This window comes from Clytia hemisphaerica, unplaced genomic scaffold (genome assembly GCF_902728285.1).
Source record: "Clytia hemisphaerica strain Z4C2 unplaced genomic scaffold, Clytia hemisphaerica genome assembly, whole genome shotgun sequence".
Classification (NCBI taxonomy): Eukaryota; Metazoa; Cnidaria; class Hydrozoa; order Leptothecata; family Clytiidae; genus Clytia; species Clytia hemisphaerica.
The window spans coordinates 1,237,384-1,381,562 of NW_027103595.1; the positions used below are offsets into that span (position 1 = coordinate 1,237,384).

The 144,179-nt window shown below is 35.7% G+C and overlaps 7 protein-coding genes across 10 annotated transcripts in view; 2 read left to right on the forward strand and 5 right to left on the reverse strand.

Moving 5' to 3' along the window:
* Positions 1–19,199: 19,199 nt before the first annotated feature.
* Positions 19,200–41,816, reverse strand: LOC136801644 (N-acetylated-alpha-linked acidic dipeptidase 2-like). Its single transcript, XM_067058286.1, has 16 exons — positions 41,736–41,816; positions 36,973–37,258; positions 35,780–35,949; positions 35,007–35,128; positions 33,073–33,198; positions 30,912–31,104; positions 30,484–30,580; positions 28,917–29,006; positions 26,702–26,787; positions 25,659–25,778; positions 24,863–25,009; positions 24,351–24,595; positions 23,229–23,493; positions 21,159–21,261; positions 20,579–20,671; positions 19,200–19,747 (listed from the first exon to the last, which is right to left on the reverse strand). Exons 1-16 carry the CDS (start codon positions 41,800–41,802, stop codon positions 19,570–19,572), a joined length of 2,388 nt encoding a protein of 795 aa, XP_066914387.1. The 5' UTR covers positions 41,803–41,816; the 3' UTR covers positions 19,200–19,569.
* Positions 41,817–46,322: 4,506 nt separating this feature from the next.
* On the reverse strand, positions 46,323–61,579 carry LOC136801645 (protein FAM32A-like). The gene is made up of 5 exons (XM_067058287.1): positions 61,556–61,579; positions 54,230–54,345; positions 48,900–49,104; positions 47,941–47,994; positions 46,323–47,244 (listed from the first exon to the last, which is right to left on the reverse strand). The coding sequence occupies exons 2-5, from the start codon at positions 54,301–54,303 to the stop codon at positions 47,176–47,178; spliced, it is 402 nt and encodes a 133-aa protein (XP_066914388.1). The 5' UTR covers positions 54,304–54,345; positions 61,556–61,579; the 3' UTR covers positions 46,323–47,175.
* An 82-nt stretch (positions 61,580–61,661) lies between these two features.
* Positions 61,662–63,125, forward strand: LOC136801647 (ribosome biogenesis protein WDR12 homolog). The gene has a single exon (XM_067058288.1). The coding sequence runs from the start codon at positions 61,701–61,703 to the stop codon at positions 62,997–62,999; it is 1,299 nt and encodes a 432-aa protein (XP_066914389.1). The 5' UTR covers positions 61,662–61,700; the 3' UTR covers positions 63,000–63,125.
* A 1,299-nt stretch (positions 63,126–64,424) lies between these two features.
* LOC136801648 (glutamyl aminopeptidase-like) lies at positions 64,425–111,716 on the reverse strand. Of its 4 annotated transcripts, none has more exons than XM_067058290.1 (22): positions 111,478–111,716; positions 99,912–100,037; positions 99,403–99,742; positions 98,510–98,786; positions 96,980–97,100; positions 95,866–96,020; positions 92,934–93,047; positions 91,817–91,951; positions 91,042–91,107; positions 90,360–90,425; positions 89,351–89,535; positions 88,162–88,271; positions 87,789–87,916; positions 86,838–86,893; positions 85,930–86,083; positions 85,083–85,156; positions 84,365–84,469; positions 71,200–71,367; positions 67,682–67,825; positions 67,107–67,188; positions 65,909–66,449; positions 64,425–65,016 (listed from the first exon to the last, which is right to left on the reverse strand). In XM_067058290.1, exons 1-21 carry the CDS (start codon positions 111,686–111,688, stop codon positions 66,294–66,296), a joined length of 2,973 nt encoding a protein of 990 aa, XP_066914391.1. In that variant the 5' UTR covers positions 111,689–111,716; the 3' UTR covers positions 64,425–65,016; positions 65,909–66,293. The 4 variants fall into 4 exon arrangements, with proteins under 4 accessions (XP_066914391.1, XP_066914390.1, XP_066914394.1 ...); XM_067058289.1 differs by lacking the exon at positions 95,866–96,020 and adding an exon at positions 94,668–94,822 and having other exon boundaries at positions 64,426–65,016; XM_067058293.1 differs by lacking the exons at positions 64,425–65,016; positions 95,866–96,020; positions 111,478–111,716 and adding exons at positions 94,668–94,822; positions 110,506–110,648 and having other exon boundaries at positions 66,075–66,449.
* Positions 72,326–80,456, forward strand: LOC136801771 (uncharacterized). Its single transcript, XM_067058438.1, has 16 exons — positions 72,326–72,859; positions 73,226–73,294; positions 74,450–74,518; positions 74,633–74,698; positions 74,848–74,913; positions 75,123–75,191; positions 75,606–75,705; positions 76,011–76,357; positions 76,620–76,733; positions 76,903–77,052; positions 77,849–78,076; positions 78,218–78,294; positions 78,477–78,654; positions 78,886–79,069; positions 79,287–79,477; positions 79,653–80,456. The coding sequence occupies exons 1-16, from the start codon at positions 72,326–72,328 to the stop codon at positions 80,454–80,456; spliced, it is 3,246 nt and encodes a 1,081-aa protein (XP_066914539.1).
* Positions 80,962–84,354, reverse strand: LOC136801649 (ATP-dependent DNA helicase RecQ-like). Its single transcript, XM_067058294.1, has 2 exons — positions 83,345–84,354; positions 80,962–82,234 (listed from the first exon to the last, which is right to left on the reverse strand). The coding sequence occupies exons 1-2, from the start codon at positions 83,812–83,814 to the stop codon at positions 81,022–81,024; spliced, it is 1,683 nt and encodes a 560-aa protein (XP_066914395.1). The 5' UTR covers positions 83,815–84,354; the 3' UTR covers positions 80,962–81,021.
* Positions 111,717–120,703: 8,987 nt separating the features above from the next.
* LOC136801650 (trimethylamine transporter-like) overlaps positions 120,704–144,179 on the reverse strand; it is a 23,578-nt gene continuing 102 nt past the window's right edge. The window contains exons 2-14 of the mRNA XM_067058295.1: positions 143,267–143,411; positions 142,762–142,938; positions 141,397–141,473; positions 140,942–141,098; positions 139,830–139,951; positions 138,575–138,773; positions 136,115–136,215; positions 135,322–135,522; positions 134,520–134,721; positions 133,701–133,906; positions 132,041–132,218; positions 122,816–123,242; positions 120,704–121,558 (exon numbers count right to left, since the gene is read on the reverse strand). Of these exons, the coding sequence (XP_066914396.1) occupies positions 121,430–121,558; positions 122,816–123,242; positions 132,041–132,218; positions 133,701–133,906; positions 134,520–134,721; positions 135,322–135,522; positions 136,115–136,215; positions 138,575–138,773; positions 139,830–139,951; positions 140,942–141,098; positions 141,397–141,473; positions 142,762–142,938; positions 143,267–143,397 (2,307 nt within the window). The 5' untranslated portion in view covers positions 143,398–143,411 and the 3' untranslated portion in view covers positions 120,704–121,429. The remainder of the gene's footprint in view (positions 121,559–122,815; positions 123,243–132,040; positions 132,219–133,700; positions 133,907–134,519; positions 134,722–135,321; positions 135,523–136,114; positions 136,216–138,574; positions 138,774–139,829; positions 139,952–140,941; positions 141,099–141,396; positions 141,474–142,761; positions 142,939–143,266; positions 143,412–144,179) is intronic.

Here is a 144,179-nt window from a genome sequence, read left to right on the forward strand (position 1 = left end):
GCATCGGCAAAATAAATGCCCGTTAAAGTTGATTGTGTTTGATTTTGTTTTATTGAGATAGTATATATTATGTATCTGTCATTAAAGTCTGTCATCTCAAAAGTATGTAGATAACTTTAGTTACCTTTCAAACAAATTCTCAGCACCAAGTTATGCTAAAGTAGGAAGTTATATACCGTTAGAATTGGAATGATATATTAGAGGTGAACAATCTATATGACTAAAATTTTGAAATATTGAGAAACTACATATTTTTTCTTTTATAAGCATACGCAGGCTCAGTTTTTGGCACCTAAACAATGGCTCTTTTGTTTGAGAACAATAGAATGCTAAGCATAATGCGAGCCTGGTATAGGGGCAGACACATGCTTATAAAAAAAAACATGTATATTTTTTGATTTATCTACAAGGTGTAAAAATTTTAATATTTTTGTAAATAGTCAAAGATATTGGTATGATATTGATATGTAACTTGGCCACACTGGGATAGTTCACATTTGGGTGACAATAAAGCTCTAGCCCCGTTCCATTTATTGCATTCTATTAATGGTGACAGGGGGGTACTTAGGCATAAATAGGTGCCAGGTATGTGCTGATGCTAAGGTTTGGTTTTTGACCTTCCCAAGTCTCTGAATTATTTAAGGTACGAAAAACTTGAAAAGTCATAAAAATCTCTAGAAGGTTAGAAATTTTTTTGAAAGAGCACATTTTCGCCTTGTCTCTGTAAGGGTAACTTTATTCTCTGTTAGAGCCAGTTTTTCTCAGGTCCGATTGACATTCTCCAACTCTAGTACTCCCCGGTCGTTTTTAATATGATTATTTCATCTATGAATAATCAAATACTTTGCGAAATTTTCGACTCTGAGTCGTCTTGTTTTGATTTTTTATCCGCTGCATACAGTTTGTTTACAAAGTTCGCAAGTACTGTTATGTCCCTTTAAGCCGTTAGTGGAAAAACACCCCCTTTTACTACCATGGAGGTACAAAGAAAAACAGGAGTTTAATCTGTCGGTAATTTGGTCGTTAGTCTTTTGATTTCTTTTATTAAATGTATCAAAAGAAATTCAAAGCTCGCCCGATGAAATAAGACTCTTTACAAGAACTCAAGTTTGCTCTGAACATTCTAACTATCAGTATATTAGCCTTCTAATATACGATAATTAAATAAAACTTAGCCCCACAAAAAACAATTTTATGTTCCATTTGGTTATCCGTTAAATTTTTTTTCGAAAATATATTTTCTTAAGCTAGAAAATGGAAACTTATTTATAAGCAAACGCGATTTCAAAATCAATTTTTAGTCGCTGGATAATTTTGGAGGAGAATATCAAGCAATTGAGTTCACATTGAAGAAAACATTAATTGAAAAATTTTGTTATTTGATGAAGGATTGCCAAGTTTACAGGCTTTTTTTAGTCCAAATATTTTCTTACACCGATGTCAGAAACAATGGGATCTCGTCTCATCTAATTAGATTTCACCAATTGACAAAAGAGCTCATTAAAAATGCACGATACATGAAAATATGATCATGCAAACCTCGTAACTTTTTTAGTTGTAGGGCGAACTTCGTTATAATAACATACTTCTCCTGTTTTCCTTTATACCTCCAAGCTTTTACTAAGAACCATGTTCGAACTCAATACTTTTTTTCCGGACACCCTGTATCTGATTTAAGGTATGTGCACGCCTTCATTTTTAATTTTTGTCAGGTTTCTCTCTTTTTCTTTGTCTAATTTGGTATGAAATAATAAGAGCCAGCCAGTCATCTAACCATTGTTGCAACGTCTAATTATTCCTACGATAAAAAGTATTTGTATACCTTATCGCTGGCCCTTTTTACATCGGCCCTTATTGGCGTTATTTTTGGGCTCGTGGCGTAATAAGAGCCGGCGTAAAAAGGGCCGGTGTAAAAAGGGCCAAGATTTTGCAATTTTAACCTAAAAGCGGCGTTAATTATTTATCATTATTTCTCAATTTAAAGGATTTTAGGTATGATTCGAAGACGAAAATTATCCATTGTTTTACTCCATATTTAAAACTTCAGTGAAATATTTGATATATTCAAAAATCAGTGATTTTCGATGGAATTATTTCAACAGTTTACTACTGAAAAATGACATTTTAATGTAAATTTTAGTCATTATTTACTAATTTGAAGCATAAGTAGCCATTTTTTCAAATTTGGCGTTATAAACGGCCCTAATTGGCGTAAGCCCAAAATTAGGCAGTGGCGTAATAAGGGCCGGCGTAAAAAGGGCCGGCGTAAAAAGGGCCGATAAGGTAGACCTTTTCATAAATTACGTCACGAACATCACTTGCCTCGTATTCAAACAACTACCATGGTGATTATGTCTCTTGAGACATTAAATGATTTTTTTATAAATGGGAAGAAGTTTTAATAAAATCCGTTTGGAGTTAATCACCATGGCAATAATCTCAAAACGAGGCAAGTGATGTTCGTAACGTAATTTATGAAAAGGTCTATCTTCTCCTTGTTTCTCTTAAAAGAAACTTCTTTCTTCTTGTTGTTCAGAACTATTTAGACTACACAATATATATATTGACGAACAATATTCGACAATATGTTTTGCGGACCGTAATGTACAAAGCAAAAACAAGTGCTCTATTCTTGATATGCGTAAGTCATTTTTCTAGCGGAAACACCCTAAAAAAGCCGGGATTTGACCTCTCTCTGTTACTAAAAATAGAAACACAGAGGTCAAAAACCGGCTTTTTTGGGTACTTCCGTTAAAAAATATGACGTCATCTTGACTTACGCATATCAAGAATTAGGAAAAAGAATTTCTTTCTGTAATTTCTGTATATTGTTGGAGTATTGCAACTGGCAAATTATAGTGAACATCTTCGCAATATATCACAGGTATACACAATATATTGTGTGGTGTATGTAGCCCTTTTGATGAATAGTTTAGTTTTCAAAAAAGCACCAAATTTAAGAGGATAAGAATTAAAAAGACAACAAAGCCACGCCAAAGATTTTATCTATAATTTAGGTAGATGTTTAATTTAACTTCATGCCCCATATGTACCTTATTTAGGGGAAACAAGTAAAAATACGTTTTGTGTAATTTTTGAATCGCAATCGCCCAGCTGGCACACAATGTTGTTCCAACGTTTATCTAATGTTTATAACGTCCGTATAACGTTAGACGAACGTTGAAACAACGTTGTGTGTCAGCTGGGCGGTTCCTTTTTTGACAAATTTTGACAAGATTTGCCCCATATTTAAAATGACGGATTGAATTGTTTTCCTTTCTTGTTTTTAAGCGGCATATTTTTCAAATCTGGCGATTTGGTTTACTTTAAATCTGGCGTTATTGTAAATTATTGTAAAATTTTTGGCTGGGAAATAAGTGGCTTTGATAAGTCAATGGTTAAATGCCCCTAGTAAAGGGACAAAAATAAATCTTTTTGGAGGGAAATAAAGCTCTCGTAAAACACATTTTAAAAAAGAGACCCATTTTTTTTATTTATCTCGAAACGAGTGCATAACTATCGCTAATTTGATACTCTTGTCTCCCAAATAGACGTCCTCCCCCGCTAATTTTTAAGAAAAAAAATCTATCCCCTCGCTCTTATTAAGACCCCCCTCCCGCTAATTAAATTCGAATAATGCAATATTTTATTACAGTGTATATAGACCTTAAACTTGTTAAAATTTCCCTTTTTGTTAGTATTGGTTCTTATTTTACGTGTTCATCTGTTAATGACACCATCGGGGAAAGGGGAAAGGGGTTAGGAGTTTTTACAAGATACTTCACTAATTGGTCATTTAAAGTGATAGAGATGACGCGTTCTTTAGAAAAAGTAATAAGATTCTTTTATTACATCTTAACGACCAACCAAATCATATAAGAGCTTGTAAAAACTCCAGCTTGTCCCTTAGAAGTGTCCGCCTTTTAGAAACTTTTGATCTCGAAGCTCCAGTTTTGAAACTAGGCCATCCCAGGGTGTCGAAAATACAAATATAGGGTCTAAAGTACTTATCTGCAGACACTAGGTCATAGAAGAACAAGAGAAAGGTTATTAAAACTCAACAATTTAGTTTTTAACAAATAAAAGAAAATCAGTGATTTATGATTTCTTTGGCCCACCTAAATTCGTTGAATGGGTCATCAAGGGAAAACTGGAAATAATTTGAATAATAAGACTAATAAGTGCTTGAAATAAAAATATCTAAAAACCTTTTTTCGATTTTGGACGTCTTGGACCCGTTTGATATTCAATGTCCGCTAATTGGAGAGCTAAAATAGGGGTTTTGGCCATTTCATGCGAAAAAATTTGTCCGCTAATCAGAGGGTCCGCTAATTGAGTGTCCGCCTTTTAGAAACTTTTTCATGAGGATTTGACTAGGAAACGGCCGGGGACAATGAAATTGTCCGCTAATCAGAGGTGTCCGCCTTTAAGAGTGTCCGTTAATTAGAGGTTTTACTGTATTTATGGCCCTGGTAGACAATTATTAATAAAATGAAGTAATCTTTGAAATACATTTCCTTAATCCGATCATGGGATAAGAACATTCGATGAAAATTAATAAAGTTCAAAGGTTGAAATATACAATAAACACGCTGGACTGGAAATAAAATATGGTTTAAAGATCTCGAAAAATATGACATATCAGAAAGAAAAGTGTTAGATTCAATCCGACAAAGGTTTAAACTCAATGCTTCAAGCATGTTTCAATGAAAAAGTGTACCTCATAGAAATCCCTTTGGGAATGAGCTACAAGTCAAATAGTTTACTTCAATGAATAACTACCGCAATTTACTAGTGACGTAACTTAGAGATAATGACTTTTGGCGTATTCTCTCTAGGGAAATGAATGCGCTTAAAGAAAATCAGCTTCCTCGCGTACACTTGAACAAAATTCAGTTGTATTTTGGAGCTCACATCGATCAGACGTCTGTTACAAACTTCGAAGATGAGAAAACTCTCAGCAAACTTTTAAAAATCTAAAAATCAAATACTTCTGTTGTCTTTCAGGTGAGGAGATTGGTAAGATTGGACTCTTTTTTTACTTCAAAAATATTTGATATATTTCAGGATTCGGCTATTGAATGATGTACATTAGTGTAATTTTTGACTTTTGAAGGACCTTTGGACCAGTTTGGACAATTTTAACTTAAACTTATTTAAGGTGCTAGCCATTTGAGGCCTTAAAACTTACACAATACGTATCTGATCCATCTTAAACCGTTCTTCTTCGACCCTTAGCCCCAAAGAATTTTGTCACAACACGTTAATTATTCAGATTTTTTATAGCAACAACAAAAGAAACCTATTAACTCGACATAAACTGCCTAAAGGGCAAGAGACCCGATATACGGCGAGCCATTTTTCCATTGTTTTCAAGAAATTGTTTTTCATCTTTCTACATTCCTCTGGATTAACTATGTTTTCCTATGGTCGGAGTTAAAATTCGGTAGTTTTCTAGCCAAAAAAAAAAAAAATCAGCAAGGGATGGAAAAAAAAGCACAATATTTTGCAGTGAGGATTTGCTTAGCTGATTATTCTCAGCGGGGACAAAAATTAAGAATATAATTTTACGACATTTCGGTCCATTCTTTCAGCGGGAAGAGGTCCACGTGGGTCTGTGTAAACTAATTTCAAGAACTTTACTTTTCAGCTTAGACTCGTACCCACATTCATTGCATGACAAACCTATGGGGCGTTTTCAAACAAAAGCCGTTCTACGTGTTAGAGAAATTTTCCAAAATGTTGACGGTTCGAGATACCTATCCTATCTACCCAGCTGGCACACAACGTCGTTTCAACGTTCATCTAATGTTCACAACGTCCATATAACATTAGATGGACGTTGTAACAACGTTGTGTGCCAGCTGGGTATCTAGATACCTAGCTTACCTTTCCAACTGGTTTTTATGGCAGACAAAACCAATTTCCACACTGACATAAATTCTCTAACAATAAGTAAGTTTCTTATGCTTTTTTTTGTTGAGTTTAAGAAAATTCGTAACTTCGATTGTGTGGAATTCTGAGGGTATAGACCTTATCGGAGTTTTTGATTTTTCTAAAAAAGCGATGCATTGTGGGATTGTTTTGATGCATTGTGGGATTGTTTCGAGTCTATTACAATAGAAATATCTTAGGAATTCCTCGAGGGAATTCTATTGTAATACACTCAAAACAATCCCACAATACATCGCTTATTTAGAAAAATCTAAAACTCCGATAAGGTCTATTGTAACAGACAAGCAAACTTTTCTCGGTGGGTTATGGTCAATTAGGAAACGCTTTGACATCTTTATTTACCTTTTTCGGACAAAATATTTCGAGAGAACATTAATTGGGATGTTTTACGGTAGTCAGAAATCTTTATGGAAAAAATTTAAAATTGATGCCCTCAGTAATTACTCATTCGCTTTGACAGCACTTCTTTTCAGCACTGTTTTCAAACTTCTTGATTTCAAATTTGTGGTTTTTAATTTGTCACTACTTTGTGAGAACAAAAGTTTTTTGAGGTACACAGCATTTAAGAGTTTAGCGTCGCTATGAAGGCTTACACAGCCTTCAAATTAAAAGTTCCTTCTTTTTTTTCATTTAATTACTCAATGCTAAATCTTCATTAAAGGGTTTTATCATTTGGGGTAAGAAATCTTATCCACTCAGGGTTTGAGGAAGCCAAAAATCATGCTAAGCGTCTTTAGAGTAGGTTATAAAAAAATTCTGAGTAACTTCTCAGTCCTGACACTAGCACCAGCACTTTGGTCAGACGATAGTTTTACTAAAGTTTGGCTTTAGGGTTGAGGCGAAGACAGGTGAAGGCTAAAATTGCCCACGCGAGGAGGTTTTCCTCCTCCGTGGTTCATTTGGCAATTCCCTTGGGAGTTCAGAGAACAATAGTGTAATTATCTGAAACAAAAGAAAAAGTGGTTATCTTTATTATGAATCATATGTGTTAACGCATTTGTTATTTTTTATAAGAAAAAAATCAAAGATAGTGTAGATTTTCGGATTTTTCTTTTTTACTTCAATCATGCTTCAATTTAATAAAATATATCGTTTGTAAAAAAGGGTTACATTATTCCCAACCTTAAAACTCAAGTCCTTAAAATTTTCCCACAAATATTTCAAAATTTTTACTTCAGAAATTATTCAATAATTAGTTAAAATATATTTCAGATGTTTTGTTAGAATGAATTGGAAAACGGGCTTAACACTTTTGCGTCAACTTGCAATCTTTTGAAGATAGTAGGGGCATACCTACTGTTATTCCACTCCGGATTATCCTTTCGACGAACACAAAACCACTATCTAATTCGTAGGGCTGGAAACGAGTTTGATTTAAATGTCCCTCGGGGAAGTGAGTTTCTTTTAATTGATGTTCGCGATAGTTACGTCACAAACATCACTTTCTTCGTATTCAAACAACTATCATGGTGATTATGTCCCTTGAGACATTTAATGATTTTCTTATGAATAGAATATAGTTTTTGATAAAGTTAATCACCTTGGCAATAATTTCAGATCGAGGCAAGTGATGTTCGTGACGTAACTTATGAAAATGTCTATTATCGTTTGCTCACTTACTTATCAATTTTAATTTACGGGAACTGTTATAGGGGCAATCCGCCACCACATTGAACGGTTTGTTTTTGTTTTTATTTGTCTTGATAGCCCAACATGAAATTTTGGCACTCGTTTAGGAAGGCGCGGGATATCGAGTCAAAAATCTCAGAATGAAAACATTGCAAATGGCGGACAAAATTCAGCTAGAGTTGTTTTAAAAAGACTGCATTTCTTTTGGAAATAACATATCATTACCTTTCGGTATGGGATTGGATATTTATGTGAATCGAATCAGCAATATATATTGGACTTTTTTGCCAAGTTTGAGAGTATATTTCGATTGGATTGTCAAGATATTGCTGGATATACATTACAGGTTCAAATTTGATGTAATGAGCTAGAATGATGCAAAGCTGGAAATCTCAATTTTTGTGGTTCTTATCTTTATTTCCTTTTATGATTCGATCTACCACTTATTATTTACAGTTAGCAATATTGAGAAAAAGCAAATAAAATGAAAGATAGAAATATTTGGATGACTGAAACAACGTTTCGACAGTGGTCGCAGCTAAAAATCCAACATGGGTACGAGGGGAGATCAAACAATCACTTTGCCCTCTACCTGTTGAGCAAAGTTGATGAGCTTGTCTCAAGTGAAACAGAAGAAGAAATAACGATGGAATCACAGGATAGTCAGGATGAGGAAGTAGATATCACAGGACTGAGTGGCACACAAACAACCAGTCAGTAAGTACTGATTCAATGTTCAGGTCTTACAAAGGAAAAGATGCCAATGCAATCTTTTCTTCAATTTAAATTGTGTAGAATTTTTTCAACACAGGATTTTTTTACTATCTATGTTATGATGTACAATACTGTACATCCCTTCAAATTTCTTTTCAAAAGAAACCAAAAGATAAAAGACAAGACTCGCATTCCCTAAAGTTTTGTCTACCTCGTAAAACTTTTTGATACAGACAGCAATGAAGTTCACTCTTTTCTACTAGGCAGTTTTCTCGGAAATTTGAATTATGTGAAAGGTGTATCAGTTAATCGGTTGGAGAAAAATGGAGTACTGATATGAAATTGAGTCATCCAAAAAAATCCAGGCATTCAGATTTGTTGCATGCGACTATATACATTAACCCTTTAGACAATCCTCTTTTAAACTTAAAGTTGTTGACAAGGGAGGGTTTATTGAAATTTGGTTTGTGTTTTTTTTTCTAGGAATAACAATGGAAGTCAACTTACAGACAATCTTAATTTGACACCACCTGACCATGAAACTCTAATTGATGTGGAAAGACTTAATTTTACACCACAAAATATTCATGGTAAAGACCAATATTGTCACTTGTTTTTTATCTTTTCTGGGCTTACTGCAAACTGAATTTTTCTATTTCTTTTCAATAATTTACAGAAGGCTCACAAAACATATTCTCACAAATATATATCATAAAGTTTGAATTTCTTTTATTGTGTAAAAATGCTACCGTGAGATTGGGTAACTTACATCAGTGGAGGCTAACATGCATAGCTATCAAATGTTAGCCTCCACTGATGCAATTTACCCGATCTCACGGTAATAGTGTAATATCAATCTGTAACAAAATAATATCTTGTCAAGCATTTACTGGCATATTTAAATATTTGTTTAGTTTCAGGTGATGAGGAAATCCTAATGGAATCAACCCCTGGTCCTGGTGAAAACAGACCAAGCATGTAAGTTTTGAACTCTTTTAGATTTAAAATTTTCTCGTTAAGATAATTGCATTCATTACCCTCTACTTAGATGTCTCAAGGCCACAACTTTTTAAACTATATCAGTACTAGTGTTAGTCCCATTTAAAGTTTAACCTTTGGAAACTTTTCAGACAGTTACATCAATATGCCTTCTTACCTGTCTTTAAAAATATAAATAAAAGTAATCACGGAAAAGGACGCGAAAAAAAAAGACATAAGTGTGAGAACAGAGTAATCAAACTCGTTAGAAAAAGTACCATTAGAAGTCATAAAAAATCAACCTGAATAAATGCAGTCGAAATTCCAGAGAACTTCATAATTCCCCAAACAACATTACATTACTATGTCAAACTCCCATCACATAAATTTTACAATTACGTCAGAGTAGACTACGCTCGCCACCGAAGAGGTTTATTTGGAAAGGGTAATTATATTTTATTGTTCGCTTCTTTTTTAAAGATTTGCCAAGTTGGAAAAGTATGAATTTCTTTGTACATATTTTACCTACCCCAAATATTTGGGACGCTGAGTTTTAAACGAATGGTCAAGTTGAAACGAACGATAAATGTATCAAGGTCTGTTTTATTTACCCCCTGGTGACTTAACAAAAGAGACTTAACTCGATGTTACAATCCAATTATTGAAAGTTTGTCTCGGCCTTTTTAAAATGAGCGAGACATACGTTCTCTGATTACGCAATTTTCATATCAACATTTTCGAGGCATTTTGATGTAACTGTCAGACTCAACCTGAATAAACATTGAAAGTTTTTTTGAAACATCTTTTTAATTTTTCAGTGCATGTCATTTGAATTTTACCGAAGAAACAATGACTGCCTCTGATTACTCGGATTATGAAGAGGACACATTGACAGCTTCTGACTTTTCAGACAGATCCTCAGACGAAGAGACTGACTCTGCAAGTGAAGATGATGTAATGGACTCTGATATTGACGACGTTGAAAATTACTTGTAAGTAATCATTTGACAAAATAATGTTGAATTTGGTTACTCTTAGGTTCCAAATAAACGGGGGGGGGGGGGTTCGAATAAACAGGGGGGTTGGGAAATTTTCTACATTTTAATAAACGGGGGGGGACCTAATTGCCGGGGGGGGTTTGAAATTGTACTTCTGAAACCCAAAAATAAGGTAAAAATAGGCTAAAATCAGGCTATTGAGAGCAAAATAAGGGGCCTTCTCTTTGACAGCTGAAAATATTCTTAGAGATTAATAAACGGGGGGGTCCTAATAAGGTCCGGGGGGGTTGGAAAATTTTCGAAAAATTAACAAGCGGGGGGGGCCGTTTATTTGGAACCTAAGAGTGGTGGTCTGAGAAATTTTTGCCTAACAGGTGGTATTCAGGGGTTCCCACAAATATCAGCAGAGTTCAACTGGGACAGCCAATTTACAGTCCAAATTGTTATGTTATGTTAAAAAAATGTCTGTCGCTCTTGTTTTCACAGTTAAATCTGAAAATATTGTATTTTGGGTTCTCCAATGTTGTGTTTGAAGTAACAATACGATTTTAGCTTGGTGGTAAACTAAAATTGCACAACGCTAGCAACATTGATAAGGTGGTCCTAAATTTTTTTATAAGGGTTTGATTAAGGGGAGGCTCTAAATTGAGCTTAAGCAAGTCTTTTTTATGATAAGTGATATTGACCTATAATTTTTCCAGTGGAACTAACAGTGAAAGAAATGATGAAGCTGATGATACAACTGGAGATGAAATATACGATAGCCAAATTATTGACTTTCAAATCATGCCTAAGACTTCCACCATGCCTGATCAGGAATTTGAAGAAGTTAACGAACGCCAAAACAAAACTTTATCCAACTCGGTAAACATGTCAGTATCAATGATGAACCGCTCTAATTTCTCAACAGACACAGCCCTTATAGGTATGCGTAGATTTTTACTGTAGCCCTGATCTAAGGCATTTTTATAATTTAGGGCTCTTTTTTCATGTTTATGCCCCCAGCCTTGTGAATTCAGATCAAAATAGGTTGGCAAACATGAAGAGTTTAGGTGGGCTTTGACCATTTCAGATCAGCTTTAAGGTTGGTACTGTGACTGGACTGTGACAGGACTGTGACCCACATACATGGTTAGTCTTGACTAAGGCCTAGTTTGGACAGTTGATTATCTAAAGGAGACATTTAACATTTTTGGTTTTATTGAAACAAGTCATTGCATTGATATCAAATCCAATCTTGCAATGCATTGACTTTTACTTTATACAGTAGACTTGTCAAAAAACCAAGGTAAGGAAAAGTGACAGTCTACACTAATGCTGACAGCTTGCATGATGCTTAATTTTGATGTTTCATTTTTTAGAGTGTCCGTTTGAATCCAATGTTGATGCAATCAAACTGAAACTGCAATCACTATTTGACGACATATGCAGTACAAATGACGAGGACGCGACTAGGATCGAGAAAGAGAGAGTTATAGTGTCATTAGATCATTTGGAAATGCTGAGGGGTGATACGTGTAATGTCAAAGTCAATAACAAAATTTGTGAAGGGAAGCTTCAATTTGAATGGACTGGAATAGGAACTTCAAAAACACTGAAATGGGTTTGCCCAAACAAGCATTGTGGAAAGTGGGAGACATCAGAAATCATTGAATACCGTGATAAGAGACCAATATATTTAAATGACATTGTTGTGGCCAGTGCTATTATTCTGTCAGGGAACAATTGGGGCAAATGTGATCTGCTTTTTAAATCGATGAACTTAAACTTTATTGGCAGGACAGCGTTTCATCGAATTCAAAATTTGTTTATTTCTCCAGAAATTCGTGACTTTTGGGGAACCATGCGGAACGGTATCATTGATATCCTAAATGATTACGAGGAAATTATTTTGAGTGGTGATGGTAGAAGTGATTCTCCAGGCTATTGTGCACGGTACTGCACATATGTGATCATGGATCAAATTTTGAAATTAGTGGTTGATTTAGATGTTTTAGACCGTAGAGAAACAGAAGGTGTTTCTACGAGAATGGAAAAGGAAGGTCTTGTGAGACTCCTTTTAAAACTTTCACACGAAATAAGTATTTCTGAAATCACCACAGATGCATCCAAGTCTGTTATCAAAGCCCTCAGGGAAATGAAGAAAGATCACCCGCAACTTTCCTCCCTGGTCCATTCCCTTGACACTTGGCACAAAGCAAAATCATTAAGGAAAGCCCTATCTGCTGCTGCCAAATCCAAAGAGGGGGAAGCACTTGCTGAATGGGTGGAACCTATTATTAACCATTTTTGGCACTGTTCCCAAAGTTGTGGCGCTGACCCCGAAAAACTGAAGGTAAGATTATTTTTGTGTAATATAGCTACTAAAGGTGTGTAATAGATAGCTGTGATAGATGGAAAGATTTCTTAGTAGTCGTCGTTGAAATAAGAATGCTTATGTGGAAATCTATAGCCTGGATATCCAGTCTGAACTTTTTTATTGATTTTGATGCCTATGTGTTCACCCGTCAGCTCGGATATCCAGGCTAGATAATATCTTGAAAAAGAAGATACAAAAAGGCTATGACAATAGGAGCTAGAGAGCGGGATGAAGGTTGGAAAATTACTTCAAGTAGTATTATGTTCATATGGAAAATCTCAACAGAAAATCTTTTTGAAAGTGTTTTCGTTCAGTTGGAGAAAACTGATTTTAAAAATTGCTTTTTTTAAGGACATGTGGCTCGGAGTTCTACACCATGTATGCGGAGAGCATGTTTGGGCAATGGGTCAATGCTCCCATGGTGAGCTTGTTAGAGAAGAAAAGAGCAAAACCCCTCTGTCTAAAAATTCTAAAGCCATGGAGCTTCTTCGCAAAATTGTCTTGGACCCAACCTTCATGGACCATTTAAAATTTTATACCCGCTTCAGGTGAGTGAAGGATTTTTATTGACTAAGCGTTCACTGATAATCTTGAATCTTTTCAATACCTCTTGAGGTAGAATTTTATTTGGATGATCGTGGATGATTTTTTTCAAAAGTGTTGAACACTGAAATCTAATGAAATACAACACTTGATAAGAGTTAATAAATCTTTTTTCTACTCTAATCAAAACAAAAGTGGGGTAGCCTGGAAGCAGCCTGTTTTTGGGCAAAAAGTCCACTTCATTCAAATTGCTCTTTTCTCTTACTTTGCAGGCATACAGGCCATATCGAAAATTTTAACAGTATGATGTTGAAATATGCACCCAAACGTAATGCATTTGAATACCAGTATTACACAGATCGCATGTATCTTGCAGCTGTCGATCATAACGTGCACATTTTCCGCGAAAAAAATGAAATCGAAACGCACTGGGAATCAGATTGTAGCAAAAAAAACTGCACAAAAAAGATCAAAGAATTGGCACGTGCAACCTTTGAAGTCTCCGAAAGAATACCCTCACATTCCAAAAATAATGTCGAAGATAGTACAGCGACGAAAAGCTTTCAAAGACCCATTGCCTCCACTTGCAACAAAGTTGGAAAATGATCCAAGGTTAATTTCTCCTACACTTGGTGGAATTCCTCCGTCAACAGAATCTCTTGTCAAAGAACACGTCTCTCGAATAAACAAAACAAGTAAATGAGACACTGGTCTTTTTTTGAATATGTATTGCTGTCATATTTTTCCAAAACATTACTTTCAAATTATCAAACTATCTTTTGTGCTACGTTGTACGTTGTGCTACACAACACAAGTTTTTAAATAGATTTTATATAATTTTTATACATTTAATACAATTTTTATACATTTAATACATTTGAATAGTTTTCTTAACCCGTGAACCTGGATTCTTTTGTCCTTTCTAGAAAATTCTGGTCATACAATATAGCTTACGAACTGCCCTTTCTTTATTTTTTAAATACAATGTGCCCGCAAGAAAGGTACCCAATGAGTTTATTTATTTTTCAAAAAAAACCTTTTTTAATAAGTTTGGAGGATCTTAATTTCACTTAAAATTTTCTCCGTCGGAGTTAAGTGCGAAGACGTGTCTTATTTAAATTTATATATTTTTAGAATAAAGAAATAACTGTAAAACATTGATTGTATTTTTATTAACCTTTTATACAAACCTTGGTATTATTGAATATATTTGCATGCAGAGTAAAACAACAGTATAAGTTGATAAGTTGATACAGTGGACACTCGTTGATTCGAACTTCTATTATTTGAATCTTTCTATAATTTGAACTAAAACTCAGTCCCCTTCAAGGTGAAACCTTTATAAAATAATTTTTATAATTCGACTGTACGAAAAAAAATAGACCCCCCCTCAACTTCGAATGTGCGAGATTTTCGGCATAAGTGACATCACACGATACTATTTTTGGTGGAAAGGTAAGCACTCTTTCAGAAAAAAATCTCTAATAAGTAGGGGCATAGTTGAATATTATGTGCTAAGTAACAATGCAAAATAATTAAAATTTATGAGTGTACTCGTCGTAGGTGCCCAATTCATGTTATTCAAGACTTCACGACCCACAAATTTTACACCCGGTTTTTTTTTGGGTGCTTCCGTATAAATCATTACGCTATGAATAAACGGGAGAAATTTTTTTCGCCGGAGGTGCTTGAAATTGATTTTCCCAAAATCTGGGAGAAAAATGGAACATCTTTGACATCTGAAAGTATCTTCAAAGATTAATAAGCGGGAGGAATTTTCGTTTATTAGTGGCCGTCCATATAGTACGTACGCAAAGATTTTCCAAAAATTTGACACCCCCTCCCCCCTTGTACGCAGAGAACAATAGAAATGATGTCATTTAAACAATAGGTGTACGCTTTTGCTAAACCCCCTTCACTGCGTACGTACTATATGGATAGCCCCTTATGTGGCAAAATAGTTTTCCCAACATGGGTAAAGTAAATAAATATCACACGAGCTAAAATTTTGATGACGAAATTACTCTTATTTACCCCCTCCTCCTAATTCATCCTGGTCGGGCAAGATAATTTTCTGGTCAAGCCTTTTGCGTTGGTTGTACACGCTTTTTTATAAGAATATTGATGATGAAATTGGCCGAAAAATCAATCATCCAAAGAATATTGCCATCATGAAATTTGTTTTGCCAACCATAAGTTTCTATATTTATCTTTTTATGTGAGTCTAACTCTCTTAATTTACACTAAAATTTCAAGAATGGAATTCAAAAAAGTGAAACACATTTAACAGCTTTTAGTTAAAGTTTGGAATGCTCTATTCACATTCTACAATTCTATGTTTTCTAGTAGTATGTGCAGTAATAATTCAAAGACTTCGTTCTTCTAAATAATACTATAAACATGTACAAATCTTTACACACTCATTAAAAATAAAGATATAAATAAAATATAAAAATGGATATAACAACAATATCAATAAGGCCTAAGGTATCACTTTGATAACTTTGATATAACTTTTTTTTTTAAACCATGCAAGTCTTTGGAAAATACCTCTACTGTCAGTTTCAAATTAAAAAAAATACTAAAGTCCTTGAAAAATTTTAACGCAATTTTGTATTGGGCCTGTACTTCAAAACTCCAAGCCTAACCCCGAAATTGGAGTTGCTTATGAAAATTGTGTAAAAAAAACCTATAAGACATATGCACATATTTACATTCATACTTATAAAACAATAACATAAAAAAGAGGATTTGTCTCCCAAAACTTATCCTTATCCACCCCCCCCCCAAAGGAAAAAGGAAAAATTGAAGGTTATTTTGACGTAAGATTTTTCAAAATTTCAACAGTTTCCACATAATTTTCCACGTTCTCATTTCAAAATCTGAAAATTCTTATCATTCCAACCCCTCTTGAAAAAGTTTCTGAAAAAAAAAATCACAAGAAAGAGGGGCCATGAAGACCAAATAAAACTGTTATGTAAACATAAGACAAAATATGAAGTTCAAAAATATATAACTGAGATTTTTAAGAAAGTTCTCTGGTTTTGAGCCTAGTGAGGTTTGTATCCCATGTACGTACCATCAATACTGGGAAATTTTGCCCGGATCCTCAAAACGCAGCATGATGGTACAACGCGTCGATTGCCTTGGCCTAAACGTCCGTATTTCCAAAGAATGAAATGTCTGTATCCTGCCTTCCTCTTTTCTCGAGTTTCAAAATTCCATTCTTCAGCTCTAACGTCTGCTCTTGCTTTAATATTCAGAATCAAATAATCTTCATCTAGACAGTACTTTCGAAATTTCGGCAACCTTGTTGCGCAATTCTTTCTTCCACAGCATTTGTTTTCAATGAGAGTTGGCATCTCCTTGCAATTTTTGCATTTGCACCAGGATGGAACAGGATCAGCCGGTGGAGGTGGACCAGAGGGTGGAGGTGGAGGTGGACCAGATGGCGAGGGTGGACCAGATGGCAAAGATGGACCAGGAGGTGGGGGTGGACCAGATGGCGAAGATGGACCAGGAGATGGGGGTGGACCAGATGGTGAAGATGGACCAGGTGGTTTGGGTGGACCAGGTGGGGGAGGTGGAGGAGGTTCGTCTCTTGCTTCTGCCAAGGTGTCAATCAATGACCGCAAGGATCCATTCCCATGGTTGTTAGACACAACAATGAGATCAACTAGGTCCTCCCTTGATAGAGTATCTAAGAATTCCTGAAATTAAAATAAAACATGCAACTTTTATTGATGACTTAATTAGCCTAACATTAGCGATAATAAAAAAGCAAGCTAATAACTCGAGAAGGTCCTTCCTACGTTGAGCAGAGTGATTTACTTTAAGGTCGTCCATATAGTACGTACGTAACAATTTTCCTAATATTTGATACCCCTCCCCTTTTTATGCAGGGAACAATAGAATTCACATCATTTAATCAATAGATATACGCTTTTAATAAACCCCTCCCCCCCCCTTCACTGTGTACGTACTATATGGATGGCCCCTTAAAAAACCTCATAGCTCTTTAGAAACATGTCAAGGAGATATTATTTAATGACAGTTTGATAAAAAGCCATTCAGCCATTCTTACAAGACCAAAGAGAAAAAATTAGTTGAATGAAAACAACCAGGAGCATAAGAACCATACCCTAATTTCTCTCTCTGCCTTTTCCAATTCTTCCTCCCTCACAATATAGCCGTCTGAATATTGAGTTGTATTTATTAAATCGGCTTGATCTCCATTTGGATTCACTTGATTTTGAGTCTAAATAAGCAAAAGAAACAAGAAAAAAAATTAACATTTTGGCAGTAGTTTTACATAGTTTCCTGGGGGTCTGGAACCCCCTCTTAAATAATCAACCCCCCTAAAGGACAGACCCCTGTATATATAAATTTTCAGATTCAAGATTTCATTCAAGCTCAAAGAATATTTTTCCAGCAAATTAAATCAAAACAAAAATGGTATACAGTAGAGCTGCAAGGCTACATAGTTCATTTGTTTTGAAATTTTGCTGCTTTGGTTGGTCAGTTATGCAAGTTTCCCTCCACTGATGCAAGTTACCCAACTTTATACGGTAATAATCCTATTCAAATTGAAATTTGCGAAACACAGATGTAAAATAATAAATCTTGTTCATTCTCCGTGTCAAAAGTGACAAAATTACTCACACTTACAGTGACAAAAACATTAGGATCTGCTGCTATAATTGGTTGGTTTCCACTTTGACCACTTGGTCCACCATTTTTGCAACCAGCAATGATTTTTCCTTTGCGCTTCTTCCCACACTGACAGGCTGCTGTGCATTTCACTCCTTCTGTCTTGCACTTACAACAAAATCTACCCTGTGATTTCTTTCCATCGCCTTTTGAACAGGTGGTGTTGCAATAACAAACCATTGGTTGTTTCTTCTTTAATTTCTTTCGATATTTATAATTTTTTCTTCTTTAATTTCTTATTGCCTAAAACTGCAATAGAAATGACACAATATAATAATAACATGATGGATATATAGACCTTTTAAACTTTGATGTCATACGCAATTAATGAACTTGAACAAGTTTCACATCTCAATAGACTGTTAATATCATTTTGCTAATCATTTAATGTCCAAAGTTATGTTTTCTTCATGTCAAGCAAATGCCTCTAAAATCTTTCAGTTGGTTTGTTTGGTATGCAGGCAAGGTAATCCATGGATATCTTTGTAATCAATGATAAAAAACTCTCGAAATTACTAATGATTATAGTTGAAGTGTTAGCCTCGCACTTCATGTAATTATTGGTCGCCAATCAGATGAAAATTGTATATGTTTTGTTCGTCAGAAAAGAGTAATAATTTTTAAAAAGCCAAGAGTCAATTTTCGTCCATCTTGTATTTTGATCTGAATTGTCCTTGTCTTGATTACTCAAAAACACGCGCGTAACATCAAGGTAAATCAGTGCGATTTTGTCTGAATAACTAAGTCAAATGAAAACAAAAACAAACCGTTCAATGTGGTGGCGGATTGCCCCTTTATGTTAAAATAAAACCTATTTAAAATAAAACCTTTAAGACGACTGATGATACTAGAACTTACAAATATATTTTCTTAGTAGAAAAAAAGGAAACATTTACAAAACTGTATATACTTTTTATAAAACTTCGCCAAATGTAATAAAATAATCTCCAAAAAAGAATGATTTAAAGTTAAATGTATATTGGGCCATTCCATTTTGTATCCATATACATGGGGTTGGACCAACCTTCATTTTTCCAAGGGGGTAAACAATTATTCTAAAATTTCCAGGTGGGTAAAAGGACTGATATTAGTTCGTCCACCCACACTTTTTAGGTATGAAAAAATTTTTCCAAGGGGTATTTTTGGAACTTTTACCCTTTTCCACAATTTTCAAGATGTTTTTTTCTTTGCCTTGAAAAGGTTCGTCCACCCTACTGTATAGTTTTTTCATGGAACAGCCCATTTCGCTCTCACAGCAGATAAAATTAGCCTGTCACTGGGGTTGGAGGACTTAACGGTTGGCCAATAGATCTATATGATAAATCCATCTTGTCATGTAAAATAATAACTCATCACCCTTTGGCTTTATTAATCAATACCAATCTTGAATCTCGTGGTTTAAATATTTACATTCAGACCTAGAAATCTTAATGACAATATTTCGAAAAGTTGAAAAACATAGAAAAATTTCTTTCAAACCTTCTATTTTCGGTTGTTTTCAGCCTAAATCAAATTCGTCCTCAATCAATCTTTAAGTTACTAGGAGTTCGTTACACGACCAAATTTTTTTGTTTCTGGTATAGCATAGTTACTGGTACACAAAGTTGTTTCAACGTTCATCTAATGTTCACAACGTCAATGTAACGTCAGATAAACATTTTGGTGCCAACTGGGCAGTTCTTCTCATGGTAAATCAACCATTAAGCTATCAGCTACAGCTCTCACCAAAGACGTTGTAATCGACATCTGAATCTTGAATTCTTTAAATTCGCCATTCTTCAATGCGGGAATGAGGTCGGAGAGGGCAGGTAACGGACAGTCTCTATATTTACTGTTTGATGATGACGTCATGATATAATGTCTGTTTTGTAAAGAAGAGAAGAAAATTTTAAAACGATTTTGGTTTCACTTCACTGAGTTGTTTAGTTTAAACAACGTTCATTGCTTAAATGTTAGTCCCCCCCCTCGTCTACCATTTTTGCGAAAATATTTTCAGTCTTATTTTGCTCTTAATAGTTCGGAGAAAGTGCCTACTTCTCAACATTGCAGTCTGTTCCTCTAAAGAATCCTGCATTGTAACACGCATGCGTAATTTGTCGTTCTTTTCAACCACATGTAGTTAATTCCCGTGATAAACAAAGGGGAATGAATCGCTAAACGGTGAAATATGTCGTATTTTATGAAATTTGTCGTTTTTTGTCTATTTTAGTAATGCAGGATTCTTTAGATAAACCCCCTCTTAAAAAAGAACGACAAATTTCACCATCACAATCCCGACCGAAAGTGACTGACTACCCCCTTCATTCCTCTTTGTGTTTGGGATGGGCTGGAGTTTTTACAAGAGACTTCATTAATTGGTTATTTGAAGTAATAGAGATGACGCGTTCTTTAGAAAAAGTAACAAAATTGTTTTATTACCAGGCACGACGGAAGCTTTTTATATCTGGTACGGCGAATGAGGAAATTTAAGCGATTTTATAGCGATTTGACCGACGAAGAGGAAAACTTCGGGTATTTTTGTGAAAATCTGGTACGGCGGCCGCCGTACCTGCCGTACCCGTTGCGTCGTGCCTGATTACAGGTTAACGACCAACCAAATCAAACGAGAGCTTGTAAAAACTCCAGCTTGTCCCTTGTGTTTTGCGTATAACAACGACTAATAGAATGTTTTGTATAAGATATCCATGCTTACTTCAGTTGTGGTCTTCCAGGGACACCTCCAGGGTAAGCGAAACCTTTCTCAAGCTGCATCAACTTATCGTTCAACATTCGCACAAACATTGGGCTGAAAATAAACAGAAAAAAGTTATTTAAGTGGAAGAGTTAAAAAAGTTATTTAAGTGGAAGAGTTAACACCAGAAAGTCGGGTTTTACTTATTCCGTCAATAGACAATATCGGCTTTCCGAATTCTCCCCGATTGATTACCCATGATGCATCGCGCAAAAAAATTCACGGACGATATTGACTTTCCTCGCAATGCATCATTGGTAATCATTCGAGGAGAATTCGGAAAGCCGATATCGTCTATTACTTACTAAGTTCTGTTCAGATCATATCTAGATGAACATCGTAGAAATTTTATTTTTCAGGGTCTTAGATTTATTTTCCGTACACCGTTGGTTGTTTTTCTTCATTTCGAGTTTGTAACAGTGCTGTTCTTATATTATATTTCATGCCCTTTTCTTGGTCAAGAAATCAAGACTGCAAGGATAAAATACATCTAGCACGTACGTGGAAGATCCTTAACATGAAATTATGCAGCTGGTCTTACTTGTTCAACTTTTCTTTGTCTTTTTTCACACTTGCTATATATTTGGTCATCGAGGCAACAGCTTTTGAGAAACTTTTGACTCCATCATCCAATGGTTTGACCACTAAAACAATAAAAATAATGATGTCAGCTCATGCGAAATCGGGTATGGGGACGTGTCATCGGAGCATTTTAAACTCCAAAAATATCTGACAGTGCCGCGATTTACTGAATTTCGAAAATTGTATCAGGGGTTGATGTAAGGTTATTTTCACCATTTTTCGGGGTGGGTTTTGGACAATATTATCAAATTTTGTGTTTGACAGGGCTTAAATTTCGACCGGAAGTAGGTTAAATACTTTAATCTCTAATCAGATTAATTTTAGCGAGATTTGATTTCGCAAGCCAAAAAAGACGCGAAAACTTTCAAGTTTTATTTTCACGAACCAGACATTTCAAATTTTTCGCGGATCGCAGCAATCTCTTACAATTTCACCAGTTTTATTTTCGCGTAGGCAAAAAGAATTAAATCTTGTGGAAGATAGACCGATTAAAATAGACCTTTTCATAAATTACGTCATGAACATACTTGTCTCGTATTCAAACGCATTACCATGGTGATTATATCTCCTTAGAGTTTAAATGATTATTTTAATAGAAAGTACTAGCCGGTACCCGGCGTCGCACGCCGGTTTAGCTGTTTGCTGAACGCATTTAAAGTCCTTTGAGATGTTGGGAAGGTGGCTTAAACACGATGCAATCAAAATTAAAGGGAAGAATTCTCTTCAAAGTTTGACTCTATCCCTCCCGGGTGACGTATCTTTTAACCATATTTTGAAAAAGATTTTTGTGATTACACTTATACCGTCAACCAGCGACAATTACACCATACCGGCGACCAGCGACGTCCGAGACGGCTCTGCAATTAGATTTTTTTTCTCGCTTCGCTCGCGTTATATTTGCCGTAGTTCTTGTTGTTTAGGAAAACTTTGATGTTAAGATAAGTGGAGTGAAATAATAGACATGACACGCGATTCGTCGAAGAAAGGCAGCCCGGGGGGTACTTAGGCAAGAGAAGGGTATGGGTATGGGTATGTGCCGGCCTCAAGGGTGCCTTTTTTGAAACATGGCAGTTTTTGAAAAATCGGAAAATCAAACTTCAATCCCACTAAGAAATGGAAAAATAGGAAAATTTCAATTTTTTGCCCCCAGAAAGATAGAAATTTGGTCAAATTAGTTCAAAAAAGTGAATTAAAATTCACACAATTTCCCTTGTTTCTTCTCCTCTTTATTTGGCTAAGGGTCCGAGGGGCAGGGCCGAAAGTCAGCTCGCAACCATAGTCCCCCCCGGAAGGCAGCTAGGACACGCAGACAAAAAAGCGTGATGGCGCGCTTTTTACAAAATAACTTCGTCATAACTTCAATAACTTTTCAAATTCAACAATGACTGATAGGCTTGGTGCCCATGGGCCCTGTAATGTCAACCTGATCCACTATTTACAGCAAAATAATTATCGACATACATGTTTAAAGGTCCCTTTTTACGAAGAAAGAATTCTAGTTTTTACCGCCTTTTGAATGTATTTTTAATGTTGCTGTTGTTCTAACAAACTTGTCTTGTGATTCTTGTGTTTTATTTTATATTTGTTCTTTTCTTTAACAAATTCTGTTTAAAAGATTTCTTTTGTTTTGAAAAGAATTCGAATGTCTCAAATCAAATAAGGTCGTTAATTACATTCGAAAATATAAGACAAAAGAAAAGAAAGAAAAAAAGAGAAAAAGTCTAATCTATCAATCAAAACAAAGTCTTTATAAAACGGCGCGAATCTGATTTAACACATTTGTGGAGCAAGAAGCAAAAGTCATCTTTTAAAAGAACAAAACATTACTTGCGAAAACGAAAGTGACACACAAAAAACAAACCAACAAAAAACAAACCAACAAAAAACAAACTGACATACAGACTACGGCTATTAATATATAGATAGTTTTAATAAAATCCGCTGTGAGTTAATCACCATATGGCAATAATTTTAAAACGAGGCAAGTAATGTTCGTAACGTAATTTTTGAAACGGTCTATTAGACTTACATTCTGAAATCTTTGCTTCTCCTAATCCGCCATCTTTCTTCATTGTCGATTTCAATGATGTTACACCTCGGTTGAGGGCGTCAACATAACGTTGCATGGTGAATGGTATAAGAGGATTGTCAGCCAGTTTCAACAGATATAGCAATCCAACTCTGGCGACAGTCAAATGGACTTTGTAATCTTTGTCAACGAAATGTTCCATCCAGAAAATGGTATCATGGAAAGTGTGGTATTGTGGGTAATAAGAAGTGTTATAGATTTGGTCCTGAAAGTAAAATGGAGTTTCGAAAAGTTTAAGCTTTCTAATTTTATTTTAGTGATTAAAATGTTACGGCTGGACCAGCGATTTTGAAAGTTCGCGTGATGTTCTTTCATGGACAAGTATCTTTTATGGTTGAAAAGTGTGATTCTGGGTGATAAAAAGTGTTGTAGATTTGGTCCAGATAATAAGATAAAATTTTTACAGAAATTAAGTTTGCAAAGTCTTTAGAATATATAAGTGTTTGCGGATACACATTTGCATGTAGTCTTTTAGAAATTTCAGGATTTTCAGGCTGTCATTAAAAGAGTTCGAATAATCTCCCATGCATTAAATTTCTATGATTTTCCATCTTAACTAGAGTTTTTAAGTCCGTTTTACTTTATCCCTACTGACTGAAAGGTTCTCACCGGGTCAACGAGACAGGGGTGTGGCGTAGGATATGACTAAACTTTCTCACTCTCGGAGATGCCTTCATATTATCACTTTAACAACAGGAAACGACCAACACTCTGGGTGGGTACAAAAGAAGCTAAGGCTGTTGTGTGTTATCTATGCATTGGGCTATTCCAGAAAAAAATTGTAACCCCTATTTTGGGAAGCTCTTTTTTGGGAAAAGTGACTCTTTGGATTTTTTAAGAACCCCCTTGGATTTTTTTTCTCATTTTCCAGACCACCCTAGACGCCACATCTCCTCAACTTAGGGGTGTGAACTATTTCTGGAATATTCCATTTCAACACATCTTCCATGGCGGTATGCCGTGAAAAAAAACAACGGAATGATCCCGGAAATGCGCCAAAGTGTTTCCCGGGAATGAGAAAATTCAACCCTTCTACGGTAAAGATAAAAAACAACATCTTACCAAATCACTCTGTCGGTAGCTCATATCAATCGATGGAATGCCCGTAAATTTATAGAAAGCGAAATAATCACTGCCAGCACCCAGCGAATAAATCTTGTGTGTTTTATTATAGTCCGTGTCTTTATAGTGAATCATGCAACGATCGAACACAGTCTCATCACGGTATGGGTCGCTAACTTTCTTGTGAACGTCGAACATAAGATCGTGGAGTAGCGGGCTGGCGGCAGTTAGAAGAGAATTGTTCCCTAAAAAGACGGAGAGATTTCTACTCGTTTTTTATAAGAACAAACTCTATAAGGACATAAGGCTACGAGGGCAAAAATGAACAAGTTAATAATAATTTAAGGCTTCCCGGAAATACCCAATTTCTTAGGAAAAGGGACAAAAATATTTAAAAAATGGCGAAAATAAGAACATGTCCAGAAGATTTATAGGCTTAAAACTCAAAAAGTTAAGAACATTTGAAGGTTTAAAATTTTTTGATGTTCTTATAAAAAAACGTGTAAGCGTACCTGCTACAGCGGAGTCGATGTTAATGTAAGCGATCGCTTTGTCTTTCAATTGGCTGTAATATTCTTCCACGTGTTCTACTGAACCAATCAAACCTGATTCCTCACCATCCCAACCGCAAAGCATTATGGATCGACGTGGTCGCCAACCTGAAGTAGAGGGTTATGGGATTGAATGAAACTGAAAAACGGGATTCGCAAGAAGGAAAATAATTGAGTCAATAAAACACGTAAGTAAGCTATTCCTGGTGGGAAAATACCCTGTCATTTCAGCCCCACTGGGAAATTGAGTTTGATTTATTCCCCATTCGAAGTTCCATGTTTAAAAATTGCACTCAAAAACCATCCCCACTGGATCTTTATAACTTTAGAACAATAGAATTTCTATTCCCATTGGGATTTCAATAGGAATTTTCATCCCCACTGAGGAAAAAAGTTCCACCGGGGCTGTGAGACAGAGGTGTCTTTTTTTCAAAATATGAAAGTATTTTTGTGTCTTTGAGAATGTCTCATCGTATAATTATTGAAAACGAAAGTAAATCTTTTCAGGATGACGGATTCCTCTAGTCTACTTCACTGGACTAGTTGAAAACATCAGAATGTTAAGTTCAATCAGAGCAGTAGCAAAGCGTAATGGGTAATCAGGACCACTGCGCACTAATGACGACTTACTATTGGTCCAAAGTTTTGAAAAGTTTTGAAGATTTTTGCGTCTAGTCAACAGAAAACCGTTATGGAGGCGCAATCAGTCCTAATTACCCATGATCCATTTCGACTTTGAAATGGTCTATGATTATACCTGTCTTATGTTTTTCACCAAGAGCACGTGCTATCTCCATCATAACTGTTGTTCCGCTTGTTGCGTCCACTGCACCGTTCACCCACGCATCAACATGGTTACCTAGCATGACGTAACGGTCTAAAGTACAAAACGAAAAAAAATTACATTAAAAGGGATATTTATTGATATTTGTGAGAACAAATTTCTGAGATGCACTGCTTTGAAATCCTTTTACTTTTACTTTAATTTTTGCAGATTTCTGATACTTTTTAAAAAGACTTTGTTAATTTCGCCTAGCGAAATCGTATTACGATAAGCATTCTTGGCGATATCGGAAAAAATTAGAAAACAAAAGTACACTATACGGTGGACTATACAAGTTACACGCTCGTATAACCACGGACGATTGATTTTTTTTTTATTTTTTTTTATAAGCATATTGATAGACGGTGATATACCTTTCGGTAATTAGTTCTTACAAAGTAAACAAGGGATGGCGCACAATATGAGCATATTTATTTTTTACAAGCATATACTTTAAAAGAGTTTTTAAAAATTAAACAAGAATTGTTCTTAAATTGGTCTTATTTTATTCAGTGAAAATTGTTTTTTTCAAGAAAGTCTTCCAAAGGAATTTTCCGGGACTTATATCATATTAGTGAGTTTATGCATTTTACCTTTTTGGAGGCGGCGGCATGATTGAAACGATTTAGAATGACCCGCAGTTTTGACCCGCAAAATCAAACACGGTCTTCCTAAGTCAGTCAGGACTAAGACAAATCAATTAACTAAACGTCTCCATCGTAGCACTTACATAAAGTCGCTACTTCGATTAAGGTGGACTTTCAAAGGATAAAGGGTGGGGTGGGGGTCTGTAACAGGATCAATAGCGTAGACAAAATTTGTGTAGGAGAGCAGATTTTTATGACACATTAATTATCTTTTTATATTTATGAATAGATAATTACAGTGTCACAAAAATCTGCTCTCCTACACAAATTTTGCACCCCTCCTGTCTACGCCACTGCAGGAGGGTGTAAAAAAATAATCAACTTGTCTACCTGGTTCGTATTTTCCTTTCATGAACCCGCAGACATTTCGTATATCAGTGATTTTGTTCTCGTTGTTGACCACTAGATCCACTGTCCTGGAAAGATAAACAAAAATTGGATTGGGAAGCTTTTAAAGTCTGTTCACGATAAGTGTGCACTCTTTTTTCTTTTACCTATAACTTTTGAAGGAATTCTTCAATCTTTATAAATGTTGTATCGTTGGAGAGATATTTGTTAGTGGAACAATTTGAAATAAAAAAGTCTTTAAAAAAATTCTAACAACGAAGATGAAAATAAAGAAGAAAAAAATGAAGATCTTTTAGAAAAGTGCTATAACTTTCATTTTCACTGGAGAGATTCTTTGATCTTAGGAGGTCATCACTGTGAAGAAATTTCACTGAAATATTTATTCAATATAAAGTTATGATACAAAGTTAATAAGTGATTGACCCCAAAAAACAGCAGAAAACAGGGTTTTTAGACGTCAATCAGCTTATAACTTTGTTTGATATCTTTTGACTGAATGATTATTTTTTTAAATTTTTTTCACAGTGATGACGTTCGATGATCAAGGATTCACTTAAGGAAAAATGATAGTTATAGCACTTTTCTACAAGATCTTCATTTTTTTTCTTCTTCATTTTCATCTTCATTTTTAGAATTTTTTTAAAGACTTTTTGATTTTAAATTGTTCCACTCAGAAATATCTCTCCAACGATACCAAATTTATAAAGGTTGAAGAATTCCTTCAAAAGTTACAGGTAAAAGAAAAAAGAGTGCACACTTATCGTGAATAGACTTTAATCTTTTGTTCCTTGGGCTTAAATCAGACCATATCATCCCCTTTACTAGCTTTAAGAGCTTTGCCGTGCGTAAGCAACACTTAGACTATAGGAAGTCGATAATCACGTGTTCTTTCAGATTTATTTATGCAAATTTTTGTGAAGAAGCGAACAAACTTCTTTTCTATAATGCTGGGAGTCAATCAAATCAAGGGCTACATACATTGTGTTAGCCAGTATATTGGTGAGTGCTGGCAATTATTGGAAAGTGCTCAGAATATATTGAAAAAGTGTTTATAATATATTGCCAGCTCTATTTGCAATACTCCAACATCATAGGGAGAATCTTAGACGATGCTATCGTCCGGTAGAAGAGGGTCAATAAACGCTTCAGGGCGGTTTACGGGGCAAAAAGTGGCGGTAGATTACTCCACCCCGGCCGGGCTAAACATATTTTTCAAATTTGTTCCACCTCCTAAACTATTTCCTTTTTTAGGGATCTTGTGTAGACGATAGGATCGTCCGGGGGATAGTTTACAGAAAGAAAATCGTATCATTGGTCCGGGAACAATGTTGTTTGCCAATATAATGTGTAGTATAAACTTACTTAAACCTGCATACTTCTATATATACATAGTTTTCCTGTTCTTAATATTTTTGCCATCGAAGCCTTAAGGCCGGTTTCCACTTGCGCGCACTGCGATCGCACTTTTTCGAGCAAAGCATCCACGATATTGGTCAAAAGAAAAATGAAACAATCCTATTGCTGCGATCTGATGTAACGGTTGAATTCTTCTTTTTTTTGAGCGTGCGCTAATGACGTAATTTTTTTCCAAGCAAAAAGGCTTGAAGCCAAAAGGTGCGATCGCAGCACGCGCAAGTGGAGACCGGCCTTTATATTCATATATAGTTTGTTCTTACATTTCTAGGTTTTCTCAGTGCAAAAAGTTCTCGATGATATTTCAGAGCTGCTTAAGATGATACAGTTTGATCTTATAAAAAATAGAGTATTGCCTGATGTGATGTGGCTTTAACAGGCATACATGTCTTTTAATAAGCAAGTGTCTGCCCCTACATCAGGCTCGCATTATACTTAGCACTCAATTGTTCTTAAACAATAGAACCATTGTTTAGGTACCAAAAACTGAGCCTGCATATGCTTGTTATGCATATAAATATTATGCTTATAGAGAAAAAAACATGTATATCTCGAAAAATTCAATATCAAAAACCTGGAATCTAAAATACCGCAAAATTTATATTTATCGGGCCCGGCTGAGGCTTCAGCAAAATAGACTTTTTTTCTCCAATTCATTGGCGAATTCATGGCGAATTCTATCTCATTTAGGTCCTTTAGCCTCTCCACTTATAATTTATATGGTTGTTCCGCCGGGCCTGATTTTACACACCCGGGGCCTTACGGCCGTCGAGTACTCACTTACAATGAGGAATTTTCCAAAGGACCATAACGATAAGTTGTATTGAGATAACCAACCCAATGATCGTCTGTTACTTCAGCACCACCAAGATATCTAAAAATTGAAAATGGTCCAGTAAATGTCAAATCAAATACCGTAAGTTGGTCTAATGTCGACATCCCTCTTTTAATTTCGACACCCTTCTTTAGAGATGGGAATAATATGAAGGTCGGAATCGCTGATGAGAAACTTTCTTTTTTGCTTAGCGATCAGTGATCCCGACCTTCCTATTATTCCTATCTCTAAAGAAGGGTGTTAAAATTAGAAGAGGGATGTCGACATTAGACCAACTTACGGTAATTCACATTCACAATCACAGATCTATAAAGACACCCCTTTCTCACAGACCCACTGGGAACCCTTCCCACTGGAAAAATTGGCCAAAATATCGTCCCCAGTGGAAAATTATATTCTAATTTTTGTCCCCGCTAAAAATAATCAGATAAACCAATCTTCACTGCAAATTATCGTGCACTTTTTTCCATCCCCACTGAATTTTTCTGGCTCGAAAACAATGGAATTCAAATCTCCGGTCATAAGCAAGCATGGAAATATCAATCCCCATCGAGTTTTGTACCGCTATTTTACCCCCATTTAGGTGAAAAAATCCCACCGGGTCTGTGAGAAGGGGGTGTATAAATCCCGAAGGGCTAAATGGCGTGCTTTGGCTATGAAGTGTGATGTGGTTAGGTAGGAAATCCTACCGAGGTCACGTGACATCATAATAGAATTTCAGCGCTTGACCAATCAGAAGCTTCGCAAAATAATTTTTGAAATATTCACTTTTTTTTGCTCGGAAAACGAATCACTCCATCTAGCCCTTCAGGCTTTACAGAATTGTGTGGTCACAATATCTTTTACCGTCGCTTTGGGTAAGATTCTATGCCGGACTAAGATTTCACTCACTTTTTCGGAATCTTTCCGTTGTTTGCTTGGTAGAACCGGCAGAAAAACTGTAAAAGGGTTTCTTCAGATGTACGGGATATCGCTTGTGTCGAACAAAAAAGCGGCTAATTTCCCGAAGTTCATTTTTCAAACAGCCAGGATTTCAGTCTTTTACCGCTGAAAAGTGGAAGTGAAATCTTAAGCCGGGAGATGGATACTCTTGTCTCCCGAATAGACGGGAGGGAGAGGTCCGAATAAGCAGGGGGTAGGAAAATTTTCTATATTCTAATAAGCGGAGGGGGGGGGTTGGAATAAGAGGGTGGGGTAATTTGAAGACAGAATTTTTTTAAGCTGATATCAATTTCAACAACAAAAAAGAAATTTTAACAAATAAACACGTAAAATAATAATTTTAACAAGTTTAAGGTCTATCTACACTGTAATAAAATATTGAATTATTCGAATTTAAATAGCGGGGGGGGGGGGGTCTTAATAAGAGCGGGGGGATGGATTGTTTTCTCTTAATCAGCGGGGGAGGACACGTCTATTCGGGAGACAAGAGTATGGATTCTTACCAAACGAGGTGTGTATAAACCTTTAATATAGATTGATTTTATAGAGGCAACGAGGTTGAACGAACACTTACTCCAGCAATTTTTCAGCGTCTGATGCAGCGATTGGTTGAGCAGGGATTTTCGAAATTCCTTTGACTTCTAATACGTCATCAGGACGGTAAGCCCAACCTAAGGTAATGATGGACAAAATTTGTGGTAAAAAGCTCTCCGTACACCACAAGCGATTATGTGAAGCTCAAACCTTAAGTGTTTTGAGCACTCTGGTGACAACAGCAGTCTATGTTCGCTTACCCGAGCTGCACTGATGAGTCCTAACAAGAACAAAAAACGTGTCTGCGGATAGATGTGGTAAAGAGCTCAAAAACTTTGGAAAGTTGATACGATTCGGAACAACGCAAAATCGAGGGCGGTAAAAGTACTGATTTTCCGTAGTCCTCCAGGCAATCAGGAGCCCACCGACTCCGTTGCAGAAAAACATAAAGATAGGTAATTCAATTACTTTTGGCTGGATATCCACCCGACATCGGATCGCCCTCAGGGACGCCCTCCCCACCAATGATCGAACCACGTTGGACGCCATCGTCTGATAGCCAACGCCCGTCAGGGAATTTCTCACTCAACACGGGAGCATATTGTCGGGGATCACCGTAAATTAAAATCCCAGCAGCTTTGTATTTTTCCGCCATCCGGACCTAAAAAATTTGAATTTCAATAATTGTATTATATTTCTTAGTATTTTAAACACTGACCTTTATATAATATCCCTGGACCAAGCTATATCCACCATCTTTGATCGAAATTTTTTTTGAATTGGTACCCGTAAAGAAGTCACTGAAATGTTAAAAATTAACGTCTAACGGCGCTACATCACCAAAAGTCTTCGAGGGAGGGAAAGTAGATCTAGCGCTCTCGATGCATTTACACCGTTATTGAGTAATGCCACCGCAGGGTACCACTTTTCAAAAAACTCCGATCAAAGATTTTGCTTGGCCGGTATTGAGAAACTTGGTCCAGGGTATATAAAAGTTAGTGATTATAAATCACTTACAAGATAGAGTAAAGGTTTGAAACATCTGTCATTGGAGAAACGAAAAGACTATATTTATTTTATACTTGGCATTTTAATTCATTTTAATTTAGTATGAACTAGACGGTTCCCGTCGTCGCAAACGCCGGTTAACGGTTTTGCTTCCACATCAAAAGCCTTTAAAATACTACAATGTGGGTTAATTCCTGACATCGTTTTGGCTTAAAATGCCGGATACAATAATAAAAATTATACTTCTAAACTTTCTACATTAGTCAAAATTCTGTGTAAGCCTCGATGATATGTCTTTTTAAGATAACGGAAGTTTGTGTTCAATGAAATGCCATAGTGACCCTGTCAAAATTATCGAGGGTACCCGTCGTTGCAGACGCCCAAAGGTGTCTGAGGTGTTGAGAGGGTTGCTTCTAGGAAAGAAAAAGCCTTAGTTGTGAAGGAGAGGCTCGCGCTTTGCGATTGAGCACTGAAGGTTTTCCCGTTTGTTGGCTTCACATGCGGACAGCTTAAGACCGGTTCATATGCAATGCAACCAACATTGAAACCTTTTTAAATAATGTTAGACGAAGTTTAATCATCAAACAACAATGTTGGATTTTGTTGCGTGTGTTGATATAAAATAATTCGAAATCGTGCAACAAAAATGCCACACCTTTTTATTTGAAACTTTGTGACGTCGCAGTACTTTTTCATGAAATTGACGTCAGAACTTTTTTCGTTTACAAATAGCAGTGTAGAGTCTTCTCTAATCCGAGTTTTCTACGCTTGTCAAACTTAGCGCGAGACTTTTTGTATCAAAGGTGGATAGGTTTTCCAGCCGCGGCGTTCAAATTTTAGAAACCTTAACATATGTTACTGGGCTAGCGTTACAGACATTTTTCATAAACTCGTTTAGTATAGTAAGATTATTACGAAACACTTCCTACCCACGGAGATATAGAAAAAAAGTTAAGGGGAATTTATAAAGTGGAACGTAAAAAACCTTTGCAATATCTTCTGACATTACATCAAGGACCCAACAGCTGATTGGTTGTAAGTGACGTAAAATCAATTAATTCATGATATGCACCACTGCAATGACTTTACGAAATTATGCAATTTTTCTGTGACATTGCAATGTTGCATATCATGCTTTAAGTATCAGTTAAGGGATGTGTCTAGGGACATAAATTTCTAGTTTTTTCGATCACCGTAAATTTCGTATCAACTTCCGAACTCCAAACTAGCAGCTTCCCTGACTCAAAAACGAAGAAAATATTTCCATACATACGTCAAACAATATGACTACCATAACATAGCCAACTGACACATCAGTCCAATAAAGAATAAAATAAAGGTCCGAGAAAAATCATCAAGCCAAGATATTAAACTAAAGATCAAATTTTGGATTAAAAACAGCTATATTTTTCGTACCAGTATACTTTAGTATCATAAACATCATCCAGGCAATCATTGCCTGTTATAAATGTTTTTAAGTCAAAAATGTTCATATTTTGCTATTTTGGTAATCTTTCTTGATGAATTTTCTCGGACTTACTTTTATTGATCATAATATAGTGTTAAATGAACGTAAAATGAACGTTTAACCAACGTTGCTTTTTCAACAAAATTTGCTTACCTTCCCTCCACGACCTCCCATACCATATTTAGTCAAAACAATACAATCAGTGACGTTGATTTTCAGTTCAATCAACTTTTGGTAATCTTGATCGCGGCCAAAATTTGCGTACACTAAATTCTTGCCCTGAAAGATGAAAAAAAGATTTTTTGACCAACACAATGACGAATACAGTTACTTGACAATATGCCAAATAGGCTATTCCAGAAAAAATTTATATCCGCTATGTTGAAGAGGTTTTTTTGGGGAAAGGTTTTTAGTTTTCTCTCACATACGACTGGGCTGCCACAGTCCACCTTAGATTTTTTGTCCGAAATTCAATCCCAATCTGACTCCGACTGGATTTTCTACCTCATTTTACTGACCACCCTAGGTTTGGGTATTATATTACCCTGGTAGGTTCCTTCATTGAGTAAGCGAGGTAAGGAGGGAGTGTCGTTGGATCATTGAAACTCGATGGTGATAATCTTACCCTTGCAGCTCCTTTCATTGAATAAGCGAGGAAAGATGGGGGAGTGCCGTTGGATCATTGAAACTCAATGGTTATAATCTTACCCTTGCAACTCCATTCATAGAGTAAGCGAGGAAAGGAGAGAGTGCCGTTGGATCATTGAAACTCAATGACTATAAACTTACCCTTGCAACTCATTTCATGGAGCAAGCGAGCAAAGGAGAGAGTGCCGTTGGATCATTGAAACTCAATGGTTATAATCTTACCCTTGCAGCTCCATTCATAGAGTAAGCGAGAAAAGGAGGGAGTGCCGTTGGATCATTGAAACTCAATGGTTATAATCTTACCCTTGCAGCTCCTTTCATTGAATAAGCGAGCAAACGAGAGAGTGCCGTTGGATCATTGAAACTCAATGGTTATAATCTTACCCTTGCAGCTCCTTTCATAGAGTAAGCGAGGAAAGGAGAGAGTGCCGTTGGATCATTGAGACTCAATGGTTATAATCTTACCCTTGCAGTTCCTTTCATGGAGCAAGCGAGGAAAGGAGGGAGTGCCGTTGGATGATTGAAACTCAATGGTTATAATCTTACCCTTGCAACTCCTTTCATGGAGTAAGCGAGCAAAGGAGAGAGTGCCGTTGGATCATTGAAACTCAATGGTTATAATCTTACCCTTGCAGCTCCATTCATAGAGTAAGCGAGCAAAGGAGAGAGTGCCGTTGGATCATTGAAACTCAATGGTTATAATCTTACCCTTGCAGCTCCATTCATAGAGTAAGCGAGAAAAGGAGGGAGTGCCGTTGGATCATTGAAACTCAATGGTTATAATCTTACCCTTGCAGCTCCATTCATAGAGTAAGCGAGCAAAGGAGAGAGTGCCGTTGGATCATTGAAACTCAATGGTTATAATCTTACCCTTGCAGCTCCATTCATAGAGTAAGCGAGAAAAGGAGGGAGTGCCGTTGGATCATTGAAACTCAATGGTTATAATCTTACCCTTGCAGCTCCATTCATAGAGTAAGCGAGAAAAGGAGGGAGTGTTGTTGGATCATTGAAACTCAATGGTTATAATTTTACCCTTGCAGCTCCATTCATGGGGCAAGCGAGCAAAGGAGAGAGTGTCGTTGGATCATTGAAACTCAATGGTTATAATGTTACCCTTGCAGCTCCTTTCATTGAATAAGCGAGGAAAGATGGGGGAGTTCCGTTGGATCATTGAAACTCAATGGCTATAAACTTACCCTTGCAACTCCTTTCATTGAATAAGCGAGGAAAGGAGAGAGTGTCGTTGGATCATTGAAACTCAATGGTTATAATTTTACCCTTGCAGCTCCATTCATGGAGTAAGCGAGAAAAGGAGGGAGTGCCGTTGGATCATTGAAACTCAATGGTTATGATCTTACCCTTGCAGCTCCATTCATAGAGTAAGCGAGGAAAGGAGGGAGTGCCGTTGGATCATTGAAACTCAATGGTTATGATCTTACCCTTGCAGCTCCATTCATAGAGTAAGCGAGGAAAGGAGGGAGTGCCGTTGGATCATCTTCTTCCTCTGCATCTGTATAAATCTTCTCCGAATCACGTGACTTGAAAACGTCGTCATTGTTCTCTATGACATATGAGAAATATCAATATCATAAGTAAGTTGTTTGTTAACAACAAAAAGTGCTCTACAGAAGGAGCATTATTAGTAAAAATTCAAAACTTTATTTTTGTAGAACTCTGAGTTTCATATGAGAAATAGTGTGTTTAATAAATTCAGTAATCAAACATTTTTCAAAATTACTGATTTTTTTATGGTTTCCTTTTTTTAATTCAAAATTTTAAAGTGGCATGATAAATAACTCGTAGCTAGAGTATTTGCACCATTAGAAAGCTAATTTTTATTCTGCCTCAAACCCCTAAGTGGTAAAAAGCTCAAGCCATTCTTTTAAGACTTTATATTTTGACCAGTTCTATAGCATGTACCTTATGTAAATTTTCACAGGAATAAATTTTCGCGGAACAAATTTTTCGCGGTTTTTGGCAAATCCGCGAAACTAAATTCCGCGAAACACGAATATTCTCAGGATGAAAAAAAAACACCTCTAAAATTGGTCTCTCTAGGGCAAAGTAGGCCATATTGCGAATAAAAAATCCTCTCAACCGCGAATTAAATTTCGCGAAAACTTTAAAGTTAACAAATGTAGTTGGAAAGACAAAATTAGCTGACATAGATTTTTTCGACGTTCGTAACTAAACAAACAAGACTGAAACTTACCATCCTTGATATAAACACGATTAGGATCATCCTTTTTGGAATAAGCTAAAATTGTTGTATAGTTATGAAAGGATGGTTCAAAACCATAACTCTTGAATCGATCATACATCTCTTGGGTGTTGGCGAACGTGCGTGGTGTGGAAGCAACATGCGGCTTGGCTGCGAAATAACTGGAAAGAGAAAAATAGGCGTAGTATAACTATTTACCGTATTTTAAGAGGGGCGTTTATTCGAGGGTCAAAATTAGTTTGAATACTGAAAGAATACAATAGGTTTATAGTACAATTTTAAACACATACTTAAGTTTTCCTCGGTATGATTCTCCTTCACAGCTACTTGTTTCAAATAAACGCCCCTCCTACATTTTAAAAGAAGGGGGCGTTTATTTGAAGTAATACGATATTTATATATACCAGGTAAAAGTGACGTCCCAATTAGATTGCGTTTTTTGGTGGTAAGAAGGTACAAAAAGCGAAAGAGTTTCTTTATCGCCCAACCCCCCATCACCCCCAAAACTTTTGATCCCTCTCACTTCAAATGGCTCACGGGCCCTTGAAGAATAAAACATCGTGCTAAATATTTCATTTCAGATTTAGTGTTTAAGTAGATGATACTATCGTCCGTTAAATAAAAGTTAATACCTTAAAGTGTAAGCGAGTTTACTCTTGTCTCCAGAATAGACGGGGGGGGGGGTACCGAATAAGCAGGGGGGTAGGAAAATTTTCTAAATTCTAATAAGCGGGGTGGATTGAATAAGAGGGGGGGGGGGTGGGTAATTTGAAGACATAATTTTTTTTAACTGATATCAATTTCAACAACAAAAGTGAAACTTTAACAAATGAACCAATACTATAAAAAAAGGGAAATTTTAACAAGTTTAAGGTCTATCTACACTGTAATAAAAAATTTAATTAATCAAATTTAATTAGCGGGGGGGGGGGGTCTTAATAAGAGCGGGGGGATGGATTTTTTTGCTCTTAAAAATTAGCGGGGGGGGGGACGTCTATTCGGGAGACAAGAGTATAGAACTTAAAGGGCAGTACACGGAAAAAGTAACAGTGGAATTTGACCGAACACTGCTACGACATCTCCAATACTGCTGTCTAAATACATCGCCCCAGACTTTTTTTGTGAAAATTTTAAGATAAAGATTTAAGGTTTAACAACAAAAAGGTCGAAATAAAACTGCATACCGCATGTTAGCCTTTAACTCGTCCGTCTTCATAATATCCACAATGCTTTGGTGCAATTCATCCAATTCTTTATCCGTCATGCCTTGCGCGCCACTTTTCCCGCCATTTTTATTATCACTACTATCACATCCAGTGGACCGTGAAAAGTAACCAATCACAAACGAGAGAATTGCTATGACAACGCAACCGACAACGGCATAAATAAGTTTTCGTCGCTCCATGTTTTTACGTTCAGCGTTAACTTCTGGGTCTTCGGCAACCAGTCCGGTTTGCGATTTTGAATCTTCTATAAATCAAGAAAAGTTAGAGTAAATCACTTAAAATTGACTCTCTTTAATTGACCAACTAATAATTCGATACGTTCCATTATTCATAATTGAAAGTCACTGTCAAAAAGAAACTCTCATAAACGTAGGTCTACTATTTGATCCACTCCCTTATTCGATAAAAATAAAATTCCTTTTCACAATCCAAATGAAGCCACTTATTTCCTATCTAGAACACCAACGTGTGGTTTTTACACGAACGCCGGATTGAAAGTACGCTAGATTTCAAAAGATGCAGTCCTCAAAAACAAAGGATCGGCTAGATACAATCCTTCGTGATGATTGCGGCGCGTTTTAGGTGCGTTCTTGCCTGAGAAAGGTTAGAGATTCTACTCTAACCCTTCGGACTTTAAACTCAATGGAGAAGACATTGCATTACCTACAAGTCCTATATTTTACCTAAGTTTCCTTGAAGAATTTAAAAGATCAGCTGTAGAAATTGGCGCCTTTAGCAAGACTCTATCCATGATATGCACCATTGCAATGTCTTCCACGGAACCCAACAGTTGATTGAAAGTGACGTATTAACTGATTTTACGTCACTTACAACCAATCAGCTGTTGGGTCACAGATCTGTAAAGCCCGAAGGGCTAGATATGCAACTTTAAGCTTTTTCCAGCAAAAAAAAGTGAAGCAAAATATTGAATTTTTAAATTTCGTGCCCGCGGATAGGATCTAGCATTTTAATTGTTTTTGGAGCGCGAGATTAAAAAAAGTAGGCGGCAAACGATATTTCACATCTCTCAAACCGGTGAAATTGCATATTTTAGTCACGTGATTTTGGTAGGAAATCCTTCCAAACCTAGGCTTCCCTTCGGGCTTTACAGATCTGTGTGTTGGGTCCGTGATATAATGTCAGAAGACATTGCAATGGTGCATATCATGAATTGATCGTGCGAAAACATAAGAGTTCCACAATTAAATGACTATACGTTAATCACGCGATCACGCAATCACGCGATCACGCAACCACGCGATTACGCTGACAGCCTTAATAGAAAGAAATTACGACCACGCTCAATCTTCCTTCTACCACTCTTCTAACGTAAATTTTACACATAATTCAAAAAATCAAATTTCCTTTAAAACGATAGTATGTCATTAACAACACAACCGAACCAACACTATACAAAGCGACGGAGACGGTAAGCGTCTGATTTGACTTGATCCTGGATGACTGAGGAAGACGTAAAACAAACATTTTTATCGTCCTCAAATTTGGCGGATTAAAAAATACGGGTTTTTTCAAATTCCTTCCTTCAGTTACTTCGCCGCCCTCGAAATGCAAATACATAAACTCGCTATCAGCCAGAGACTACAGAGTGTTTAGAGAGAGAGTTTAGTATCCTGAGATTGTCTTAAAGCCGTAAAAACCCAAAATATTTAATTCTTTCCTTCCGTTTACAAACAAAAAAATGTTGTCTTTCTAAACAAATTCATCAGTGTATAGAATTTCAGAGCATGATTATTGATCATAAAATCATAGTTTCCCCCTTTGTAAAATTTTGGAATTTGATGGGGAGAAAAAAGAGGGGGAAAACCATAAATTTTGGAAATTTTGATTGGGGAACTTCACTGATCTCAAGGTAATCTCGTAGAAGACCTGTTTAAGCAATAAAGTCAGCAAACCTTACCTGAACCAAACTAATTTTTCAATAAAAATTAATTTTCAAGCAGTTTCAAGGCTATATTTTCAGGCTTTCCAAAACTTAAAACTTGATTTAAGGCATTTTTATGCTCCATATAGGGGAACCGCGAAATTGTCAAATATCTGGGGGAAAGCAAAAAAGAGGAGGGAACCGAAAATTTCTAATTTGGATTTTTAGTAGGGGGAACCAACCCAGGAGGCCACTTTGCATAAACCTCTACAAAAAGTTTCATAAACCCCATTCTACTGAAACAAAGCAAATGCAGCTCCGAAACAAACTGGAACCCAGTCCCTTAGTTAACTTTTTTCTGATTCTGAGAGCGCTCACGAAAGAATTGTATCATTTCAATTGGTAAAATCAAAAAGTGGTCCAAGTAGCCTGGGTACGAGATTGGCTCCAACATTGATAGGGTTTTCCTAAAATCTGTTAATGGCATTGTATTCCTTTTCCTTTTTTCGCGAGGTTTAGTTTCGCAAATCAGCCAAAATTCCGTTTAAAATGGCCCTGAAAATGCAAATTTTAGTCACAGAAAGCAAATTCACATGGAAGTTTAGTTAAAAATTTGATCTTAAAAATTTCGCGTGGATTTAATTTCACGACTCACGCATTTCACACAATCTCACGTGGTTTCACGAGTTCTATTTTCGCAAAAAGGCAAAAGTTAAAGTTGCTTATCTTTGACTCTTCTAGAAATAATGTGAATAAATATCAGCCCAAAAAACACTAGCTAGATCACTTATGGATTTTAAATAAAAAAAATAATGCCCTTCGATGTACTTTTACCCAGTGGAGTGAAAAGCACAGCAGGATCCGAATCCGTGTCCGAATCGAAAGTCAAAAGCCCCAGGAAAAATAACCCTCGCAACCCCAAACCTTTTTTAATTACCTTGTAAAATGTTCCGAGAGAAGAGGAAGAGATAAGAGAGAAGCGGACCCTCCAATATCATCGGACCGGGCCCTATCCCAGGATAGTTTCCTACCCCTAGATAGGGAAATCACAGCGCATACCAGACAATTGTACTCTGTGCTCGCGACACATCAGAGCCGTGCTGTATCGATGATGATACTTGCGTTGTACGGGAGAACTTTGCGTTCCCGCAGGTACTGGACATATGAGTACCATCACCACACCACATTCAATGTCCGGCATATCTCCCCATACTCTTGCATCAGAGCGATGGTACCCTATTCCCCTCACATGGTATAGGTTGACCCGGGCCAAGGTACATTCACTTGCCAAGTGAATCGCAGCACCGAGTGGGAATCCAACTCCAGCACGGAAGTCAAGAACGATGACCACTACACTACTGCGCCCTGTTTCGAAATGTTTCGAACCTGAATCTAAATAAACTAAAAACAGTATAACTGAAATCAGAGTTCAAGAATATCTAACTGCTATCACACAACTAAGAATGGCTTTTTCAATTTCACTGTTCGTTTTTTTTTTGCAAATCACAAGACTTTTGCGACACTTACATTCAAATCCAAATTGTTGCTGAAAGTTTACAACTATCAGTTATTATCAGTACTTTATATATGCGCTAACACCTCATTCAAGTCAGAAAAATAATGCTGACAAAAGATTACCTTTACTAGTTATCTTTTTATAATAAGAACAAACGTTATAAGAACAAAAGGATTCCATGGCCAAAAAATTAAGAACAAGTTAAGAACATTTTAAGGCTTTGCAGACTCTTAAAGACCCGATTTCTAAAGGAAAATGGACAAAAATACTCTGAAAATGATGAAAATAAGAACATGCTAAGAATATTTTTAGGTTTAAAATCAAAAAATTAAGAATATCCCAAGGCTTCAAAAAATCTGGATGTTCTTATAAAAAAACGTGTATTATCAAACAAAATGAGACAAAAGACCTTGAAAAGTGAAAGAATAACAAAAAGTTCGGAAATTAAGGAAACCAGAGACCCTTTGAAAGTTGAGAAGGCCAAGCATTTTAAGTTTTACTATGACTATGCAAATATGTTAAATATTTATTTTGTTTCAATGAAAAGGATCGGAAAACCAAGGTCCCTCAATAAGATATAGCTTCGAGTCGAATCTTCGATGTAGGATACACCCCTTCTCAGAAACCCTGTCGGACCCCTTCCCACTTGAAGAATTGGCTAAAATATCGTCCCCGGTAGAAAATTATCATTTTTTGTTCCCACTGAAATTAATCAAATAAACCAATCCTCACACTGAAAAATCCTATGATATTTTTCCCATCCCAACTTAATCTTCCTTCCGACTTTAAAACAAAAGAGTTGAAATCACAGCCATAAAAAATATGGGAATGACAATCCCCATCAAATTTTAGTCAGCTATTTTTATCCCCACTGGCTGAAAAAATCCTACCGGGTCTGTAAGAAAGGGGTGTTAAGAAAAACGTCACCTTTACCCTATCCGCAGCAACAAATCCTGGATTGGAAGTATTTAAATATAATTTATGAAAGTAAAAATAAAATAAAACGCTTGAAATTAAGGTCCCGGATATCTAGGCTACGGTGTATTTAACTGCAGTGAAGTGTTTTTAACTCGGACCTCTATAACTCGAATATCTCCTTAATTTTTATGGTCCCTTCAGTTAACAATGCCTTATGAACCTTACTCCATATCTCGAAATTTCCTTAACTTAAACAAATTTGCGTTCCCCTTGCTTGTTCGAGTTTTATAGAGACTCGATTGTATAATTTATGAAAGGAAAAAAAGAAAATAATTCACATGAAATTAAGGCTCCATCTCTACTGACATCTCCTCCCAAGAAAATATGATAAAGAAAAAGAATAACCTTTAGCTGTGTGAACACTCTCTGAGTCTCCTTGTTGCAGTTCAAGGTAGTCTTTATTCGACGCCATTTCGCAATCCAGGCCAGGCTAAATCGTGGAAAACCCAGCCTGGTTGAGATTTGATAAATTACAGTTGAATCTCGCTAATTTGAACTCGAACGGGGATATTATTTTTCTCCTCTAACTCTAAACCATAGTAACTTCCCACACCCTAAACTCCCGACTCCCATACCCACAGAAGAAAAGACACAGTGTTTTCTTTATAATTTGGTGGACGGGTCTTTGCAAGCACTGAGGATACTCTGGACAGCGGATAAAATACAAGAAGTTTATTCGTTGAGTACTGTATAATAAATTCTTGGCTCGAGTGTCATTGTTGTAAATTTGAACGTGGTAATATTTCGTAGAAAGTAGTGATTGCGAACCGGCCGGATGCGCCACAAACCCCTTCGTGAGAGGAAAATACATATTCCTCGTCCCAATGCACGGTCGCGTCCTCGAGGGTTAAGGCACTACTCTTGAGTCTCTCGCAAATACGATCTCTCATTAAATCGTTCATAATTACCGTCTCTCGTTAATTCGTTTGTAATCACGTATATTTCATCAGTTCTTTCGATGGGAATATATGATAACATCGACCAATGTTAGGATATCGTATCATATCGTTTCGTCTTTCGAGTTCGGAATGCTCGGATTCTTCTCTTGCATGTGTTGTCAGTGGTTGTTCGTTATCGAGTTTTTATCGTGTATCTGATTTGTCCGGGTGCTCTTTTAGTCGGCTATAGAATCGGAAGTGTTTTTCTGGATACATATCCCGTTTCGTTGCCTCCGGTCATCGTCGATGCATCACATGAAAATAAAATATAAGATTTATGTAAGTAAGGTTAACGTCCAGAGCCCTCGACCCGAGATGTTGTTTTGAAAAAGGGCTACCATTTTTAAACCCATACATGTCTCATCTGAGCATGCGTACTCGAACCCATGTCTCTCGGACGCCCGTCCGCCCATTCACGATCACGCCCTGACGCCCTACTATTTGAGTGTGAGATCGCGGAGAAACTAATTTTCGCTCTATCTTCGACTGCGCGAAAATACGCGTTCGGATAACAGAGAGATTCGAATTATAGAGATTATTCTAAGAGGGTTTCTCCTTGACGGGGAGTTCGAATTATAGAAAGATTCAAATAATGGAAGTTCGAATAAGCGAGAGTCTGCTGCAACATGCTTCCAAAGGGATGATCGGTTTGAGATATCCCAGGTAGCACACAGCATTCGTTTTTTTTATGTTCACAACGTCCATATAGCGTTAAATGAAAGTTGAAGCAACGTATGTCCGTGAGTCCGTCTACCTGTCTTTTACCGTAATTTCAGCGGTTTAATTTCAACGTAGGAACCGTGTCAGAACCCATTTTTTAGAGATTTAAAATTTGTCATATCTCAACTTTAAAAAACACATAGTTGGACAATATTCAAGACCATTGAAGGTTTCTGCAGGCAAAATATCTCAAATCATCTGATCATCCCTTTAAAAACGCTCTAAAGTATAAATCAAAGTAACTTTTTGAAATGTTGGCTTTAACTTTAATTTTCTTCCTGCTTTTTGAGATTTTGATAAAAAAATCGATAGTCGCGTGTCTTTCAAAAGAAAATTTATACACACTCTTATGTTACTATAAGATGTGATTTGAGCCGGTTAGTTTCATTGACAAAAAACCTTGTGCAAAATTGTCAACTACCAACGTCTTAACACCGTCCATCTGACACCCCTAACGTTCATTTAACGTTAAAACGACGTTGTGTGCCAAGCGAAGTTGTAATCTTTGGTTGACATTAAGTATTATATCTATTATGTGGGGGTAAAACTATCATAAAACACACGCGATTAAATGAAATATCAAATTAACATCCAAATACTGTAAAACTTAATGCAATTTTTAGTTACAGGATTCATTTATGAAACGATTATGGCTTAACTTTGTCTGTACATAGACCCAATATCTATGGCTAATTTCAAAATTCATTGCCGGAGAGGGTCTGTTGTCATTGTCTTTTCTCATTTGAGACTTTTCAAACCGACAGCTGTAGTGGAGTGTTGATGAGAGAGGGGATACGATGTGAGATGTGTTACTGTTCATAAATTGTACTTCATCGCAAACGTCTCCGTAGGGGAATTTTTTTATCAAACAGACAATGCGCACTGATTGTACTACGAAGCGATAAACGTGAGATTCACTCTGGTGCAGAGAAGGTTTAACTTAGCTATTAAGAAATCACTACACTGCCTTAGGAAAAACCTCTAAGCCGAGAAAAATTTCGCAAATGAATTTTATCTACTTATCCAGTACAGATCCAGTAGGATGGTGGCAAGGGGAAAATGCCCCCCTCCCAGCGGCCGATTTTCTTGGGGGGGGGGGGCGAAATCAAAAGGGCGCTAAAAGACACCTCTGTTTACTAATTTTAGCGCTCCTTTTACACCTTAGATATGGCAGTTTTCGGCCAAAAAGAGAGAAAATACCACAAAATTTTCCTTCTCCCTTCGCTTGCGTTATTTTCAAAAATCGACTTTACTTATTTACTTTTCATAGGGGGGGGGTGCGCCAAAATCGAAATCTCCTTAAAATTGCCTCCCCAATCTGAGCGAATTTTAGTCGACCCATCTAGCTACTGTTTAGTACGACATAAAAGGAGCTAACAATGCAATCAATGAATTGAAAATAGGACAAATCTACCATAATACTAGAAAACTCCTACGTTTGCAGATTAAAAGGAATATCTCTTAATCCCTTCCACAGATTGTTAGCAGCTCGTCTGCTCGTCTTTTCACGAAAATAGCACAAAAATCACAAGTTATAAAACTAATAAAAAGGTTCGACATTCCAAAAAGGTCTTAAAATTTCCCCAGAAGAGGAATACACGTTTTTTTTTATTAGAACACCTAAAATTTGGCTGAGCCTGGATGTGCTTATTTTTTTAGCAATTTTCAGCCTAAAATGTTCTTAAATGCGTTCTTAATTTTTCAGACTACTCTAAATCGACAATATGATACAAAATAAAGAGCACTTAAATTTGGCAAAATTTGGACAATATTTGACTCTCGACTTTTGAAGATCCACCCCTAAATTCGGTTAAAACTGCTTAAAAAGAGGAAAAAATTGTAGTTTCTTGTCATTTTTTTCCAAACTGAGGCTGGGCATGTTCTTAAGATGTTCTTAATTTTTCGACGAATTTCAGCCTATATGTTCTTATAAACTAGGTTCTAATAAAAAAAAAAACGTGTATGTGCTAAGTACTCTAGAAAAAATCTCACTAAGGGTAAAAAATAGCTGAAACCTCTCAAATATAGGAATTTTTAATAATTGAAGAAAATTGAAAAAAAAAACAAAGAAACTTTTTGTAAAAATTCTCTCCTTTCGGAGAGTCTGGCACGTAAAAGAGCAACCCCAGACCCTAGGACCGCACGCAGTAAACTTTTTATGGTTATCACATGTCACAAGCCTTATGGTTGACGCGACTTGTCCTGCTTTCACGCCAACCATAAAACCTATACCCTTCGTTGTAACAATAACATTCGACAAATAGAAAAAAAACAGGAGCTATGTCGAGTTTACTTGTTAAGTTTCACCAAAGCCAAATAAAAGATTTGTGCAAAATATGTTTTAAAAAAGGGGTAAAATGGGAATGGATTATAGCCCAAAATATTTAATTGCAGATAATAGAGAGTTTATGAATTTGCACTTTTGAGGACAGTAAAGTAATTAAAAGCGGTTTGGTAAAATCGAGGACGGTAAAAGTGCTAGTTTACCGTAATCCGATCTAGACAAATCAGAAGCTAACCGTTTCCGTTGCAGAAAAAAAATACACACATAAACTCACTAATAAGGGAGAAGCACTGGAAGAACCTAACAAGCTATTTAGAGGGGATAAGGGGTTTTTAAAGTGACATAAAAAGTCAATTGCTCAAGGATCGGGGTAGGTTGCAGAATTAACAGACTTTAACAGGGAATAAACGTAGAAAGAAGTGCAAAAACCCTCAATCCAACACAAAATATTTGAGACAAAGGGTATTTCCCTGTCACAAATGATTTTTAAGCGCGTTAAACTAGAGTTGGAAAGTAGAGTTTTAACATGAGACTTAACACTTAGGACCTTAGCATCCCAAGATTTAAAAGCTCAAAATTGTTTCGATCAGGCTGGGAATATAGCTTAGAAGCCACCGAACCCCTCAAAAATCAAAATATTCAATGGAAGAAAGTGGAAGTGCTAAAATAGCCTGAACTTTAAATTCTGAAAAACGTTAAAATACAATATATTTTAATATATTTCGAGCAAGATTTCTGGTTTAGACGGCCCACATTTTTGCCCTGCTTATTTTAATTTCAAATTTCAGTGGGAAGAAAGTTCTTCTTTTGATTTCTTTTTTAAACGTTTTTCACAGCAAAGATTTTAACTGCCAACTTTTTGCTTTCTCTAGCAATTAGAATATGCAAAAAGTCGGCCGTCTAAACTAGAGCTGGGTGGGGTGATGGCGGAAAATATAGGCCACCGGAGGAGGATAGCTTGCTTAAGAAATGAAACAAAAGAAATTATCATGTGTTTTAATCGATTTTCTTTCATAAATAACGTGTAAAAAGATAACAATAAACCGATAAAATCTACCGACAAAATTTTATTGCGCAATCTAATGATGCTTCAACGAAGACAATAAAGACGTTACATTTTTAGTTCTAAGAGGTGAACATTTTTGCTTTAAAATTTTAATTTACAATCTTGAAATAGATGAGATGGTAAATTGCTAGAAAACACCAAAAATATCCAATACACAAGTCCACGAGAAGCCCAGCTGGCACACAACGTCGTTTCAACGTTTTTCTAGTATTCACAACGTCCATTTAACGCTAGATGAACGTTGAAACAACGTTGTGTGCCAGCTGGGAGAGTTTTTTAAAGTGTAGTTAAGAGTATAGCAATCAACTACCATTGTTTCAGTTCTCGATGCGCTAGTCTCCTCCAGCCGGCCGTGAAAGCGTCGTCACATAAGAAGCTAGCTTACGATTTCGGGTAACTCGAAAAAAACTATTGACTCCCGTTTTCATTATTGTTTAACACTTTTTGAAAAGTCAATTTTAGCTTGAAAAGTTAATAACTTGAAAAGAAAACTCACTAGATCAAGTTTAATATGATAATACCTCAAAAGTTAGTTATCTTTTAAGTTAGCCCTGGTCAAAAAACTTGGAAAGTTTTTGTAAGATCCTGGAAGAGATTGTATCCCATCTTCAACTTAAAGGCATTTTTGGAAGAAACAGACTTTGTTTTTTTCTCAAGAGGAGTTCATGGAGTCACTTTTTATGCCAAAGAAATAATTTTGTACCATGCGAAATGTTGAGCAGCAAAGTCATCCTTGAAATATATCAATATATCAATAGTGAGATGAATGGAAGAGTGTTATTTCGTCCAACTGACTTTCTGGATATCATAATGCTCAGATAATCCTCCCAAATAATCATTCAGTTCCTACAACAAAAAAGAAAATGCCATATAATGTAATGATATAATGACGGTAAATACTCTATAAAGTTTTGCATCATGTTAAAACAGTCCTTTTTTCCTCCTGAAGTCTCTAAAATTTTGGTAAAACAGCCTTTTTAGTGGAAAAACACTAGAAGAAGTTCCTTTTTTGGCCACCCACGGGCGCTGCCCTTTCCAAAAGATGGTCAGTATGTAAACTGTTTCCAAATTTTTGAATGATAAAGAGAAAATCAAATATATGATCTATAGGTCTCGTGGTTATAATATTATTATTTACTTTTAATCTGTTACACGTTTTTTTTTTTTATAAGAACGTCAAAAATTTTCGAAGCCTTCGGATGTTCTTAGTTTTTTGGATTTGAAGCCTAAAAATGTTCTTAAAATGTTCTTATTTTCAGCATTTTTTGAGCATTTTGATGTAATTTCTTAAGAAAATGCATGTTTTTAAGTCTCCAAAGCCTTAGAATGTTCTTAGAATGTTCTTAAATTTTTGGGCCTCGAAGCCTTATGTTCTTATATAGTTTGTTCTTATTAAAAAAAAACGTGTAGTCTGATTTAACACTGTAACTTTGGTCACAAGTCAATTTAGCTTTTTCTCATTAAAATTTATCACAAAACTGACCGAAGGGACGGACCGAAGCTAATCAAACTGGTCAAGAAATATGGAGAATGATTTCATACCTCTACTCTTTGCTTGTGGGTCTTTGATGCTTTCTCCAAAATTCTTTGAGCAGCCTAAATATTAAAATTAAAATGAAGCATGATGTAATTTTAAAGCATTCAAAAATCAAATCCTCCGAAAAAAAATATTCGAAACCCCACCTAAAACGTTTACAATCAAAGTGCAGAGCTAAAATCTATAAAACAAACGAGAAAAAAGCATTTTTATAGCTTTCCTCTGAACAACTCTCAATAAAAGAAAAAGTAAAATACACCATTACGAGACCTAAATTCGACGCAATTTAAGCAAAAGAAAATTAAAGAAAGAACTACACCCCTACACTACACTCCCTTCTCCCAGCCTCATTAGGATTACTTCAGTCAGTGGGGATTTTGTTTTCAAGTCAGAAAATTCAGTGGGGATGGAAAAAATAGCACGATATTTTGCAGTGAGGATTTGCTCATCAGATTTTTTTCAGCGGGGACAAAAATTTAGGATAATTTTCCACCGGGGACGATATGTTGGCCAATTTTTCCAGTGGACCTGCGAGAAGGGGGTGTAGAACTGAATTTTGAGGAAACAATACAAAACTCGACGAAACAAATGGGCTACTCCAGAAATAGTCTGTACCCCTTATGTTGAGGAGGTGTGACGTCCAGGGTGGTATGGAAAATAAAAAATCCAGGGTTATCAGTAAAATTGGGTTGAAAATCCAGGGTGGTCAGTATAACAAGGTCGAAAATCCAGGGTGGTCCAAAGAAATGGAAGAAAAAATCCAAGGGGGTCCTGAAAAATTGGAAAAAATCCAGGAGGTCACCTTTTAAAAAAAGATCTCCTCAACATAGGGGGTCCAAAATACCCTTATGGTTCAAATCAGCCATTCAGAAAGTAAAAGTTTAAGAAACAACAAAGTTTATTTTTTATTTGAGCAAAAGGTTTTCGGTTAAAACCATCTTCGGTGCTAGTTGTTAAAAACATACCTTCTCTCTTGAGCTTTTTCAAATGCTAACTCGGCAGCTGTCTTTTTGATAACAACTTCTTCTTCTTCTTGTTTTTGTGAAGAACTTCCAGCTTCTTCATAATCACTCTCACCATCTTCACCTTGTTTCGATTCTTTGGAAGAAGATTTGGAAGCTTCTTCTAGAATATCCTTGGCTTTGTTCTTCTTTTTCTTCTTCTTGCTCCTAAAGTGAAAGATCAGAAACCGTTTTAATCTCTATATACACGTTTTTTAAATTAGAATCCAGTCTATAAAACCATTTAGACTGAAATTCGTCGAAAATTTAAGAACATCGTAAGAACATGCCCTGCCTCAGAAACTACAATTTTTCCTCTTTTCAAGCAGTTTTAACCCAACTTCGTGGATTTTCTAAAATCGAGAGTCAAAAATATTGTCCAAATTTAACCAATTTTAAGTGCTCTTTATTTTGCATGATATTGTCGATTTAGAGTAGTTTCTGAAAAATTAAGAACGCATTTTAGGAACAATTTAGGCTGAAAATTGCTAAACGTGTATTTGGTCTGTGCAGCAACCATTGTACCCAGCACCTCGAATAAGGGTAATGTATGCTACCCTGTTTCTTCTAATTCTCTACATTTTTTATTTGATTCGAAAAACAAGGACTGGACAAGTAGGCATTTTTACATTCTTTGGCGGTAGGAGATACTCAAGAATTTTTCTGAAACTGTCCAAATATTTCTCAATCTGTAGAAAATCTCCCAACCTTTTATGATGACTGCCGAAGGATAATAATAAAACCGAAGAGTGTTAAGAGGATTCTTAATGGTAAACTACAGGATGACGGTAAAGCAAAATGTTAACTTACTAATTTGTTTTACAAATTTTCTTACTGGATGACATAAGGTTGTTACCGTAAGTTGGTCTAATGTCGACATTCCTCTTCTAAATTCGCCACCCTTCTTTAGAGATAGGAATAATAGGAAGGTCAGAATCGCTGATTGAAACTATTTTTTTATTGCAGAGCAATCAGTTGAGGAGTCCATCAGTGATTCCGACCTTTCTATTATTTCTATCTCTAAAGAAGGATGCCGAAATTAGAAGGGGGATGTCGACATTATGCCAACTTACGGTACATGAGCTCTAGTTTAGACGGCCGACTTTCTGCCCTGCCTATTCTAATTGTTAGAGTAGGCAGAAAGAGGGCACAAAGTTGGTTGTTAAAATCTTTGCTTGGAAAGGTTTGAAAGAAGACATTGCATTGACGTCAAAAGAGGGCTATGCATCACTTTAGACAGCCCACTTTATGCCCTCTTTAATTCGCAATTAGAATAGGCAGGGCAAAAAGTGGGCCGTCTAAACTAGAGCTGACTAAAGGTTCAATCTCATGAGAAGAGCCTTTGGTAAGTTGAAAATCTTGCCCTTCTATTCTGTTTTGAAATTCTTAGTCTCTATCTTCTCGCAAAATTCATTTTTTGAAAACTTTCTTGCTAAATTTCTGAAAATATTTTTTTCTTTTTTACGTTGCTTATATTACACGCTTTTCACTTCTTTCACAAAAATGCCATTTTATGCATGAGACGTATGTACTAAATGCTAAATCTAGTCTGAATTAGGATCCTAACCTAAGAATGCTGTAAGAATATTTTAGTATGATTTTAGTTAAGAATATCCATGATTTACACCATTCTTATAAAAGAAACAAGCAACATGCTGAATGGACCTACCTAATGATTAACATCAGATGAAAATAAGAAAAAAGTGACAATAATTGTACAAAAATTCAGAATGGAAAAATAAAGCTTGTGTGTTGAAATGATAAAATGTAAAATGATAAAAAGGAATGTCCCCAAATACGAAGATCACTTAAACCATTCAAACCCAAAAAACCTTTTAAGCTGTTTTTGGCCCAAATTTGCCCAAAACAATTTTCCTTAAAAATCTGGCTCCGGCACATTTTTGGCATTGTCATTTTGCATCATTGTGCAAAAAATCAGAAAAAAATCATGAGTCAACATTGAGAAAAGCTATAGTTTCTTATTTGGTTAAAGGGAATTTCCCCAAAATACGAAAATCCGTCTTTTAAGGCGAATAAGAATTTTCCAGGAAAAAACACTTCAGCCATTCTTTAAAGAATCTTGCCCTCCATCTTTGTACAACAAATGAGAAAAAAGTAATGACAGGATTTTGCACAAAGTCCAAAAAACCCTATTTTTAGGTAGTTTTTAGCCCAAATTTGCCCAAATATATTTTTTTTCGAAAATCGGGCTCCGTCACATTTTAGGCATTGCCATTTTGCATCAATGTGCAAAAAATCAGAAAAAAATAATGAGTCAACTTTGAGAAAAGCTATATTTTCTTATTTGGTTAAAGGGAATTTCCCCAAAATACGAAAATCCGTTTTTTAAGGCGAATAAAAATTTTCCGGGAAAATCCACTTCAGCCATTCTTTAGAGAATCTTGCCCTGCATCTTTGTACAAAAAATCAGAAAAAAGTAATGACAGAATTTTGCACAAAGTCCAAAAAACCCTATTTTTAGGCAGTTTTTGGCCCAAATTTGCCCAAATATATTATTTTCGAAAATCGGGCTCCGACACATTTTAGGCATTGCCATTTTGCATCATTGTGCAAAAAATCAGAAAAAAGTAACGAGTCAACATTGAGAAAAGCTATATTTTCTTATTTGGTTAAAGGGAATTTCCCCAAAATACGAAAATCCGTTTTTTAAGGCGAATAAAAATTTTCCGGGAAAATCCACTTCAGCCATTCTTTAGAGAATCTTGCCCTGCATCTTTGTACAAAAAATCAGAAAAAAGTAATGACAGAATTTTGCACAAAGTCCAAAAAACCCTATTTTTAGGTAGTTTTTGGCCCAAATTTGCCAAAATAAATTTTTTCTCAAAAATCGGGCTCCGTCACGTTCTGGGCATTGCCATTTTGCATCATTGTGCAAAAAAATCAGAAAAAACTAATGAGCCAATCCTGAGAAAAGCTGGTAACAGACGGACGGACGGACGGACATGGGTTAATTTATAGAACCTCCACCGGGGCACCCGGCGGTAGGTCCAAAAAGCTTGTAGTATATCCGGGAAATGTAGATAAATGTACAGTATATGGCCCCCAAAGCGGAGACGGCCCCCAAAACGGAGGTTTTCATTAAAATGAAGATTCTGACTTGTAGATTTATCAGAATTAAACAATTTTTGTTTATTTTGAAAGAATGATGGTTATACTTAAAAATGAGCATGTTTTTGCTGGTTTGAGACACATTCAAAATAACATATTTGCGTCTAAAGGAAATATTTTAACCCCAAAATTAGATAAAAATTGAATATAACTCACTCTAGCACCTTGGATATTGAAAATAAGTTATGAAAATGGGGTATAGGAAACTTTCTACACCTAATGCCGTTCAGAAAATGCAAATACATCTGTGACTTTAGAGGCTGGGTAAAAGATATAGCATCTAGAAGGTCAACCAGTATTTTGGAGCCCTAGAATCAGCATTGACAAAACCGAAAATTCTAAATATGAGAAAAAGCAAAAGATTTTGGGATTCTATTCCTATCACCTTGAGTTAAAAGTTTATAACAAAAAATTAACATTATATAAAAATTTTCGCTGAATCAGCAAAAACGGCAAATTCTGTCATTTTTTTTGCAAAATATAGAAGAAAAATATCTTTAAAGCTTAATATTTTCAGTTTCAGTTAAGCTTTTTTTCTAAAATTTTCACAGCTTATTCCATACATGAATGGAACTATTTTCAAAAGAGATTTTTTTTCAAAAACTTGATTAAGACGTTGTTAAATCAAAATTGTCATTTGAAAATATATACTGTAAAAATTTTATCAAATAGATTTATGCCCAAAACCCTCTAAATCATATTTCAAAACTATGGTCAAAATTTGGTATTCAAATCTTAAAGATATCTCGAGAAATCGCTAAAATTTCAAACCTCCGTTTTGGGGGCCATTAGAAAAAAGCTACCTATCTTTAAGCGATTGAAAAATATTGTTGAAATTGAAAATTTTGAAAAAGAACTTCCAGGAAATAAAGTAGAAATGTTAAAGGTTTTCATGCAGCAATAATTTTTGTAAAATCTCTTTTCCTCTAGATTTGAGAGAAATTTCAAATTTGATCGCCGTTTTGGGGGCCACATACTGTACCCTTTGGATTAATTCATAGACTGACTAAAGGTTCAATCTCATGAGAAGAGCCTTTGGTAAGTTGAAAATCTTGCCCTTCTATTCTGTTTTGAAATTCTTAGTCTCTATCTTCTCGCAAAATTCATTTTTTGAAAACTTTCTTGCTAAATTTCTGAAAATATTTTTTTCTTTTTTACGTTGCTTATATTACATGCTTTTCACTTCTTTCACAAAAATGCCATTTTATGCATGAGACGTATGTACTAAATGTTAAATCTAGTCTGAATTAGGATCCTAACCTAAGAATGCTGTAAGAATATTTTAGGATGATTTTAGTTAAGAATATCCATGATTTACACCATTCTTATAAAAGAAAAAAGCGTGTAGTATATCCGGGAAAATGTACATAATCAGACATAATATGTACCTTCTGGATTAATTCATAGAAATAGAAATAGAAATGTTTGTGAGATTGACCTTTTTATCATATGAAAACATTGATTATCCCTCTGTACAAAAAGAGACAAATTTCAATATCAAAAATACAGTATAACTGTAGATTTTGTAAGGCACTGATTTTTAGATTAAACTAATTATTACATATTTTTTTATATGCTGCATACAAAATCCACAAAAACTGGCTCAGGAGATGCTTAGATCGAAAGATTAATGCAAGAAGTTCTGTAAATCCGTTAAATCCCAACCAAAAAATCGGAAAATGTAGGCTTAGCAGGTAATAATGCTTAGCATAGGCTTTAATATTTGCCATATCTGTGCCTTAGTATGCTTTATAAGTGCAAAACTTATGTACCATAACTTTGTGTAATGCCGACATACCTTGTCTAATTCTGTCATATCAACTTTCTGGTCTTTAAAATGTTTATAGATAAAACCACCTGAATAAGGTGTTTAAAAAAATTACTCAAATTGGTTGATCCTCCTGAATGATTTCAATAAAAATTTCAAACACAGAAGCGACTTCATTTTATTTTCATAAAATCAAAAATTTATTAAAGACGTTTCGGTGTCATCCGACCACCATCATCGGTTAAAAAAAAACAAACTAACTACTCGTATCTATTTTTCAGACCAGATAGTTGCTGTGGGGGAATTAGACAAGGTATGTCGGCATTACACAAAGTGTACATTACCATTACACGAAGCTACGGTAATCATGTGAACAATAAATAAAAATTTTCTTACTTTTTAACTTTACCACCTTTCAATCGGAGACCACCTGATGCAACACATTCATAAGGATCATCCTCATCTGCCATTGTTTAGGTTAATATGATTGTGTTTCAATTATAGTTTGTTCACTGAAAGTAGAAAAAAAGGTAAATAAGACTCCTTCTAGAATTATATGTCCTCATTGTCAGAAGCAATCAACAAAAAAAGCAAAAAGATCAAAGAGAAAAGCCTTAAAGTGGGAAAACAATTTTTTATTAATTTTATGGATTCGTAAAACTCAAAAATAATTTAAAGTATATATAAGTGGGTTTCAAAAACTTTTCTATGATATATTAAATGAAGACTCCTTGAATTAGCGAACATTTAGCCCAGAAATCTGGTGACGAAAACCCATTTTATACTGAATCTGATCCTTCTCATTTCTAAGGTGACGACGATGGCTTCATCAAAATACCTTTTTGCCTTTCCATCAGCTTAGTTGGAAAATATGCAATTAAGATATGTAAGTTTACACAATGATTAAAAATACAACAAAGTATCTTATAAAGAAATATTATATATACTCATTAGAACAATAAAAGATGAAATCTCTTAATTCAAAAAGAAATATTTGCAAAACAACAAAAGCCTAAAAGAAATTTTTTCTTAAAGATATATATAGCATATTCTGTTTTGATGCCATTAAAAAGTTCCACGAAGACAGATAGTAGGGGGCAATTTGTAAAATCGCTCGATTGTTTTGTTAGAAGCACTTGTTATACATTTTTGGAAACTTCAACCTAAGAGAAAATGAAATTACGATGTTTCCAATTCTTTTTCTGACACTTTGGTGTGATTTTCGGACCTCGGGTAAATTAATGCGTGTCCAAATTTTCGTCAATTTCTCGGAGGCAATTCCACTCCTCTAGCATAATAAATTATACCTTTAAAGAAGCGCATTACGATGTAGAACATGAAAATCGGTGTTACTTAAATTTAGGTTTTGCCAATTTTGCGAAAAACCGCAAAAACCAAAAAATGCTGACGTCAGCAAAATTTGTTGTTTAAATAACTCCAGTTTGGCTAATGGTATAAACATGAAATTTGGACCAAAGTTGCATATCATTAACAAAAACACTTTTGCATAATCCTTTTTTTCAAATTTTGCTGACGTCAGCAGAAATCAGCAAAATACGAAAATTTGCAATAAAGTGAATAAAATTTCAAAAAAAATTTTTATACCATTAGCCAAACTGGAGTTATTTAAAAAACAAGTTTTGCTGACGTCAGCATTTTTTGGTTTTTGCGATTTTTCGCAAAATTGGCAAAACCTAAATTTAAGTGACACCGATTCTCATGTTCTACATCGTAATGCGCTTCTTTAAAGGCATAATTTATTATGCTAGGAGGGGTGGAATTGCCTCCGAAAAATTAACGAAAATTTGGACACGCATTAATTTCCCCGAGACAAATATGACGGTCTCAGGCAAAAATCATAGGGACAAAAATTAATGAAAATTTTAGTTTGAGAAAACGGAGACCTGTTTTATATTTTTGGAAAGCTCTCAAAAAATTAAGATTAGAGATATATTGCAAGTATAGGTGATTTCTGTACCTAAAACTCGAGATATTAACCCTTAAAAACAGTGTTTTTCAGCAAGAAACAGCTGTTTTGTCCAGTTTTTGCGCTATTTGAAGCTCAATATCTCGAGTTAGGTACTGAAATCACCTATACTCGCAATATATCTCTAATATTAATTTTTTTAGAGCTTTTCAAAAATATACAACAGGTCTCCGTTTTCTCAAGCTAAAATTTTCATTAATTTTTGACCCTATAATTTTTGACTGAGACCGTAATTATTGTCCGAAAATCACACCAAAGTGTCCGAAAAAAAAATTAGAACCGAAGTAATTTTGATTACCCTACCCCTTAGCTTTCCAAAAATGTATAACAAGTGCTTCTAACAAAACAATCGAGCGATTTCAAAAAATCGAACAAAATTAACCCCCTACTAAGAGTACACACAACAAACTTTCAAAACACGCAAATTGAAAGCAGTGATTATGACGTTCGACATTCTTTCCTCCTGAGAAAGAAAATATTAAAACCATCGTTTTGATATACAAGGTCAAGCACCACACGTTAGTAAAATCCACTGTAAATCAGGGGGTTCAGATCAATGTTTTAATTTGATCATTTTGCAGTGCTATTCCCAGGAGAATATTTTACAGTCAGGCAAATAAGGATTATTCTTGCACCTTCGTTGGTGATTTTTCAGCTTGAGTTTATGTCTAATGTTATGGTTTTTGGAAGTGCTTGTTCTAAGAGATGAGTGAATATAATTATTTTTGGTTTTCAAGAGAGGCAAATTTAAATCTTTCTTCTACAAGATTACACTTTATATAATGCCTATAATGCAGGTAAATTTTATATATATTAATACTTTTTCTTTTTGCATAGGTTTTGCATTTTTTCAATAAAATCTCACCACGGCACTTTGGCCAATACAATGATGGAGTACAAGGCTGAAAGCCACAAGAATATGGTTCATCCTATAAAAAGAAGTTCATTCTATGGTGGCCTATCTTGAAGTGAAGGTGGTTGAACAAAATGTTTTTGGCATATTGATGGGTTGGCAAACGATATCATACTCCAGGATGCACCGTCTCTTATCTCCCCCTTATTTTCTTGGTGTACTAACCCAATGCCTAACCGCTTGCGCCATCGAGACACGACAGAAAGCGCTGTCATTCACAAATACTTATAGCGTGTAATTTACAGACCTTAATTAAGAAAGCTCCCAACCTCAAAATATTTCTTTGCTTATGCGAGAAAGAAAGCAAAGATAAAAACGAAAATTGGCCCTCTGCTGAACTCAAATGGTGAATTAACGCAACGAAGCAAAGAAATGGCTGAAATTCTGTCAAGACAATACGTTTCCGTCTTCAGTGCACCAAAACCATTCGATATAATGCAGAGTGAAAATGATGAAGTCAACGTAGATATCATTTCAGATCTACAAGTTACAGAAGATGATTTAATAAAAGCAATCAACGATCTGTCCCAAACTGCAGCACCAGGTCCCGATGGTTTCCTTGCAATCTTTCTCAAACAATGCAAAGAAGAACTTTCTATTCCTCTTTGTATCCTCTGGAGACAAAGTTTGGACAAAGGGATTGTCCCAGACGAACTTAAAAGATGCACAATCACACCAATCTACAAAGGAGGTAGCAGATCACTGGCATCAAATTATAGACCAGTAGCCCTAACATCCCATGTCATCAAGATATTTGAAAAAGTACTCAGAGCACATATTGTAAAGCAAATGGATGAAAATAATCTGTTCAATCCCAATCAACATGGATTCAGAAGCGGGCGTTCATGTTTGAGTCAGCTTTTGGAACAATATGACCTGATACTAAATATATTGGACGAAGATGCTAATGCGGATGTTGTGTACCTAGATTTTTCAAAGGCTTTTGACAAAGTAGACCATTCAATTGTCCTACGAAAAATAAAGAAACTAGGAATAGATGGAAAATTATTACAGTGGCTAAAGTCCTTCCTAACAGAGAGAAACCAATCAGTGCTAGTGAATGGTGTCACTTCTGAATCACAACAGGTCATTTCAGGAGTCCCTCAAGGTAGTGTTTTGGGGCCTTTGATTTTCATCATATTGATTGGGGATATTGACAAGGAAGTGGTGCACAGCTTTCTCAAATCCTTCGCTGATGACACTCGCGCCACAAAGGAAGTCAAAACTCTAGAAGATGCTGTCCTACTTCAAAACGATCTTGATAGAATATATAAATGGACCGATGACAACAATATGAAGCTAAATGATATAAAATTTGAACTCTTGCGCTATGGAAAGAACCACGAGATCAAGACTCAAACAAGATATACATCACCCTCTGGTGTTGAGATTGAAACAAAAGATGTTGTGAAAGACCTTGGAATCCTGATGGACAGTAATTGCACATTTCAGAAGCAAATTACTGCAGTAATCGAAAAGGCTAAAAACTTAACATCTTGGATCCTGAGAACATTTTCTTCACGATCTTTGAATTGTATGATCGTACTATATAAATCATTGGTAATACCAATATTAGAATATTGCTCCGTTCTGTGGAGCCCAAATGCAGTTGGTCTCATTCAGAGACTTGAAGATATTCAAAAGTCCTTCTTACGAAAGATAAATGGCACCCCAAACAATTATTGGGAGTGTCTAAAACAGACAAAAATTTACTCACTTCAAAGGCGAAGAGAGCGCTACAGAATAATGTATGTCTGGAAGGTGATGGAAAATATTGTACCTGCTGTAAATGGTATCAAAACCACTGAAAACCCCCGGCTGGGCCGGATGTGTACACTGTCAATTCCAAAGAACCAAACATCAAAATTTAGAGACAGCACACTTGCAGTGCAAGGTGCAAAACTTTTTAATGCTATGCCAAAGAGCATCAGAAACCTCAAAAACATTTCTATCAATAAATTCAAAAGAGCCCTGGACACACACCTTAAGTCTATCCCAGATGAACCCCAAATCCATGGATATACTGGGTGCAGGAGAGCTAATTCCAATTCAATAATTGACATGAAAAATATCTGCTGAGATTCTTTTTCTCTCGACAGATTGATCACACAGAGGCGTGGTTCACCAAGAACCTTACCTGAAGCAGGATGCTCAAACAACCACACAAGTAACACAAGTAAGTAACCCTACTGGTGCCCCTACAAGGATCCCTACGGGATCCAAAGTTAAGTCACAGGGTACGAATGCCCCTAAGAAGGCCTTCGGCCTTATATATTGTGACTCTCGAGCTCCAAACCTAAACCTAACTGATGATAAGGCTGATGAAAATTACATATGAGTTTACCGTCGGCCGCCCGCATCTCTAAAAAGCACCCGCATGAAAATTTCATTATCTTCAAAATTCCTAAAATTTTCATTATTTCTATATTTCTTTACAACTACAACCTCCATCGTTGTTAAAATCGTCTCTACGCAGGATTCCCTCTACGCATGACCTTTTTCCCAGAGTAAACACGGGAAAACAAAGAAGATTTTTTACAGAAAATGTGACCGCCCTCAATCCTACAACTACAGCAGGCCCATCTATCTGCCTAACCGCCCTGGCGGCCATTTTAGTTTTTTGCCAAATTTAGCGCCACTATGGCAATCGATCTTTATTTTTCGTTCGCAAAACATGCGTAGGGTTGAAGCGAAGCAAATTTTTTTATTTTGATAGAGAATGGTTAGCAGAAATGGTGGATAAGGTGCTGTTGAGAAAATAATGAATAATGAATAATGAAATCATGCCGCATCTATTTTTGGGTAAGTTCACAACGGTAAACTCATATGTTAATTTCATCGGCCTAACCGAACCCCCGTCTACGTCCGCGGATTGAAAAATTTCACTTGCATCCTGAAGTATGATATCGTTTGCCAACCATATTGATGGAACTGTTTGGTTGCTACAGACAGTAGGAAAGAGTTGGAAAATCTGAATAAAGCAATAAATTTATAACTTTATGATGAACTGACAAACATTTTTCAAACAAAAAATTTATAGCTAATTGTGTCATTTCAAAAAATTCGCTTTTGGCAGTTAGTCACACTAGCGTCCCGCCAAAATGCGTATCAAAGATTAATGCTGCGAAAGCGCTATATCGTTTACTTGACTCTCAAGCAAAAAAATGCGGCGCAAAACTTCTAAAGGGATTCATGAAAAAATAACCCGGCGCTTTTTAATGAAATTAACATTTTCAAAAAGTTTGAGAAAATTGCCTAAAGTTTGAGCCATAGATGAAAAAATTTGAGCCAAGCCAACCTTGAAAACTAATTTGAAGATCAACTTCCCAAGAAAAAGATCTACGGGGGGAGGCGGAACCCACCTAGATCTGCGCACCACCGGATAGGCTGTTTCCCGGAAATTTTGCCGGACCTCAAATAATGACCCATTTACATATGCGGAATTATTTTTACTTTAGCGTATAAACCAGGTTTTAAAAATCGAAGCGCTGTCTCGGGGAATTGAATGACAATTTTTGGTTGGTTGATTTTGGCTGCTGCACGTTTTATTTTGTTTCAAACTTTCAAGTTTTAATTAATTGTCTTGCGAACTTGATTCAGGTAACTCTCATCCTTGTTGTGCAAATACATCCTGTAGATGACTGATGTTGTTTTTTGCGAAGCGAATTTATGAGCGAAGCAGTTTTGCTATATTGTGTGCACGTACATTTAACTTCTATCCCAAGTGAAAATTGGCCCAAAATTTGCTATATAAATCACATCTACAAACCGATGATTTTGTCAAAATGACCTTGAATGGTTTGGCTTGAAGCCACAAAAATTTTCTCGGTTTGGTAGCTAGGACTGCAAAAAATGCCGTTTTAAAATGGTGTACCCTAGCAGTGAACAGCAAAAAATTACCGGAAGCCGAAACACGGACTTAGAATCTGAAGTTGATCAAATTGCCGCGCGGGCGGCACGCGTATAAGCAATCTAAGCAGTGGTTCTTCGGTTTTAAATGTTTAGATTGCTGTGAAATGGAAAAAAAATTAGTTTGAAAGGTGACAGAAAGGATCTTCATCATTCCTTGACTTTTAAAAGTAACTATTAAGTATCAAATAAGGTCAATAAAAATGAGAAGTTTTTGCAGGTCGCGCGGGCGGGAGGGGTGCTCTTTTAAGTGAACTAAACTTACCTTGCAAAACCAAGTGGATATTCAATGATAAAGAGGAATGGAGGTAATCAAATTTGTCGAATTTGTTGAGAAAACAAATCAAAACTGGCCAAGAACCAACAACAAGCCATCTTTTGTAGATTTTTTTTGCTTTTGTTTACTTTTGATGATTTCAACAGACGATTAGAATAAAAAAATGTTCGAACGTTTGACGAATATCGTTCGATTTTTTAAGGCACCATTAACATTAGAAGAACTAAGAGAAGGAAAGAAAGAGCGTTTCGCAGGCGGGGCGGCGGGTGTTGTGCTGCTGTGGTTTTTTATGGTGTGTTTGGGGTATTATAAGGCTTAAGACCCTGTCTCTTTTAGGGTTTTATCAGAGTGGCTCTTATTTTTGCTAGCAACTTGCGAATTGAGGTAGAGTCTGGATCGCTTTGCAACCCTTATACAATACGGCTAGTTCTGAAAGCTAGATTTCCTAGTGTGACTAACTGTTTGGCTAGCGAACATTTAGAAATAGAAGAAAAAAAGTTTACAAAATAATCCGGCTTGCTCCAATCAAAAAATTTTGGTCACTAATCTTCTGACAAAAACAACCAACGAAACTGTATGGTCTACGAAGCAGTTTAGAAGGATTAGAAGGATTTTCTCAGACTGTAAAATACCAACCTTCACAGTCTTTCCGCCATTTTGAATAGAATGTTTTGAGATTTCAGCGTATATCTTATAGTGGTTATTATTCAAGATAGATATTTGTTTGAAGTGCTGTTGTTGAGCGTGCAAAACATACATCTACTTTGTTTTCTAATTCAAGATGGCGGAGGCAGGCGAAGAAAACGAAGCACATGTGCAAGCGAAATTGGTGACGAAATTGAAGAAATTCCAAACGCAAGATGCCCCATTTTCGTTGCCGATCCATACAGGAAGTAACGAATTGAATTCTTTGTTAACATCTCTGCTTCAGGGAGAAGAAAGCAAAGAGGAAACACTCAATTTCGACTTTCTTATCAATGGGGAATTTTTGAGATCAAATTTGAAAGATTTTATTGAAGCCAACAATCTCTTAACTGAATCAGAAATAGAAATCGAATACATTCTCAAGGAAGATGAGCCTGAGCTGTCACAAACTTTACAACATGATGATTGGATTAGTGGGATTGATATAAACAATAATAATTTGATTTTGACCGCTTCTTACGACAACACCCTTTCAATATGGAATTTGAGTGGAGAATGCGTTTTCAACATCGAGGGACATGGAATGGCAGTCAAAGATGCTTGCTGGATAAATGATAAGACATTTATTTCAGCCTCTCAGGATCAAACTATTCTTATGTGGGAGTTGAATAATGTTAAAAAGACAGCACCTGATTGCGTGAATGTTTGTAGGGGACATGCAGCCAGTGTTGATTGCTTGGCTATCAGTCAAAATAAATTGAAATTTGCTAGTGGTTCATGGGATAAAATGATTAAAATTTGGGATAGTAAAGTTGATAGATCGTTAGTTGAGAATGGTGTAAATGAAGAAGATCCAAAAAAGCAGAAATTATCTGATAAATTGAAAGCTGCGCCAACAAGTCGAACCCCACTTGTCACTCTTTCTGGTCATAAGGAGCCAGTTTCGGATTTATTCTGGAAAACAAATGATGAGCTTGTGAGTGTTGGCTGGGATCATTGTATAAGAATGTGGGATGTAAACACAGGGATTAATTCACAAACAATCCAAGCAAATAAAGTCATTCTATCCACTGATTTTTCAAATGTAAACAATTTAATTGTCACTGGAAGTGTTGATAAATTCATGAGGTTTTATGACCCCAGAATGGAGGAAGGCACTGTAATGAAATCTACTTTATCATCCCCTAATGGTTGGGTATCGTCCCTCCAATGGTCTCCTTCAAATGAAAATCACTTAATGAGTGGTTCTTACGATACCATGGTATTGTTATGGGACATCAGAAATCCAAAAGGAGCTTTGGCGGATCTTCAACGACACACAGATCGCGTCATGTGTGTCTGTACCTCAAAACCAGGATATTATTTAAGTGGTGGGGCTGACTGTATGGTGCATATAAACACTGTAAAGAAATCTCATAATTTGTCGGAGGAATAATTTTTTATGATATTTTAGTATTTTGTAATCATAATCATCTTTTTTATTAGATCTAAATTTTCATAAAGTATATATCGTTTTATGCTTGAAACAACGCTGACAAAAAAAAAAAGAATTCAACTCTAATTCGGTTTTAAATAATGTACTTTACTCCCAGGAACCTTAGTCTAGCATGCTAGACGACTTAACTCAGTAAAAAATAGGAAGTAGAAAACTTGACAGGAGCATCAATATAGTCGTCTAGAATATTTTGTGCACAACAAACTTTTCATAAAAATTCTCTTTTTTCATGTTTTTGGATAACATTTTCAGGGGGTCTTGTTGGTTTGTTTTGGTTTGGTTTTTTTTTCTTTCACTTAGAAATTCTCATTGGCTGAAAATTTTATTTGTTTATATATTTTGTTGTATATGATTGTTTTCTCACCCCGCAGAAATCTGCGGGCCCTGCTGGAACTCCCGTAAGTTACGGAAACCACCTTAGCCCAGTCGTTTATTTTAACCATATCCCGACATAAAAATTTCCCGCTTTCAACAAAAACGTTATAAACGACTGGATTCCCAGTCTACAGGAACCTCAAAAACGCTGATAGACAGGGGATTTTGGAATAAGCTGGATGGGTGGAAAATTCTCAAAACTTAATAAGCGGGGAGGGGGCTGGGATAAAAATGTCCTTGGTGGAGAATTTTTGAAAAGGAGGATAATATATAAAAATTAGGACAAAAGAGGGAACTTTTGAAAACATAATCCCAAAAATTAATACATGTTTTTTCTTTTATAAGCATATGCAGGCTCAGTTTTTGGTACCTAAACAATGGCTCTACTGTTTGAGAACAATAGAATGCTAAGCATAATGCGAGCCTGATGTAGGGGCAGACACTTGCTTATAAAAAAAAACATGTAAGCGGGGGGGGGGGGGTCGAAATAAGAATGTTCTAGGCGGAAAACTTTCGAAAAATTAATTAGCGGGGGAGACACTTATTAGGTACCAAAGAGATAATTTTAAAATTATCGTTTAAATGCCCATCTTCTGGTGTGTCTAAAGTAATAAGTAACCAAGAGAAGAAGTTAAAATAAAACGGAATGGACCTCGCTAAAGTTTATGCCATTTTCCATTCGCAAAAATAGAAAATTCTTCTTCATTGATTTCATCAGAAATGATCTCGACTGTATGAGAGGATGCCTCGACTTGAGCGTCAAACTACTTCCAAGTAAATGGGGGGGGGGGTATTAAAAGATTCAACATTCTATTTGTAACCACATAACAGTTTCGGTTCTCTTACTAAAGAAAAATTAAAAATACAAAATTGAAACAAATTTAACCAAAAGTGGCCTGAATTTACATAATTTCGTCTCATCCAATCAAATATGAAGTTAAAAAAATTTTATTCATTGAACAAAGAAAAAAGAAAAGACGGGGGTAAGTTGGGATAGAAATATTTCTTGGTCATTGAAAGATGTTGAAAAATTGAAAGTATTACTTTTAATTATAGAATAGGTTGAAATAAAAATTTGACAATATAAACAAAAAAACGCAAAATAAATCAAAATCTGTCATTGAACAAACTATTAAACTAAACAATATATTATAATTTGTAGAATAAAAATTGTTTGGATTTGAAAATTCTAAAAAAAATTTTGATGATTTAAAAAAATCTTAAAAAAGAACACTAAAAAGTTTGTAAAAATATAGCCTCTGATAATAATAAAATGTGAACACGATATAAACAGTCTAAAATGATAAAACAAAATAAAAGATTTTAAAGCTTAGTCTCGGGTACCTAATAGTGTTTAAGAATAAAAGTTGGGTTGAAATTTGTTTTCGAAATTTAATTAGGGGGAGCGGTTATTAAGAGTAGCAGTCTCCAATGACGGTAGAAGATTGATATTTAAATGTAGAATTTTTTTATAAGCAACTCCAATTTTCGGGTCAGCACTGAGGTGGCTTAGTATTCTAGCTTCTTCTCTGCTTTTACTTTACGAGGTAGCGAAAAAATTGTAGGATTTGAGCCCTTGAGCCTTAAGGCCGAGGTAAACGATTCCAACATTTCATCCAACATAGAAATTGAAATGTTGGACGAATGTTGGATGAATTTTGGAAAGGTGTTGGATCTCCTTAAAATCGTTTCGTCGCAATGTCCAACATCATTTTCATCCAACATTGGTGTTCATTCATTCTTTTTTTAATTCATTCTTTTCAAATTATAAATGGCGAGGATTTTTATACCCAGTGTAATCAGTGCCACTACTGCTGTTCATGGGGACAAAAATTATAGTCTAACAGTTGGACCCTTACAATGCAGAGAAAGTTCTGGCGAATTATCGACTCTTACGGTGCAATTTCCTGAAATTTATTTATCTATTTCAAGGCAAAAAATGGTCAAATTTTCTAAAATTTTGCAACAAAAACTATGTCCTCATTTTTTACACACTTACAGTGCATTTTGGGAATCCTGAAAAACGTACCTTTAAATGGTCACACCTCTACGATAGATCGCTTAATTTTAGTGCCCCTCCCCCTTGGTTTATTTTCCGAAAAAAAAAAACATTCGAGCTAGTAGCTTCTCTACCATCTTTCACTATTTGTTATGAAAATTTTCGAATTTTTTATTAAAAAACATTCGATTTTATTTCCAATGACGTCATTATCGTTCAAATGTTGGATAGAAGCTGAGTAAACGAATCCAACATGATCCAACACAAGAATCGAGAGAAAAAAAGGGACATATGTTGGAGAAAATGTTTGATGGCGATCAAACTTTCATCCAACAGTTTTTTCCTTCTTCCAACATATTTTTTTCTTCCAACCGGATTTTTGCATTTGTGTAAACGATTCCAACATTCCATCCAACAGCGAGAAAATGGCATGTTGGATGATGTTGGATGAAATGTTGGAATCGTTTACCTCGGCCTTTAGCAACCTGGTTGTTTATAATAAAAATGTGTCTAACTGTGTATAACATGATAGTTTAACCAAGGAATCTCCAAAACGTTAACTAGTACAAAATTACCTAGCAGAATAAAAAAAGTCCAAACAACGTCGATAACGAACGTTCATATAACGTTAAATGAAGTTATTTCTCGCATTCCCCCAATCTCGCACCCAGAACCACTTGCACCACCTTTTTGATTTTACTCAAAATTTGAACTTGGAACATAGGGCATTTGGGCATTGGTACAATTCTCTTTTCATGATTGTTAATAGAATCATAAAGGGACTGGGTTTGAGTTTGTTATGCCCCATGTTTTCTAATGATCTACAAAAACTTTCAAATACCATGAAATTTCATAGCATTTCAAGCAGCAACAGCAAAAAGTCTAATGGACAGCCATTGGTCAATAGGTTCTTCATATTTGTCCAACCATTCGATTGTGGATTTGATTGTTTCTTCAGATTGTTGGATAATACGTTGCCCATTTTCCGGCTTCTTTTCGGCGATGAACGCTCGCATCTAGATTGAAAAGAAAGAAAAGTTACTGAAGATACACAGTCGCAATTACCTTATGTCCAAAATAAAGGTACGTACGAGAAGTGAGTAAGGTATCTTTTTCACACCTCTTAATTAACCTTTAAATGTTTTGTTTTTAAATAAGAGTGATATCGTTTGCTTACTCATCAATTTTAATTTACAAGCTTTTTGATATTGGATGACACGGATGTGGAGCAAGACTGTTCAGAAAAGGGAAAAGAAAAAAATTTTTTTGCTTATACCAGCACAATATAACAATATGCAGACACTGTCCTGATATGAAATAATGTGTCTGATACAGCATTTAAAATCTACCTAATGGTTATGAAAACCATGGTCGAAAGATAGTGAGAATTTTAAGTACTTTAAGAAAACCATTTTAAAATCATGGTAGAAAGATAGTGAGATTTTTGGGTATTTTAATGTTTGTTGGAAATTAGAATTTGACCGAAATGTAGACGATGGAAGTGGGGGATACCAGTACTTGGACTTCATGTCAAATTAGTATATCTACTGCTAAGCTACTCAATCTCAGGATTGGCGCTGGCCTGGGATCGAACCCACAACCCTTAGATTGTAAGGCGAATACTCTACCGACTGAGCTAACCGACCACAGAAATAAAAGAGTGATTGGCATACTTGGTCAAGTTCATATTGTGTCGTGAATCCTGACGTCACACCACTGACAATTCTTCGGAAGGTGAAGAAAGAATCTTTGAACCTGAAATTGATTAAAAAAGGAAATTCATGATTCGAGAAAACTGTAAACTCTCGCTTAGTCGAACCTCTATTATTCGAATCTTTCTATTATAGTTCGAACATGTTTCCAGTCCCCGTCAAGGAGAAACCCTCTTGAAATAATTCGATTATTCGAATCTCTCTGTAATTCGAACAAATAAGATTTCTCGTTCGATTTCGAATTAACGAGAGTCAACTGAGCTTGTTCGAGTATAATGTTGTCGATATTCCATGGCTCTGAACAAGGTCAATTTTATTGACATGTAACAATGAAGTGACGTGAAGATGATGAAAATCTTAACACAAGCGGGCGGTCACATTATTTTCTGTTTTTTCATTTTCTAATCACTTGCCTCATTTCAAAATTATTGCCATGGTGACTATAACTCATCACCATGGTAATTGTTTGAATACGAGGCAAGTGATGTTTGTGACATAATTTATGAAAAGGTCTGTTTTATACTTAGTTTTCTTACTTTTCGTAGATTGTATCCCAGTTCAATTTCAAGAAATTCCATGCGACAGTTCGCCCAATCGGATTGCTATTGGCAACGTAACTGAAGACGTACGACGTGTCTTGCGATCGGATTTTCGACTCATCCAATGCGTATTGCATGTATCTAAAGATTTGGAGAAAAAAAAGAAAAAAAAGATATATTAAAATCTTTTAGATCAATATTTCCTTGAAATATAGGGATCATAAAGCAGGGTTAGACCATCAAAATCTTTCCCAATTCCAAAAGTTATGCAATCTGATATTTTCGAATACCTAATTACGCACGGAGCGAGCGTAAGCGAGCGGAGTGCGACTCTTTTGGCAAACGCATGCGCGTAAGCAAAATTTACAAAATTTCAATGATATGCGGGTACTAAAAATGGAAATTCAGTTTTTTTTTTTCACCTTTTTTTTCGTCTAGCCGCTATTCCATACCCTGAGTATCAGAGGTTAAGTTTTCGAAGGATATTAACCTCTGAAGACCGATAATAGAAATTTTATCGCGCATGTGTCAATCTAATCATTGTAGAAAGAATCAAAGATGAAGAGCAAATAATACCTTATTAATGTCTAGCAAACTGTATCAGTATGCAGTTTACTATTTACGAATTCCCCAGAAACCTCCAAGTGTAATCGAAGTGAGTTTCTTTCGAAAGAAATCTTTTACATGATCCCCAAATGTATAACAGTAATTACTAAACTATTAATTATGGAAATGTCACTTTCAATTGAATCGAAATAATAGACATACTTTATGTTATGATTCTCTATCACTGACTCTTTTTAAAAAGCATTGATGATATTTTTTTGTTGTCTTTTCAACGACGGGAATAAAAATGTCAACTTTGAACCTCATCCAAGATCTTGGATGGTCGTCATGGTTACTTTTGTCTTCGTTGATTGCGCGCTGAATAGAATCTCGATTCGTCGGCACAGCGTAAATATATGATTTTGAGCTGTGCTTTTCACGGTAGCTATTCCAACATGTTTAGCCTCTGGAATGTTTCAACTTTAAAAATTTCGTGAAAATTAGCGTTTTTTAAGAAGAAGTCGTTGCAGTGTCAATCTTTCGCAAATTTAAAAACCCACTTTCCCTTGGAAAAAATTGACGTTTTTTAGTTTTTTGGGACCCTTGGGGCATAAGGTACCTGTTGACCGCAAAAATTTCAAAATTTGCGAATTGACCGTTGACAACATTAGGGGTAAAGGGACCCACTGACGTCACGGGTTTGGGAAAAACTTAAAAATGCGATATCTCGAGTTTGAAGAAGAGTGGAGAGCTCGCTGACCCCTCATTCTATCGGGAATTTTATGGGGAATGAGATGAGAGGGTTTATAAGGCTTGAGTAGGACTTTTAAATTTGGCTGAAGTTTTAGTCATTTTCAGCTGATGACGTCATCAAAATAGAAAACATGCGATATCTCGAGTTTGAAGAAGAGTTGAGAGGTCGTTGACCCCTCATTAGATCGAGAACTTTATGGGGAATGAAATCGAAAGGTTTATAAGGCTTGAGTAGGACTCTAAAATTTGGCTGAATTTTTAGCCATTTTCAGCTGATGACGTCATCAAAACAAAAAAATGCGATAACTCAAGATTGGAAAGGAATTGGGAGGTCGTTGACCCCTCATTCTATCGGGGATTTTATGGTGAATAAGAAGGGAGGGTTTATAAGGCTTGAGTACGATTTTTAAATTTGGCTGAATCTTTAGCCATTTTCAGTTGATGACGTCATCAAAACAAAAAAATGCGATAACTCGAGATTGGAAAGGAGTTTGGAAATGACTAACCCCTCTTTGTATCGGAAAATTTATCAAGAATGCAATGAGAGAGGGGTGTTATGAGGCCTTAGGACGACTTTAAATAAAAATTGGTTAACATTTGGGTAAGCAGCGTGAAAAAATCAAAACAAAACAGCCGAAAAGAACTGAACTCTCGGAATAAATAATGGAAAAACATAAAAAAACTATTTTTTGATGAGCTCTTACTCCATTTTTTCCAAAAAGTCACAGTCAGTGAAATTAAAACTGATGAAATACATAGAAATTATTACAAAACTACTCGACACACACGTGACACGATCCAAAGCAATTAATTCAGCTTTCGGCACTTTCGTTCGTTTCGTGAAAACCAAACAGTTCTTTTTATCAATGCATGCCATAAAGACTTGAAATTCTTTAATACTTATCAAGAATATTTTCCTTAACAAAACAAGGGAATTTCAATGTCTTTGATTAAACCAGGTAACCAACGGGGGATTTTTGTAAAAAATCCCTTGTGTCTCTCTCAATCCTCCACAAAACTCTTTGACTGTTCAGCATCAATTCTTCAAGGAAAATTCGACACGTTTACAGCTTGACGATAGTTGAAAGTCGAAAAGTTCGCCCCAATTAGTTTCTGTTGCAAAAATGTTGTTTCAGACTATTAATGGCTTAAACCAGTATGCATTTTCTCATCTATGCATCGAAACAAAAACATCGAAAAGTGTTATATCTGATAGAGAAACGCAACGATGAAGAATTTCTTCTCAATCGAAAAAATACAATACATCTTCTTTTTCTGTGTATAGTAATGTATAATCATTTCACATCTCTGAAAAAGCTGCTGCATTTATTTTGAAGTTCTGGATGACAAACTTTTTCTTTATTTTGATGTGCATAATTTCGGCGGGAACTTCAGTCGAATGTTTTTGTTCGAATCTTAAATTCGAATCTAACATGATTTTCGAACAAAAACATTCGAAATTATCTACAGACCCGGAAGTTATTTTTCATTTCTTAACGTTGGAATTTTTGCTTTCTTTAGCTTTCCGAGTTATATTTGATTTTCTAACTCGGGAAGTTGTGCTTCCTTCAACTATCCGAGTTATTTTTCTTTTTTTAACTTTCTGTAAATAGACTAAATCTATTAAATTTTACGTTGAATAAAAAGGCTCGCCTCGCTCGTAAATTATTTCTCGTATTGCACTCAAAGTCATGCGATAACTATTACTTATTGAGTCTTCATTGGATTAGTAATCATCGATAGAATCTATCGGATCAATTAGAAATCGATTTTATTTCAGTAAAGTTAAAAATTTATTACCCTTTCGCGGTGACGACATTTAGGGCCAAAATGACGTCCTCATCACAAGATTCACAGTATTTTGAGTTTTGATTTGATCCGTTTTAAGTTGTAATTTTTAGATTTATGGAATTTTGGATTTTCGGAATTTGTTGGGGTTTGGGATTTTCGGAAAAAGAGTACGTACGATATTCTTTTGAGCAGCGGATTTGATAGCCTTCACCTCTTCTTACATAACTAGTGTGGGCTTGAGGCGTCTATAGAATCATTTCGCTTTGCGAACACGAGACTCGTTGTCCGTGCGTAACCCCTTTTACGATTGATTCTACGTTGTTCATGGAAACAAAATCAAAAACACCTTTCCAAAGCCCAAGGTTGAATGTTCTTATATAAGACCGTATTTCATCTTACATAACATTTAAAGATTTATTCCCCACCTTTCCAAAGCCCAAGGTTCTTGAATTGCAGCCAATCCGTAAAGAAGTTTCGTTTTCTCTGATGCAATCTTGTTGTTCTGGAATTTCTTGAACATTGTGTCCCAAGCTTCAATTCCGGAATTCTTGATACCGTAATAATAAACTAGACTACGGAAATCACCCGGAACTCTGAAAAAGAAAAAGTAGAAAATTCAGAAAGTTTTTTCACTCTCACTTTTCAAAATTTGGGTCTTTTCGAAATAACAACTTATTAAATGATCAAAATAAAGTAAAGTTTTTAATTTAATTCAATTTAAATATCATAATAAATTGATCTTCGATATATTAAAGAATCTACAAACTTAGAACTATGGGCCAAGGGCAGAATCTAAGTTTACCCCCTCTCCCTCTGGCGATGTTAAAGAGGTGAGTGGAAGATCTATCTATCCGGCTATGGGATGGCCGTTTGCACTCAACAGCGACAGACAGTGTACAGTTTATCTGGCACCCGATGTAGAAATTTTCTTCCGACACGCTAAAGCTCTGAAGGTCGGGAAAATTATCAACATCTGGAAGGTTTACATTACGGAATGTTGCGAGACCGCGTCAGAAAGTTTTTCGAAGGTACTGGGCCCGATATTGTTTTGAACTTTCTCCGTAAAAAACCTTTCTCTAAAGTAATATATATAAATGAAATTTTCTAAGGAATTTTCGTACCTGCGAATGTAAACAAAGTTGCTGTGATTTCACCATACAACCTGATACAGATTTTGGAGAGTGAGGACTGTTGGCATTTTCAGAAGAAAAAAGGAAGACCTAAATATTGTTTTCTATTATTTTGAAATGAGAAGTTTTCATGGCTTCCAAGGTATTATAGGATTATAGTTATCCAAGATGACTAAATTTAACATTAACCGTCAGCTTATTTAGAAGGCAAGAGTCAAGGAAACTGTGTCAAGCCACTCAAGGTATGGGTTTTGATTTAAACTTTTACTAAGATCTTTCCCCACTGCTGGTCCATATTTTATTACCCTTCTTCAATGTCAACTCCACAACTGGTCTTCTTTTTGATATTTCTTTAAATTACCATGTGGTTGGTGTCATTTGTAAAATAGATTTTAAAAATTTTTCTAAATATGGTTGTATCATGTCGACAAAAAGTTTCAAGTTCACTCATCCTGGGATTGACACTCCCAAGAAAATTTTTAAAAAAGACGCTTACAGAAATTGCATCATTTGTGGAAGTGACATTGTTTTGAAGAGCCTTCGCTTTACTACATTGAAGAAAACATCCCTTAAAGAAACTTTGAGTGAGGTTGTAGACTTGAGCAAGTTTGATAATGAATCAAGGGCATGTAAGTCATGCACAACATCAGTAGAAAATCTTCCAAAACTTATCAACAGATATAGAGAGGGAAAGAAAAAGATTATTGAGAAATTCAATGAGACTTGTGATAAATATCCACCAGGTCAAGTTTCAGTTAAACGTTTAGCCAAATCTCAATCACCTGGAAGAAGTCCATCATCAAAATCTTCCATATGTTCCAGTAGGAAACGACTTTGCTTAGTTCAGGGAAATGCAATTGGAACATTGAAGAGCCGCAGAAAGTTGCCATTACCAGAGAAGAGAACATCAGAATCTGAAAAAGAAAACATTGTTTTTGCTATCAATACAATCACGGTAAAATTTTAAAACATGATTTTTTTTTTTTTTTCTTGGAAAATTTACGGTGAAGTAACTTTCATCACTAGTGGAAATAAAACTTGCATTACCCACCAGTTAACTCTATGTAAAAGTTGGTCATTAAAATAATGAGAGGTAGATTTTTTTATATTGTTTATAATCTGAATTTTGTCCTTGCTGATATAAGTACAATATAGTTAAAAAAGTTTAAAATGGGAAATTATAATTTTTCAGAGTTCTTTTGTATTTTTTTTAACTTCTTTAATCTGCTATGACCTGTATGAAATAATATTTATAATACCTTTTCATCTTTTGTCATGTGTGCAAAGTTATTCTATATAACAATATTCATTTAATTTGTAGGGAAACCCAATAGTAGAATCAATAACGTCAACCAAAAATGAACACTTGGTTGGTAGTAAACGCTCAAAGGTATGTTAAACTTGAAAAGAGTCTCTATTACAAGGCATCATACTAAAATCTCAGACATCATGTTGTCTAGTGATGTGATGGTATATATCAAAAAAAACTTAAAAATACTTTTAGTACCACAAGGTACTAAAATACTAGAAAAATATGTAAGTTTTATCAATTTTCTAATTTTTAGAATTTTTCGTCAATTTTTCAAAAACTAATTTAAAATTTCCCATGTTCAATAATATTTTGCATTCAGTCATGTTAGTTTACTCAATTCATATAGTAGCAATGTTTCAAAGTATCAATTTTGTGCAATAATGAATTTTGAATTGCAAAAATCAGCATTTTTGAGAAAAATTTCCTGGAAAGACAAAATAGGTGTCCTGAGAAGACCAATAAATAGGGTGTTCTCTGTGTCAAATGTCTCTAAAAATTTTAGTACATGGGTACTCTTAGATGCCAAATAAACAGGGGGGGTTTGAAAAAAATTTTCAAATTACCGGGGTCCAAATCGGTTGTGGCTATAAGATTGTGTGGGAATTTCCCTTTTTTCTCAAATATTACACCCATGATTGTAGTATTCATATATATCTGAGATTTTAGTATCGACTCCCTCCTGTCTAATGTAATCTTAATTTGGCTGAAGAAATAAACAAACCTAAAGATTTTATTAAAGTGACCATTTAAGTGTTAGAAATATTAATGCTAGAAAAAAATTTATATTTGCTATGAATATTAATATTTAAATGTAACAGATTAAAAAAAAATAGACACAAAAGCAGGATATAAGTATGAAACAAATGTCCAGCATTCATGATCTATTTTTTTCACTTGTGCTCTAAATAAAAACATTTCTTACAAAAAATTATAATAGAAATAAAAATCTAAAAAGTCTACTCTAGCAAAAAGACTACCCACAAATCGATCTCCATCAGATGTCACATCATTTTGAAAGCAACTCTAAATATTTCGATTTAATAAGAATTAAGCAATGAATGATAATGTGTTTTTAAGGTTGGACCTTAAATGTTTTCATTCAAAATATTTTTTTTATCTGTCAAAACATCGCATTGTTTACTCAACTTCAATTGCCAAACCATTAGCATATTAGATTCTTAGAAAAAATCTGTAAAGTGAGAAGATGATATATATATGTGATACTTCTTATAGGAAGAAGCAATGGTCAAATCAACATTAAAAGAAGAATCTGGAAAGCTGACCGGTACGAAACGAGCTAAGGTAGGAGTCACAAATAAATGCATATTATTACATGATAAGGCTTTTAACATAAGATGTTTATTAGATGATGTACAATATTCATGAGCTTTGAATGCATCTTGTTTACTTTTATAGATGCCCTTGGCAACTGAGCCCACAGTAAAGAAAACTTCAGGACAGACAACTAAATCAAAAGTGAAGGTATTATTGTAATTTTATATAAGTACCTGGTTTTACCTTTATAATATAGTTTTGGTTGTCTTCAAGTTCTGGCAAGTCAATATTTTAATCCACGATCTTCATCCAATCATTTTTTCATTCCATTCTAAGAACATTTTTTATTTTTTCAGAAACCTTTGGTAGCTGCATCCGACAACAAGGGAAGTTCTGGACAGACAGATAATTCTAAGTTGCAGGTATATTGGTTGTCTTTTATAATCTCTAAATGTGCTGTGGAGGGTAACAAAAAGAAAAATATATGGTAAAGGGATAGGCATGCTAATATTTTTTAAGAAAAATTTTAGAATCTTAGAACCCTCCTAGAAGCCATTTTCAAAAATTAAAACAGCTAAAAAGTTTTTTTTTAATTTGTTTAAATGAAGTTACATTTGTGTTACATTTTTAGGAAATCAAAAAGCCTGAGTCAAAAGCAAAACAAACTACTCGAAAGAGCTTTGGTTATAAGCAAGTCAGGGTATGTTCGTCATTTCAATAAAGATAATATCAACAATTTCATGGGTGTTACAGCAAATTTCGAATGAAAAAACCTTAGCATGATATGGTGTGTATAAGAGGGATTTTTAAAGTAAAAAGGTTTCTTTTGAAAAATGCCAAAGCCAAATTCTATTACACTTTATTCTGCGTCACCTGGTTTAAGAGTAATCTGAAAAGAATGACATATTTACTTACTTGTGTTTATGTTATGCTTGAACCACTTAAGATGATGCATTAATTTCAATGTTTCAATCAAACAGTGAAGTAATCTGTACCATGTTAATTTTAATTATAACTAAAATGAAAGCAAAAAATCTTCGTTCTAAATCACCATTTTTTATAGAATGCAATATTCTTTCTGAAAAGAACTGGAATTATCTTTCATAATCATTAGGTGTCTATTGAAACTATCGAGAGTGGCGCAACAAGGACAAGGACACTCAGTGGAACAGAAGCAATCATTGTTAAATTGATCTCTAATGGGATGCATAGAGGTATTTAATGTACATTTCAAAACATTTATTTTTTATGGCACAAAACGACCAAGATTTATATACTTCCATGGCTATGAACAATAAATAACTTCAACTACAAAAAGTTATTCAAAAATAAGTATGGAAATAGATACCAACTTTAAAATATCCTAATTTTAAGCAGGAACTCGTAAACTAATTCATACAAATATTTGCCCCAACCAGGAATCGAACCTGGGTCAATCATAAACGAGTATGATTATCATACCACTAGACCATTGGGGCATGAGTAGTATGGTAACAGGTCTTATTTTTTTTTATTTTAGAAGCAATGATGATGCTTATCAAACTTCCAGAGTACAAAGATTATCTTATTCAATGTTTTATCAAAGATTGCAAAGATGAGCTAACAAATCTTTCATCACTTCCAACGAGTTCAATCCTAAGGAAAACAGATTCTGAATCAATCAAAAATTTGGGAACAAATGCTGTATTGGAAGAGTTTTTAAGGATAATTCCCACCCTAACTCAAACGATTAAAAAGATCACAAAGGACGATGATTACATTACAACCCAAATTTGCAATACAATAGTTTCCTCTCACAATCAACATCTAAGTGCATTGAGACATAAAAATGGCTTATTTTTTCGTCAATGTGGGTTACTAAGAAAGGTATATAGTATATTTATTTACAAAGGTTGCTATGGTTGCATATCTTAAAAAAATTAATAGTATAAACTGAAGATTTGTACGTCTGGGGAGGTCTGATCCGAAAAAGACTTGGCAGACTTTACATTATGATATTGTACTTGAAAGAAAAAAATTCCCCTGTTGGAAAGATGATTTTAAGTGAAAGAATTCCAGCTCAAAATTAAAAAAAAAAATGAAGAAATGGACTTTGCTTCATATATTCTTTTATACATTTTATCAACAGGGACAAGAAATGTTGTGCAAAATGAAAGTGTCAACCCATCCTACAGAGATAAGGACAAAACTGATCGAAATGGGGAATAATCATGACTCTACAGTTCTCAAATGGAAAACAGAGGTACATACAGTAAAAACGACACAAATTATCAAATCATTAATTGTTTTATTCAGAACAGGATTTTAGCGGCAATGATTATGGATCTATAGATTTCTATGACATACTGAGTATATTGAGAAATTATACATTATGTGACCAGTTACAATTATATTGAATATTTATTATACAGAAAGAAGAAGCAATCAAAAAAGGTGAATGTGGAGAAAATCCTATCGTAGTTGGGGATAATTTGGATGGAGAAGTCAACACAAAACATCAGACTGAAACTAACACGAACAAATCATTCCACTATTTCAACATGTATGCAATTAAGGAGAAAGTATGTCACTTATCTTCTTTTATTTAGGTGGCCTGAAATCTTTCAGATGTGGTCTTGTTCCTAAATAACATGGATAACAACTGATTACATCAGGCTGGACTTAAAAAATTGTTGGTTTGCCGTCACCCGACCGACCCTACCATATAAAACCTGCCGACCCGAAAACTTTCATTTTAAAAAAGAATTTCAGCCAGCCTCATTCAAGGAACCTTATTTGATTAGGAGTAAATAATTTTGAAAAATTAAATCAAACTAGTTTTTAATTTCCCACATTTTGGTTCTCACAAAAATCACATTTTGTTGGAGTAATATCTCTAAAACCATCAAAATAAAAAAAAACACCCTTCCCCAAGTTCTATCCGAAAATGAATTTTTTTTGAAAACAACTAGAACTTCTCAAAATAGTTTCTTTAACTTTCGACCAAGACAATAGACCTTTTCATAAATTATGTTACAAACCTCGTTTTTTGCAATTATTGCCATGGTGATTAACCCCCACTAGATTTTATTAAAACTGCTTTCTATTCTTAAAAAAATCATTTAATGTCTTAAGTGACATAATCACCATGGTAATTGTTTGAATACGAGGCAAGTGATGTTTGTGACGTAATTTATGAAAAGGTCTATTCTGAGTTTTTGCAAACATCCAATATAAAGCTAATAATAGGTATCTTAGCACCTTATGCTATGGTTCTTAATCAATGATGTCTGAAATTTTTAGTACTAAAACCCCTGTTTTGTTACTGTTTACAAAATTACAATTGAAATGTAAATTACTTAAAAATTTTTATTAAAGGTAAATGGAAGTGAGTTAAGTGATACTCGAAAAAGAGAAATCAAAGACGTTTCTCCCGAGGAATTTATGCCAACAGAGCGAAGTCTCCAAAAAGTTGAGAAAGAGTTCGTTATCCTGGCTGCCAGAGTTATAGTGAAATATATCCCTTCAATGAAGATCTTCAAAGATGTGGTTGTACATCATATTAAACATGACTATTCTGAAATCATGACAGAAAAGTCTGAGCAGGTATTGCCAACTTTGTCATTTTAAAACAATCTATTATTTTCAATTTAAAAATTGAGTAGAAATAACATTCTTTGCCCTAGGTTTTAGACATGGATGAACAAACGAAGCTTGGTTTACAATAATCAAAAATCTTTTTTATAGGTTCCATTAGGAGCATACGCCCTCAATGAAAACCGACATGAGGATATGATAGAGATTATTGAAAGAATACAAGACAGGTAAACAAAAACATCTTTCATCAGAGAAAGAGAGAAAAATTAGATCCCATTCTTGACATCCCTTTAGCTTAAAAAATATCTCCATAAATTCCTGCTCAAATTTTGTCAACCTTCTGTTACCAGGTAAACAAACATTTATTTAAGAGCTCAAAAACTAAAAAAACTTCAATAATGATTTTCAGGTATGTGGTAAAAGATGAATCAGGCAAAAATACAACCTTCTTTGGTGGTGATCAACTAACAGAAGAAAGGGCAAGAACAGTGCAAAATGCTCGCGCAGATGGAAAGACAGTGGAAGAACGTTTGCAAGGCATTACACCAAAATTTGAAGATTGGCATGCCATAAGGACAGCATACGATGTAAATATATTTATTTAAATGAACTTGATTTGCCTGCTAAGAGATGAATATAATACATCATGTTTATCACTGATTGTATTAAAAGTCAATACAAAACAACAAAATAATTTGATATTATATGTTTATCATAAGTAAAGACCTATATGCAGTGTTTTGTTGGCTGGTGCATTCTTCAGGCAATACAGGACTTAGTATTAACCCCACAATATTTTCCTATTTCTTCCATTTTAGTCTGCTCTCAAAATCTTCAGAAATACACAAGCTACTGGTGACAGTGGGACGTATCTTCCAAACGCCATAAAATCAGGCAACAAAAATGCCTTGAGAAAAGTGGAAAACAAGTTCCAGGAAGTCAAGGAGTTCTTTGATGTCGAAACAAAAGCTCTGTTGGTGTCAGGATTTTTGGAGCAAGAAGGTAAAGAGAATTGATGGTCAGAAATGTCAAAAAAGTAGAAGGCTTGAGGTCATTACTAAGATGATAAGATTTGGTTGTGATTGATGCTGCACAGTGCTCAATGGAGACCAGAGCCATATACAAAATTAAAACATCTTTTATCACAACGATGGATTGATGGATACAATTCTAGAAACTTCAAGTTTTGTATAATTTAACTTTATTTGTTATAATTCAGGTGCAGAGAGGATTGAAAATTATCATCCACCGTCTGAACTGGTAACAAAAGACCCTGACACAAGGAGAAGATGGCTTCATGGAAGGATACATTTGTTCCTCAAAAACAATGTCATGGGTTGTTTGAACTCGCTGTCAAAGATGTTACCAGAGCAGCAAACACACAAATGCCGTGACAAAAGCTGTACTAAAGTAAGATTCTTTCAAGACAAAATCCACCCAAATTCTAATTAGTACTAAGAGATAAAAGAAATAACAGCAATTTTTCTTGTTTTTTGAAATTATTCTAGGCCAACAAAAAAATTAAAAATATTTATCAGAAGAGATCAACAGCCTATGAACACATTCGTTCTCTTCTTTTTACTAGACCTTCTTCTTTCTGCCTGCAAAGAATTTGCACGAGGAGATACAGCATGGTCTTCCACCACTGGCAACACTGGTACAACCAGAAGCACCCAAAGTCAAAGATGATCTGTACAAATACAGCTGTACTAGACTCTGCACAGGTCTTTTGCTACTGAATGCTAATGATGCAGTCAAGGAAGGAGATGGTGATAGACTTGTCCGATTTTACAATATCTTCACTTTTATTTTTCGCATGAATGGGAATGATAAATATGCCTACATTTGTCTGAGGCTGAAAGCAAGGGAGCTTGCTTTGCTATCCCCAAGAGACTTTCACCGGCTTAAATGGAACAGGTTTGTCAATAATCAGGGTGGTTATGGCCAAAACATCTCATGTGACTTAAGACTTGAGCACATTAACAAAGTAACAAAAGCATTAATAAAGTCTCAAGGGATGCAAAACCTGACAGACGAAAGTGTGGAGAGTATTACAAAATCAATTGGTGGGATGGAGGAGCTAGTCCAGTCCTCTCTTGCTGATGCTGGTGTCACAAAAAGGTCTGGGCATCACTCGAACAAGCATCAGCACCAACTGTTTCATTCCCTTTTCAAAGAGGTCCATTGCATCAGCAAAAACTTTCGAAAAACAGAAGGAAGACGACTTGATCATTTCAAAGATTTTGACAGTGACATTTTCAGTAAATTGAACAAAGTAATGTTATTAAAATGGATCAAACGTTTGACAAAAAAGTGGCAAATCAAGATTTTACATTCAATAGTGAGGAAGACAGTTGATTTTTTTATATGCGATGCGTTTTTTAGCTAAAGAAGGACAACCAGATAGAAAATAAAATTTAGCCTGAAGATTACTTTCATTGTCATAATGCTTAGAAAAGCCTCTAAATTTTATGGGTTAAAGCTGTTTTTCAAAGCTGACATTGAATGATAAAAAAACATATCAAAAACATGCAAAAACAATCGAATGTCTTCATTTTTTCTCTCTCCAAATCAAGGAAAGAGAAAGTACATGAAACTTTCAATTATCTTTTTACTTGATACATTAAGTTTACAAAGCATAATTTGGTGCTCAAAATCATGCTTAGCTTTAGGCATACTGAGCTTCAGCCAAAACTTATATGCTTATAAAAAGAGTCTAGCCATTTTGCTTCAGAATGAAGTTTAGGACAAATATATATCCTTGATCTAAAGATAATGGAAGAAACCTTTGGTCTAAATTTGACCTTTTTATCTGGTTATCCCTTTAAATCTATTACTTTTATTATTAAAGGGAGTGTAGTGGTGAACAAATTATTACTGTCACTCCAAATAAATGCCATAAAACATTTTCTATAAATAAAACCAGTATAGTAAAATAAATAATCATAAAAAAATTAAGAGAAAAATTCTTGCCAAAACACTTCATCTTCAGAATCCAAATCTTCTGTTTGGTATGGATGGTCCAATGATAACATATCAATTTGGCTTTCATTTTGATTTGTTGTTGTTGATTCAGAAACACTTTCAGCTGATTTGGTAGTCATGGTTGAAGATTCAAGTGCACCGTAATTAAAAACTTCCATAAAAATTCTGATGATGTACATACTTTTGTGTTCATCAAAACCAAGAGTCAAGATATCTGCATCTGTTTCAATGCAATCAACATTGTCAATCAGTAATTGTTTATCTACCTCACTGAAAGCAAGCTGCTCCAGACATTCCAAAACAGCTTGTTTCTCCCTCTCACCTGTAGATCTTACTTTTTGCAGGGGTTCGGGAGGCTCTGGAACATTTGGCACAGCTCCAATACAAACATCACACATACAGGATTTTTCACACACATCACAACAATCATGTTCCAATAACTTGTTATCTGGGACAACATTAAAGCATTTCAATAAGGCTAACCTTCTACATAAATCCTCTTTATTTTTAACCACTCTCACTAGATCATCATCTTCGCAGTGAGAAAAATCGCAGGCTGGTCGATAAAACAGCATTGCTGTGCTTAAATGGCCATCACGACCTGCTCTTCCTATCTCCTGGATGTATGCCTCCACATCTTTTGGTAGGCCAACATGAATGACATGCCTAATATTTCTGATGTTAACACCCATTCCAAGGGCTGAAGTTGCAATAACAATGAAACATTCACCCCCTTCAGCTTTTGTGAACTCTTCCATTACTTCTGCCCTGCGATGTGAGGGAGTCTTTCCATGAAAAACACGAACAGTTTTACCACGGTATTTTGAAGGAAAAAGCATAAATATCTCACCACATCGACCAATGTTATGGCAGTAGATGATTGTTTTCTCGCACTTCCCATTCAAATCAAACTCATCCAGTATTGGCTTCATGCGTGATTGAACCTCACTGAAGTCGGATGTGATTTTCAGTTTTTGAGCTGAAATCTTTACATTGGGCTTCTCAGGAGAAAACCTTTCAGTCTTATAATTTCTCAACTGAACCAACTTAACAATTTTTCTTGTTGTTTTACGATTTGCCGTAGCAGTTAAACATAAGAAGGGCTTATTGAACATTGCCCTCAAGTTTCCAACTTTAGCATACATTTGACGAAATGCAGTTTTTTGGGTAGAAGGAAGGCCCCTGAAAATGACGAAATGGACAAAAATAATTTTAAGTCAATGCATCAAATTTAAATTCAAAGGTCTGTTTAAAGCTTTTATATTGAAATCAAACTTTATATAATGTAGATGCTTTAAAGGTTTTCTTGTTCATACTAGGCTAGTTGTGAATCTAACAAGGCTAAGATTACATGATATTATGAAATAATTATTGTTTTTATTATTGTTTTTGATTAATCTTATTCTGAAAAAAGATATTTTTATTATTTATATTTATATATACTTTTGTTTTTAAAATGTGTGTATTGTGTATATATTGTATGTTTATTAGAAATTATGAATATTTTACTACTGTAATACCGTGAAGTTGGGTAACTAGCATCAGTGGAGGGTAACTTGCACAGCCATCAAATGACTGACCAATCAAAGCAGCAAAATTTCAAAATAAATCAACTACGCAGCTCCGCTCGCAGCTCTACTCTTCCAGTTTTGTTTTGATTTAACTTTGTATTTTAATGAACAGCCAGGCTATTCATTTGATGGCAATGCATGTTAGCCTCCACTGATGCAAGTACCTGTATGATGATCTAACGGTTATATATATATTTAAAATGCATTCATTCTGTTTTCTTCAAACTCTATGTAATTATACATTTATAAACAAATTGTTTTTTTGTTTTTTTTCTTGTGAAATTTTATCATGCTTTTTTATGTTGTTTGGTATTTCTAGTAATGCATGTAGTCATGTAATACCATCAAACTTAGCTTGTTAGATACTGTAAGTATATTATTTAAAAAGATCTTTTGAAATTTGATATTTATTTAGAGCTTTTGTTATCTTTTTAGCTAGAAATATTGTTAAGTACATCCTTACAAAAATAAGTACGTTCCTTTCTTTATTCACTTTTTGCAAATTTAGATTTCTCCTGATTATGTTTGTAGGACACGATGTCATGTTGAATATTTCTAAGACCACTTGAACATCAAACAATGAGATGAAAATGTTTAGTATTTAGTACTTGTTTACTAGTTATTTTTTGGAAGCTGGACCCTTCAACATGACATTGTGTCATAATAAAAGAACTTTATTACACTTTATTGTATTTTTAATTAAGTTCCATTATTTCCTCACCATTTAACAACAACATGCACTTCATCAATGACAACACCAATTACTCTCGGAGAGAGTTTGAGAAGTAGTTCTCGAAATGTTTCCTCTAGTAGGCACTCAGGGCTTGAAAATAATAAATCAAAATTGCCATCCTTAACATCCTTTAAACTGTCTTTGGTTAAATGAACAGCTTTGATGCCAATTTCTGCACAGCGTTTTATCTGGTCATCAATTAATGCAGTGATTGGAAATATCACAATAAGAATAGGATCTTCTTCTGGGTGGAAATATTTGTAGACCCCAGGAACAAGATGGAAAATAAGAGATTTCCCATAATTTGTTGGGAGAACCCCTATACAGTCATGTCCACTCAAAAAATTGAAGAGCAACCTTTCCTGTCCTTCCTTCAGCTTTTCAAAGTCAAATCCATATTCTTTTAAAAGATACCTTGTACATTCTTGAAAGTTGGTGTGATTAAACTCTGCTACCATGATGTATTTTCAGAACTTTTTGAGAAACCGAAAGTACTCGGGTTGATGTTTTGATTTGGTCCGCGTTTGCAGAAAGAATCCAGCCCTCGTTTTGGGGGCTTGTCGGGTTGAGCATTAACTTTCTCAAGCTTTACGGCTAAGGACAGTTGAACCCGACTGGGGATGCGGCACATCAAAGGCCGACTATCATTCCTCTCCGATGGGAAATTGGCCCGCTCCCTTTAGAGCTTTAGCGTGGGCGGCCGCCAATCCGCCATCGGAATATCAGATAAGTGTACAGTGTGTCCCAAAAAAAGCGGACAAACCTTTATATAAAGTAAAATCCTCAACATTAATCATCTTTAACTGGGATTAGATTAAAATTCTCTGTTCAGTCGATTGAATAGTATATAATAGATTAATAATAGATTAGTCATGAAATTTCGCATAAATTATGAGGATCTTACTTTATATAAAAATTTCCCGCTTTATTTGGGACACACTGTATTTCACTGAAACATCGCCACCTGCAAGCAACATTGTTTGAACGGACAAACATAAAAACACTCACGGCTTATCATTTTCCATCCAGTCTTTGAAAAGTTTAGTAGCGTTTCCAAGACAAGCAGTATGTCCATTGTTACAGGCTAAGCTTACGATTAGGACTTGAAGGTATCTAAGAAAGTAAAAATAATTATATTTAGTGAATTTCGATCTCATTCTTTCTCTCTGTTATACTCGAAATCTTTGCGTCGTAAAAAAAATCATGCACTAAAAACGCAAATCGTATGAAATAGACTATTTCGATCTTCCAGCTATTCGAAATAAAATCATATTCCGTTGGAACGAATGACTGGGAGGCTAATGCACTTACTTTTACGACACATAGTAACACTCAGAGTGTCAAAAAATCTAGGTAATGTTCAAAAATACACTAAAATTGGAATAAAAGTGAATCGCTGGATCTCTTTCCGATTGAAAATCTTTTTTGACTTGAAAAGGTTGGTCTATAACCCCCCTCCTGTATTTACTTCCATTTTTCTGAAGTGAATCGCTGAATCTCTTTCCGATTGAAAATCTTTTTTGACTTGAAAAGGTTGGTCTATAACCCCCCCTCCTGTATTTACTTCTATTTTTCTGTTATTCGAAATAGTGAATGGTTAAAGTCATTTCCGATTAAAGAATGGCAGACCCTGGATCGAATTACCTCTAGCCCTGGAAGGAGGACAAGGAAATGGGCAAAATAAAACGGACAGACTGTTAAGCGAAAGAAATCAAAAAATTCTTACCTTTCTAAGAAGTCATCGTTATCTTCAAATCCGTATTTTTCATAAAGTGCTGACACTTTCCCCAAAATATATTTCTGAAAAAGGAGAAAAAAATATTAAACATCAATAAGAAATAAATGAATGTAATGTTCCCCAAAGTATGTATCATTGGCGAGTTTATGTATTTGCATTTTTGAGTACGGTGGAGTTACTGAAGCGATTTTTAAAAAAACTCTGCAATCATGGTGGAAATATATTGAGAAATCCGGTTATTTTACCGTTTTTCAAGATTTAAAGTTCCAGCGAGAAAGTCGATTTTGGGCTATCTCTTTAATTTAATCGAGTATTTCAATTTGGAAGGGGTTGGCAGACTTCCATGCTATATTCTGAGCCTTATTGGACTATTTTTGAAGTGTTGGATCCTCAGATCCTAAAGCCCAAAGTCTTAAGTCTAGCGTTAAAACTCAGAGTTAAAACTCTTACCTTCGGACCTACTTTAGAGCACTTACAAATCGATTGTGGTTTCAAAATTTCCTGGGGAATTTCCCTTTTTTCTCAAATATTATGACCTTGATTGTAGTTTTTTTTTTTTAGTTTTTAGTTCTTTAAATTAGTTTTGACCCGCAAAAACTGAGGACGGTAAAAGTGCTGATTTATTGAAGCTTACCGTCTCCGTCGCAGAAAAACACAAGAGGAACAGTTTTTGTAATAGAATGATTTCTTTCAAACAATTTATCAAATTAGATTTTTTTTAATAAAAACTTAAACGAAAGATTTATATTCTTGACTGGACAAGTTTCAAATACTCATTGCATTGCTTTTAGGAAAAAATCGAACATGTCATGATTTAAACAAAAATTTAACTCACCGTGATTTTCTTTTGAGCAGGTCGTGTAGAGGTCAACGTACCAGGGATGAAATTGATACCATCACTAGCCGCTTTCCACGGTAAATAGTCTGTGTCCGCATCAATGTAATCAAACACGTCAAGAGCAATTGTGTATTCTTTCAAACGACCGGCGCTGAAAGAGATTTTTAAAAGTTACCACGGGAAGGGAAGAATTAATTTTGGAGACTTGCATGTAAATAGTTTTGAGATGAGAAGTTTTAAGAAATCATGAAGAAACTTTATATTTCCAAGGTAGCATTTTAATCAATAGCTTTGGCAGAATAGACTTTTTCATAAATTACGTCACGAACATCGCTTGCCTCGTATTCAAACAATTATCATGGTGATTATGTCTCTTGAGACATTAATTGATCTTTTTATGAATAGAGAGTAGTTTTAATAAAATCCGCTGGGAGTTAATCACCATGGCAATAATTTCAAAACGAGGCAAGTGATGTTCGTAACGTAATTTATGAAAAGGTCTATTCGCCAAACTCGTCAAAATTATTTCTCGCCAAACTCGTCAAAATTATTTCTCGCCAAAATAAGTTCCCTTAGGGTAGAGTTCAACACACGAGAAGAGATCTTGAGAATGCGTCTGATTGCAGAGGGTTGGTATCCTTGCTAGCACCGAACGTTCTTTCAATGTTTATCTAATGTTCACCGCGTCCATATTATATTAGATGAACGTTGGAACCACGTTGTGTGCAAGCTGGTAAATGACTTTGAAATAGTTAGTAATTGATATGGAGTGTAGCTTCCCCATGCTTCCCAGGTGACACACAACGTTATTCCAACATTCATCTAACGTTATATGGACGTTGTGAGCATTAGATGAACGTTGAAACAATGTTTCGGTACATGACAGTATCGCCAATAGGACTTACTTTGCAAGAGCGAAGACATCCCCCATCAAACCAGCTCGATCGGTAGGTGCTAATACCTGAAAGAAAAAGATTGCCATACTGTTTTGCCATAAGTTTTCTTGGAGAAAAGTCAATCGAACTATGAGAATGTATGCCTACGGGAGTACCGAAAAATAGGAAACCTGAGACTTAGCAGCCAGTTATGAATTTTGTTGAACGAGAGGGATCTAAAACTGAAAATCATTGAAGAATTTTGTTTTTCTGCTCAGAGAGATTCTGCCAGAGATTTTTAAAAGCCTGCAATCTCTAACTAAATATTATGTTGGAGATTTCTTCCCCTGATATCAATAGGGACCTTTAGCATCTAGGATGGAAGATTAGAAAAAGTACGGCATGATTGAACAAAAAGAAAGCCTTTAGGGATTGATATCATCAATGATATTAATTAATCCCTCGAGAATTATAACGTCATTTTTTACAAAAACTTGACTGCATTTCAAATTTGTCCATGTGATATTAAATCTAGATAAAATCGGATATAATTTGCCATTTGATTTTAAGATTTACTTCACGTCCTCATTCAAATCGTCATCCTAGATGCTAAAGCAAGGGGGTAGAAAAAATTTCTTCATCGCCCAACTATGGTGGGTGACATAATTTTTTGGCCCCCTCAATCTGATTCGCACGCCGGGGCCCATGAAAGGTCCCTAATGTTGACAGTTGGAAGGCTGCCAAGAGACCCATAAGAAAAGTCAAATTATAGCAATACTGGATTTTGTGGTTCAGACATGCTGGATACAATCGATCTAGCCTGCCAGGGTGTTGTGAGCAGTGCTGATGAGTCCCAATAAGGGCAAAATGCATACACCTCTTGATCGAATATAGCTGGGCAGAAATTCTTATTTCACATATATAAGAGAAACCATGGTGATAAATTTCATTACTTCTTTAATAACAGAAGAGTAAACTTACCTTGTGATTGTATTTGAGAACTTTGATCATATTGGCCCATCCAGCATCATCATAATTAACGCGATAAAATCCGTATTGTCCGGCGTTTCCTTTGATCAAATAATCAGTTGATCCTGTGTCCACAGTGACTGGAAAAATGAGTGAAATAATTGATGAAATATCATTGTTCTAAGTCAACTGAAAACTAGTGAACACTTAAAGATTTGATCAAATAATCTGTTGATCCTGTGTCCACAGTGACTGGAAAAATAAGTGAAATAATTGAAAGCCTTATGTTTTTATAAAAATTACATGAAAGAGCTATTACATCGATGTCCCCACATTGTAAATGATAAACGGCTAGTAACATCTTAACCAGGCTCGATATACTCACTATTTTCATATTTCATCCAGGTTAGTGTAGTGGCATTAATAACTTCGACACTTTTTGCACCGTCATCAAGTTTCAACGTTGTGTATTTGAAAGGAATATGCCATTTGTATCTGTAATTTGAAGAAAACGCCATGATAAAGTACAGAATCTATCGGGCCATTTCATTTTATATCCATACAGGGGGGAGGTGGACGAGCATTTCCAGGGGGTAATCGGAGAAGAACTTCCCGGACGTATAAAAGAGTATTGTTTCATTTTTCCGGGGTTAAAATGTTATTTTAAAACTTCCAGGGAATAAAAGACTGATTTTAGTTCGTCCATTCCATCTTCACTTTTAAGGTAGGAAATGAATTTTCCAAAGGATTCTTTTGAAAGTTTTGTCACTTTCCAGGGGGCATCCACACATTTCTAAGAATCAATCTTTTTTTGCGTTAAAAATGTTCGTCCACCCCCCTGTATGGAAATTTAATGGAACAGCCCATTTACCTAAGCTGAATCTATGATTATTGGCATGCAATTCCAAAAAGTGAAATAGATCTTTTATAGTTCTCTAAGACCATGTTCAGAACTTACGGTTCCGTATTGTTCCGAAACGAAACGGTTCCGAAACTAGTGTTGTAACGTCAAAATTCGATACGTCCAAAAAGAAGACGTTACAAAGTAAAACAGATCGAAACGGCTTCGCTCCACTATTTTCATCGGGACAGAACTGCTCCGAAACTGCTCTATTTTCTTTCTACAAATATGAACACTCTCGAACCGTAACAAAAACCATACCGGAACGATACGAAACCGTAATGTCTGAACATGGCCAAAGTATGAATTCATTTCAATTGATAACAACGAAAACTTGAAGGAAAAACAAGCAAGCTTTCTTTCTTAGCTTTTTTGAGAGGCTACATAGTACCTGAACGAATTTTCGGTTATTGCGGTTTGTCGAACTCATGGTGAATTAAAAATTTGGCAATTTTTCATCAAAAAATTTGAAAAATCCCTAAGAAAATGGGAGAATTGTGTGCAAAATAGAGCAAAATCGCGAAAATTAATTCCCGCGAAATGCAACATTTGTTCAGTTTGTTTTTTCTGACTGTGAAAATTAGTTCCCGTTAGGAATAGATCCCTTAAGGTATCTTATCGTACAATTAAATTAAGAATATTAAAAAACCGAAAAATAGTTAACACGTCTCACCCATAAGAAGAGTTAAATTTCTCTTTGCTGTAATCAGGATTTTTATCTCTCAAAAATCGAACTTGATCAACTTTGAACTGTCCATTGTTTAATGATTTAATTCTCAATTCTGGGAAGTTCATTTGGAAAATCCACGAATTCATGACGTCAGTTACATTGTAATTATCTCCTGCGAGTTTGGATGCCTGGACACAGAACAGAATAACAACAATTTAGCGTAAGCACAACATATATTTCTTTGCACATTAGACTCAAAGATTTCCCGTAGAAGTATACACGTTTTTTTATAAGAACATCCAAACTTTTCGAAGCCTTTGGATATTCTTAACTTTTTGCGGAGTTTTAAAAGCCTAAAAATGTTCCAAGCATATTTTCACCATTTTCTGAGTATTTCCTAAGAAATAGGGTGTTTCAGAGTCCACGTAGCCTTAAAATGTTCTTAACTTGTTCTTAACATTTTGGCCATCGAAGCCTTATGTTCTTATAAAAAAACGTGTACTTCTAGTTTGGAATTCGATTAGTCCGCCGTGTTGTTTATTACATTAGATTTTCGAACGTTTGAATTTCAAAACATTCGAATCGGGCTCTTGACGACTGAAATTGAAAACAAGATGGCGGACAATTCAGCTGTCCAGCAAACAGGACACGCTCCCTTTTAAGGATACCCGATCCAGCCAAGTAGCACTTCATTTTTGTTGTTCTTAGCGACCGCCCTAAAATAATGCTCGGGTGAGAGACTTTCAAAAAGTGTGTTGGAAAAATTCACGAGACCAAAAATTTATCAAAGCTTGCCAGTATCATATTTGTTGTCCTAAGTTGATAGGTTACCCTAAAAGAAAATTTCACTTCAATCGAACTATCAAACGATCTTGATCCAAAAAGGGCACTAAAGTCTCCTTAATTCGAATACCACAACACAGATTGAAAAGTCTTGGTATTTGTCAGTCAAATTTATTTTCAGTTTGATTTAAAAATTCGTTTTTTTTAATAGAATAATATACCATCTTACCTCAGATAAGCTTGCCCATAAATCAGCTGTCTTCGCATTTCTGTAGGAATATTTCTTCAAGTACATCTATAAACAAATGATAGCTTAAGTGGATTAATTTTTGCGTGGATTAATTTTCGCGATTTTCGCGTATTTTGGCCATTTTCGCGAAATTTTGTCCACGCGAAATTTTTAGAATTGCAATTTTTGCCAAAACCCCTAGGAAAATGAAAGAAATTAGGCAAAAAAACAGGCCAAATCGCGAAATTTAGTCCACGCGAAAATTTTCAATCTTCCATTCGCGAAATTTTGTCCACGCGAAAATTAATCCACTTAAGCTATATAATATCTAAAGCCAACCTCGTCACCGTGTATCCCAGGCTTTATTTACGTTACTGATTGATGCTATCTAGCGCTATCAGTAAGCATGATAGAAACGAGGTTGCTAAAGCAACAGATCATAAATAGCACAAGCAAGTTGGCTTTTCAAGAAAAAGCATTATTTTCACCATTGAGCATTCTTGTGTAATTTCCAAACAAAGCCTTATGTTCTTTTATAGTTAGTTCTTATAAAACGTGTATCTAATCTTCACAGCGTCCATATAACGTTAGATGAACGTTGAAGAAACAGTACCAGATGGGTACAAACACTTTAATAAAAAATCATCAAGCTTTCATCTGTTTGATTTCGAAAAAATCTTACGTTCAACCCTTTCTTGAAGACTTCTGCACCGAGGAAATTGTCCAACATTCGTAAAATTGATCCACCCTACGAATTAAGACAAAAATTTAATTTGAATTAATTCAAATAAAAAAAAAGCGGACAATTTTATTTGATTTGATACTCAAAGTCAAAAGTTTAGTTCAAATTTAAAAATATTTTTAACAGAGGTCTAAATCATCTTAAAATAAGAAATTTTGATAGGGATTTAATTTGGGGGATGGTCGAAAAAGTTTTTTCAGAAGGAATTTAAAATAGCGATCAGGATAATTAAACACCCTTTTTTTATTAGAACAATTGTATATGAGCGTCATTGCTCAAAAGTTCCAAAAAGAAAAATTCAAGAACAACCCTCAGCCTAGTCTGTACACAGACCCGATATCTACGGAAAGTTTCAAAATTCGTTGCCGTAGAGGGTCTGTTGTCATTGTCTTTTCTCATTTGAGATTTTTCAAAACAACCGCTGCAATGGAGAGCGGGTGAGAGAGGGGAGACGACGAGAGAAGTGTTGCTATCTATTGATCATACTTCATCGCAGACGTTTCCGTGCGGGAATTTATTTATCAAACAGACAATGCGCACATAGTGTACTACGATACACTCTGATACAGAGTACCCTCAGCCTGAAACGGCTGAGTTTTTGGCAAAATTAAGGGTCAAATTTTTAAAAATGTGTAAAAATATAAGAACAACCAAGCCTCAACAAAAATGTCCTGGTTCTTTAAAAAAAAATGTAACCAATTATTTGCTGAGTTACCTTTGAATAAGAGATACCGTCAAAGATTTCACTAATATCAGCTGGTTTAACGACCTCGATGTAAATAGGATGTGATGAAATGAGAGAATCAAGTCTCATTGCTCGGGATACATCGCTGATGACTTGGAAATCAGTCTAAAGAAAAGCAAAGAGGATAAAGTAATGTCAAATTCGATTTTTATTGCTTTCATAAGTTTTTTGTAGGTGTCGTTGTTGTGTTTGTTGATTTTGTATTGGGCCATTTCATTAACTTTCCAAACAGGGGGTTGGACGAACCTTTTCAAGTCATTACAGTGCAGAGTGCAGAGCATTGGAAATGTGTGGATACCCCCTGGAAAATGGAAAAATTTGCAAAATTTCCCCCTTTATTTTCATACCTTAAAGTGACGGTGGACGAACTAAAATCTGTCTTTACCCCCTTGGAAATTTGAAAATAATTTTCTACCCCCTGGAAAAATGAAAAAACACTCCTTTAGACCCCCTGAAAATGTTCGTCCACCCCCATGTATGGACACAAAATGGAATGGCCCATTTCTCCCAAGGATAAACCAATGGGCGTGGTAAGCGCCTTTATTAGCAGAGAACTACCCCACTATCACCCTCGTGAGTTCTCTGTTGTTTGATTAATAGATTCTTGTTCTTATATCTCAAAACATAGCGTAGGTGAAATTCTGCAAAAGTTGAAAAGTAGTAGGGGATCGCGTTTGTCAGGAAGGCTGAATAGGAACTCATTCATACAATTCTAAAGTAAACACTTCTACAAAGGGAATTTTCAGCAATGAAAATATTGATTGCAGAAGAGTTCTTTAATAAAGAGTTGTTTTGATTAGTAGTCTACTAACGCTTTAGACTAATACACGGGTTGCAAAATTATATCAATGCAGTCATCAAAACAATGGATTACTCGAAAAAGTTCACGTGATTTTATTCCCATGTTACTTGCTTTACAACTTACAGCTGATAGCTTTATTAGTGTCAATAAATTCGATCCAATCAGAACTAAATGTCATGTAACAAGCGCATAAAAGCGTGATTTAACTTCAGACTTTAATTTTGCATCCTGTGTATTCAGAAGAAAGTTTCCACTTCAATCTGAAGGAAAAGTTGACCCACTTACAACGTTCCACTCGGGGTGCACTTTATCCATACCAATATATTCGACATAAGATGCGAACCCCTCGTTCAACCATAAATCACTCCACCAATCCATCGTCACAATGTTACCGAACCACTGTAGGAAGAAGGGAAGGTGAAAATATAGTTAACCAATATACCAATTTTCGATGAAGGAAAAAATAAACTTTTAACAGTAGCAGCGGAGCCAAGAGAGGCGCAAGATTTGTGTAGGAGAGCAGATTTTTATGACAAAGTAATTATTTATTCATGGTATGTACTAGTTATCGCATGACTTCGAGTGCAATACGAGAAATATTTTACGAGTGCCGAGATTTTTCCGTAATATTTTTCCGAGCCTTTAGGCGAGGAAAAATATCGGTAAAATCTCGGAACGAGTAAAATATCGAGTATTGCACGAGAAGTCATGTGATAACTAATTTATTGTCGACTCAAAAAAATTGTCCTGATAAAAATCTCTTTTTGTTTTTGTTTTAAAACTTACTTCCGCCTTACTTCTTTCTTCTGTGTAGTTTCGAATGTTTTTATTCGAAAATCTAATTCGAACGTTAGATTCGAACAAAAAAATTCGATATGTTCCCGCAGAAAATATTCACACAAAAACAAAAAAGAAAAGCATTTTTCGATCATTTTATCGATCCAGAAGTTTTGTTTTGAAGAGTTGCAGATTTTTCAGAGATGTATTTGAAAGTTTCTAGATTGATAATTCAAAATGCAGATGGTGTACAGTATTGTTTCGATAGACAAGAAACCCTTCATCATTGGATTAATCAGATTGATAACATTCAGTCTTTTTCTATGTTTTTGTTTCGATGCATGGAAAAGAATAGCAGAGGAAAGGAGTCCCATGATGGAAATGTATGCTTGTAATAATGGTTAAAGAACAACATTTTTTCAGGAGCAATACAATTTGTATACTTTCTTGATTATCGTCAAGCTTTAAATGTTTTGAATTTTAGAAGGAAGATGTAATGATTGTTGAGTTGAAAATTCAAGGACGTACCTCGTCGAGAACGAGAATTAGGAGAGAACTTTTATAAAAATCACTCGTCATTTGGTTTAATACAAGACATTTCACTTCCCTTGCTATGTTATGAGAAATTTTATTGGCAAACATTCAAGAATATCTCAAGTTTTTTTGTATGCATGGATAAAAAACTGTTATTGGTTTATCACACGAACGAATTTTATACCAAAAGCTGAAAATATTTGGGTGGTCTCAAGTAGTTTTATAATTTCTTAGTTCATCAGATTTGATTTTAGTGTCTTTTATGGAAGAACTCCAAAGTAAAAGTTAATCTGAAAATATTTTTGTTGCGTTTTCCCTTTGACTCCCAAGTCAGTTTCTCCGAAGTCAGTTCTTTTCGGCTGTTTTGTTTTGATTTTTCTCCCGCCGCTTACCCAGTCCCCCAAAAGTCAACGCGGTCATATTTCCATACTAGAGAAATATGAAATATCGCAAATATCTCGATGCTCTCGACCAATCAAAACGCTGATATTTTTTTGGGTCGGCAATAATAAAAGATAATTACAGTGTTATGAAAATCTGCTCTCCTACACAAATTTTGCGCCATTACTGAATTTTGTCAAAGAAACTTAGCACAGAAATATAAATATGATGATTTTAACTTCAATAATATTGAAATTCTTCTATTTTTCTAGAAAAATTCAACTTCATTTTGTAAAGATCCAAAGGGAAAGAAACTTTCAAGCAAACCTGGTGAGCCAATTCATGAGACACAACACCCGCAACATATAATTTATTGGAAATACTGGAAACATCGTCAACGTAAAGTAAAGCACGTGCGCGATAAGTGATTAGGCCCCAGTTCTCCATAGCTCCAGCAGCAAAATCAGGAATAGCAATCATATCTATTGAAAAGGAGTGAATGAATGAATGGAAACTGGAAAATGAATGAATGAAACGTGAATGGAAAAAAATCTCGAAAAAAATTTAAAACAGACTGAGTGATTTGTCTAGCAAATTTGAACCAATTCATTTTAAAAACAAAATGCACAATACAAGCCGTTATTAAAAACTTTGGGTTAATTCCCAAAATTGAAGGCTTCCAAGATAATTGTAGATCCAGGTTTAATAAAGTATTGCTTTTCAAAATCTACTTAAATAAGGATTCATTATATTAATTATGAAAAACACAGCAGTATTGCTAAATTTTCTCTAATTGCGTCATTTTTATTACTTTAAATGACCAATTATTAATAAAGTATTTCATAAAAACTCCATCTCATCTGTGATTCTTGATGTTTTTAGATTGTTATAATGTCTTAACAGATATGATTGCTAATCCCTTTCTGACTTACTATGGAACTACGTAGAAATCTGATTAAAATACTGATTCTGTACAAAATCTGAAAAACACATATCAACCTTTAACAGCGCGGTCGGGTTTGCCTAAAATCAAACACACCAAACAAATTTCCCCCTTGTAACTCTTAAACACATTTTCCTGGGACTTCTGCGATGAATTGCAAACTATTTCTAGCATTCGACTAGTTCTACTAACTTTTGTAGAGCGCTCCTACACTTGCGTTTTCGAAACTTTCGTCGAAAAGACAGTATTGTTTTTGTTACCAGTCTCCTCAAAAGCTGACGGTGCTGATATTGGTTGATAGGTGTTCGTATCATAGATTTATAAAGCCCGAAGGGCTAGATGTCGTGTTTAGTGTGAAAAGTGTGTCGTGGTTAGGTAGGAAATCCTACCTAGGTCACCTGACATTACAATATAATTTCAGCGCTCGACCAATCAGAAGCTTCGCAGGTTTTCGAAAACAATAGCAGCAAAATTCTTTCCGATATTTAATTTTTATTGCCTGTGATGGCTTAAAACACGACATCTAGCCCTTCGGGCTTTATAAATCTATGGTTCGTATACTAATTGTTCTAAAACGCTGACCTGATGTGCTAACTCATGTGCCACAATACTGCTGATATAATATTTATCAGAGATAGCAGAATTCTGTTGGTCAAACAACAAAGCTCTGAGACGATAAGTGACCAAGCCCCAGTGTTCCATTGCACCAAAAGACATTGAAGGGATAGTTATCATATCTGTTAAAAATTGTAAACAAAAGTTGTAGAAAAATCTATTGGCAAAACTAAACATATTAGGCTATTCCAGGAAAAATTTATATGCTCTTTCCCAGCTGGCACACAACGTTGTTTCAACGTTTATCTAACGTTCACAACGTCCATTTAACGTTAGATGAACGTTAAAACAACGTTGTGTGCCAGCTGGGTTATGTTGAGGAAGTCTTTTTTGGGAAAGGTAGCCCCTGGATTTTTTTTGAAAAATTTTCAGGAACCCCCCCCCTGCATTTTTGACCCGGTTTTACTGACCACTCCGGATTTTTCACCTCATTTTAGTGAATTTTTACACTCGAAAAACCAGACCATGTTTGTTTTCATTTTCCAGACCACCCTGGATGCGACACCTCCTCAACATAGGGGGCACAAACTATTTCTCGAATAGCCCATCAAGTGTATTTATACGTAAAGTATTGCTTTTGTTGAGCATTTTTCACACACAAATAATAAGCAAATATTTTATTGCAATTTTGATAATTTTTCGGGAATTAACTTTTTGAAGTCTATATAGAGTATTTATTATAGTATTTAAACGAAAAATAAAATCAATCATTGAATGGAAAATCTGAATATTTTATGAAATTGAAAAGTAGCTAATATTTTTGAAAAGCTACTAATAACATTTTGGAGTAAGGCTCATGGATGGAATCTTTGGACTAAAAATTTCAATTACCATTTGCCAATAGACCTTTTCATAAATTAATTTGAGTGCAACGACAGTCTCAATTTGAAACCATTGCCAAATGTGATAATATCCCTTCTTCTTCAAGTGTTACTTTTATAAATAGAGTAAACTATGAACTCCTCTGGGAATCAATTACCATGGCAATATTCTGAAAGCGAGGTAAACGTTGCTCGTGATGTAACCTATGAAAATGTCTATTGATTTTTATAGAAAATTACTGTAAATCTATTCAAAATACCTGCTTTCTCCAAAGGATACGAGACATTATAAAATTCTTCGAAATGTGGTAAGATTTTGCTGCCGACTTCCATTGCATATCCAATTTGATCGATCTGAGCAGCTGGTGCGTAATATGTCATCTAAAAGAAAAAAGAGAAAGGTTGTTATAGTCAACATTCTTTATACAGTTTGAACCTTAGCGAGCACCTCACTAAAAACCGGGATTTTTCATCTCGTTTCTTATTGAGGTTCCACTTTGACGATTTTCGAAAAATAGAAACCTGGGCTCAAAACATTCGAAAAAGTCGCAAAGTGGAATAGACGTTAATTGCGTAAAAAAAACGCGGGTGACGTCTAGTATAGGCTATTCGAACCTCTACAATGCAAATCTTTTTTAAATTCGAACTAAAACATTGGCCCCCTCAGCTGGAATTCTGTCTATCAGATCTTTCTCTAATTCGAAGAAAAGAGCTTTGTCAGTTGAAGATCGAATTAGAGAGAGAGAAAATTGTATTATTTTCATTTGAAACAAGTTAGCCACAACAGAGAGAAAACAAGCAAGATGCTGTATGGATCTACCTGATGATGGGAGTTAGATAGCAATGTGGAGAAAATGAAAACAAGCAACATGCTGAATGGACCTACCTGATGATGAAAGCTAGATAATAAGGCAATAAGGAGAACAATTAAAACAATCAGTCAGACGATATACCGTTTTGCGAAAATGCATAAAACATTAAATTTTATCATTGATTGTTGATGGGGGAAGAGGGAAGGAGAGTAAAATCAATTTTATTGAAAATTGAAACATGCTTGATGGTGGGCGTTGCTATTAATAATGTTTTGAATGAAAAAACAACCAATTATAAGGAAAAAGTCCAATGAAAATCCAGAAAAACGGCGATTTCTTTTTTTTTCAAATAGCGGACTCGGCCATGTTTTAGGCATTGTTAATACCCATCTTTGAAAAAACTAAATAAAATCTGGAGAAAATGCCAAAAAAAAAGTTTTTCCGGCATATTTCCAGTATTTTTGGCCGGAAAAATTTTTTTAACGAAAATTGGGCTCCGTCACATTTTAGGCATTGCCATTTTGCATCTTTGTGCCAAAAATAAGAAAAAAATAATGAGCCAATCTCGAAAAAAGCCGGTAACAGACTGAACGGACGGACGAACGGACGGACAACGGTTAATTTATAGGACCTCCAGGTAGGTTCAAAAAGATGCCCTCTCCTACCTTTGAGTAGATAGTTATTGAAAGAAGACCCATCAGATCACCTCCCACAGCGGTTGCGGTTGCTGAGATTTTACTTTACTTATCTCTCAATGAATAACATGATGTACTTAGGTTTGTCGCGACCAGAGTATTCGCTTGGATACAGTAGAAGTTCGAAAACGTTCTTATTTTCACCATTTTGTGAGTATTTTTGTGCAATTTTTGAAAAAATTCGATGTTTTAGAGCCTATAAAGTCTTAAACTGTTCTTAACTTATTCTTGATATTTTTGCCATTGAACGTTCGTTTGTTCTTATAAAAAAACGTGTACTTACGTTAGTAGGAACCTTAGTATTTGCAACAACCATTCTTTTTTCGAAATCACAAATCACAAAGACGATCAAGTAAGTGGATACAATGGGAGTTGTTTGGAAATAATTGGTCACTTCATCTCCATCAGCTTCAGTTCTGATGACCGGCATGTTACTCAATGCAAGATAACTTTTATCTCGTTTCATTGAGATATCAAAAGTCGCTTTCATAGCTGGTTCGTCAAAACATGGGAATGCTGAACGGGCATCCACAGGCTCAAATTGCGTAGCGGCGACTTTCCTGTGAAAAAAAAAGAAATTCCTCAGTGAGTTGTTTATGAGCAACAATAACTAATTATTATCTATATATTCAAGAATTTTTGGGAGCTTTGCCCTCTGAACACCCACAAGTTCCCCAGCTTCCTAAATGTACAGTTTTGCTGAGGAAATTCTCTTTCAGGCATATTAGAAATTCAATCTAAGTTTACAAAAACGGCTCCAGCACAAAGTGCTTAAAAAATCCTTGTGTATAGCAAATTATGTGTTTTTCTTTTGAAATTTTATCATACTTCTTTTGTTGGTAAGAGCACTATCGTAGCAACACTTAACCTTCAACTTATAGTTTTCACAGAGAAGTTTTCATAAAGTCCCACTGGTATCATATGAAATTGCTGAATTTTTTTCAGTCCTGTACCACCAGTAGGAGCAAAAATTTGAGGTTGCGGAGTGCCATACTTAATTGGTCAAGGTGAACAAAAATTTCCTGGTAAATTACTTTAGCTACCTTTTATAGTGCCTTACTCTCTATCAATCTTATCTGAAAATTATTTTAAGTTGTAATTGTTATTATAATAATAGCTTGATTGGAAATAAGATTCTTTTTTATAACAACATTTTCAAATAAAATGATTTCTTACACAATTTGACCCTTTGTATTATTGTAAGTAGACAAATAAAATCCAGCCAAATCTTTTCGCAATTTATAATCGAATTTGAATTCCAAAGAATAATTTCCAACTTCAAAATAATCATGAGCTTCAATAACAAAATAAAGATTTTGTTTGTATAAAAAGCCGCCGTTATCACCATGCTCTTTCTCAAGGGGGTATTTTTCTTGAGTATCAAATTTTTTTACAACGACTTTAACATTATTAAATTTCATAGCGTGCACCATGATATATTTTGAGCGTTTTGAGACTTCGGTCTTGATGTTTGTTGTACCATCTACAAACTCTAGCTGCATATCAATTTCCAAAGCTGAGAGAGAATTAAAAGTAAGTTACGGAAAAGTCCTAATGTATGAATGTAATTGATGGCAAGAAGCTTGAAATTTTAAATTCTTAAACTAATAACAGAATCTGTAAAGAGAGTATTCCAGCAAATTTTTCATTGGAGCACATTTTGACACTTTAATGAAAAAACTTACCCACTACATAATGAATGGGTCTAATGTATTTGGGTAAACGAATATTATGATAAACTTCTGTTCCTGGTGTTGTTGGGACAGTCGTTGGAGCCATGGTAGTTTTATTTGAGCCGCCTTTCTTCATATCTGAAAAGAAAAAAAATTGGATATAGAAATTGAAATTGGAAATTGTAATGGATGCATAAATCTTATTATTTATATTTTTATAACAATATTAGCATAAATCACTTGGAGTCTGGTTTTTAACACTTTTAGACATTGAAATGTGCGTTAAAACAAATATTTTCAAAATAGAACAAATTATTTATACAGATAGTATTGTAAATAGAAATTCTTTAAATCATGACTTTAAATGAGTTAAGGCATACTTTTGTACTTTATGGATAACAGAAAACATTGTTTTTTGCAAAAATGAGATTAAATTGTTATTTGCAAAAATGAGATAAAATTGTTATTTGCAAAGACCCTGTCTGATTTTCAATGAATGAGAAATTGTTTCACAAAACTTTATTTTATTAAGGAAGGAAAATAGTTATTATAGCTAAAAACATTTTCTCTTTAATTTAATTCCTTTCACCGTAACTTTGACACATTACCCAACAGAAACTATTTAATTGATTATCGATTTTACGGTATGACCATAATTCTATCTAACATGCTTCCTTTATGAGCCCCCCCCCCTAGCGGACCTTCAATTCATGCAATCAAGCAAATTTTTTTCCCAAATTCACACATTCACACAATGTTTTTTCACAATTTACGAAATTTTTGTTCACGCAAAGCTTTCCCATTCACACAATCACGCAATTGTTTTAAAAATTTAATCATTATAAGCAAATGATGATTAAATTTGAAATGAAAGATCATCTGCAAATGTTCATAGACCAAAAAAATAAAAAAAATACAGGTCTTATGAAACTAGTTATACAGTACCTGACTTCCCATTAGTATTATCATTCTTGGCTGCATACCAACTGAATGTAGCAGACAGTACAGCTATAATTATTATCAAGCATATCACAGCTAAAAGGCAGACTATAAGTTGGCCTTTGCTAATAAAAAATCCTTTCTTGTGACGTGGAGAGTCTTGAAATGTCAATGAAGAATTCTCTTCAATTTCATATTTTTCTGCCATAATGAAAACACACTTTGCAACAATGTCAGCTCATAAATGTATAGATTTGTGTCTTAATTGATGGATTTCCCATGATTTTACAAAATCTTGTTTGTATTTCAGATTTGGATCAACATAGATGATTTCCTTTTTAAAAATATATGATTATCTGAAAGAGGGATATCATTTGAGATTTGATGTTTATTCAATAAACGATAAGCAACTGATAATATGTTTAGACATTTTAAATGATTTGATCATTGTTGTAGAGGTAAAAGTTTGTTGTGATAATTAAGTCTTTGCATTTTTCATTGCATATGATAAAATTTAGCAAGCTAGGATAGGAAAGTCTAGCCTAAGTTACAGACAGATTGAATTTTGTCTGGAATCTCATTATACTTTAGATTTATGTTAACAAATTTGTTGAACACAAAAAATCAGGTGAACAGCTAAATAATGCTATAAAAAGTCTCCAATATCTAGTGCCTCAACAACAATCTCAAGAATGATTTAATTGGATTTGGTTTTTCTGAAAGAGAACCAAAAAAGGAAAAAAACCTGTTGACCCTTACAGAGACTTTCTAACTTTTTTTACCTCCAGGTCAAAAATCCAGAGTCGGCTCATTCAGAAAAATGTTAGAATTATTTTTCGATAGCTAACCATAGACCTTTATAGGCAATTGACCAAATTTTAAAGTCATCAACAAATGCCATCTGGCAAGTTAAAGAATACATTTGGCTTTTCCTACCTTGCAATAAACAGAAAAAGATTGCCAAAAACAACAATTTTAGGCATAAGGGCAGGTGTCAATATCAATCTAGAAGCAGGTAAATTCTTTAATAAAGAAGATGCAAATTTCATGCAGCAGGGGAGGCAGAGCCTATAGTAGACACACCCCTAAGAATTAGTGAGCTTGTTCCTGGAACAAAGGAGAGTGACCCCTATACACCCAGTCGTTGGTGCACCATCCCAGGATTTATTCATGGATGGGGCTCCTTTTGAGGATTTGTGATCATAACAGTTAGCCTAACTCGTGAGGTCTAGTTCCCTTCTCGGGGAGGTTAAATGGCATGTCTCAAAAACTGAAAACTACCATAATTTTTACATTGCATTAGGTGACGGAAGAAGGATGTCGAAATTAGAAGAGGGATGTCGACATCAGACCAAATTAATGTAAAAGAGGTGTTTTATGAAGGGTGAGATTTTACAGCCGCCCTTCAGGCAAGACACTGAAAGGCCTCAATCGCCATAAAAGAAAGGCTGTGTAAAATGTGGCAATCTTGAACCCCTTGATGATGATAAAAATGTAAAAAAATTGGGCTACAGTATTCCAAAAAAAAATTGTACAGGGGTATTGACGAACTTTTTTCACTACCCCCTCCCTGGAAATTTTGGATAACAAACTAATCCCTTGGAAATTAGGAGCTGACATGTCCCTGGAAAGTGAAATTTTGTGAAAAAGGGCCTGGAAAATGACTATTGATATCAGTTTATGAGGAGAGAACCCCGTGGAAACCTTTAATAAGCCCCTTGGAAAATCTGAAAAATGAGCAAAAACCCCTTGGAAAATCAAGGCTCAGACCCCCCCTGGAACAAATCGTCAATAATACCCATGTATGGTTTAAAAATGGATTAGCCCAATGTATAGCTACAGTCAACTGCTCTAACTTGGGACAATTTGATAAAACATGGGACGGCAATTTGGCCACCATTTCAACAAACCTCCAAAGTCATTCGATTTGAGTTAATGAATGGTACACAATTTCTCTTTCGCACCGAGTACCGTAAGTTGGTCAACGACATCCCTCTTCTAATTTCGACACCCTTCTTTGCAGATAGGAATAATATAGGAAGGTCAGAATCTCTGATTGAAACTAATTTTCTTTTCTTAGCTTCAGAGAGGAAAAAAATTTTCTCTATATATCAGCAGTGCGTCACAAAGAGCAATATTTCGATCGCACAGAAGCGCTTCAAAACACCAGCTTTTTTGGAGTTTTGTCTCGTTTACCCAAACGCTTCAATCTTGCGTAGGCTTAGGGGTCAAGACTAGAACCCCCAATACGAGACATTTGCCTGACCGAAAAAAATCATCATCATCAATTATGTTAATTGTCAGAATCTTTTACTCACTGGAAATATGCAGCTTTCTGAAGTTTTGCTTTTTTTCGGTTGTGCTTCATTTAAAAAATAACGAAGATGAAAAGTTACCATCAATCCCGCAAGTAAAAGAAGGTATTCCGACTAGTCTACGAAAAGTGCAATCGCACGGCGAATAGAATATCTCGCAAATTAATATATGCATAAAACTGACGAAATTCTTTCTTTTTTATGCTTAGGTGACGTCACCATCGATCCTGACTTGACAATGGAGAATTATTACGAGCGGTCGAGAAAGTTTGTGTGACGCAAAAATTGCGCGATAAACGAAGCGCTAGAAAAACGCCCATTGAGAATTGAAACTAGGAATTTATTGTATTTTTCACTAATGAAGTATCAAACTTTTTGTTTTTTGTAATTATTATAAATTCATAGTTTTTAAATACTATTTTTTGGAAGTCAAAGGACAATTAAAGTAAATTCAAGGTGATTAGGTGGATATTGGGCGGACGGGCGTTTTTCACGTTCCAAGATGGGAAATTAGACGAGAGTAAAAGACAGGGGCGTCTTAGTATATAATATCAATTCATTATTATTATTTTCTTTTTTAGCGAATGCGAAATGAATTTTTGATTTTTGAATTAAGGAGATATAATGTAAGCTGTAATATATTATACTTTATTGTCAATGCCAAAAGATATTTCTTTACTTTATGATTAATCTGCTGTGTTGCTTCGCCACTCACCCCCGGATTGCTTTCACTTCGGTCACATGAATAAAAACACGCGTATATGTTGAACCTGACTGTGGACTGATCGAAATTGCAATTACATAAATTATTGTGGAAGTGAACGCTTACGACGAAATTTGGGAAATTAAAAAGACAACTTATGTGAGAATGTTGAGTTTTGTTTATATGGCAGTTTGTGATGGACTGATCAGTGATAGACCTTTTTTCAAAGAGGCCACCCTGTTGAATAATTATGTACTCCAGCAGAAAAACAATGATACAGCCATGCATAATTACTGTATCATGCATATTTTAATAATTAATGCATGGTTGTATCATTGTTTTTCTGCTGGAGTACATAATTATTCAACAGGATGGCCTCTTTGAAAAAAGGTCTATCACTGATCAGTCCATCACAAACTGCCATATAAACAAAACTCAACATTCTCACATAAGTTGTCTTTTTAATTTCTTTACTTACAGTAGGGTTTTAAATCGAAAAATGAAAAAATCCGTAGTGGAACACACGCGAATGTCTGGAACGAAGAAGACCAAATAAGTGGCAAAACGATGGAGCGTTTGACGTCACTTGAGCTCGGTAAGTTACACACTTGTTACCATGAAGTCGGGTAACTTGCATCAGTGGAGGCTAACATGCATCGCCATCAAATGACTGACCAATCAAAGCAGCAAAATTTCAAAACAAATGAACTATGCAGCTCCGCTCGCAGCTCTACTCTACCATTTTTGTTATTGATTAATTTTATTTTAATGCATGACTAGCCAGGTCATTCATTTGAGGGCTATGTTAGCCTCCACTGATGCAAGTTACCCGACTTCACGGTATTTGTTAATCCCATCGGGGGATAGGCAGTTAGGCAGCGGGCGTTCTGGGCATTCTGTCAGTCAGAGATAAACTTTTAAAAAAATCCATCAATGCTAAAGATCCAATCAATGAAGCTAACCTACGTCAAAAATACAAATTTTATAGAAACTCAATCATCAATTTACTGAAAGCCAGCAAAAAGAATTATTTCAAAAATTATTTCTACCTAAATTCTACAAACCCTAAAAAAACCTGGGAAGCTATAAATGAAATTATATACAAAAAGAAGAAGGAACAGTCTAATATTGTCTTAAAAAACTCTTCTAAAAAAAACGAAATCATTTCTGAGCCTACTGAAGTTTCTAATGAGTTTAATAAATTTTTCACTACCATAGCAACTAAAATTCAAGCTGAGATACCAAACATTGGAGATTTTAAAGAATACATAAAAAGACCAACATCAGGCAACTCATTTTTCTTTACCCTAGTTAACAAGGTAAACATTTTCAAATCCCTAAATCACAGTAAAAGCTCAGGTGATTTTAGTATTCCTGGTAAAATTTTTGACATAGTTCCAGACTCCCTTGCAACTATTTTAGAAAAAATCCTAAATCTCACTTTTCAAACTGGAATTTTTCCAAACTCCCTTAAAACTATTAAAGTAATCCCAGTTTTCAAAAATAAGGGATCTAATCAGGATGTTGATAACTACCGTCCAATTTCACTATTATCGAACATTGATAAAATATTTGAAAAACTTGTTTTCTCAAGATTAATGTCTTTCCTAGATTTCCATGGTATTCTCTCAGAAAGACAATTTGGCTTTAGAAAAAATCATTCTACAAATCTTGCTCTAATCTCTCTTACTGAAGAGATTCGTAGGTCACTAGATGATAGCAAGTTCTCCTGTGGTGTTTTCATTGACTGAAAAAAGCTTTTGACACAGTTGACCACAAAATCCTACTCAAGAAATTAGAACTCTATGGTATCAGAGGTATTCCCAATAATTGGTTTCAATCATATCTTTCTAATAGAATTCAATATGTTTCATATTCAGGTGCAAATTCAAACGCACGTAAAATCTCAACAGGTGTTCCTCAAGGTTCTGTTCTAGGCCCTCTTTTTTTATTTTTAATTTACATTAATGATCTATGTAATGCAATTGAACATTCCCTAACCTCCCTTTTTGCAGATGACACGAGTCTAATCTACTCAGATAAATCTCTTATTAACATTGAAGAAAGTATCAATGCAGATCTCCAAAATCTTTATATATGGCTTTGTGCAAACAAAATCTCTTTGAATGTAGCTAAAACTAAAATTTTACTTTTCAGGAATGTGCACAAACAAATCAAACATAATCTTCAGCTTTCGATTAATAATATTCCCCTAAACTTAAGCGAATCAGTCAAATACCTTGGAGTAACTCTTGATCACTTTTTAAATTGGAAAATAAACACAAACAATCTATGCTCTAAATTAAGTAGTGCCAATGGAATAATTTCTAAACTCAGACATTTTGTTCCTCTATCTACACTACTTCAGATTTATTATGCTCTATTTTTTTCGCATCTTAATTATGCTTGCCAAATCTGGGGTCAAAAACATAACTATAATGTGGAAAGAGTCTTTAAACTTCAAAAACGATGCAAACGAATCATGACTTTTTCTGATTTCAATGCTCACTCTAGTAAAATCTTTTATGAACTTAATCTTCTTAAAATTTCTGATCACATAAATCTACTAAATATAACTCTTGCTCACAGGATCTTATGTGGTTTTTCTCCAATTAGACTCAAGAATCTCTTCTCTCTAAACTTTTATCAACATAAACAAAGAACCAGAGGGAAATCAGTGCGTCTTCTTTTCAGGCCCTCTTTCAGAACTTTTATGTATGGTACAGAATCTATCACCTATAGTACCATTGTCCAGTGGAATGATTTACAACAGAATTTTCCTGCTTATCCCTTGACTGACTTAACTGGTTGTGAACTTAGGATAAACTTACACAATTATCTTGTATCTGATTACTAATTGCTTTGATTGAACAGTGACAGTAAAGCTATAAAACTTTTATTAATTTTTTTTTTTTTTTTTTTTTTTTTTTTCTTTGAATTACTGTACTTTCAAAATATTACTGTACTTTCAAAATTCACCTTTCAAAATCATGTTTCCATTTTGATATACCTAAATACTTATTTAATTTATTCATAATGATCTCATTATTGATATATTACATACATATTTTTTCTTTTTCTTTTTTCTTTTTTGTCTATTTCATTTGTGTATCTTTTCTATTTTTTGATAATTTTAAGTTTAGTTTTCTACTTTTTGTTCTCCTCCTTCATTTTTATTTGTCTGTTTTAAGACTTTTACGTGTTCAGTAGTTTAAGAAATTCTTCCTAATTATACTAGTATTCCTTGGAATTACAAAAAGGTGGCCCATTCTCGAATAGCTTGCTAATATGAAGTCTCCATTCTAGCATTGTTTAGTTTTATTATATAATTTAACATAAAACCTTGTATCATATTTACTACTACAATCATGAAAAATAAAATACTACTACTACTACTACTACTACTTCTGTGAACCTCCAATCGGAGTCCGGTCATTTTTCATTTTGAATGAAAACAAAAAAGTTAAAAAGGGCGCCGCGCCCGCTATCAGTGAAAGTTGTTACGACAGAAAGTATGATTGATAAACTTGGTGGAGTTATCGAATCAAATTTGTTGTCAAAGAAATTTAACGCGATCAATCATCCTAACAAGAGCAGTTGACAAGAAGCTTCTGTACATTTTTTATAAAAAACATCAGCCCTCAAGACTAAACTGTGAATATTGCCAGTGTCATAAAAATGTACTAATGTATTATGTGATAATCCAATGGAAGAAGTCTACAACGAACACAAGATACGAAGCAGGCATCTGTCTGAGTATAGAAGTTTTTATAAGGTCCAAACCAACCAAGTTCTGTCGCTGTACCCCTCTGCGTCTACAGCAAAAAAAATCAAAAAAGTGAATGAACAAAAACGAAAGTGCGCGACTTTCAAAACAAAAAATTTAGCATTGCTCACACGTTCCTATGAATTTTTAATAGTATTGGATCCAGGGTAAATACGGCCAGTGATAAACACCTGAGAATTCTTTGAATTCGGGCGGAGCCAAAACTACTCCACCCTTTTTCTAACCGCCTCCGCCCATAAGCGACCGTATCTCCGTGTGTAGACTGTAGAGCCCGTTGAAACTCGATGTATTGGACGCCGCTATTGGCTATTCTATCTATTATGGTTGAGTTTGAGTTACAGGAGGCTCTGGGAGTCCATTCTTGCAACTATAGATGCTTTGAGTAAGCATCCCGTCAGCACCTTGAACTGACTACCCAACTCCCCTCACATGGCATGGGTTGACCCGAGCGAAGGTTTGCTCACTTGCCAAGTGAACCGTTGTGAGTGGGAATCGGACCTTGGTCGTCTGTACAGGAATCAAGGTTGATGTCCACTATACCACAACGCCTTTTTAAACGCCGCTAAATTGAACTATGATGCTAAGAATACGATAAAGGGTTGGTTTCACTTCAGTCATCTTCGTGAGCATAAGTTCAGCAGGCATCAGTTGACTCATTATTCTCATTTTGTTATCTTATTTGGGGTTCCTTCCTCCTGGCGGTATGATATGGTGTTGGTGGTCCTTTTGTGGGAGGTTAGTTAGGATTAGTGATGTACACCATTTGTATTTTGTTGGGGCTTATACCTACACTATAGATATAGATATAGAGAATATCCTTCTTCTGTTAACACCGGCCGTGTTGTTGAGAGAGACCCATTCATTAACATATCCCAAAGTATTGACCGATTTTAAAAAGCAGTAAAATCTATACCTGAAGATAATTGACAAATTCTTTGGTACAATAATTCACACAAACGACATCTGAACTCGTTCGATTTGCATTTTTTATCAACAACATTATCAATGTTGGCAACGTTGCAAATGGTACCGTTTATGATAAGTACGAAAAACAAAAATCTTATACCACAAGTTTCATTCATTTTAAATTTTTGCAATCAAGTTCCTTAGTTTTCGGTTTAACACTAGACCATAGAAATTTCATCCAAAATAATCGGTTTGTTAAAAGACGTATAGAAGCTTCCTTTCGTCTTGTTTATAAGTTTATGAAAAAAAGTCTAGCCGGACCATTAAGCTTATGTATGGTTTTGCTTTAAACCGTTGTTTAACAGTGTGTCAAATTGTTATTACCTTATAGATTTGATCAAAATCAATCACAGGTGAGTTCGGTCAAGACTTAAATAAACCATGTTCAGACGTTACGGTTCGTATCGGTCCGGTATGATTTCCGTTACGGATCGAGAGTGTTCATATTGGTTTCGGAACGTTTCGGAGCAAGAAAACAGACAGTTCCGTTCCAATAAAAATAGTGGAGAGCGAAACCGTTTCGATCTTTTTTCTTTGACGTGTCGAATTTTGGACGTTCACGCTTATTTCGGAAACGTTTTGTTTCGGAACAATATAGAACCGTAACGTCTGAAGATGGTCTTAAACATCTTTTTGCGTGACGTGCACGACCACTTTCCTTTGTTCCTTAACCTTCGTATAAAGGGTCAGCAAAAGAAGCATATCAACACAAAGATTTTGAAAAGTTTAAATTCAGCTAATATTAAAATGTCGAAAAATTCATATCCAGTCAAAATTTGGTATTGATTGCATTTTTATTGATTAATAGAAATTAATTTTTTCAGTGATGACGTCATTTGAATTAAAACCTTTTGACGTGTTTTTGCGACGCATTTCAAAACATCCAAATCGGCTAATTTTTTTTTTTTGCGAAATCCACCTGCGGTTTAGTCGTCAAAAAAACATGTTTAAAACTTAACTTAGTTCCAGCAAATTTTTTGAAAAATTTGAAATTTCTTAACTTTTTTTTTTAATTCCAAATTTCAACTTTACATAAAAGCTTGTAACTTGAGAGTTAAACAATGATTTTGGCACCATTGAAAAGGCATTTTTATATCTTTATAAAAAAAATTGGTTTATGCCCATTTAAATCGAGTGATCAGGAGTTATAGCCTTAAGTGTGGGACTCGGTATATTGGCTAATTTAGAACGTGTATACACGTCACTCGGGTTTGAAGGGTTGAGGCGTAAAACTAACGAGACCCTCTGGGCTCGAACGAAGAATCAATTATTCTTTGAAAATTCGCACCATCGCGCCACGATAAACCATCTCGTTAACGCCAAACTTTAAAACGTATCCAGAGACTAAGAATTGTTAGGGATGGATGAAATGAGGAGAATTTCTTCATGCTTTCTGGCTAATAACTTATTATAAGACTCTTAAAAAAGGGATGTTAAACCAAACTCAAACCCAAACCCTAACGTCGCTTTTTTTATGATTATGATTAAGCGTTCATTTTGCGAAAAGGATTGTTTCACGTTCATCAGTAAGATAAAAAAGCGGATCGAGTTGCTCTTCTCACAGACCCACTAGGACCACTTCCCACAGGAAAAATTGGCCAAATGTTGTCCTTAGTGGAAAATTATACTCTAGTTTTTGTCTACGCTGAAAAATCAGATAAGCAAATCCTAACTGCAAAATATTGTGCTGTTTTTTCCATCCCCACTGAATTTTCTAACTTGAAAAAAATGAAATTTATATCCCGAGCCATAAAAAACACGGGAATATCAATGTCCATCGAGTTTTGCTCCCTTATTTTTACCCCCATTGGCTAAAAAACCTATCTGGTCTGTGAGAAGGGGTGTACCAGATTGCCTTGATAGGAACTCTATCTATTGAATTCTCATCATTTTTACCTGTATGAGGTCTACAAGAACACCATGTCATGCAAAACTGGTCGAGTTTTCTGCGATCATCATCACTGCTGCATGATAACGGAAACATCAAAATTACCAAAAACAATAATTTGTAAAATCGTGACATTTTACATATCAAGTCTCTCCAACGTCACATTTTTAGACTTTTTCTGGAAAGCCTGTGTCCTTTTAATTCAGTAAGAATAACCATAGCTAAAAGCTCTTTTTAGCAAATTTCGGCGAGCTATTTCATTCATTTTGCTATTTTATTCAATTTTGTTAGTTTATCTATAGTTTACAGCGATTATGCTTGCTTTTTAAACATTGAGTTGACAATGATTAGGTGACCCCAAAGGTTTAGTTTTGAATTTGATATTTTCAGGTCATGATTGCTAACCAACAATACTGGTGGACAAAATTCTTGTGTGAAGCAACTGTTCTTTCAAATTGGAATCATTTGAAAAACAGAAACATAACTCCAGAAAATATTGCACCTTATCGGTAGAAAATTCGTCGGCAAAAAGTGACGAAAAAATCACTTGGTGACGAAATTTTTTACCGACGAATATTTTTGACCGGCGAAATTTTTAACGAAGTTTTTGACGACGAATTTTCTACCGACCGATAAGGTAGCCCAAGGTGCTAAGTTTACGAGAGGATAGTTTTTATGTTTATGGCACAGTCGTTTGGTGAAACCGAATCAATAGGATTTTCTAGTTCCTTTTAACTAGGTTTTGTGTGCGATTTTCTAAATATACATAAATAAAAAACACCCGTACTCTTCATTTCCCCAGATACCATCGAAATAAACAAATACTCTCACAGGATTGGGAAACATCATTAAAAAGGGGTAAAAATTTTTCGAAGTTTAGTCTCTCACAGTGTCCATTTTCGAAATTCAGCTTGAACATACCCCACTCTGCAAACCTCGTACCCCACCGGGCCATGACATAAACAACTGGGCACACTTACCTTTTAGTTCATTATTCAATTTTCCAATTTCCACTTTGAGGTTACCATTTTTCTTGTTACTGCTTGCATACAATGCCACAAAGATTATTGCCAAGACAACAACGAGGACTAGGACAATCATAAGAATCATATTCTTTCTACCACTTCCTGATTTACCGGAGCTGTCGACTGTCAACTGCTCCGTTGACATGTTGACCATTGCTTTCGACATCTTGGTCGAATGTTATTTTTTCTTTCACTAAAATCAAGAAGATTGAAGATGATACACTGAGCTGCCACACAACGTTGTTTCAACGTTCATCTAACGTTAAATGGACGCTTGTGAACATTAAATTGACGTTGTGCGCCAGCTGGTTAGGCTACATATCTTGAGTCTATAGCTGACGCTCTCTTATTTGACGTTCTACTCTTTTTGATACACTCCAAGCTCCAATAATAATGCATGCTTACCGCCTATATATATATTATTCGATAACACATTGAAAGAAGTCACAACAAGAAACTATCATAAACTACGGTGGGGCAGAGGAATGTAATTACATTTCTCTGGGTGGGGGGGGGTGGTTTCACTTTTACGGTACGACGGTATTTAAGACCCCTGAAACCCCCCCTCAGGGCCCGCGCCACGATTTTGAAAGTGAGGGGGCCAACCAAAATATAGTGACTAAGGAGGCACAACCATGGTTTGCGCCGACGGGCGGGAAAATTTTCGATTTTGACCTATCTTATTTGGCTAAAACAGCTTCCTTTTTGTTCTGATTTTCTGAAAGAAAACTGTTAAGTTTGTTTGTTTAAAACAAAAGAGTATAATTAGACTTATTTAAGTGTCCATCCGTCCTCTTTTAGAAAGGTTCTAACGTTTTTATTGGCACTCGCACAGAAAAGAAAAAAATAATTAGGTGAAGAGAAATTTTTTATTTTGCTTTGCAAAAAAGTGGGGGGCCATGGCCCCCCGGCCCCCCCGGTGGCGCGGGCCCTGCCCCTACGGTATGCTCTACTATTCGACATACTCCATTACTCAATGAATATCCAATTTACCTTGAAAATCTAATAACGAGTGATGAATTATAGTTATAGTTTGACAAAGATCATTAAAAAGAAATTTACACATTAATCAATAAAATTAGTGCCGTTTGCTCTTCCAAAAAACAACTTGAAATCTGGCGAATCGTTTTACAATCCGCTTTTAGCAAAAGCTAAAATAATAAAAATGACGCCTTGTCCCTCAAGGACCACTTGACTATCTCAAAGCTTTTTGGTCAAAAGCTGCGAGAGAAAAGAAATGGAAAATGATGTTCAAAAACAACAGCTTTGGCGTAAACACCTATCAATCCCTAAATCGTGATCGGGTTTGGTTTTAATAAAAAAGAAATGACATCTTTGAGACCATGTTCGCAAGTGGCGGTTCTGTTTTGCTCTGATGAAATGAAATGAAGCTGTTCTATGAGTATAGATCACGTAAAACTGTATACACATACATTAAGAGTAACACTTTTCTAGTCAATATACTCCTCCATGGAAATGTAAGTACTCATTTGTCTTTAAAGGGACATTTTTATATTTTGAACCTAATTATAGTGTAAGTAGGTGACAATGAGTATTGCAAAGACATTACCCAGCTGGCACACAACGTTGTTTCAACGTTTATCTAACGTTTTAAGGACGTTGTGAACGTTAAATGATTAGATAAACGTTGAAACAACGTTGGGTGCCAGCTGGGTATCTAACCTCTATAAAAATTAGGTTCTAATTCAGTGTAGTTCAGTCACCCAATGTTCTCATTTATCGGGACTAGGTGAAGTTTTAACAAACTCTTATCGATTTGGTTGGTCGTTAACCGGTAATAAAACAATTTTGTTACTTTTTCTAAAGAACGCGTCATTTTTATTACTTCAAATGACCAATTATTAAAGTATCTTATAAAAAATCCATCTTATCTGCATCTATCATTTAACATCCACATGCCAACTAACGTTGACAAGACAACGTTACAGGAAAATAAATAGACGATATCGGCTTTCCGAATTCTCCCCGAATGATTACCCATGATGCATTGCATTGCAAAATAATTCACGGACGATATTGACTTTCAATGCAATGCATCATGGGTAATCATTCGGGGAGAATTCGGAAAGCCGATATCGTCTATTGTTCAAAATTGAACACAAAAAACTTCCTGGTACTAGAAAAATAATCTCTTTGAAAAGGAAATTTTACGATTTTTTAACGTGTAGATTCGAAAGCGGTTACATGCGATTGCCAACATATTAAGAACGAGTTTTGCGAAATAAAAAAAAAACCGATTTTTGAAAAAAATGGACGAAAATACTCTTAAAATACTTTGGAAATAATAAGACATCACACCGCTTTCCCGTAAAAATTCCGTCCATACCTTGCAAATATCAGCGTCACCGCACCGGGTTTTAAAGACTAAAATACCGGAATACAGGCATAAAAAACTAATCACCGTCACTGTTTAACTTTAGAATACCATTTTCCCGTCTCTTTTTTCGTCAAATCCCGTAATACCGTACTAAAAAAAGGGCTTATTCCATCACACCGTAAAAGTATAACCCCCCATGGGTACGGTACTAGATTGATCGAAATACTACCCACGCGCTGTTGAGAAAAGCTTAACCTTTATCGTTTGTTTGTTAAGTCTAATTTTAATCTTCTCTGTCAATATCTAAGTCCATAAACATTTCAACACTTGCGATATTATAAGAGCTCTACTACACGTTTTTTGTAAGAACATCCAAAAATTATTAAGTTTTCAGATGTTCTTAGCTTTTTAAGTTTTTAGGCCTAAGAATGTTCTCAATGTGTTTTTGTCTCGCCATGTTTTTGTTCTTAGCCTTTAGCTTTGACTTTGGTCATCGAAGAATTGTATGTTCTCATATAGTTTGTTCTTATGAAAAATGTGTATCCTTTCTTAGTTGTTTTGAATTATAAAAGGTAGGAGTTTTTTTTCAAGAACTTTTTCACAGTCTGGTTTTCTCCTAAATTCTAAGAATTGTTTTAAAAACGTATCACATCATGTCTCAGTAACCCCAGTCAAAAGCGAACTGGTGCATTTTTCATCTCACAGACCAGGGGAGAAGACACCCTGTTAAAAATTGGTAAAAACCATCCGGGCCCTTAAACTTCGTCCCCGTTGTGAAAATACCTTTTCATCTCATTCTGATCTGTTAAAAATAATGTTGTTATCCTGAATGGACTAATACTATTAGTATATCCGAATATTTGCTATCCCCATTGGCATTTAGGAGGCCCCCCAGTGGACCTTCAATTCACGCAATCACGCAAGTTTTTTCCCAAATTCACGTATTCACGCAAGTGAAAAAACCCATTCACGCTTTACGCAAACCACTATGGGGGCCCATTTAGCTCCTTCGGGTTATTCAATCTTCATGGCTCAAACATTATCACTCAATCACTGGGTTGCTATAATGTGAAATAGAGTAAAAAAACGAATTTTAAAAAGGTCAAGAAACAGATTATCATAAAATCGTACACATTGAAAATATTTCAAAAACATTGGAAGCTCTCGCTAACATCCCGCCAAATTTAAATTGTTAACAATTACTGGTACAGTTCTTGGTATTCTTGACGTAATCTTTTATACGGAAGCACCCGTAGAACGCCCGGGCGTTTGCCACAAGTTTCATTGTTTAAAATCAAAACTGGTTGAAAACGCCCAGTGTTTTTGGGGGTGCAAGAATATCAAGAATTTATTATCCTATGAAACCACAAAATATTAATTCTTTCATAAAATTCACCAATTTAAATTCATTTCGAAGACTCTACTATGCTATATGACTGAATGTTTATTGAATGTTTTTGACCCAGTTGACAATATTAAACCGCCCCACCACTTGAAAACGTCAATTTACAAGTGTTAAATTGATAAAGTAAAGTGCTATTTCAAATATGCTTACATTTCAAATCATGTGACAGACGATCCTATATCGTCTACACGAGGTCACTAAAAAGGGAATAATCTAGGAGGGATAAATTCGAAACGGAGGTTAGCCTGGGGTGGAGTACTCTGTACCAGAGTGCATCTCACGTCTATTGCTTCGTAGTTCTACGGCCCCACTCGAAAATTTGGCAATAATTTCGCCCCCGGTGGAAAAAATACCTTAGAATTTCAGCCCCACTGAGAAATTGACTTTGGTCTCATCCCCGTTCGAAATTCATTGTTTAGAAATTGCACTCCAAAGCCATCCCAAGTGGAATTGTTAACCTTGGAACAATATGATTTTTATCCCCATTGAGAATTCAATCGAAATTTTCACCGCCACTGTAGCAAAATGTTTTACCGGAGCTGTGAGACAGAGGTGTTCAATTCGCTTTAAGTGTGCGCTATATTTTCAAAAAGTAGCACGCTAAAAATATAGATCTTGAAAAGAGCTTTAAAGGGGTTAGAAACCCAGTCTTCCAACGCACTCAAACGTGACCCATTTTGCTTTTAGCTAAAACCGAGAAAATACACAGGTTGCAAAATTAAAGTCTGAAGACAAATCACGCTTTTACTTGTTATCTTTATATGCTTGTCACATGACATTTATTTCTGATTAGTTCGAATTTATTGAAACTAATAAAAGTATCAGCTGTAAGTTGTAAAGCAAGTAACATGGGAAAAGAATCACGTGAACTTTTTCGAGTAATCACATGTTTTGACTGATGCATTGATATAATTTTGCAACCCGTGTATTGCAAGTTCGCTTACCATGACTTACCATGAGAATCTTTAAATTTTAGTTTGGCCCAACGGTATTGAAGGAAGTTTCAGCAAATAGACTTTAATAGCAATATTTCACTACCAATCCATCCATTTCATAAAAACACTATATAAACAAGATATAGACTTCAACCTTTGCCTAAATCTTTAAAACTAAGTAGAATACCAACATACAATTAATTAAAAATGAAATTTGAAAAGTAACAATTAAGTCTTGTTTGATTAAAGATTAAAATGTGACCGTAAAAATTCTTTTAATCCCTACCGCTGAGAATGCCAGAGCCTTTTCCTGAATGAGACTTTTTATTTACACAACTGATCTTTGAATTGACACACGGATGGAATCGAGACAAATTGTCAGCAGGTACGCAACGTTGTTTCAACGTTCTATGGATGTTCTGTACGTCCAATGGATGTTGTTCTAACGTTCAGTGTCGTCTTTTTCCTTTTGTTTTTATTTTGTATCTAATTACATTGTTTGTTTTAGACGAAGCATCTCTGAATGAATAAATCAATCAGCATGAGATCTAAACACAGATATACAATCATCTTTACCCTATTCACTAGATAGGGTATTAGCTATCAACACCACAAGGACCCAGCAGTAGCGTAGCCAAGAAGGGCGCAAAATCTGTGTAGGAAAGCACCATGAATATAATTACAGTGCAATAAAAATCTGCTCTCCTACACAAATTTTGAGCCCCTCTTGGCTCCGCTACTGCCAAGCCATGGTAAAAGTTCTGAATGTGGTATTTCTAGAATGCCTAAAAATGCATTAAAAAAGCAACAAATGACAAAATAAGGAAAAACTCATCCTTGGAAGAATTCATTGCTTCCAAGTAGCTACGGCATTGCAGTGAGAAACTAGTACACCCCCTTCTCACAGACCCACTGGGAAAGCTTCCCACTGGAAAAATTGACAAAATATCGTCACCAGTGAAAATTTATACTCTGATTTTGGTCGCCCCCTAAAAATAATCAGATAAGCAAATCCTCATTCCAAAATTCTGTGATATATTTTCAAACCTCGCTGAATTTTTTGGAAATTTTCAAACTTCAACCTCAAAAAAACCACCTTGCCACCACGTGCCTCCAAAGGATTTTCATACCACAGTGGAGCCAAGAGACTCAAGTCTTATTTATGTTAATTTCAGCTCTTCTGGGGACAGTCTTGGAAAGATATTTCCAATTGAAAATTTTGTTACATTATAAGCATTTTGTCTGAATTTCTTGTCTAATGATGATTTTCTCACATTAGCTTTCACAAATGTATCCAGCTTGGTATGCTAGCCTTACTTTCAAACTTTTTTTCTGCAAATGTACAAAAAGAAAGAGCTAGAGAACTTTTTAAACATAGGACTGATAAACGTTTTTTTAAATCAGACATCTTCGAGCCGCCATGACAGTTGTCCTTTCCGGACAGAGCTAGAACATCAATTGTTTTCTGAAACAATAGAAAGACAATACTTCGCTCTCCACCGTTTCATTCGATGTTTATCCAGAGTCTCTATAATAAAGGTGGTCTGAAGATTGTATGATGTCCATCAACAAAATTAAAAAGTGGTGCAAGTGGGCATGGGACACAACGTTTTTTTAACGTTCAAATAACGTTATTTGGACGTTATGAATGTCACATGGACGTTGTTTTGACGTTGTGTGCTGTCTGGGAAGTGGGCATGGGTACGACATTGACTGAGACAGGGTTACCGCCAACCGAAAAAAGGAAAAAACAGGACAGAATAATTGTCTATAAAACGAGACACATCCATATTTGTAATGGATGTCCTATCCAGACAAGACGCTATAGATCAGTGGTTCATAATTTAAAGTATGGTACTTTATTTTGTTTATGATGGTTACCAAGGTGATTTCATAACTTAAAATAGTAAAATAACATAAAAAAAATTAGGTGCTTATGGTGTGAGAAACTTTTGCAAGTCAGTACTTTCATTTTGGGTTAAAAATGGGTACAGTTCTTTTGTATAAGAACAAAAATTATATAAGAACAAAAGGTGTCGAGGCTAAAAGTCTAAGAACAATGGTTTTGTTTTGAAAATTCTGAAATATGTAATTTCTTAGGAAATTGAGACTAAAATACTCACAAAATACTGAAAATAAGAATATTTGAGCCTCTCTATGTTTAAAGGCCAAAAAGTTAAGAACCTTTGAAAACATTCTTTGTAAAAAAATGTGAGAGTGCTGATGATGATGTGAGATGTCTGCTTTTTCGCAACCCTTTTCTACAGACCCACTACGCGCTTTTTTATATAAGAATACACTTTATAAGAATGTCCATGATGAAAATGACCAAAAAATTAAGAATATCTACTCAAGCTAAAGAATGTCATTTTTAGAGCATTTTCAATTATAAATTGTCAATTACAAATAATTTGAATTAAGGTTCACTCATTTCACAAAAATGACATCTTATACTTGAGACGTATGTACTTAAATGTTAAATCTAGTCTGAATTAGGATCCTAACCTAGGACTGCTGTAAGAATATTTTAGGATGACTTTCCCAAAAAAGTTAAGAATATCCACGATGAAATGGATTTACATCATTCTTATGAAAAAAGCGTGTAGGACCCCTTCCCACTGGAAAATAATCAGATAAACCAATCCTCACTACAAATTATCGTACTATTTTTCCCATCCCCACTGAATTTTTCTGGCTCAAGCAAACATGGGAATATCAATCCCCATCGAGTTTAAGACTGCTGTTTTTACTCCCACTAGCTGAAAATCCCACCGGGTCTGTGAAAAAGGGGGTGTTTGTTCATTTTCTCAAATGTATATCTCTTGATGTACAAATATTCCTTCAAAATTTCCATACATGGGGGTGGACGAACCTTTTCAAGTCAAAAAAGTTCTTACTCGCCCCTCAGACCCGGGGCCATACGTTCAGCCCAAAAATTGACTTCGGACCCTTACAGTGTAGAAATAAGACACCCTTACTTACAATAGCTTACATAAATGATTTACAATAATTAATTACAAAAAGGAATTTTTACTACCTTTTATTAAAATATAAATTTTAAATTTATTCAACGTTTAGAACGTTGGAACAAGTAAAATAGTTTTAGGAGAAAACGTAACTACGTTTAGAAAAGTGTATGACATTTATATGAAGATAGTCTGGTTTTGGACGTTTTTTTTATAGAATGCACCCCACCAAAGTTTAGGGGGTGAGTGTTAAAGGTTAAAGGGACATAACAGTACTTGCGAAATTTGTAAACAAACTGTATGCAGCGGATACAAAATCAAAACAAATGTCACATGTCAAAATAAAAAATCAAACCAAATATGGCTAATTTTGATTGTTCAATTGTTTTACAAGTTTGTTTTGGACACGTTATTTTAATTGTTCTCTTTAATGACACGTGGTTCGCACAATGTTTACATTTTAGGGAGCGTCTCCAAATGTTGTTTCATTTTTTTCGTTTCAAATTGTTTCATGAAACGATTTAAAACGAAGTTCAAACGAAGTTCAAACGAAGCTCAAACGAAATGCATAATTAGTCCTAATTTAGAGATAATTATCTAATATCTCTGAGTTTTTTCTATTTCGTTTCATTTCGTTTAGAGAAACTTCTCACTTAAAAATTTGTGAAACGGATAGGATAGGGAGTTCATGTTTAATTTCACATATGCACGCTTTTTAGGAATATATCTTAATGACTGAACTTTATTTTCAACAGAATGTTTTGGTTGAAGATCAATCCAAATTGAAGTCTGCTTTTGTATTTTATGATGTAGACTTTTTCAGAAATATGTTTTTCTTACTGTTCGGGACTATCAGCTAACAGGGATATAATTAGTGCAACAATTTTAACAGGTCTTAAAGGTGTTACCGACTCAAATTGTAATTAATTACCAACTCAGTTGTAATTAATTACGGTATTCCCATATGAATTATATTGAAGTAATTTGCAAAGTGTTTCGGGTTGTTATGTCGGAAAGTACCTTCGCAGCCTTATACCATAATTTTTATTTTTTATCAGAACCAGGTTTAAAAGAATTCTTAAATCGAGGGCAAAAGATATTAGAAAACTTGAAGCAAGAAAGCAAGAAACTTCAGAAAGTGAATCCCTTTAAACATCGAAAAAAATATTACGCATTTTGAGGAAGTAATAACTATCTATTGTTGTAGTAACAAAATGAGACTATTGCTAAAAATTCTAAAAAGTTTTGGATGACATGAAATCCAGAGAAAAAGTTTATTTCGTTTCACCATTCGTTTCAAAATATTTTCTTTTTTCAGTTCAATTATCTTCTTTTCTTAAGTAATTAAAGTTAATCAGACATCATTATCTGAATATATTCGAAACGAAGTCGAAACGAAGTCGAAACGAAAGCTAAACGAAACATAAACGAAGCTTTCGTTTCATTTTCGTTTAAAAATGAAACAATATTTGGAGACGCTACCTTACTACTTTAATGTCCCTTTAAACCATTTTTGCTTGATTGGGGTTGTATTTTTAAAAAAAATAGGAGGGGCTAGCTTGGTAGGGGCCCTAGACACCCTAGTGTCGAGTAATAGAACTGGGGGCAGAAAGATAGGTTACAAATATTTTAAATCATATTACAAATCTAGGCTTTGGGGAAGGGTTTGTGAAGGTGGGGCTATTTTCCTTATCCCCCCTGAAAGATGCTGGAGGTTGTACCCCTCTGCATTCTATGCCTCCCCCAGAAAAGCAAAACATTGTGAATTCGGGACCTTCCAGATCCCACTTCGAACTCATTCGCTTTCGATTTGTCAAATCATCCATGATAAAAATATTACATTCTTTTTAAGTTCATGAACTTCTTTGTTCAGCTCTGCCATTTCGCCTTTTTTTAATTTCATACTTTTGTTATTACTACGATCATCATAGCTAAGAACTTTAATGTTTAAATACTAAGATACATCCCAGCTGGCACACAACGTTAAAACACCGTCCATTTGACATTCATAATGTCCATTTAACGTCATTTGTGCCGTAACGTCCAATTAACGTTACTTGAACGTCCAATCAACGATACTTGTGCCATAACGTCCAATCAACGTTACTTGAACGTCCAATCAACGATACTTGTGCCATAACGTCCAATCAACGTTACTTGAACGTCCAATCAACGATACTTGTGCCGTAACGTCCAATTAACGTTACTTGAACGTTAAAAAAACGTTGTTTGCCAGTTGGGTAGTAATGCATTATTTCGATTTTCAGGCCTGAACTTCTTCTTCAATTTCTGGAAATACATTCCCTTCACTACCAGCGTCGTTAACATTAGTCTCCTCAAAAGCTGGATTTGGAGCACCTTCCCTACGATGATTGGGTTCACGCACTGCAATCTGAAAATATCAAACAAGAGATTGAAGCATTGACCTTTATATACCATGGACCAAGTTTCTCAATCCCGGCAAAGCAAAATCTTTGATCGGAGTTTTTTGAAAAGTGGTACCCTAATGGCGGCACTACTCAATAGCGGTGTAAATGTATCGAGAGCGCTAGATCTGCTTTCCCTCAAATATCTTTGTTAATGTAGCGCCGTTAGACGTTTTAATTTCTAACATTTCAATGGCTTCTTCTCGGGTACCAATTCCAAAAAAACTCTAATCAAAGATGGCTGATAAACCTTGGTCCAGGGATGTATAAAGGTCAGTGGATTGAAGGGGGTTAATCTAAAGAATACTACATTTACTAAAGAAAAATAGACAAAAAGAACGGCAAATTTCGCCGTCCACAACCCCGACCTGGTTAGTTTGTCCACCCCTACGAACTGATTCTTCTTTGCTTATTACAAAGATTAACATACGGTAAAAAAAACAAGAAATTACGCACGCGTGTTATAATCATTGAGTTTCAAGCCCGAAGGGCTAGAGGTCAATCTCTAACCTTTCTCAGGCAAGAAAAATTGAAGCCTTAAAATATGCGCCGTATTTTGGATGACGGATTGAATCTAGCAATTCCTTTGTTTTCGAGTGATATATTTTTCGAAATTAAGCGGTAAATTTTAGTTTCAATCTGTCATTTGTGTAAAAACCAGGCGGGTCGCTCAAGGCCGCGCAACTTTGGTAGGATTTGTTGGCTTCAAATCCTACCAAAGAGATTGACCTCTAGCCTTCGGCTTGAAACTCAATGGTTATAATGCAGGATTCTTTACTTGAGCAGACTGGATTATTGGCAATTTGATGAAAAAAATTACATGCTTTTACGATCATAGCTTGTATTCCAAAGAAAGTCCGAAATGTGATACCCACGGTAGCAGTTAAATATATTTGACGTCATTCAACCCTGTTAAACTAGAACCCAACCTCCCTTGAAGCGTTACTAGGGATAATATCATATAGATTTATAAAGCCCGAAGGGCTAGATGTCGTGCTTTAAGCCATCGCAGGCAAAAAAGTGAATATCGGAAAGAATATTGTAGCTATTGTTTTCGAAAACCTGCGAAGCTTCTGATTGGTCAAGCGCTGAAATTCTATTGTAATGTCACACGTTACTTAGGTAGGATTTCCTTCCTAACCACGGCACACTTTTCAGCAAAAGTACGTCATCTAGCCCTTCGGGCTTTATAAATCTCAGGATAATACTGGTGTAATACAGACCTGCTCATTCATTTGTACCACAGTGAATGGATAAATCACCAAGATGGCGATATCTTCAATGACGTTACCCTGGATACCATGTTGATGTCGTAATCCTGTTCGTAATCGGCTTGCCAATATTACAAAACCAATGAAGAAAGTCCATCCAATATAATTGACGTAATTAAAACCAATATGTAAAAACAATAGGAAAATCCATAAATAAAATGGTAAAGCGAATTGAAAATATTTGAAGAAACGATTCGGGTGTTGGTCAGTTTGCTTGGTTTTCTTTCCCTCACGAATTGCAATTTGACCAAGGTAATACCATGGAGCTAAAGTTGCTATAAGAACGTCTTTTAAGAGCCGGCCAGATTTGATATTGCCATAAAGCATTCTCCAGTGTTTAACTGTATCGTAACGCCAGTAGGGTTCCAGTTTCAATAATCTGAATTTTGTGGAGAAGTGCGAATATCAAGTCTATGATACCCAGCTGGCACACAACGTTGTTTTAACGTTCAAATAACGTTATTTGGACGTTATGAATGTCACATGGACGGTGTTTTGACGTTGTGTGCTGTCTGGGTAATATTGAAAATTCAAATTGAATGGAGAATCAAAATCTGGTTATCTTGGGGTTCCATCAATACACGTATTTCCTATTAGCAGATTCATGTAAAAAAGTCACGAAAAAAAAACGTCGAGTAAAGCTCTGATTGGCTGGATATTGCACGCACATAAGCATATTCTTTTCAAAATGTCCAGAGTAATGAGGTAATTGTTACTGCTGTATGTAGGCAACATATAGACGTGACGTCAGGTATCCCTTGAGACGTCCTTCCATTAGTAATTATTTTCTTTATTCAGAATGCACGGTAATTAGTTTTGATAGTAATTGATTTTTGCGTGCATTCTTTGTACAGTGTTTTCTACATTTGCGTTCTCGTTTTTGATTCGCCCTTTTTTTTTCATACTGACTCCTGATTCGTTGATTTATCAGTGACGTTTTTCTGCTCATTTCAGTTTTTGAGACTTACGAATTTTTGAGATGTGGGATGTTTTTTATGTTTTCATGAGTGAGGATCGTCATGTTGTGGGAGTGAATTTCGACAGTGATTTTAGTGAGTATTTTATTTCCATATAATTTTTGTATATATTCCTAGCCAGCCAGAACCTGTATTATTTCCAGTGTTAGGGTTTCCTTTCTGGCATACATGCATTTTCTGGTGGCACATTGCCTTTAATTTTTGACGTGACTTTTTTGAGGTATTTTTCTCTTTGGGTAGTCTTTGTGCCACCCACGTTTGTTATTTTTTGGAGAGTCTCTCTATTTATCTCAGCCTTTTTGGAGACCATTTTCAAGCAGCAGGCCTTTCATATTTTCGACATAGATATTTGAAGCATTTTGTAGAATTTCTTACCTTTTTCTAATTTATGGCTATTTGTGATTTTTTAGCCTGATTTCTAATGTCAAGAATCGTGTTCTGAAATCCTATCGTCATTCGTCAGCGCCCCTTCGATTTAAGGCCGCTACAGTAAAATCACTTACCACGACTACCAGGACGACCTTTGATCACTCGACATGTCGTATGTTCCCCCGAAACGCAGTGCCCGACCCACCGAGAAAGGTCGATTGTGGCAGCTAGATGAAAATCAGGGGAAAAGAAGCAAAATTGAACGCAAGCTCCGAAATAAAATGAAGTCCATACAAGAAGCGATAGACGCCGAAAATGAAGAGTTGGCAAGAGCAGAGATGGCAGCCACAGACCTTCTTTTCAAAGACTTTATGGAGCTACATGCAAAGTGCATGATGCTGATGAATGAAGACGCCGAGCTCTTACTGTCAGAGTCGTTTGCTGACAGGGTCGATAGAGACGTTCATAAACTTAAAAGGAAGTTTTACGATTTCATAAATCAGCACCCCGAACCTCAATACGCTGGAGATGAGACCAGCAACAAATCCCTCGAAAGATCGAAAACACCCAGCGAAGTATCAAATTCAAACAGGAGATTGAGCCCACGATCGAGTCGCAGGGCCAGTGCCAAGTCAGGCAGTTCTTCTTCGTGTCAAAAGAAGACCTCATCAGGAAGCCATCAATCACAATACAGTGCTAGACAAGCAGCCCTCGAAGAAAGAGCAAGAGTAGCCGAGTTGGAGATCGAAGAGTCTTTTATACAGTTCCAAGAAGAGGCTCGCAAAAAGGAAAAGCTTTTGACCAAACAAATGGAGCTCGCCAAAGCAAAAGCCAGATTGAGAGTTTTTGAACAAGAGGATGAGGAGGAACGTAGTCAAGCCTTATCTTCGATACCGGTAGAGACAAAGAAATCCCTGGTTGAGAAATATCTTTATATACAATCGACACCTACGAACTCTAACCCAAATTTTCTTGAGAACTTCAATGATCAGTCCTCCATAGACAACCAACGTGAATCACGTGACCATCAACCTTCACGTGATAATCAACCTTCATATGCTCAACAACTCTCACGTGATCAACAACCTTCACGTGACCAGCAACCTTCACGTGACCAGCAATCTTCACGTGATCAACAACATTCACGTGACCAGCAACCTTCACGTGACCAGCAACCCTCACGTGATCAACAACCTTCACGTGACCAGCAACCTTCACGTGACCAGCAATCTTCACGTGATCAACAACATTCACGTGACCAGCAACCTTCACGTGACCAGCAACCTTCACGTGACCAGCAACCTTCATGTAATCAGCAACATCCTCCTAGGAAACCACATCCACCGCGTGGTCCACATCCTACAAGGACCTCCAGAATCCATCGTACTACAGATGATCAACAGATGTCGTCGTGGAGTCAGCACGCTTCTCCTACGTATCCTACAAACAATCAGCCTTCACAGCCCATAGTGCAACAAACGCCAACAGCAAACGAAATGGTATCACTTATTCAAATGTTGCAGCTACCTGACGTTCAAATACAACCCTTCAAAGGAGATCCACTTGAGTTTTGGTTCTTTATGACCACATTTGAAGAATCCGTCGAAAGAAAAACCGCAGATGAATCTACCAGACTCCTTCAGTTGATAAAACACGTCGAAGGTGAACCAAAAGAGCTGATACAGGGGTGTATATATCTAACTCCTGAAACCGGATACAAGGAAGCCAAAAACATCCTCTACGAAAATTATGGAGATAAGTATCGCATCATCAATGAGTACAAGAAGCAACTTCGTTCATGGCAGAAGATCAGACCAAGTGATACAGCCAACATGAAGAAGTTCTACGCGTTCGTCAAGAAGTTCCAAACCACCATCAACAACCAAGGCAGTTCTGACATCCTGACATCATCCAACTTCTTCATTCAAAGCTTCCAACATTCGTTCAAGACCGTTGGAACCGCAGAGCTCATAAAATTCGCAAATCAAAACGTGAGCCGAACCTCAATCATTGGTTGATGTTGATCGAAGAAGAAATCAGCCTGTTGACCGATCCCCTCTATTCCAGAGGAGCTAACGACTCAGGAACTCAAAGAGAAAGAAAACCAATCAAACAATACCGTGTTGGTACCAACGTCACTTGCCCACAGTGTTCGAATGCCCACGACTTAGACGAATGTGTGGAATACTTGCAACACCCTGTCCATGAAAGAAGAAAGATCATCTACAAGAAAAAGCTTTGTTTCGGATGCTATGGTCCACTAACTGAGAGTCACACTATAAAGACATGCAAGAAGAAAAGGACATGCAAGATCTGCAACAGAGAACATCCTACTGGACTTCATGGTTTCGTTAGACGAAGAACCTAACCTGACAATCAACGAAATCCATCAGACAGACAAGCAGCTGATGCAACCCCACCAGCTGCAACCCCACCGGCTGAATCAACACCACCAGCCACAACAAACCCATCTGTTGGTAGCAGAAGAACATCATCGGAAGGAGTCGTAGTCAGTCTATGTGTCGTACCAGTCACGCTGCGACACAGCAATCGATCAGTAAACACCTTCGCCCTTCTTGACAGTGGCAGCCAAGCATCGTTTATTCGAGAAGATATCGTTGAAACTCTTCAAGCACCATCTACCAAAACTTCACTGAAGATAAGAACTTTGACAAGTGAACAGACCACCGATTGCAAACATGTCACAAACTTGACGGTCATCAACTTCCATAATGGTGTAAACGTCGATTTGCCATCTTGTTACACTCAAGAGGAGATTCCAATCGACGATGACGAAATACCAACACCAAACAGAATCAACCATTGGCATCATTTGAAACAGTTATGTCCATTCCTTCCACAAGACAACGAGAAAGTGCAAATCGGTATCCTTATCGGTGGTAATTGCCCAGCAGCGTTGGAACCCATCAACGTCATACCCAGCATCGACCAAGGCCCCTACGCCTTCGAGACAAGAATTGGTTGGTGTATCCTTGGGCCTATACCAGGAAGCAAGTCCAATCTTTCGTGCAACAACATTGCAGTTCACGATGTCATCCAACAGAAAGTTGCCAATCACTTCTTCACCTTCGCAACAAAGGTTTCCGACAACTCACTTTCTAACGATCTTCTGCGAATGTATCAATACGACTTCAATGAACCAGGTGACCCTTGTCTGATACACACTCGTTCTCAAGACGATCTGAAGTTCCTTCAAATTATGAACGAAAATATCGTCAAATCAGAGAGTAACCACTATCAAATCCCTCTTCCATTCAAGAATGCGAATGTCAATCTACATAACAACAGACCACAAGCAGTTCAACGAGCAGAATGGCTAAGGAAGAAGCTACTAAACAATCCAAAGATGCGTTCTGATTACACCGACTTCATGCAGAAACTAATATCGAAAGGTTATGCCCGTCAGACAGACCATCGTGAGGAGGAGGCAGAGCAAGGCAAGATCTGGTACATCCCCACTTCGGTGTGTATCAAGCCAGCAAACCAGACAAGATTAGAGTCGTCCTTGATTGCTCAGCATCCTATCGTGGTATGTCACTGAACAGAGAGTTGCTACAAGGACCAGATCTGATCAACAAACTTGTCGGTGTCCTGATCCGTTTTCGTCTAGGGCAAGTTGCTGTCATGGCTGACGTAGAAGCTATGTTCTACCAAGTCGACATCCCAGAAGAGCAACACACATTCCAACGATTCCTATGGTGGCCAGATGGAGATCTGCAATCAGATTTCAAAGAATACGTAATGACCACCCACGTCCAAGGAGCCATTTCATCACCAAGCATCGCAAACTTCGCTCTGAAACGATGTGCAAGTGACAATGAAGCAGAGTTCGATCAAGAAACAGCAGACACGCTTCGACAGAACTTCTACGTTGACGACGTACTGAAATCCTATCCAGATGACTCACAAGCTATCAAAGGCATTCGAAAGTCAATCGACATGTGTGCTGCTGGAGGATTCAAGTTAACGAAAGTCGTATCCAATTCAAGAGAAGTTCTGAAGTCAATCAAACCTACAGAACGTGGAAAGAGTATCAAAGAGCTTGATTTGACAACCGACATCCTACCAGTCGACAGAGCCCTCGGTGTACACTGGTGCATCGAAAACGACAGTCTTGGCTTTAGAATCGTATTGAAAGACAAACCAGTGACACGTCGAGGCATTCTATCAACCATCAGCTCAATCTACGATCCTCTGGGTCTCGCAGCACCATTCGTCCTAGAAGGCAAACTTCTGTTACAGAGATTGGTCGTCGAAAAGAAGGATTGGGATGAACCACTTGAAGAGTGCCAAAAGACAGTTTGGGAACGTTGGAGAGCCGAACTACCCAAACTGCAGTCCATATCTGTCAGAAGATGCTATGCTCCACCAAACTTTGGCACCAGAAGCTACTCACTTCACCACTTCTCGGATGGATCGTCGATCGCCTATGGTCAATCCAGCTATCTTCGTGTCGAAAATGATCAAGGAGATATCCAGTGCACTCTTCTTATGGGAAAATCAAGAGTGGCTCCAATCAAGAAGACTACCATCCCTCGTATGGAACTGACAGCTGCTAAAACGTCCACCAAAGTCGCTTGTTTAATTCGAGAAGAGTTACCAGTGTCACTTACCGATGAGTTCTTCTGGACAGACAGTGAAGTCGTACTTGGTTACATTCGAAATGAAACACGACGTTTTCATCTGTTCGTGTCAAATCGAGTCACCACAATTCTCGATCACTCAAGACAAGATCAGTGGAGATACATCGAATCAGAAGACAACGCAGCAGACGACACCACCAGAGGACTCGACATGAAATCGATCTCAAATGACCACCGCTGGTCCAAAAATCCTTCATCAACCAATGGAGGTGATCAAATCGACGAACAAGTCAATCACATTGGATCCCAAGGACCCCGAAGTCAAGGCCAATCGCATTTCCATCACTCCTACGACAGAAAAATTTATCGACAGATTGGCTAACATAACCAATAATTGGCAGAAAATTAAACGTATCCTCTGCATCATCCTTCGTTACAAGCCAAACCTACGAGCAGAAGATCTCGCCTTCGCTGAGACGAAACTGATACAACTTTCACAAAGTCAATTCTACTACGAAGAAATTGAGTGTCTCAACACCAACAAACCCATTCCAAGATCGTCATCAATTATCAAACTTGACCCATTCTTAGACGAAAACAGGATCCTACGTGTCGGTGGCAGGTTATCCAATAATTTACTACTTGACAACAACCTGAAGCATCCAATCATCCTCAGCAAAAGAAGCAAGTTCTCCCTTATGATCGCTCAACATTGTCATTCTCTCGTTCACCATGCAGGACGAGGTATCACCATCAACGAGATCAGATCGAGAGGCTACTGGATCACCAACATCAACTCAGTCGTTCGTACCCTCATCGCAAAATGTGTTCAATGTCGCAAGCTACGTGGTACAGCAACTCCTCAAAAGATGTCTGATCTACCATCTGAGAGATTTGACGAGAGCCCTCCTTTCACAGTGTGTGGTGTAGACTACTTCGGACCCTTCATTATCAAAGAAAAAAGGAAAGAACTTAAACGTTATGGATCCCTTTTTACTTGCTTCGCTTCTCGAGCAGTCCACATTGAACTCAGCCACTCCCTTGAAACCGATTCCTTCATTCAGTCCCTCAGAAGATTCATCGCTCGACGTGGAAACATTCGTACCATGCACTCCGACAATGGCACCAACTTCGTAGGAGCAGCAAATGAGCTTAGGAACGCTGTCCTTGAGCTTGACGATGACAAGATCAATCGATTTCTGAATCTACAAGGAGGAGATTGGATCAGATGGAAGAGGAACCCACCTTTAGCAAGTCATTTTGGAGGTGTGTGGGAAAGACAGATCAGGTCTGTAAGATCCATTCTCAATTCATTGCTATCAACTCATGGTCACAGTCTCGATGATGAATCCTTTCGTACTTTTATGTGTGAAGCAGAAGCAGTCATAAACTCCAGACCGTTGACAACTGAAACGTTGAGCGATCCATCAAGTCCACTACCGTTGTCACCTTCCAACTTACTCACCATGAAGTCGAACGTCGTCGCTCCACCGCCTGGCGAGTTCAAATCAGCAGGAGTCTTTACTCGTAAACGATGGCGTCGAGTCCAACATTTACTGAACGAGTTTTGGTCGAGATGGCGCAAAGAGTACTGCCAAAACATCCAACAACGTTCCAAGTGGTTGAAAGAAAGACGTTCGTTCAAAGTCGGTGATGTCGCCCTGTTGACAGACGCATCCGATATTCGAAACGAGTGGAGATTATGTATGATCGACGAAGTCATAACAAGTACCGATGGAAATGTCAGACAAGTCGTAGTCCGGATGGCCGATGGGTCTCTGTTTAAACGTCCAGTATCGAAACTGGTCTTGTTGGTTGAAGGAGATTCCCCGCCGATGAGCCTTATATAATTGAATGAAATTTAATTGTGATGTTTTATTTCGAGATGATATGAAAGGATATCTCGAGGGGAGCCAAATGTTACTGCTGTATGTAGGCAACATATAGACGTGACGTCAGGTATCCCTTGAGACGTCCTTCCATTAGTAATTATTTTCTTTATTCAGAATGCACGGTAATTAGTTTTGATAGTAATTGATTTTTGCGTGCATTCTTTGTACAGTGTTTTCTACATTTGCGTTCTCGTTTTTGATTCGCCCTTTTTTTTTCATACTGACTCCTGATTCGTTGATTTATCATTGACGTTTTTCTGCTCATTTCAGTTTTTGAGACTTACGAATTTTTGAGATGTGGGATGTTTTTTATGTTTTCATGAGTGAGGATCGTCGTGTTGTGGGAGTGAATTTCGACAGTGATTTTAGTGAGTATTTTATTTCCATATAATTTTTGTATATATTCCTAGCCAGCCAGAACCTGTATTATTTCCAGTGTTAGGGTTTCCTTCTGGCATACATGCATTTTCTGGTGGCACATTGCCTTTAATTTTTGACGTGACTTTTTTGAGGTATTTTTCTCTTTGGGTAGTCTTTGTGCCACCCACGTTTGTTATTTTTTGGAGAGTCTCTCTATTTATCTCAGCCTTTTTGGAGACCATTTTCAAGCAGCAGGCCTTTCATATTTTCGACATAGATATTTGAAGCATTTTGTAGAATTTCTTACCTTTTTCTAATTTATGGCTATTTGTGATTTTTTAGCCTGATTTCTAATGTCAAGAATCGTGTTCTGAAATCCTATCGTCATTCGTCAGCGCCCCTTCGATTTAAGGCCGCTACAGTAATCTTTGCATGTCTCGGCAAATCAGAGCTTTATTCGACGTTTTTTCGTGAGTTTTTTATTTGAATCTACTAATAGGAAATTTGTGTATTGACAAAGAGATATATCATGTGACCCACCAAAAAAAATGTAATAAAGGTACCATATGAGAGAATTATAAAAAAAATTTATTTTTCGGGAAGGTATAAACTATTAAACGTGCTAACCGCACTGGCTCAACTTCAATATCTTCAAAGTCACTTGTTAGCCCAATTGTAAAATCAATGAAAAAACTAAGTGAAAACCCTCTGGTCAATCTTGCTCCACATCTGCATCAATCCAATGTGCAAAAGCTTGTGAATTAACATTGATTAGTAAGCAAACGATACCACACTTATTCATGATATTCATGGCGTAATGTTTTCCACCCCAGTTTTAGCCAGTAGTGGCAAATTTAAACTAGACAAAAGTTGTATAAAATTTGCCACTACTGGCATAAACCGGGGTATTTCCGTAAAAAACATTACGTCGTGAATATCATGAATATAAAAACAAAACCTTTAAGAGTAACTTACCGCCAAATCGAAATAGCTGAAAAACATAGTAGCAAAGCGAAAGGAAGTCCAGCTAGAATAACAAAAGAGCTGACTTCACTTCGACCAACTTTTTCCTCATAGATGAGAAGAATGGAAGTGACAGCTCCTATGGTGATGCACCAGAACATTCGCTGGAGAAGGGGTGGTCTCTCGTCACCTGAAAATGTGATGACGAGTAAAAAATACATACATATATCTGAAAAAGCTAATCAAAATTCAGAAACACACATGTTATGCTCAAAGGGACAATCAAATGGTTTGAGATATTTGGCATGCGGAATCTTTCTACTGTCTTGAGCAAAACCTCAAAATATTTTTACCTAAATATTTTCCATAGTTGAGATATTTAAGAGATATTTAAATAAAAGATATTTAAGATATTGAGACATAAAAGTAAAACCAATCCTCGTGCCCGAGTATTCCAGGCGTTGTGTGCATTACTGATGGACACCAGAGCAGAGCAGAGCAGACCAGAAAATACCCTGGCGTTGGCTGATGTGAGTTTCCTCCTCTCAGAGGGGGGGGGGACTTCTGATAAAGATATGATATATAAGATAAGGTAATCTACGAGTTTCATCTAAGAGGAAAAAACGTGAAGACGGGAATTTTTTTCAGGGGTAGCTGTTGTAAACAGACTCTATCCGCCGCGCAACATATTACGTTTAATAATATAAAAACTATGTTATATCATAATAACATATTATACAGACGATAGCATCGTCTAGGTAATATGAGAATAACTTCTAGTGATTTTTCATTTTCCAGGGGGTAAAATGTTATTCTAAAATTTCCAGGGTGTTGAGACTGATTTTAGCTCGCCCAACCTTACTTTTAAGATACGAAATCAATTCATCCAACGATTTTCTGTAAATTTTGTCATTTTCCAGCAGGTATCCACAATTTTCAAGAATTTTTATTTCGACTTGAAAAGGTTCGTCCAGCCCCCTATATGGATTTTTAATGGAACAGCATATTGACTCCTTCGCTGAGCTATTAGCTAGCCTTGTGTGTAAAGAAATATCTACAATCATGGTCGTAATATTTTAGAAAAAAGGGAAATTCCCACGAATTTTCAAAACCACAAACGATTTGGAAGTGCTCTAAGTTAAGTTGGAAGGGTAGAGTTTTAACTCTGAGTTTTAACATAGAGCCTTAGGATCTGAGGATTCAAAAGTTCAAAAATAAGGCTCAGAATATAGTCTGGAAGTCTGCCAACCCCTCCCAAATTGAAATATTCGATTAAATTAAAGAGAAAGCCCAAAATCGACTTTCTCGCCGGAACTTTAAATTTCGAAAAACGAGGAAATAAGCTAAATTCTCAATAGATTTTGACCATGATTGTACTAATGATGTAAAGGCCGGTCCACTTGCGCGCGCTGCGATCGCACTTTTTGGCTTCAATTCTTTTTGCTTGGAAAAAAGATTACGTCATAAAAAATGTAGCGCGCGCTCGAAAAAAAAGTTGAACACATTTCAACTTTTTTCAACTGTTACGTCAGATCGCGCCAATGGAATTGCTTTATTTTTCTTTTGACCAATAGCGTGGAAGCTTTGCTCAAAAAATTGCGATCGAAGCGCGCGCAAGTGGAGACCGGCCTTAAAATATAAAATATGATATCTGTGTTTGGCCCTTACTTACCGTTGCTTGATATGATTCCCATGACCAAAGCTGCAGAATCGAAACTTGTTATAAAATACATCAAAGTTATGATCAACCCCAGTACTTGTAAAAACACTTTGATATCATCGTATTTCTCAGCAATAATAAAGAACTGTTTATAAGTTTCATTTGCACATCCCAAACGTTGTACCCAGGGTTCAACATTCATCATTTTTCGGGCTGCTCTAAAAATCAATTTGAAAAATTTTGAAAACAACCTGCAGTTCTGACCAAAATTAAGGACGGTAAAAGTGATTTACTGCGGTCCTCCGCAGTCGTCATATCGACTCTGCCGCAGAAAAACATTGGAAATTGCAAATTATATAAGTCCGATTGCCCAGACAGGAGTAACAGGGTTTTCTCATCAATTCGTACAATAGGTATTACCGTTGGTAGCAATGGGCTCTGTTCTGCCTATCGATGGTGAGGCCACCAGCTATCATGCCCAGACGTCCTTTTAAGACGAAACTCGATTACCCAAACAAAAATAAGAGGGTTTTCTTTAAAAACTTACTTATCTATGCCACAAGTAATATTACCAGCAATAGCTCTGTTCTGCATATCAATAGCGAGGCCACCAGTTATCAAACCCCGACGTCCTTTTAGGGAACTCGATTACCCAAACAAAAATAAGAGGATTTTCTTCAAGAACTTACTTATCCATGCCACAAGTAATATTACCAGCAATGGCTCTGTTCTGCATATCGATAGCGATGCCATCAGTTATCAAACCCCGACGTCCTTTTAAGAAACTCGATTACCCAAACAAAAATAACAGGATTTTCTTTAAAAACTTACTTATCCATGCCACAAGTAATATTACCAGCAATAGCTCTGTTCTGCATATCGATAGCGAGTCCACCAGTTATTGAAAACCAGACAAATAAAGCGATCATAGGGATGAAAAACTGTAGATGAATAACATTCTTGATGGTACGCCCTTTACTGAGGCGGGCTGAGAAGAGAGACACCATTGACGCCCATCCAAGCCACCATCCCCCTAAAATGATTTGAAATTGTAGAAAATTAACTTCATGATTAATAACTTTGTGATTGAATTTGAATGATTTTTTACGTATTCTTCGACATTCTTTTTTTACGAATCTTTCTCTCGGTACAGTGAGTCTTTTAACTCGAACTTCTAAAACTCGAATATCTCCTTAGCTAGAAAAAGTTTTCGGGTCCCTTTCACTTAACTTAACTATAAACTTTACTCCAGTGAGTTCGAGTGATCAAATTGGCGTTCCCCGTGTGTGATCGATTTATAGAGACTCCACTGTATCAAAATTTGAAATAATGTATTTCTTGACGTTCAAACAAATCTCTTCAATACACGCATATCTACAGTGAGATCGGTAACTTGCACCAGTGGAGGCAAACATGCATAGCCCTCAAATGAATAACCTGTCTGGTCATTAAAATACAATTTTAAATCAAAGCAAAAATAATAGAGTTAGATCTGCGAGCGGAGCTGCGTAGTCCATTTGTTTTGAAATTTTGCTGCTTTGATTGGTCAGTCATTTGATGGCTATACAAGTATCCCTCCTCCACTGATGCAAGTTACCCGACTTCACGGTACGAAACTGGGGATGCAACTTACAATAAAAGACTGTGTTATGGTGCATCCAATTGATCTCATCTTTGGTGTATAAACCTGTATCTTTGCCTTCTTGTAAAAAAGCTGCAGTGAAGGTGGATGAACCAATGAAAAATTGGACATAGTAACCAAAAGATTGGACGGCAAGGTTAAGGAGATACCAAACGTTATCACTTAAAGCGATTGTCAAGGTGAAAATAGATCCTGAAAGATGAAAAGAAAAATCCAATGTAAATGTAAATAACCCAGCTGGCACTCAATGTTGTTTCAACGTTGATTTAACGTTCACAACGTCCATATAACGTTAGATAAACGTTGAAACAACGTTGTGTGCCAGCTGGGAATACAGCCCTGGGTTACAGAAAGTTTCATCCCAGTAGGAACTTTGTTTTTAATCCTCATTTAAAATCCAATTGAACAAATTGCACTCCAAAATCATCCCAAGTGGATTTTTTGACTTGAGAACAATATAATCTTTGTCCCCATTGGGATTTCAGTAGAAATTCTCATCTTCACTGTGGGAAAAAAGTTTCACTGCACTGAATCTGTGAGACTGTATGTACCTAGGGATGATATACATGACGATCATTTTACTCGAAGGTGGATATTAGGTTTTAGAATAATCAGAAAATATTCGGGTCAGAAATCGAGGGAAAAAGCCGAAAAATGGGAATTTTAAACCTTCATGTGAACTTTTCCTGAACCAGCCATTTTTAGGGACAAAAATCAGGGTTCTTATAAAAAATGTGCAAGACTAACTAGCAAAGGAATGAAAAAATGTAGTGAGTTTTTATACCAACTAAGAAACAGAGTTGGGACATTCTCCTGATTGACATTCGGATACCAGCAGCTGCTGAAATCATTGATAACCCAGCTACAATCCATAATGCTATAAACCTATGGACGAAATAAATATCAAGGTTCAAATCGTGATAATCCAGCTACAATCCATAATGCTATAAACCTATGGACAAAATAAATATCAATGTTCAAATGACTTCAAATTATTTAAATCATTGATAATCCAGCTACAATCCATAATGCTATAAACCTATGAACGAAATAAATATCAATGTTCAAATGACTTCAAATTATTGAAATCATTGCTGATAATCCAGCTACAAACCATAGAGCTATAAACCTATGGACGAAATAAATATCAAGGTTCAAATCGTGATAATCTAGCTACAATCCATAATGCTATAAACCTATGAACGAAATAAATATCAATGTTCAAATCGTGATAATCCAGCTACAATCCATAATGCTATAAACCTATGGACGAAATAAATATCAATGTTCAAATCGTGATAATCCAGCTACAATCCATAGAGCTATAAACCTATGGACGAAATAAATATCAATGTTCAAATCGTGATAATCCAGCTACAATCCATAATGCTATAAACCTATGGACGAAATAAATATCAATGTTCAAATTGTGATAATCCAGCTACAATCCATAATGCTATAAACCTATCGACGAAATAAATATCAATGTTCAAATCGTGATAATCCAGCTACAATCCATAATGCTATAAACCTATGGACGAAATAAATATCAATGTTCAAATGGTGATAACCCAGCTACAATCCATAATGCTATAAACCTATGGACGAAATAAATATCAATGTTCAAATCGTGATAATCCAGCTACAGTCCATAATGCTATAAACCTATGGACGAAATAAATATCAATGTTCAAATCGTGATAATCCAGCTACAATCCATAATGCTATAAACCTATGGACGAAATAAATATCAATGTTCAAATCGTGATAATCCAGCTACAATCCATAATGCTATAAACCTATGGACGAAATAAATATCAATGTTCAAATCGTGATAATCTAGCTACAATCCATAATGCTATAAACCTATGGACGAATAAATATCAATGTTCAAATCGTGATAATCCAGCTACAATCCATAATGCTATAAACCTATGGACGAAATAAATATCAATGTTCAAATCGTGATAATCCAGCTACAATTCATAATGCTATAAACCTATGGACGAAATAATATCAATGTTCAAATCGTGATAATCCAGCTACAATCCATAATGCTATAAACCTATGGACGAAATAAATATCAATGTTCAAATCGTGATAATCCAGCTACAATCCATAATGCTATAAACCTATGGACGAAATAAATATCAATGTTCAAATCGTGATAATCCAGCTACAATCCATAATGCTATAAACCTATGGACGAAATAAATATCAATGTTCAAATCGTGATAATCCAGCTACAATCCATAATGCTATAAACCTATGGACGAAATAAATATCAATGTTCAAATCGTGATAATCCAGCTACAATCCATAATGCTATAAACCTATGGACGAAATAAATATCAATGTTCAAATCGTGATAATCCAGCTACAATCCATAATGCTATAAACCTATGGACGAAATAAAAATCAATGTTCAAATCGTGATAATCCAACTACAATCCATAATGCTATAAACCTATGGATGAAATAAATATCAATGTTCAAATCGTGATAATCCAGCTACAATCCATAATGCTATAAACCTATGGACGAAATAAATATCAATGCTCAAAACAATTTCAGTTCATGAGCTAGGGGTCAAGTAGGCAAAAAAAGCTTACTGGACATTATTGTAATACCAAAAGTTTGAACTACTGTAAATTTTAGATATAGATTTTAAAACATTACATGTTAGCAAGGTCTTATAGTACGAAACTAAAAGCTAACTTTGGACCCAAATTTACCAAATTACGTCATTTTTGTCCAAGTTTGAAAGTCTGAAAATGTTTCCATGATTTGCACGTTTCTTTCCTTTATAAAAACAAATTAAATGAGAACATAAAGCTTCGATGGCAAAAATATTGTGGACTTCAAAACACCCAATTTCTTAGAAAATTTCACAAAAAAATTTACAAAGTAGGAAAATTAAGAGCATTCTAAAAACATTTTTAGGCTAATTTTAGAACATTCGAATGGTTCAAAAATTTTGGACGTTCTTATAAAAAACGAATACAAGGGCTGATAAAAGGAGGTATTGTTTTTTTCTCAAAAATTAATTTGCAGGGGGGGGTCTATTTAGGTTGCTGGCATCCACTAACGGATTCGTGCTCCTTACTGCATGACTACCTGGGGTTTTGTAGAGATCTGCGATTCTTACTAGGGTCTATTGGGAGACAAGTATGTTTTCTGTTAGCTAATTCCTTTTGTAAATTCAACACATTATGCTATAGTTAGCGCCAAATAACTCACAAACCTTGCTGTTTGACTATCCTCCAATTCGGGAAAGAGTATTCTGGCTCCAGATACCATACTTAAGGAGCCGAGATTGAACGACGTCGCAACGCCAAAACTGATAGAAACGATTGTAAAACCATCAACACAATCACCAAGCCTTCCAAAGACTTTTTTGCCAAAGACAGGATAGAGCATCGAACGGGCTGATAAAGGTAAACCTATGGAAAACATAAATTTCTTATAACAGCATTAGACTATGCTATAGTCTAAGACAAATCACTATCTAAGAAATAAGCCAAAAGTCGGTAGAGTTTGCCACTCTCCGAAACTCTCCCGCCGATTTTTCCCGTATACCGTCTTAACGCCATAACGCCATATTTTCCCGACTTTACTATCACTGTAACGGACGATAACATCGTCAAAACATTCAAAACCGCATTGCTTTTTGCTTAAAAACGAAAGTGAAAACGACTGGATTCTAATGTTAATGTTTATGATTGACGTTTTGTTTTTGTGCAATTATTTTGCCTTAGCCAATCAGCGCACTCAAAAGCTGAGTGAAAAAGAACCAGTGGTCCACTAGACTGGGTAGATTCTCTTACGGAACCACGGCCTTTAGACTGAATAATTGCAATGTGCAGAGTAATAAGGAAATACTAGGAAATAACATCGGTATTTAGGTCTTTTTTATAAGAGCAAAGTATACAAGAATTGAAGGCTTCGATGGCTGAAATATTAAGAAGGCTTTGGCTAAAACACCCGATTCCTTAGGAAATGGGACAAAAATACTCACAAAATTACGAAAATAAGAACATGCTAAGAACATATGTAGGCTTAAAACTCAAAGAGTTAAGAACATCCAAAGACATCCAAAAATTCTGGATGTTCTTATAAAAAACGTATTGATGATATGCACCACTGGAAAGTCTTCTGAGACCTTTTTGAAACTTTCCACCCAATTTAAACAATAGAAAAAGTGACGTATTGGGTGGAACAAAGTTGAAATCATTGCAGTGGTGATGGATCATTTTGCAATATCTCCTGACATTACATCACAGACCCAACAGCTGAGTGGTCTCAAGTGACGTAAAATCAATCAATACGTCACTTGCAACCAATCAGCTGTTGGGTCCGTGGAAGAGATTGCAATGGTTCATATCATGAACACCCAGCTGGCACACAACGTTGTTTCAACGTTCATCTAACGTTCACAACGTCCATATAACGTTAGGTAAACGTTAAAACAACGTTGTGTGCATATCATGAATACTCACCTTTCCGATAACAAAGAACGGAGAGTAGAAGACATGGAAGTACATATACACTGAAACCCTGAAGTCCCCAATGAAGCATGGTCACATTCAACGAATTTTGTGCTTGCGCTATGTAAGTGTTTCTATAAAAGAAAAAGTCAACCTTCTTTAATTCGAAACTCTATTATTCGAATCTTTCTGTAATTCGAACTAAAATTTTCATCCCCTTAGCATTCGATTCATACCGGATGCACCACAAAAAAGTTTCTCTCTTTAAAGTTAATCTTCTCGAGGTCTAAAAATTCTTAAAGAACCATTCCTTTTTCATTGAAAAGAAGAAAGATAAACTTAAATTTTGATGGGTCATTTATTAAATTCGGTTCATTAGATCAAAAGTTACGCATAATTTAATAAAAAGTTACTTCCAGAAAGTGCTCGAAAACGTTGAAAATTGACCTATCAAATTTTAATTTCAAAATTAGCAATCGTAATAGCTTTCACATGATTAAAGAGCATTAGTAATCAAACACATAAATTTTGAAACTGAATCCCCAAAAGGTTTGGAATCGTCATCTTAGTCATTTTGATTTACTTTTTACCGAATTTTTCCTCAGATTTTTGCTTCTAGACTGGATAAAGATAAAGTCAATGTAAGGCAGGATTTACTTCGAAACCCATATTTTATGTATTTTCATGAATCTTACCAAATTCTTTGGTATTTTCCGACGAATTTTCTTCTTTTTATTGAAATTCAATCTTCCTTTGTTATAACAAAAGGTCATTTTCACAGCTAAATATCATTTTTAATGATTGAAACGAAAATACTGATGTGTTAAGTGATTACGCTTCTGATTAATTAGGTCGATTTTCAACGTTTTTGAGCACTTTTTGAAAGTAACTTTTTATTCAATTGAGCATAACTTTTAATCTAAAGAATCAAATTTGATAAATGACCCATCAAAATTCAAGTTTATCTTTTTTCTTTCCAATGGAAAAAGTTTGATCCTTTCAAAGTTTTTAGAACTCAAAGAAATTCACTTTAAAGAGAGAAACCTTTTTGTGGCGCACCCGGTATAAAAATAAAAAAACAACTTAACAATAATAGTAGAATGACAAAAGTGTCATTCACTCACTTTCCTTGGTATAATAATAAATTTTGGGTATTCTCATTTCTGTATCCAACAATAGGTCCATTGACAGAGTCATACAAAAGACCTGTCGATAAGCCAGTTGTAAAAACCATTGTGAAATACTCAAAATTGTTATATCTTGGACGGTCAGTGTCTAAACCTGTGTAGAAGAATAAATGTGTTTTTTAAAACTAGTTTAACTCTGAAAAACCGTAGCATAAAGGTAAAAATCCAGCTAAGGCGTGCAAGGTAGTGGGTTCAACCCAGCTCCATCGACAAAGAGAAAGGGTCAAGGGTAAGTGGGAGAATCCAAGGAAAACATCAGAAGCCTTTGGGTCACAAACTTAGTTTAGTATATCTAATTATTATAAGTTCCTCGTGATCCCATCATAGTGTTTTAGATTCGCTCCCCGTTGGACCGTCTTTTTTATCAGTTCTGGGCTCCACCTTGTACGTACCTAATCGAAGATGACCATATTTGAAATAAATGATGATAATCAAAATGACCCATACTAATTGACTGCCAACATAAAACCTATAAAAGAACGAATCGGAGTTGGAGGAAGAAACGGATATTTATCTATAGTTGACTCTCACTAATTCGACCAAATCGAACGGGAAATCCTATTTGTTCGAATTACAGAGAGATTCGAATTATAAAAAGACTTGAATAATAGATATAGATATAAAGATATAGATATACCATCCGATGCATCGGAATGGGTCCTAACCACGATGGAGTAGGAATCACAGTGCAAGCAGAAATTGCAGCCCTGCAGATGCAAGCTGCCGAGCCATGGTGTATACCACGACACTCGAACTACACGGGAGAACGGATGTCCTCGCAGGAGTAGAACCTCTTAAAGTGTCTCAGCACACCAGAATGCCTGGAATATCTACCCATACTCTTGTATCAGAGTTATGGTACCCAATTCCCCTCACATGGCATGGGTTGACCTGGGCGAAGGAGCATTCACTTGCCAAGTGAATCGTAGTGCCACGGTGGGTATCGAACTCGGGCCTCCTGGACTGAAGCCAAGCACGATAACCACTATAGCACTACATCACATGAATAATAGAAGTTCGAATAAACAAGAGTTTGTATTTACTTCCTCATGCAGATTCTTACTTAAGGACCCTGACAAGTACCTCTACGCTTATTTTGTTCAACTGTTCTCCTAAATTAAATTACTGTTTTTAAATAATTTATTTGGTAAAGTCACTAAAAAATACCAATACGTGGTGCAGTGGAGTCTCCATAACTAACGCGCACGGGGAATTGGAATTTGTTACTTAGAGCTATGGACAATGATTTATAAGACATTGTTAACTAAAGGGACTAGAAAACTTGCACGAATTAAGGAGACATTCGAGTTATAGAGGTTCGAGACTCAATTGTATGAAACACTATATATATACTTTGTTCGAGTTAGGGAAATTTCAAGTTATTGAGTAAAGTTTATAAGGGATTGTTAACTGAAGGGACGATAAAACTTGTTCGAGTTAAGAAGACATTCAAGTTATAGAGGTTCGAGACTCAATTGTATGAAACACTACATATACACTTTGTTCGAGTTAGGGAAATTTCAAGTTATTGAGTAAAGTTTATAAGGGATTGTTAGCTGAAGGGACGATAAAACTTGTTCGAGTTAAGGAGACATTCGAGTTATAGAGGTTCGAGACTCAATTGTATGAAAAACTGTATATATACTTTGTTCGAGTTAGGGAAATTTCAAGTTATTGAGTAAAGTCTATAAGGGATTGTTAACTGAAGGGACTCCAATGTATTTTCAAAAAAGAATAAAACGGAGGTATCAGATTACCAGGTGCATTTATCAGTGATCCATAATCGAGCTTCGTTGAAATACCCAGCACTTTGATCATGGTCTACTACAGCCCAAATAATGACCAACCAAAGCAAGAAACCTCCAATGAATGTCGATAGCGGATTGACTGACAGAATAAGCCGGTCTCCCCTTTCGAAACGGAAAGTTAGACACCTGAAATATGGAAATTGACACGTTATTCATGATATGCACTATTACAATGTCTTCCATGGGCCCAACAGCTGATTGGTTGCAATTGACGTACTGATTGATTTTACGTCACTTACAACCAATCAGCTGTTGGGTCCATGATGTAATGTCAGAAGACGTTGCAATGACTTTGAAAGTAACCCTAAAAAGGTCAGCGTTTTAGAAAAGCTGCACAAGTTTTTTTTTGCATTTCAGCTTGTATGCTTGGCATTATGCTTATTTTTTACCGAGTTTGAGCCTAAGCATGCTTATAAATGTTATGCTTACAAAAAAAGAGTATATCAGGACTTACCGCTTACTAAATTCTTTTCTTCGCTCGGTTAAGTCATTCTGGTTAAATTCGCGGTGGCTTAAAGCCCGTTGCGGTTGCGGTATAGTTGGCAGATTTCCATTGACTTCGTTATATAAAACTCCATTTTCCATGTTTGGTTGTATAACTAGGTTATTAAATTTAAAGGGACATAAAATTAGTCAAATATAAACATTGTGCGAACCACGTGTCATTAAAGAGAACAATTAAAATCACGTGTCCAAAACAAAACAATTGGAACAATCAAAATCAGCCATATTTGTTTTAATTTTTTTATTTTGGCCTGTGACATTTGTTTTGATTTTGTATCCCGCTGCATACGGTTTGTTTACAAATTTCGGTCCCTTTAATAAAGATAGATGGAGAGAAAATATCTCAGTAATGACCTAAATGGTGGTTCAAATCTTTTATAGAATATCACTCAAAGCGGTTTGCCTTACATGTTCTATCTTTGCAAGCAATTAGATTCAAAGTATATTTATAAGAACAGAAAGAGTACTCACCTTTCCCTATGAAGTCAAAAGTTTTTTTTAGCTTTTTCCATTTCTCAGACAGGATATTTTGACGAGTTGAAAAATAATTACAAATTTTAACATAACCATTTTACTAACTTACTACTAATTTAATGGGATTAATTTTCACGTGGATTAAATTTGGCGGATTTGGGTGTCGCGTCCGCAAAAATAAGTCCCAAAGGAAATTTGAAAAGGTCTCATCCACTAAACTTTTTTATGAACCAAATTTCAAAAAATATCAAAAGACCACTTTTAACATATTCACCGCCATCAAAGAAGCGCTAATAATGCATATTTCACAACCAATATGCATAGTTTGGCAGTAAAATAGCAAAAATAGCACTAAATCGTGAAAATATTATCAGCGAAATTAAGTCCCC

Bases quoted from the DNA above. Each gene is read 5' to 3' on its own strand.
- LOC136801644 (XM_067058286.1), bottom strand. From the start codon at position 41,802: ATGGCGTCGAATAAAGACTACCTTGAACTGCAACAAGGAGACTCAGAG. The intron at 35,129-35,779 runs GTAAGTTTCAGT...CATATGTCATAG, and splicing joins TCGTGTTTATATCAAGGATG to AGAACAATGACGACGTTTTC. The intron at 21,262-23,228 runs GTAAGTCTAATA...TTATTGTTTTAG, and splicing joins AGAAGCAAAGATTTCAGAAT to TGGTCAAACCATTGGATGAT.
- LOC136801645 (XM_067058287.1), bottom strand. From the start codon at position 54,303: ATGGCAGATGAGGATGATCCTTATGAATGTGTTGCATCAGGTGGTCTC. The intron at 49,105-54,229 runs GTAAGAAAATTT...CTTTCACTTTAG, and splicing joins AAAGGTGGTAAAGTTAAAAA to GAGCAAGAAGAAGAAAAAGA. The intron at 47,245-47,940 runs GTATGAAATCAT...TTTTTGTTGTAG, and splicing joins CCCACAAGCAAAGAGTAGAG to GAACTGAATGATTATTTGGG.
- LOC136801647 (XM_067058288.1), top strand. From the start codon at position 61,701: ATGGCGGAGGCAGGCGAAGAAAACGAAGCACATGTGCAAGCGAAATTG.
- LOC136801771 (XM_067058438.1), top strand. From the start codon at position 72,326: ATGTCGACAAAAAGTTTCAAGTTCACTCATCCTGGGATTGACACTCCC. The intron at 75,706-76,010 runs GTATTTAATGTA...TTTTTATTTTAG, and splicing joins CTCTAATGGGATGCATAGAG to AAGCAATGATGATGCTTATC. The intron at 79,070-79,286 runs GTAAAGAGAATT...GTTATAATTCAG, and splicing joins AGGATTTTTGGAGCAAGAAG to GTGCAGAGAGGATTGAAAAT.
- LOC136801649 (XM_067058294.1), bottom strand. From the start codon at position 83,814: ATGGTAGCAGAGTTTAATCACACCAACTTTCAAGAATGTACAAGGTAT. The intron at 82,235-83,344 runs GTGAGGAAATAA...CGTCATTTTCAG, and splicing joins GTGCATGTTGTTGTTAAATG to GGGCCTTCCTTCTACCCAAA.
- LOC136801648 (XM_067058290.1), bottom strand. From the start codon at position 111,688: ATGTCGAAAGCAATGGTCAACATGTCAACGGAGCAGTTGACAGTCGAC. The intron at 99,743-99,911 runs GTAAGTTTTTTC...ATTCTCTCTCAG, and splicing joins ACCCATTCATTATGTAGTGG to CTTTGGAAATTGATATGCAG. The intron at 84,470-85,082 runs GTAAGAATTTTT...TTACTTTCTTAG, and splicing joins AACGATGACTTCTTAGAAAG to ATACCTTCAAGTCCTAATCG.